Source organism: Colletotrichum acutatum (genome assembly GCF_030867785.1).
Source record: "Colletotrichum acutatum strain CBS 112980 chromosome Unknown BDZ83scaffold_119, whole genome shotgun sequence".
Taxonomy (NCBI): domain Eukaryota; kingdom Fungi; phylum Ascomycota; class Sordariomycetes; order Glomerellales; family Glomerellaceae; genus Colletotrichum; species Colletotrichum acutatum.
Window position 1 is genome coordinate 1 of NW_026849113.1, and position 120,974 is coordinate 120,974.

At 52.3% G+C, this 120,974-nt stretch overlaps 45 protein-coding genes and 2 non-coding genes across 47 annotated transcripts; 18 read left to right on the top strand and 29 right to left on the bottom strand.

Annotated features, from left to right (window-relative positions):
* Window positions 1-625: 625 nt before the first annotated feature.
* BDZ83DRAFT_587763 (uncharacterized protein) lies at window positions 626-2,230 on the top strand (the record flags this gene model as incomplete). The annotated part of the gene is made up of 1 exon (XM_060506074.1): window positions 626-2,230. The coding sequence occupies one exon, from the start codon at window positions 626-628 to the stop codon at window positions 2,228-2,230; it is 1,605 nt and encodes a 534-aa protein (XP_060360383.1).
* A 547-nt stretch (window positions 2,231-2,777) lies between these two features.
* Window positions 2,778-4,264, bottom strand: BDZ83DRAFT_587827 (uncharacterized protein; the record flags this gene model as incomplete). The annotated part of the gene is made up of 2 exons (XM_060506077.1): window positions 2,778-4,086; window positions 4,173-4,264. The coding sequence occupies 2 exons, from the start codon at window positions 4,262-4,264 to the stop codon at window positions 2,778-2,780; spliced, it is 1,401 nt and encodes a 466-aa protein (XP_060360384.1).
* A 909-nt stretch (window positions 4,265-5,173) lies between these two features.
* BDZ83DRAFT_761738 (Rec8 like protein-domain-containing protein) lies at window positions 5,174-8,136 on the top strand (the record flags this gene model as incomplete). Its single annotated transcript, XM_060515194.1, has 6 exons — window positions 5,174-5,185; window positions 5,253-5,270; window positions 5,333-5,398; window positions 5,923-6,023; window positions 6,075-6,356; window positions 6,402-8,136. 6 exons carry the CDS (start codon window positions 5,174-5,176, stop codon window positions 8,134-8,136), a joined length of 2,214 nt encoding a protein of 737 aa, XP_060360385.1.
* A 371-nt stretch (window positions 8,137-8,507) lies between these two features.
* On the bottom strand, window positions 8,508-10,505 carry BDZ83DRAFT_635293 (rab protein geranylgeranyltransferase component A). Its single transcript, XM_060509157.1, has 3 exons — window positions 10,360-10,505; window positions 9,119-10,242; window positions 8,508-8,917 (listed from the first exon to the last, which is right to left on the bottom strand). Exons 1-3 carry the CDS (start codon window positions 10,431-10,433, stop codon window positions 8,577-8,579), a joined length of 1,539 nt encoding a protein of 512 aa, XP_060360386.1. The 5' UTR covers window positions 10,434-10,505; the 3' UTR covers window positions 8,508-8,576.
* A 172-nt stretch (window positions 10,506-10,677) lies between these two features.
* On the bottom strand, window positions 10,678-12,078 carry BDZ83DRAFT_635300 (uncharacterized protein). Its single transcript, XM_060509158.1, has 2 exons — window positions 11,456-12,078; window positions 10,678-11,376 (listed from the first exon to the last, which is right to left on the bottom strand). Exons 1-2 carry the CDS (start codon window positions 11,763-11,765, stop codon window positions 11,168-11,170), a joined length of 519 nt encoding a protein of 172 aa, XP_060360387.1. The 5' UTR covers window positions 11,766-12,078; the 3' UTR covers window positions 10,678-11,167.
* BDZ83DRAFT_635301 (exosome complex exonuclease RRP43) lies at window positions 12,079-13,279 on the bottom strand. Its single transcript, XM_060509159.1, has one exon. It carries the CDS (start codon window positions 13,175-13,177, stop codon window positions 12,140-12,142), a length of 1,038 nt encoding a protein of 345 aa, XP_060360388.1. The 5' UTR covers window positions 13,178-13,279; the 3' UTR covers window positions 12,079-12,139.
* Window positions 13,280-13,419: 140 nt separating this feature from the next.
* Window positions 13,420-15,131, bottom strand: BDZ83DRAFT_46457 (Alpha/Beta hydrolase protein). The gene is made up of 2 exons (XM_060503250.1): window positions 14,535-15,131; window positions 13,420-14,465 (listed from the first exon to the last, which is right to left on the bottom strand). The coding sequence occupies exons 1-2, from the start codon at window positions 14,780-14,782 to the stop codon at window positions 13,658-13,660; spliced, it is 1,056 nt and encodes a 351-aa protein (XP_060360389.1). The 5' UTR covers window positions 14,783-15,131; the 3' UTR covers window positions 13,420-13,657.
* Window positions 15,132-16,365: 1,234 nt separating this feature from the next.
* Window positions 16,366-17,001, bottom strand: BDZ83DRAFT_587793 (proline rich protein 5MeD; the record flags this gene model as incomplete). Its single annotated transcript, XM_060506076.1, has 1 exon — window positions 16,366-17,001. A coding segment is annotated over one exon (636 nt), but the record flags the coding sequence as incomplete, so codon positions are not given.
* A 4,030-nt stretch (window positions 17,002-21,031) lies between these two features.
* BDZ83DRAFT_756165 (uncharacterized protein) lies at window positions 21,032-22,946 on the top strand (the record flags this gene model as incomplete). Its single annotated transcript, XM_060514708.1, has 3 exons — window positions 21,032-21,131; window positions 21,201-22,846; window positions 22,896-22,946. The coding sequence occupies 3 exons, from the start codon at window positions 21,032-21,034 to the stop codon at window positions 22,944-22,946; spliced, it is 1,797 nt and encodes a 598-aa protein (XP_060360391.1).
* Window positions 22,947-34,250: 11,304 nt separating this feature from the next.
* Window positions 34,251-37,186, bottom strand: BDZ83DRAFT_756167 (uncharacterized protein; the record flags this gene model as incomplete). Its single annotated transcript, XM_060514709.1, has 2 exons — window positions 34,251-36,526; window positions 36,604-37,186. 2 exons carry the CDS (start codon window positions 37,184-37,186, stop codon window positions 34,251-34,253), a joined length of 2,859 nt encoding a protein of 952 aa, XP_060360392.1.
* A 366-nt stretch (window positions 37,187-37,552) lies between these two features.
* On the bottom strand, window positions 37,553-38,837 carry BDZ83DRAFT_635312 (Endonuclease/exonuclease/phosphatase). Its single transcript, XM_060509160.1, has one exon. It carries the CDS (start codon window positions 38,593-38,595, stop codon window positions 37,618-37,620), a length of 978 nt encoding a protein of 325 aa, XP_060360393.1. The 5' UTR covers window positions 38,596-38,837; the 3' UTR covers window positions 37,553-37,617.
* Window positions 38,838-41,443: 2,606 nt separating this feature from the next.
* On the top strand, window positions 41,444-42,050 carry BDZ83DRAFT_635321 (uncharacterized protein). Its single transcript, XM_060509161.1, has 2 exons — window positions 41,444-41,690; window positions 41,767-42,050. Exons 1-2 carry the CDS (start codon window positions 41,579-41,581, stop codon window positions 41,892-41,894), a joined length of 240 nt encoding a protein of 79 aa, XP_060360394.1. The 5' UTR covers window positions 41,444-41,578; the 3' UTR covers window positions 41,895-42,050.
* Window positions 42,051-42,088: 38 nt separating this feature from the next.
* On the bottom strand, window positions 42,089-43,624 carry BDZ83DRAFT_635324 (uncharacterized protein). The gene is made up of 4 exons (XM_060509162.1): window positions 43,157-43,624; window positions 42,908-43,088; window positions 42,540-42,841; window positions 42,089-42,481 (listed from the first exon to the last, which is right to left on the bottom strand). The coding sequence occupies exons 1-4, from the start codon at window positions 43,231-43,233 to the stop codon at window positions 42,217-42,219; spliced, it is 825 nt and encodes a 274-aa protein (XP_060360395.1). The 5' UTR covers window positions 43,234-43,624; the 3' UTR covers window positions 42,089-42,216.
* A 137-nt stretch (window positions 43,625-43,761) lies between these two features.
* On the top strand, window positions 43,762-45,261 carry BDZ83DRAFT_635325 (MGT family glycosyltransferase). The gene has a single exon (XM_060509163.1). It carries the CDS (start codon window positions 43,812-43,814, stop codon window positions 45,126-45,128), a length of 1,317 nt encoding a protein of 438 aa, XP_060360396.1. The 5' UTR covers window positions 43,762-43,811; the 3' UTR covers window positions 45,129-45,261.
* A 313-nt stretch (window positions 45,262-45,574) lies between these two features.
* On the bottom strand, window positions 45,575-46,904 carry BDZ83DRAFT_756170 (aromatic prenyltransferase; the record flags this gene model as incomplete). The annotated part of the gene is made up of 2 exons (XM_060514710.1): window positions 45,575-45,719; window positions 45,772-46,904. The coding sequence occupies 2 exons, from the start codon at window positions 46,902-46,904 to the stop codon at window positions 45,575-45,577; spliced, it is 1,278 nt and encodes a 425-aa protein (XP_060360397.1).
* Window positions 46,905-48,580: 1,676 nt separating this feature from the next.
* Window positions 48,581-50,292, top strand: BDZ83DRAFT_761775 (cytochrome P450; the record flags this gene model as incomplete). The annotated part of the gene is made up of 5 exons (XM_060515195.1): window positions 48,581-48,614; window positions 48,637-48,897; window positions 48,960-49,508; window positions 49,563-50,076; window positions 50,127-50,292. The coding sequence occupies 5 exons, from the start codon at window positions 48,581-48,583 to the stop codon at window positions 50,290-50,292; spliced, it is 1,524 nt and encodes a 507-aa protein (XP_060360398.1).
* Window positions 50,293-50,923: 631 nt separating this feature from the next.
* BDZ83DRAFT_635327 (Upc2 protein) lies at window positions 50,924-52,663 on the bottom strand. Its single transcript, XM_060509164.1, has one exon. The coding sequence runs from the start codon at window positions 52,304-52,306 to the stop codon at window positions 51,089-51,091; it is 1,218 nt and encodes a 405-aa protein (XP_060360399.1). The 5' UTR covers window positions 52,307-52,663; the 3' UTR covers window positions 50,924-51,088.
* Window positions 52,664-53,500: 837 nt separating this feature from the next.
* On the bottom strand, window positions 53,501-53,572 carry BDZ83DRAFT_t260. The gene has a single exon. It is a non-coding gene; the product is annotated as a tRNA-Ala (tRNA).
* Window positions 53,573-53,579: 7 nt separating this feature from the next.
* On the bottom strand, window positions 53,580-53,685 carry BDZ83DRAFT_t259. The gene has a single exon. It is a non-coding gene; the product is annotated as a tRNA-Val (tRNA).
* A 416-nt stretch (window positions 53,686-54,101) lies between these two features.
* BDZ83DRAFT_635328 (uncharacterized protein) lies at window positions 54,102-54,829 on the top strand. Its single transcript, XM_060509165.1, has 2 exons — window positions 54,102-54,381; window positions 54,454-54,829. Exons 1-2 carry the CDS (start codon window positions 54,151-54,153, stop codon window positions 54,664-54,666), a joined length of 444 nt encoding a protein of 147 aa, XP_060360400.1. The 5' UTR covers window positions 54,102-54,150; the 3' UTR covers window positions 54,667-54,829.
* A 606-nt stretch (window positions 54,830-55,435) lies between these two features.
* BDZ83DRAFT_46618 (alcohol dehydrogenase GroES-like domain-containing protein) lies at window positions 55,436-57,145 on the top strand. The gene is made up of 2 exons (XM_060503257.1): window positions 55,436-55,937; window positions 55,995-57,145. The coding sequence occupies exons 1-2, from the start codon at window positions 55,541-55,543 to the stop codon at window positions 56,825-56,827; spliced, it is 1,230 nt and encodes a 409-aa protein (XP_060360401.1). The 5' UTR covers window positions 55,436-55,540; the 3' UTR covers window positions 56,828-57,145.
* Window positions 57,146-58,762: 1,617 nt separating this feature from the next.
* On the bottom strand, window positions 58,763-59,922 carry BDZ83DRAFT_680242 (glutathione-dependent formaldehyde-activating enzyme). The gene is made up of 4 exons (XM_060511198.1): window positions 59,601-59,922; window positions 59,504-59,550; window positions 59,380-59,443; window positions 58,763-59,320 (listed from the first exon to the last, which is right to left on the bottom strand). The coding sequence occupies exons 1-4, from the start codon at window positions 59,650-59,652 to the stop codon at window positions 59,070-59,072; spliced, it is 414 nt and encodes a 137-aa protein (XP_060360402.1). The 5' UTR covers window positions 59,653-59,922; the 3' UTR covers window positions 58,763-59,069.
* A 1,242-nt stretch (window positions 59,923-61,164) lies between these two features.
* Window positions 61,165-61,716, bottom strand: BDZ83DRAFT_756175 (uncharacterized protein; the record flags this gene model as incomplete). The annotated part of the gene is made up of 1 exon (XM_060514711.1): window positions 61,165-61,716. One exon carries the CDS (start codon window positions 61,714-61,716, stop codon window positions 61,165-61,167), a length of 552 nt encoding a protein of 183 aa, XP_060360403.1.
* Window positions 61,717-62,461: 745 nt separating this feature from the next.
* Window positions 62,462-65,020, bottom strand: BDZ83DRAFT_756176 (ferric reductase like transmembrane component; the record flags this gene model as incomplete). The annotated part of the gene is made up of 1 exon (XM_060514712.1): window positions 62,462-65,020. The coding sequence occupies one exon, from the start codon at window positions 65,018-65,020 to the stop codon at window positions 62,462-62,464; it is 2,559 nt and encodes an 852-aa protein (XP_060360404.1).
* Window positions 65,021-65,988: 968 nt separating this feature from the next.
* On the bottom strand, window positions 65,989-67,470 carry BDZ83DRAFT_655711 (uncharacterized protein; the record flags this gene model as incomplete). The annotated part of the gene is made up of 5 exons (XM_060510816.1): window positions 65,989-66,181; window positions 66,859-67,051; window positions 67,110-67,206; window positions 67,269-67,352; window positions 67,393-67,470. 5 exons carry the CDS (start codon window positions 67,468-67,470, stop codon window positions 65,989-65,991), a joined length of 645 nt encoding a protein of 214 aa, XP_060360405.1.
* A 2,375-nt stretch (window positions 67,471-69,845) lies between these two features.
* Window positions 69,846-72,031, bottom strand: BDZ83DRAFT_744058 (major facilitator superfamily transporter; the record flags this gene model as incomplete). Its single annotated transcript, XM_060513151.1, has 4 exons — window positions 71,868-72,031; window positions 71,090-71,397; window positions 70,883-71,026; window positions 69,846-70,823 (listed from the first exon to the last, which is right to left on the bottom strand). The coding sequence occupies exons 1-4, from the start codon at window positions 71,884-71,886 to the stop codon at window positions 69,846-69,848; spliced, it is 1,449 nt and encodes a 482-aa protein (XP_060360406.1). The 5' UTR covers window positions 71,887-72,031.
* Window positions 72,032-72,711: 680 nt separating this feature from the next.
* On the top strand, window positions 72,712-73,485 carry BDZ83DRAFT_761783 (EthD domain-containing protein; the record flags this gene model as incomplete). Its single annotated transcript, XM_060515196.1, has 3 exons — window positions 72,712-72,985; window positions 73,058-73,337; window positions 73,460-73,485. Exons 1-3 carry the CDS (start codon window positions 72,779-72,781, stop codon window positions 73,483-73,485), a joined length of 513 nt encoding a protein of 170 aa, XP_060360407.1. The 5' UTR covers window positions 72,712-72,778.
* A 151-nt stretch (window positions 73,486-73,636) lies between these two features.
* Window positions 73,637-74,917, bottom strand: BDZ83DRAFT_635341 (transcriptional regulator PAI 2-type). The gene has a single exon (XM_060509166.1). It carries the CDS (start codon window positions 74,609-74,611, stop codon window positions 73,838-73,840), a length of 774 nt encoding a protein of 257 aa, XP_060360408.1. The 5' UTR covers window positions 74,612-74,917; the 3' UTR covers window positions 73,637-73,837.
* A 1,239-nt stretch (window positions 74,918-76,156) lies between these two features.
* BDZ83DRAFT_587762 (uncharacterized protein) lies at window positions 76,157-76,477 on the bottom strand (the record flags this gene model as incomplete). The annotated part of the gene is made up of 1 exon (XM_060506073.1): window positions 76,157-76,477. One exon carries the CDS (start codon window positions 76,475-76,477, stop codon window positions 76,157-76,159), a length of 321 nt encoding a protein of 106 aa, XP_060360409.1.
* A 1,584-nt stretch (window positions 76,478-78,061) lies between these two features.
* Window positions 78,062-78,763, bottom strand: BDZ83DRAFT_635345 (uncharacterized protein). Its single transcript, XM_060509167.1, has 3 exons — window positions 78,645-78,763; window positions 78,311-78,574; window positions 78,062-78,255 (listed from the first exon to the last, which is right to left on the bottom strand). Exons 2-3 carry the CDS (start codon window positions 78,550-78,552, stop codon window positions 78,249-78,251), a joined length of 249 nt encoding a protein of 82 aa, XP_060360410.1. The 5' UTR covers window positions 78,553-78,574; window positions 78,645-78,763; the 3' UTR covers window positions 78,062-78,248.
* On the bottom strand, window positions 78,611-79,758 carry BDZ83DRAFT_761787 (uncharacterized protein; the record flags this gene model as incomplete). The annotated part of the gene is made up of 3 exons (XM_060515197.1): window positions 78,611-78,793; window positions 78,988-79,025; window positions 79,265-79,758. The coding sequence occupies 3 exons, from the start codon at window positions 79,756-79,758 to the stop codon at window positions 78,741-78,743; spliced, it is 585 nt and encodes a 194-aa protein (XP_060360411.1). The 3' UTR covers window positions 78,611-78,740.
* On the bottom strand, window positions 79,647-80,320 carry BDZ83DRAFT_635346 (uncharacterized protein). The gene has a single exon (XM_060509168.1). The coding sequence runs from the start codon at window positions 80,162-80,164 to the stop codon at window positions 79,814-79,816; it is 351 nt and encodes a 116-aa protein (XP_060360412.1). The 5' UTR covers window positions 80,165-80,320; the 3' UTR covers window positions 79,647-79,813.
* Window positions 80,321-81,318: 998 nt separating this feature from the next.
* BDZ83DRAFT_635347 (uncharacterized protein) lies at window positions 81,319-83,029 on the top strand. The gene has a single exon (XM_060509169.1). It carries the CDS (start codon window positions 81,808-81,810, stop codon window positions 82,729-82,731), a length of 924 nt encoding a protein of 307 aa, XP_060360413.1. The 5' UTR covers window positions 81,319-81,807; the 3' UTR covers window positions 82,732-83,029.
* A 1,964-nt stretch (window positions 83,030-84,993) lies between these two features.
* On the top strand, window positions 84,994-85,871 carry BDZ83DRAFT_46730 (uncharacterized protein). The gene is made up of 3 exons (XM_060503269.1): window positions 84,994-85,298; window positions 85,407-85,623; window positions 85,686-85,871. Exons 1-3 carry the CDS (start codon window positions 85,155-85,157, stop codon window positions 85,736-85,738), a joined length of 414 nt encoding a protein of 137 aa, XP_060360414.1. The 5' UTR covers window positions 84,994-85,154; the 3' UTR covers window positions 85,739-85,871.
* Window positions 85,710-87,672, top strand: BDZ83DRAFT_587788 (uncharacterized protein; the record flags this gene model as incomplete). The annotated part of the gene is made up of 5 exons (XM_060506075.1): window positions 85,710-85,825; window positions 85,880-86,207; window positions 86,279-86,598; window positions 86,657-87,019; window positions 87,072-87,672. 5 exons carry the CDS (start codon window positions 85,710-85,712, stop codon window positions 87,670-87,672), a joined length of 1,728 nt encoding a protein of 575 aa, XP_060360415.1.
* Window positions 87,673-89,639: 1,967 nt separating this feature from the next.
* On the top strand, window positions 89,640-92,013 carry BDZ83DRAFT_761805 (family 28 glycosyl hydrolase). The gene is made up of 13 exons (XM_060515198.1): window positions 89,640-90,170; window positions 90,224-90,250; window positions 90,317-90,359; window positions 90,473-90,530; window positions 90,589-90,627; window positions 90,680-90,686; window positions 90,740-90,857; window positions 90,932-91,132; window positions 91,186-91,199; window positions 91,252-91,338; window positions 91,390-91,463; window positions 91,520-91,577; window positions 91,640-92,013. The coding sequence occupies exons 1-13, from the start codon at window positions 89,832-89,834 to the stop codon at window positions 91,967-91,969; spliced, it is 1,395 nt and encodes a 464-aa protein (XP_060360416.1). The 5' UTR covers window positions 89,640-89,831; the 3' UTR covers window positions 91,970-92,013.
* Window positions 92,014-92,187: 174 nt separating this feature from the next.
* BDZ83DRAFT_756185 (uncharacterized protein) lies at window positions 92,188-92,721 on the bottom strand (the record flags this gene model as incomplete). Its single annotated transcript, XM_060514713.1, has 1 exon — window positions 92,188-92,721. The coding sequence occupies one exon, from the start codon at window positions 92,719-92,721 to the stop codon at window positions 92,188-92,190; it is 534 nt and encodes a 177-aa protein (XP_060360417.1).
* A 1,222-nt stretch (window positions 92,722-93,943) lies between these two features.
* On the bottom strand, window positions 93,944-95,390 carry BDZ83DRAFT_46781 (uncharacterized protein). The gene has a single exon (XM_060503273.1). The coding sequence runs from the start codon at window positions 95,278-95,280 to the stop codon at window positions 94,072-94,074; it is 1,209 nt and encodes a 402-aa protein (XP_060360418.1). The 5' UTR covers window positions 95,281-95,390; the 3' UTR covers window positions 93,944-94,071.
* Window positions 95,391-95,771, top strand: BDZ83DRAFT_46773 (uncharacterized protein). Its single transcript, XM_060503271.1, has one exon. It carries the CDS (start codon window positions 95,502-95,504, stop codon window positions 95,736-95,738), a length of 237 nt encoding a protein of 78 aa, XP_060360419.1. The 5' UTR covers window positions 95,391-95,501; the 3' UTR covers window positions 95,739-95,771.
* A 1,750-nt stretch (window positions 95,772-97,521) lies between these two features.
* On the top strand, window positions 97,522-101,006 carry BDZ83DRAFT_680268 (fungal-specific transcription factor domain-containing protein). Its single transcript, XM_060511199.1, has 8 exons — window positions 97,522-97,657; window positions 97,770-97,852; window positions 97,914-98,822; window positions 98,887-99,095; window positions 99,164-99,296; window positions 99,360-99,584; window positions 99,651-99,806; window positions 99,873-101,006. Exons 1-8 carry the CDS (start codon window positions 97,577-97,579, stop codon window positions 100,573-100,575), a joined length of 2,499 nt encoding a protein of 832 aa, XP_060360420.1. The 5' UTR covers window positions 97,522-97,576; the 3' UTR covers window positions 100,576-101,006.
* BDZ83DRAFT_536031 (uncharacterized protein) lies at window positions 100,863-101,876 on the top strand (the record flags this gene model as incomplete). The annotated part of the gene is made up of 2 exons (XM_060503358.1): window positions 100,863-101,463; window positions 101,650-101,876. Coding segments are annotated over 2 exons (828 nt in total), but the record flags the coding sequence as incomplete, so codon positions are not given.
* A 210-nt stretch (window positions 101,877-102,086) lies between these two features.
* Window positions 102,087-103,034, top strand: BDZ83DRAFT_722940 (uncharacterized protein; the record flags this gene model as incomplete). Its single annotated transcript, XM_060512519.1, has 1 exon — window positions 102,087-103,034. One exon carries the CDS (start codon window positions 102,087-102,089, stop codon window positions 103,032-103,034), a length of 948 nt encoding a protein of 315 aa, XP_060360422.1.
* Window positions 103,035-103,157: 123 nt separating this feature from the next.
* On the bottom strand, window positions 103,158-104,584 carry BDZ83DRAFT_635370 (uncharacterized protein). Its single transcript, XM_060509170.1, has 2 exons — window positions 104,301-104,584; window positions 103,158-104,181 (listed from the first exon to the last, which is right to left on the bottom strand). Exon 2 carries the CDS (start codon window positions 104,139-104,141, stop codon window positions 103,329-103,331), a length of 813 nt encoding a protein of 270 aa, XP_060360423.1. The 5' UTR covers window positions 104,142-104,181; window positions 104,301-104,584; the 3' UTR covers window positions 103,158-103,328.
* Window positions 104,585-104,931: 347 nt separating this feature from the next.
* Window positions 104,932-106,474, bottom strand: BDZ83DRAFT_635374 (uncharacterized protein). Its single transcript, XM_060509171.1, has 2 exons — window positions 106,371-106,474; window positions 104,932-106,311 (listed from the first exon to the last, which is right to left on the bottom strand). The coding sequence occupies exon 2, from the start codon at window positions 106,204-106,206 to the stop codon at window positions 105,208-105,210; it is 999 nt and encodes a 332-aa protein (XP_060360424.1). The 5' UTR covers window positions 106,207-106,311; window positions 106,371-106,474; the 3' UTR covers window positions 104,932-105,207.
* Window positions 106,475-106,812: 338 nt separating this feature from the next.
* Window positions 106,813-108,929, bottom strand: BDZ83DRAFT_587747 (DHHC zinc finger domain-containing protein; the record flags this gene model as incomplete). The annotated part of the gene is made up of 2 exons (XM_060506072.1): window positions 106,813-107,586; window positions 107,637-108,929. 2 exons carry the CDS (start codon window positions 108,927-108,929, stop codon window positions 106,813-106,815), a joined length of 2,067 nt encoding a protein of 688 aa, XP_060360425.1.
* A 2,667-nt stretch (window positions 108,930-111,596) lies between these two features.
* On the top strand, window positions 111,597-112,439 carry BDZ83DRAFT_756192 (uncharacterized protein; the record flags this gene model as incomplete). Its single annotated transcript, XM_060514715.1, has 4 exons — window positions 111,597-111,707; window positions 111,951-112,002; window positions 112,076-112,251; window positions 112,392-112,439. 4 exons carry the CDS (start codon window positions 111,597-111,599, stop codon window positions 112,437-112,439), a joined length of 387 nt encoding a protein of 128 aa, XP_060360426.1.
* Window positions 112,440-112,609: 170 nt separating this feature from the next.
* BDZ83DRAFT_46879 (phosphoserine phosphatase serb) lies at window positions 112,610-114,685 on the bottom strand. The gene has a single exon (XM_060503275.1). The coding sequence runs from the start codon at window positions 114,343-114,345 to the stop codon at window positions 112,849-112,851; it is 1,497 nt and encodes a 498-aa protein (XP_060360427.1). The 5' UTR covers window positions 114,346-114,685; the 3' UTR covers window positions 112,610-112,848.
* Window positions 114,686-120,974: the final 6,289 nt, after the last annotated feature.

The following is a 120,974-nucleotide window of genomic DNA, read 5'->3' on the forward strand; positions in this document are numbered from 1 at the left end:
CCCCCGAATCACAAGGTCTCCCAGCGCCATGGGCCCCCATGGACATTCAAAAGACGCCAGCCTAGATGCGCTAGATGCGCCAGATGCCCCAATCCTGAGCCAGCCGGAACCCTCCCAAGTTCCAACGGGTGTTGACCTTGTGCTGTCCATCCTGGGAAGCTGCAGCTTGCATCTGCATCCAGCAGCAACCCGGGCAGCAGCGGCGTTCGTCTTGCGTTTCTCCAAAAAATATCTCCAACCACAACTTTTCCATTTCTTTCCTTTTTTTCCACTTCCATTATCTTCATCGTCCCGGTGGGAGCCCTTCTCATCGCAAGCTCTCGAATTTCTTATTCTGGACCTTCACCGGGCCCCTTGAGCATGTCATTGTCCGCACTGGCGTTGTACAGACCACGATAAACAAACCAAAGCCCACAACTCCACGTCCAGTCGCACACCCCGGCACATAGCAACCCCGAAGCCCCGAGATCTTCCTCCCCTCCTAGAGATACCATACTCCCCGCAGCTGTTTGCTATCACCAACAGGAAAGAAAAGAAAAGAAAAGAAACGAAACGAAACCGCACCCAGACGGCGAAACGGAGAAAGGTCACCGCAAAACTTCCAGAAGCTCCAAGCCCAACGACAATGGCCACGCAAGGCGCGCCAGGCGACTCTCGCCCCATAACCCCAACGCCCTCACAACTCCCGCCGGTCCCCGCGTCGCCAGTCTACTCCCTCGCCTCGACCGCGAACCCGCTCTCCTCATACCACCTGCCCCTCCCGCCACCACCGCAACCCGTCCACGCCGTCCTCACAAAGTCCGACCTCGAGTCCTCCCAGACGGCCTACACCGACCTCATCCAGTCCGCAAAGGCCTACCGTATCGCCCTCGCCTCCCTCTCCACCGCCGCCTCCGCCTTCGGCTCTGCACTAGAATCCTGCGCAAGGCTCAAAGAAGCCCGCGCAGAGTCCCTATCGGGCGGCATAAACGGCCTCTCTGGAGGCGGAGGAGGCGGCGGCGGCGGAGGCCTGTTATCAGCGAGCTTCACGGCCGGCGGACCAAAGGGATCCTGCACCGCTGACCTGCTCCTCTCCGCCTCGGGCGTCCACCACCTCGTCGCGAACCACCAGCAGATCCTCTCCGAGACCGTCTACCGCGACTTCGAGGTCCCTTTACTCCACGAGCTAGACCAATGGCGGCAGCGCGTCGACGACGAAGAGGAGGCCTACGTGCGCGAGGTCAAGGCCCGCAACGCCGAGATCAGGAAGCTGGAAAAGGAAGGGCTGAAGCTGCACAAGCAGCGGAGGCGCGATGTGGGCAAGTTCAGAGCGCACCTGGTGGACTTGACCACGAGGCTTGACGGGTTGACGTCCCTGCACGGGGAGCACGCGCGGACGCTGCTGCGGGAGAGCCAGGATACCAGCGGGCGGATCCTCGAGTCTTCGTGTAGTCTTGTGCGCGCCGAGGTCGACATATTCGAGTCGCTTGCGCGCAAGGGGTGGAGCGGCGGCGGGCTGGACGAGTTGTTGGAAAAAGGCGCGGATCTGTTTGCCAGCGACGAGGTCGGCGATCACTCTGGGCTGGGAAGCGTTATTGGAGGTGGTGTAGGCGGTGGCGGCGGGTCGGCTGAGACGGCCAAGCTGTTTAGCATTCTCCCGCCCAAGAGTATCCTCGCGGACGCGGCGTCAGATATGACGAGGCGAGGGGGTCACGCGCGGGGTGATAGTCTGTTGAGTGATCCGGAGCGGTACCAGAGTCTCGCTGCTGCTGCGGGAGGACCGTCGCCTGGTTTTGGCGGGGACGATAACGATACGGATAGCATCTTTTCCGAGACGAATTTCAACCGATCCAGGGGCGTGAGGCCGTTTTCACCCCAGCCTATCCGGCGACACGCTACCGACGTTACCTTTGATAGCTTGGGGGTCGGCTTGAGCGAGGGATCAAGGGGCGAGGAGGATAAGAGCCCGGAGGACGAGGTGGAACAGAGGCGGCATGATGTGCTCAAGGAGGAAGACGAAGGAGAGACTCTCGGGGAGAGGCCCAACTGGGGCGACGAGCCGGAACCGGTTGATTCCAAGAGTCCTACCGAAAGAGGAGAAGAACAAGAAGAGGGCGAGTCTGCGGCGTTGCTTGGAGACGCTGCCGTCGTGGAAGATACCACAGAGCAAGATGAGGTGGCAATCGCGAGCGGGTCGGAGGAGAGAGGGCGGCCTGGACGGTGGTGGAGTGTGAATGAAGACGACGCCTAGATGTTTGTTTTTCCTGTTCGAGTTTTCGGTGGTTGCTCTGCTCGGATTTTTGATGGCGGCGGAAAAAGACTCATGATTCATTTTTGTTATACCCATTTTAGAGGCGGCGTTGTTCATTTTCCTACAATTACCTTACTCGATAGATGGAGGGGACGGAGGTTCCTCTCTCATTATCCCCTTTGGCGCTTTGCATAGATACATAGTCTGTTATACATATTCTGGTTTACAAAGCCTCCTTTCACACAATCCTCATGGTCAACTGTTTAAATCTGGACATGTGATGATTCTTTGCCTGAGCCTCTCAAATTTCTTGTCTCGGTACTTGGTCTCTGACCGAACCTTGCTTCTGCTCGCCCAATCTATGAACTATAAACAAAGTAGTTATGCGCGTGGTATTCGTATAGAACATGAAACTTTTTTTAAACCCCGCCCGTTTACCAGCCCCTTTCCAAACGCCGTCCATCTCGCCCGTCAAGTTAAAACCCCACAAGCCCCCTTTATTGAAAATTCTCACTCGTCCCCAAATCCATGGTCCGAACGAACACCTTTAGTCGTCCTTGTCGGCGCTCATAATCTCGCCGCCAAAGAGCCCAAACGTAGAGTCGAGCCAGCAAATCACCTTCCAGTACAAGCTGGCGCGGTTCCAGTCAAAGTCGCCGTTGTCGGTGCGCGGCACCTCGTTGCCAATCATGGAGCCGCTGAACCACTTCAAAAAGGGCACCATGTTGACCAGCCTCTGGGTGTAGCTCTGCTGCGGCAGCAAGGCCTGCTCGGCGGGGAGGAGCTTAGCCTTGCGCGCGGTGGGGATGCGTCGGCAGAAGAGGCTGTCTTCGGTGGTCGTCGTGGCGGTGGTCAGCGCTGACTGTTGCTGCGAAAAGGGGTCTGCGGTCACCGTCGCGGATGAGTTTGTCGCGTTGGAGATTGTGGCCGTCTCGATCGTGTTGGAGGAGGTGAGGGATGTGGGCGGGGAGAGATCGCTCATGGAGCGGGCGTTGGGGAGGGCAAAGGGGTTGCCGCCGGTGGGCTTGTTGGACGACGCGGTGCGGTGCTTGCTGCGCGGCGTTCGGTGGGTGCCGAAGCTGCCTGCGGGGACGGACTGTGAGCGGCCCAGATCATCATGGCTGGGGACGAGGGAGTCGACGTCTGGGATGGGCTCGTCGCGGGCGGGTTGGTGGCCGTGGTAGGGTTCCGCGTAGACGAGGTAGCCCAGCACGCGCTGGGGGCTGGCGTAGACGGCGGCATCGGCGGCGTCTGCGGACTCGAAAGTGACCTTGATCCAGTGCTCGCCGCCGTCGGCGCGGTTCACCTTTGCGCGCTCCTCAGGCGTGAGGCCCCGTCGGCGGGTGAAGGCAGGGTCGCGAAGCTCCGACTTGTAGCGGCGCTGCTCAAGAGGCGGTTCGCGGGGATAGTCCTCGCAGATGAGGCCGGCGAGCTGCTCGTAGTGGGAGATCGCGGCGTATTGTTGCGACGGGGAGCGGTAGCCGCGGAGGATGACTTCGGTTGGGACGTGACGGGTTACGCGGGGCTCGGCGGTGGCGGTGGGCGCGTCGTCGGCTGCAAGGAGGGGCGGCTGCGAGAGGCCAGAAGTCTTGCGCTGGGGTGCGGCGTTGGCGCCGGAGGCGGAGGAAGGATTCGTCGCGCCGCTGCCCGATGTCGATGAGGGCGCCAAGTTGGAGCTGGAAGTTGTGGCTTGGGAGGAGATCCAGTCGCCAAAGATCTTGTCGGCGGCTGCTACTGTTGGGTTTTCGCGACGGCCTGCGGGAGTTCCTGTTCTCGAGCGCGAGCGGCGTGTTGATTTTCCAAAAGATCCAGTCTCTGCTACGCCACGGCGGCGGGCGCCAGGAAGGCCTTCTTGTCTAAGGGGAGGAAAGTCTGTGTTAGCGGCATGTCATTGCGCGTGGCATTGAGCTTGCAGTCGAGCGCGGTTGGGTTTGAGACGTACTGTGGGAAAACCATGGCGTAAGGGCGTTTGATGCCGTCGTCTCCAATGTAAAGCTCTTCGTCGGGAACATTGTGAAGAATAAGGGGCGCCATCGTGTTGTTGGTATTAGGAGGATGCTGCCTCGTCGAGTAATAGGGTCCGGGGTAGCTGTCGCAGAGGCGGCGGTAAAGGAGCTTCGACGTGCTTCGAGGCAGGCAAACACAATCGATCGCACTCTAACTCGGACGCAAGGAGGTAAAGTAGACTGAAAAAAGGAGTATGTGGTGGCCGCCGAGGTGCTGTTGTGCCTTTGGCTCTGGGTGGACAAAGAAAGTGCCTTACTGTGGTCGACTTCACATGGCCCGTGGTGATGATTTTACAATGCGAAAAGGCACCCAGGCCTGACCCAGCAACGACCCTGCGGAATATCAGCCTGCCGACTTCCGGGTGCACTGGAACCCGCTTCCTGTCGGGTCTTGCAGGGGTCTCAGGATCTGTGCACACTGGAGGGTCTGTCCGACGCTTATGTCATCTATTGTCCAATCGAAACCTCAAGTCTTAACCACAGGATGAATTATTCGCGATCTCACAAAGTACTTGGCTAATAAGACCATGTTTGGCCATTGCCATTGAGCTTGATCTATGGAAAAGCCCATTCATATCTGTATGCTCATTTTTAGCAACTAGAAGCGTATCGAAGTTTAGGAGTTTAATACAAAAACAATCTTATTCAAGACTTCAACTTTTTTAATCAAGTCTGCCTCTGTTACGGCCCTCCTGGATCGCATTATCACACTCTCTTCCAATTGAGACGTTATGTTGTGAATTGAAAATACCCTAATTAAGAAGAAAAGCTTGACTTCTGAGTACGAGTACCTGGGAGGAAACCCAGTTCAGCAGTCCCCAAAGCACAAATTTCTCCTCAATCTTGGATATCTCCCTCTGTCAGACCTTGGTCGAGTAGAAGTGCCACGCTATCAATACCCTAGTCTAACTCGGTTTGGTGTTACTTGCTTCCCGAGATGTCAAAAGCTGTAAGCACCTACCAAGTCTACCTTGTGTCGCGAAAGAATCTAGCTATGACTTCGAGATGATGCCTAGGCATGGCAATTGGGTAAGGTAGGTAAATTCTGACGTAACAAAATGGATAACGAAGGCGAGCGACGGACTGCCGTGACTAGTATATCGATCATTTCAATAATTCAGGCAGGTCTAACGATCAACTACATCATCCCGCCAAGTTCCCAGTAAGAACCGAGTGTTCTTAGTGCCCCCCCCCCCTGACTTCCTACCGAGCCTGTAGGGCAGAGCATCCAACATGTTATTAGGATACCTTGGGAATGATGTTTGGGACGGAGTGGTGTTTGGAACAGAAGGCTTGAGCCAGCCACCTCAGTCCGAATTAATCGAACTGCGCCTACCTGCCTTCATCTGAGGTAGGTAGGTGCTCATTGGTCAACGTGCCTTCTAAAAGTTGGGAAGCTATTGACACGGCAGGAACACTTGGATAAGGCCGAGACAACAATGCTTGCATACGGCAGGCACCTTCCTGCCTGCCTCATCCGTCTACCCGCCACGACGCGACTGCTTGTTTTTTCTCTATGCCGTTCCTTCTTCTCTCTTCCACTCTCACTCACTCACTTCCATTCCACATTCACATCACAAAGACCGCACCAACCTCCTGCTTTCTGCCAGGTCTAGTTGTCTCGAAGCTTCAAACCCCCGCCACGACGGCGTTGATCTCTTGTGTAGAAACCACCATGTTCTACAGCCACGAGAGTTGGTCATTTCAGTCTTACATCGGATCTCGCCTGTCACTAACACCATACAGTCCTCACCAGCCGCCAGTTTGGCGTCGCCACCATCTGGTGAGTAAGATCTTGTCCGTATGAAACATTCTTTATGCTTACTTCTTATCTCCAGGGTCATTGCCACCATTGGTCCTCGTGGCGCTGGTACTCACAAAAAGGTGTCGCGTCGGGCTATCGAAGATGTTGATATTCGGAAAGCCTGCGAGAAGATCATTCAGCCGGGAGCGCCCATCTCACTCCGTCTACAGAGCAATCTTCTCTACGGCGTATCCCGTGTCTACTCATCTCAGTGTAAATACATGCTCACCGATACAGAGAAGGTTCAGACGACGATGAGAACCTTCCTCAGACTCATTGCCAATAACGAGACTGATACTAAAGCCGGAAGAGCAAGGTATGTTCACCGAGAATCCCTTAACACATTCACTAACTTTGTCAGGCGTGAGCAGATTACCTTAAGCGACGACCCGGGTTTCGTTCCGACGAGTGTTATGCCCTACTTCACCATTGACGACGACGGTAATCCCTGCTTCGTTGCTGGAAGTCAGCCGTCTTCGGGCTCCAGAAATAAGTCGCAGTCGCAGCTCAGTCCGTTTCCCGATCCCATTGACTTCCTTGACGACAGCGACCACGGAAATTCGCCGTTTCATCTCGACTTTTCCCAGTCGCCAGATATCCCGGACTTCCGCCTGCCTTCCCCTTTCGCACAAAGCTCTGCGCAGAAAACGCTCCTTCCTCGATCTCGGGACGATATGGAACTCGACATGAATGCAGACCCGTTCGGAGCTCTGGACGACTTCGACAACTTTGGTGGTGTTGAGCTAGCCATTGATGAAAACGGGGCAGTCATACTGGACGAGGACGAGCTTGAGTTACCTGAGCTTGCAGGGATCAATATGTGCGATGTCGACTTTCCAATGCAGCAAGACCAGGCTGCAGCCGAGCATCAAGTTGCTGGCGATATCCACGCTGTCGACGCTCAACATGCCGTGCCCTTGCTCGGAAGCGACCCTCTTCCGCATTTGAGAGATGCCCCATTAGTCCCTGAAGCCTCCCGGGGAGCTCAGAGCGATCAAGCAGTTGCTCCTGCTAACAAGCGTCGCCGCATTCTAAAGCTAGATAACGGCACGCAACTCTCCCGTTCAACTCTCAAATCATGGCAGGGTGACTACCTCGATAACACAGAAAGAGCGACCAAAAGACGCAGGGGCAACGCCAACCAAGCCAAAGAGAATGCCTATTTCTTTCTTTTTGGGAAGGGTATTGGAGGCGTGGGTACCTATGGGGTTGACTTCCCCTTAGCTCAGATGTTCGCGGGCAATGGCCTGCGTGATATCATTTACGGCCCGCCCACAGAAGAGGAACGCGAGGCTCAAACACCTTCCCCTAGAGGCCGTCGGAGACGAGCAGGCGAGGCATTTGGAGAGGACGGCGATGAACATGTAGACCGAAACATTCGGCCTAGGCTCAATGAAACACCGCACCAAGGCCGCTCTATGGATGATGACACTGGCTTCGACATGGCATTCGGGGACGATTCGATGCCCGAGATGGGCATGGAAGCTGGCCAGCCCATGCGCGACAACCATTCATCCTCCATGATGCCATGGGCCCAAACCCCTTCGGTAGGCAGAGGCTCTTCAGTTGCCAGCCACAGTGCTCAGCGGCATGAAAACGCTAGCCGCCAGAAGTCTGCCAGTATTCGCGGAAGCAGCATGCCACCCTTCGAGCCCCTCCATGATGCGCAGCACACAGAGGAATTCGACGCCTTTCCCTTCGACATGCCGGCGTCACAGGACTTGGCTTCTGAAGGTCTTGACCCACCCGAGATCCTGATTACTGCCCAGCAGAAAGGTGAGAACGACTCTCAATGGATGCGGTCGATGCTCGACACTGCAAGCGCAGAGTTCCTGCAATGGACCGAGGAAGAAGCCAAGAAGACGGGCCAGATCAAGGAGGGAGATGCGAAGAAGAACCGCCGATGGGTTGAATTTGACGATCTCATCGAGCCCGAAAAGCAGAATCACGTTGTCGCGGCCCAGGCGTTCTATCATGTTCTGGCTCTGGCGACCAAGGACGCCATTACAGTCGAGCAGCATGTCGCGGACCTGCAGCCCTTCGGACGTATTCGAATTGGAGTTGACATGACGGCGCACATCAACAGCGAGGAGTGACGACTGAACGGCGTATTTAAAGATCGATTTTACGACACGACATAACGAGATGGTGGAGCGGCAAATGCTGCAAGGTGCTTGGAAGTAAGAATCGGGGAGAATCTGTTTGCTTGAAAAGTTTCGTTCGGGAGGGAGGTTCATTTGACATTTTCTGCGTTTTTGATTTTCGTCTTTACGTTGCGACACATTTGATTTTCCGGATCAGGATGAAGGGGGTTCGTCTCGGAGTGAGAAGACAATTCCAGTCATCTGCGGACCAAGGTATCGGTCGGATGGAGAATTTGGGAACTCAGAATTGCTATCTCGGGGAATCGGGATCACATACGGGCAGAAGATTTGCTAGACATCACACACACATTAGCTACATTCACCAGAAAAGTTCTTGAAATCGAAGTTGTCATCGAGGTTCATTATTACGTGCACTCATTTGAAAAGCTAGACTACTCGTAGACATCCTCCTCATCGCCAACACCTTCCCGATCTTCAAACTTCATGTAGACAATGTCGGAATCCTCAGCCGCCGAACCCATGACTTTCGTCCAAGCATCCTTCACTGGCTCCAGAGCTGTGTCGCTGAAGGCGAGATCGAGCGGCAGGCTGGGAAGGACGTCTGACGCGTCTGCGGAATCTGACGCAGCCGCAAGTGCCTGTTGGTACGCGACCTTGTAGATCGCCTCAGGCTTGTCTTCGCCATCACCGAGGGCGGAAAGCAACAACGCCAAAGCCTTTTCCAGAGCCTCGGCTGAAGTTGGTGTCAGTGGAGTGACAAAGTAGAGAACGCCTAAACAGTGACCTGGTTAGTCATGTGACCAAACAATACAAGGTAGTTGCAAGCCAAAGTGATAAAAAAGTGTACAATCAGTTCCACAGAAGTTTACGTCAAAGCAAAGCTCAGGCAATGTAGATAAGTTTTTTTCTGAAATCATCATGTGTACGATGGAGGGCTCGTGACAGGGGGAAGTGGGAAGTTGATGGAACTTACTCTGACCAGTTGGACACTCCCCAGTCTCGCTTGAGTGAGCAAAGACGTAAATGGGGAATGGTGATGCAACGTCGGCAATGGAGGTGGCCGGAAATGCAATGACTGCTACAGCTGGTGTAGGTGATCCTTCGACAACAGCCTCGAATAAAGACGAGAGCGGCGAGTTCACGACCGCCGTCAGCCTACTCACGCGCTGGCCGACAGAGGCAACCTCTTCAGCGCCGCGAATCAACGTCCGGGATTTCACCATGACGTCGCTGGTCAAGTCGACCTCGAAGCGGGCGCCATCTTCCTGGGCTTCATTGAACTGGCGCGTAGCTTTTGTGCCCGTGCCCAACATGTAGACTGCGCCACCGACTGCGCAAGCGCGGCAACCGACTTGCGCGATCTCAGAGAGGCCGCCCCATTTGGGGTACACAGCAGCGAAGCCTGGCCCAAAGGCGCCCATTGAAGAGAGGTGCCTGTGGATAGCTGCCAAGCCGTCTTTTGTCGAAACCTTGCCGTCCAGGCTTAGGGTAAGCGTGACAACGTAGCTCTGCAGAGCGGCGTCCAGCTTGAAGTCAGACGAAAGGAACTCCGACAGAGGCTTGTCGGCATGTGAAGCCCATATGCCCTTGTTGTCCTCCGAGTTGTAGTCGAAGACGAACTTGAGGAACTTCATCAGCGACCGCTTCGCCCTTGCGGGGATCGCGGTCGTAGAGAAGACCGCCTCGCGAGTCGAAGGGATCGGCACAAGGCTCGGTTTCCCAGCTTCGGTCCCGCTACTGGCAGCTGGTGGGGTGTATATGAAGAATGACCCGACGGCGAGAAACTCGATCTGTCGGAACGCGCGCGATGATACGAGCTGCTTCACGAGCTCTGAGCGAGTGTGTATGATCTGTGGTGCGAGGGCGAGGGAGTAGGCTCTCGGGAAAGAGAGTAATGGCCCGGAGCCCGTCGCTACCTCGGGCTTGCTCACAGCCGCCGACGAGAAGACGCGCGATGATCCGGTGGCATCGTCGGTGGGCGCCGCGTTCGCAGTAGCCCACTCTTCAATCTCTTGTAAACTGAAGGCGGCTTCGGGGCCGCCATAGTACTCGTTGGGGTCGAGGTGCAAGATTTGCTTCCCTGACCGCGAGAGGGCTCTTCACGGCCAAGCGAGACTGCGTCAGTCAGATCGAGGCTTTTTCAAGAAACAACGATGCCGAAAGACGACGAGTTGGGCTGGGAATGGAAAAAGAGAGGCCAGGAAAAGAGCTTACAAGGCTAGCAGCGACTGCTGCAGGCCAGTGCCGTGGAGTATGACATCCCACGTCTGCTCGGCCAGCGATTCCATGGTGTTGGAAAGTGTAGGGTCGAAGGAAGAGCGAGGAGGGAAAATTTGCGTAGAAGTCGAGAGCTGAGGTTGGAACCTGGAAGATTGACGATGGGGCTCTATGGTGGGGAACCTGGAAAATGGAGGCTGAAATGTGTGAAAGCCGAAGCGGGCACTGTATTTCGGCACTGTAGCTGGCTCGCCTAAAATTTCATCGCGAGGAAAGCGCGACTTTCTTTAGTTTTTCCTTCCTTCATCATCCGCTCGGTAACCAAGCCGCGAGTCAACATTCAGTAGATTTGAGGCTCATGAGGGCCTTTCATTAGGCTTCCTCGGCGCCGGGCGGTAGAAGGAATTTCCCTAGTATCTACTGCCTTGGAATAAAGTCTGAAAAGGTGGCTCGAATTGTGGAATACATATCTTCACCGCGGCACGCTTACTGTGTGTTCTGTGTTTCGCAGACTTTGGCTCGATCCTTGTGGGACATGACGGAGCTCTGTTTTCTTTGCTAAGTTGATTCTATGAACCAAAACAAGCAAACCAGACTGCCGTCAATTCCTACCGATTGTTTCCTGTCTGCTAGTGAAAACCTGGTGTGACCTAGTCTGATGCCTCGTAACAATTCCTGGCGCACTCTGCAACACCTTATTCAGGTACCGACGACTCTGTGTAATCAAGCAGACCTATGCCCCCAAAAATTTAATGCCCTTGTGGTATCATAATCATGTCTCGTTATCGTGTTGTCGGGTGTGCCCTTAGTTGTCGGAAGAGTCCTCGCTGGTGTCGACACCAGGGACCAAGGCGACGTGCTTGCCCTCGACGCATCCCTTGCTGGCGCCACGCTGGCTGTTGCAGCAGTCGACGATGCACATGGCCTCCTCGTTGGAAGTGAACTCTTCGCCGGCCTTGTCAAGATCCGCGAACCAGACCTCGTGTTCATTCTCGCACTCGAGAAGCCACTTGCCTGTCGCGTCGAACGCAGTCCGTCAACATACTTTCACTCCACAATGGACAGAAAATGTTTCGGTTGGATCCCAACTTACCATAGTGAGACTGGCAAGACTCGTTGGTGTTCTCCTTCTCGACGAAGGGCAGCTCGCACAGCTCGCACATCTTGATGTTGCGCTTCACAGTCTTGGGGAGCGGCTGGGCCCAACTCTTGTTGGACAAGGAGGCGCGGGTAGACAGGCGGCGCTTGGCGGCGGCGGCGGCCTCCGACTGCTTCTTGTCGTCGAGATAGTCGAGGACGCTCTTGACGTGGTAGTGGGTATCGGTGAAGCTGCAGACAGCCTTGAGGATCTGGACGAGTTCCTCCTTCGAGGCGTCCTGGATTCGAGAATGAAGATTGGCCATGGCTGGATGATGATGCTCGGTGTTTCTGAAGTAAAATTCCCAGAAAGTGGTGATGGTTTTTTTTCCCCCCAAGTGATGCAGATTTTGCAAGGTGATGTGAAGAAAGAGGCTTGGCAGCTTCAGAAGGTCGTGTCAGAAAAAAGATAATGGAAGTTGATGGGCTTAAGTAGGTATGCGCTTTCGTCTTCACCCGGGCCTCACTAAAGGCGGCTGGTGGGTGAAAGGCGGCTGGGTCATCAAAGCTCACGATAGGGGGGATCGAATGCCACCATTGGACGGGTAGAGCATAGCCTGAGGATATACCAGAGGGAACAGCTTCCTTTCCCTAAACGTTTTGGATTTTCATGCCTTCCTTTTGGTGGGTATCATTATCTTCATGCCATGGCCTTGTAAAACTGCTCCCATCTCCGCTCCGCAACGCCCACAAACTCCCGTATGAGCTGCGGCTGCAGTACCGTTCCTCCGTGCTTTGATATCGCCAATACCTTCGTCTCTCCCTCACTTCGGTCCACTACTGCCGTTACCTCTTCATCACATAGACTCTCCTCCAACCTGTCCGGGTCGACCAGAGTCCAGAACTTGCCGGCAGCAGGCCGATCCGTCGTCTCCTTTCCTGTGAAGACGCCAGCTGTGCAGGCGATAGGGAAGCCGTGCAACGTCAGGGGTTTGGGGTTCTCTCGGGAGCAGACGACCATCTCGCGGTCTGCGTCCCATCGTGCGACGGGGATCTTTGTGTCGCGAAGGGCGGCCAGGATAGCAGCCCAGGCAATGTCGAAGGGGTTGCCGTCGAACGAGATGAAGAAGATGTCAATGTATAGAACCCAGTACGCCATGACAACCTTTTCACCCTCAGACTTCTCTTCGTCATCGTCCTCGTCCATCTTGTCATCTCCATCATCGCCCTCCGTCTCGGCCTTCTCGGCAGGGCGGGTGTACCATATTCTCAGGTCCTCCGGGCCGACGAGGTTGGAGGAATGCAGCAATGAGTAAACTCTCGTGCTCAGGGTCTGCGCCAGTGTTGTGGGAGGTACGCCGGGGAGGAACTGCGGTGCGCAGCCGGTGGCGAGCTCGATGTTGGGGACGAGCAAATCGTAGTCCTTCAGCTCCGAGCTTGGCTTGCCGTTTTCATTGTCGAGATTCGCAGCGGTGCGGAAGTTGGGGATGTCGGAGGCGAGAAGTGTCTCGGCGCGGACACCACAAATGACGGTTGTGTCACCCGTGCGGACCACAGCGCTTCCGTTGGCATGGGTCAAGCTGGAGGTGTTGACATTGGGAATTCGGGCTTCGTTGGGTGCTCGGCCGTTGCTTCTGGCGGCGTTGGCGGGGGCCGGAGGCTGTAGGTTTGCGAGGAGGAAGGGATGAGGGGAGAGCTTGGCGAACGTATCGCGGGGGAGGCCCTTAGAGGTAGCCATTGTCGTGATGTTTGTCGGAACAACGGGAAAGCAGAGAATCCTCTCAATTGAAGCGCAAACGACCTGGAGGATGGCCTTGGGCTTGTCTGAGGTGGGATGAAGTGAGAGCTGGAAATTTTGAGTGGAGTCGGAGGTCGGCGTCAGTGGCTCCGGTGGGGTTCAACTAAGGTAGGTACCTAGGTAGCGCTGCCAGCGTTCCAGGCCCTGTCCGGGCTGCAGTGAACGGATGGTCCCTTCCTGCAGCTCTACTGCATCATCGCACATCCCTCACCCCGCCATACTTTTCCTTGCAGTGTCGACTACTTCAGGACATGAGGTCGATCGGATGATGGCGTTCAACTCTCACAGCGGCACGTTCTGGAAATTCAACTGTACAATGGTAATATTCTTCTATTATATGCTGATTTCCATAATCATACGCATCGTTGTCCGTGCCATGCGACTCCCAGGCAAGGCCCTCCTCCACCGACATGTCACCGATCACAGCAACGCCAGAGCGCTTCCAGCCGTGACATTGACACCGAGACTCAGGTTGCCCAATACTGAGCTGCTCAGCCAGTTGCCAACATAACCGTTCACATCCTCGGGCTTCTCCCACATGACCCAATGCGTACCGTTCACCTCGCCTCTTGACAAGCTGTCGAAGTACGTCTCCATACCGGTGGACAAGATGGGAGGCAGCGCCGAGTCAAGCGAACCGCCAATGTACAGCGCAGGCTGCGAGTACTTGGCCGTATACGCGGTAGCGTTGCTGGGAATGAGCGCAAGCTCGTCCTGCCAGTTGAGCTCGCCGGTGCGGTACCAGTTGAGCGTCCTGTTAAAGGGGTCGCTGCCGGCATAGTTCTCTACGTAGTAATCGAGCTCCTCCTCGCCCAGCAGCGGCGTGTCCGTCGTTACGCCGTCGAGAAGGTCAAAGTCGAAGCCGGCGCCACTGGAATTGAAGGCTGATGCGCCGCTGGGCAGCCTGACGCCGTAGATGGTGTTCAGGATCTGGCGGACGCGGGTGGCGTTTTGGACGTCGCCGAGGCCAATGTAGTCCTGGACGGCGTCGGTGCGGAACTGCAGCTGGTAGTGCAGCGTAGGCAGCGCGGTGGCCTGGTCGACGTAGGCCCGACGGGGAGGTGCGAAGGGGGTGCTGATAACGAAGAATGCCGAGATCAGCTCCGGGTGCCAGAGGGCTGCGCGGTAGACGACCGCTCCGCCCCAGTCGTGGCCGCCCAGGATGATGCGCGAGAGGCCGAGGTGACTGGCAAGGGTGGCGATGTCATCAGAGGCACGCTTGAATGTGCTGGTTGAGTTGGTCAGTCCTTGCCAAGCTTCCCTCGTTGAGGCAAAGTGTTTGGTGCAAGAGGCTTACTAGTAGTTGACGTCGGCGGGAGCATCAGTACCTCCGTAACCCATCATGTCCGGAGCAATGACCCGGAGGCCCTTGGACAGGAGGTAAGGGATCTGGTTGCGCCATCCCAGGGACATATCGGGCCACCCGTGGATGAGGAAGATTGTGCCTACCACCTTACCCGCCGGCTCGGCGTGGATGTAGTTGTACTCGACGCCATTGATAGTGGCAGTCTGGTACTCGAACCCAAATTTGGTGACGGCGCTCATCTTGACTCCAGATCTAGCAAAAAGAACGAATGTCGAAAACGAATGTGAATGCTCTCAGCGATGGCACTGAAGAGACAAAAGAGAAACCAAAAAAGCGAGCGAGGAACCCCCGCCGACTATGTAGTTCTTCAGTCGTTCGTCCTGAGCCTCGGCTGCCGGCAGTGTAACGGTCAATCCGCGGTGGAGACCCCATGTAAGTCTCCTCCGGGTCCTACCCAATCTGAACGGCGAACCCCCTTTTTTTCCTCCTCTTTTGGCATCTTGGCGATTTGCGCAGTGGAGAGGGCATAGGCAAACAATGCTATATATGGCGTGACATCCGGTGAACCCGGTGTGATATAATTTTGGTTGGTATGACTGACTCTCAACTAACGGGCCAGAATACTGAGGATGGGGGAGGCAGAAAAAAACCAAGTTGTTATGCGGGACCGGCGACGTCAGAGTTCGTAGCGACCGTGGATGTTTAGCCAAGCCTGATTTACAGCGCAAAGCGTCATTTTTCACAGTTTTTAGTTGGCTTGGGGATGCATTTCAAGCAATCTAAGGCGGCCTGGGATCCCTTGCAATCCCTGTGATGAGTAACTACTGATAGAATACGATCATCTAGTGCCAAATCGGTGCCAAAATTAGCATGGGTCTTGACTCGGTGGAACTTTGGGAGACTTCAAGGCCAGCACTACCAAGTTGAAGCTTAACTGATGGTGGTCTGTGATATAACCCTAAAGTCTATATCAGCAACCCGGGATGGTGAATCTGGGGATCATTTACAGCTAGTATGCAGTCGCACTGATCACTTTGGTTCGCGACAACACAAGTTGCGGGCCTACCTTCCACCCTTAAACCTCGAAGCGAGGGTTTCTGTGGAAAACACCCTCTCTCAATCTTTTATTTTCGAAAGCACATGCGGAAGGGCTGATTCTTCTACTCGTCTCTCTAATCAACTAGTAAGGTATCTACATTCGTCAATTAGCATATACGGGAGTTGCGCCTAGCCACGCCGATATTGATCTCCCACATGAGTTAGATCACTTCATCACAGGAACCGTACAACTTTAGATAGCTATTCGAGCATATACAAACAGGTATAAGTGTAAGGCGGTGATGCCTGGAGATGAATAATATCTGCTTATCTCTTGCTAAAGCCTGTCACCGGCCTGAGCCTTCCAAGCGAGACACATTAGTCTTCCCTGCGACTGACATTGTCGATCACATGCTCATTGTTGGGTCTCACAAACTTGGCGCTATGTGCAACTATAGGTGGCTTGGTTGCTTCGGCTGGCTCTGTCGGCACCAAGTTTCACTTATACCACTGGATACGCTGCGACAATGGAAACTTCGACATCGCAATGTCTCGATGTTGACTCTTGGGAGCTGGCAGTCCTAAGCGGCTTGATGTGAGATAATTCTTCCAGAAAATTTGACATTATCTATTAGTTCGTTATCGAATTCATCTTGGTGAACTACCATTTTCAATAGACTCTCAAAAATCACATCATACGCTGACACGGTACTTGGTTAAATATTCCAAAAGGCATTGCAAAAACAAAGGAGAAACTAACGACCAGGGACATCTCAGGCCACAGTTAGCCAGTGACAACGATGGCGCCGGAATCCAGACATCTGGCGCCATCGTTTCGACTGCTGACTGGTGCATCCTTCAATCTCAGTGGGTTTGAAGAGCCATCAACAGCGATGCGCCAAATCTGCCCACTGCCGTTTTCCACCGCAAAGAGGTAGCCATCTGTGGTTGCGTAGCTAGCACCCCAGAAAGGCACCGTAGTCCCAGTTGCTCCTGTGAGGTTGCCCAAGTTGCGAACCACTGTGAATGCGTGGGTAGTCCGGCTCCACCGCAACAAGTAAGCAACTTGATTGCTCACGCCGACGGACCATAGATCCCCGCCTCCGACGCCAGGAACGACAGTCCAGTCACCGATGGTGTAGCCACCGGTACCGCTGAGCTTGCCACTATTGACAAGACCTCCGTAATTTGCGGTGCCAGGAGCGAAGTTGTACTGATAGAAGTCGGCGCCACCAGTGGAGATCCAGTACTGGCCATTCTCATCGATGTCGCCCGAGTTGAACAGGCCGGTTGTGAGCTTGCTGACCGTAGCGACATACGTACCCGTGCCGTTGGCCAGGATGCGGATGATTTTGAAGTCGGTGGCGGCCTCGTTCTGGGAGATCCCATAGAGGTAGTCCTCTCTTGCGTTGTAGCCCAAAGCGTTGATGTTGCGAGCTGAGTCGCCGCCTATGTTGTCGGCAATTTGAGTTCGCTCTCCAGTAGCCAGGTTCAGTGAGAACAGGGTCAGGGACTGAATCAGAAAACCGGTCGTGGGACACGAAAATGCGGGACCTTGTGTGGCCGAGGCGACGACTCTGGATGAGGTCGACGAAGTGCTCGTACTACTGCTGCTCGAGCTGGAAGAGCTGCTTGTCGACGTAGTACTTCGGGAAGAAGACGAGCTTGAACTTGAGCTGGAAGTTGAGCTTGCAGAGGAGGTACTGCTAGCCCGTGAGGATGAGGATGAGCTCGATGAGGTGGACGATGAAGTCGAGCCTGGTGTGTTTGTTGTGGTTGCCGATGTGGGTGTGCTGCTTGAGCTCGAGCTAGTCGACGCCAGAGTGTTTGCCTGAACACTAACGCTGCTCGACGTAGATGAAGTTGTCGAAGAAGACGACGACGATCTTGTCAAGGTCGAGAACGTGGAAGCGCTCGACGAAGTTAACAATGTGTTGAGCGCAGCGCTGGCGGAAGAGCTTGAAGAGGAGCTCGAGGAAGAGCTTGTAGACGACGTAGAAGATGACGAGGTTATTGCTGTGCTCGATGAAGAGCTGGTAGAGCTTGAAAAGAATGTAGAAGACGTCGAGGTTCTCGTGGTTGATGTTGATGAACTTGTAGTTGACGCCAAGCTCGCGGCGTTGACAGTGACGCTCGAGGATGAGGTGCTTGAAAGGATGCTGCTCGAGCTATTACTACTACTCGTGGAAGCACTGCTACTCATCGCGCTAGTGCTGCTGCTGCTTGTACCGCTTGTTGTGGGAATCAGAGTTGCGGGGTTTACTGTGACACTAGTAGATGGATACGAAGAGGTACTGGATATACTGCTGGTAGTAGAAATACTGGTAGTAGAGCTGGTGGCAGAACTGCTAGTAGTGGCACTGCTGGATGTGGAGACCAGGCTTGCTTGGTTCGCCGTGGGTGAAGCAGTAGAGCTACTCGAAGAACCACTCGAAGATCTGCTTGAAGTGCTGCTTAGAGATATCGTGCTAGATATCGAGCTTCTGGTCGTCGGGCCGCTTGTTGAGGTGCTCGTTGTGGAGCTTGTTGTAGATAATAGGGTGGCTGCGTTGACCGTCACACTCGAAGAAGTGGCAGACGAGCTGAGAGCTGAGCTACTAGATGATGGGCTGGTAGTAGTGCCACTGCTAGTGGATACCGAGATCGAAGAGCTGGCAGAGGTGGGAGATGTTGAGCTGGTGGAAGAGCTACTGCTTGTAGACGTACTGCTAGTAGTGGACACGAATGAGGCTGCTTCAACCGTCGGACTCGATGAAGTTGACGGGAACGATGTGGTTTCTACGGAAGAGCTACCCGTTGCACTTGGTGAGGAGCTTGTTGCTGCCCTGAAAGATGAAGATGAGACTGTCGGAAGACTGATCGTAGAAGCGCTGCTGGTCGTTGACAGGAGCGTGGCTGCATTGGCTGTTGGGCTGGATGAAGAAGACAAAGAAGGAGAAGAAGAAGACGTGCTAGACTGAATACTAGCAGTAATTGTACTACTGCTAGTAGAGGTGACTGTAGATAAGCTTGCCGACGAGCTGAAAGAGGGTGGAAAGCTGCTTGCGGAGCTGCTCGAAGGTGCCGCTGTTGAACTGGTGCTTGGTGACAGTAACGTAGCTGGATTGACTGTTGCGCTGATGGAAGAAGTTGTACTGGGCACCGTACTACTGGTAGCGGAGCCTACGTTGGACGTTAAACCCGAGGACGACGACGGGCTGTTAGCCGAGGTGCTTGAAGATGACCCTGCTGCGCTGCTTGTCGTCGGGAGCAGTGTGGCGGCGTTAAAAGTTGGACTGGCAGATGCAAAGCTGCTAAGCGAGCTACTACTAGACGCAGTACCGCTGGAAGTGGAGCTTGAGCTGACTGCAGAGCTAGAAGATTGAGAAGGACTGCTACTGGGACTGCTCGAAGATGGCCCTGTTGTACTACTGCTTGTGGGAAGTAGCGTGGCGGCGTTCGCCGTTGGGCTGGCTGACGATGAGGTACTTGGGGTGATTGACGAGGAGCTGCTGGGTGGCGTTGAAATACTGGTGGACATAGATGCAGATGAGGCAGGACTAGAAGAGGTGCCTGCTGATAATGAAGTGCTTTGAGAGCTGATGGAAGAACTGACTGAAGAGCTGCTCGTCGAAGCGCTAGAAGCCGTAGGTACCAATGTGGCGGGGTTGACAGACACGCTGGAAGAAGTAGAGTCAGTAGACGATGGGATGGGTGGCGATAAGACAGTTGACGATGAGCTGCCGAGAAGGCTGCTTGAAGATGACGTCGGCTGGGAAACAGGGCTGCTTGTCGATGAGGTGGGAGAAGTCCAAATCAAGCTAGAGGAACTGAAGCTCTGGCCCGCTGAGGTACTAATGGATGTTGGAAGCAACGTAGCAGCATTCGGGGTCGGAGTTGTGGAGGAAGAATTGCTTGACAAGAGGCTGGATGTGATCTGCGTCGATGATATGTCTGCGGTCGCCGATGAGCTCTGAGTTGTGCTGAATAGTCTTGAGGGCGAAGTCGACGACGAGGTCACATCGAAGCTAGTACTTGAGCTCAAAGTTGACGTTGAAGAACCACTTAAGGTAGTCGGTAGCAAGGTAGCCTGGTTAGCCGAAATTCTTGAAGACGTGGGCGTTGGCGAGGTATTCGTTATAGTTGATGAGCTTGAACTTTGACTCGCGCTAGAAGAATCCGAAGAAGTGAATGCGGTCGAGCTGGTAGTTGATCCCGAAGCCGATGTCGAAGAAGCACTAGTGGTGGTCGGCAGTAAGGAGGCCTGATTGACTGTGGTACTCGACGATACGGAGCTGCCCAGAGAGGAGGTCGAGGATGTGCTTGCGACGCTTGCGGTCGCGAAAGTGCTGGGAGAACCGACGGAGCTTGAAGTAGACGACTCAGTTGTGCTTGTGGTTGACGACGACGACGGAGTCAATGATGTCGACAACAAAGATGCGGGATCGACACTCAGGCTCGATGTGGATGCAATAACAGTAGAAGAAGCACTTGAAAGGCTACCCGAACTGCTCTGGAAGAGTTGGCTGGCACTACTACTTGAGGTCGGCGAAGATAGTATTGTCGATCCAGACGAAGACAGTGATGTTGAACCTGATAAAAGGAGCTCTGAGCTAGATGAGGCGCTCGTTGAGGACACATTCGTGGTCGGGGGTAAGGTATTATTTTCCGCTGTGTTGGCTGTAGTTGACGATGTGATACTGGAGATACTTGAAGATGGTCCTGAGGGGCTGCTTGAGCTGACACTGGAAGGTGTGTTTGAAGCCGACATGGAAGACACACTACTAGTCGACGCAGAAGTGCTAGCTGAAGTCGACGATGGCTGAGAAGTTGAGGTCGACGGAAGCGAGTCTGAGCTAGAAGACGAGCTCGTCGAAGCGGCACTCGTGCTTAACAGCAAAGTATTTGGCTCGACAGCATCAGTCGTACTTGTAGAAGTGGCGCTGGCGCCAGTAGAAGATGTACTTGGGAGTGGCTCGGAGGTCGAAGAGCTTGAGAATATCGAGCTCGACAACCCTGGCGAGAGGTCAGTGGATGTTGACTTGGAAGTCGAGGGTGTCGCATTTGGAGTTGTCTCAACGTAGACTGTGCCTGGCTGTTCATCTTGCGGTTGCACGATGCTGACAGTAGTTGCACCACCGCTCAGAGGATTGGTCCCACTGTATGGGCGAGTGACAGTGACAAATTGTGCTCGTCTTCCAACGACTATAGTGCCAGCGTGAGTACCGCTTGGACCGATTGAAGCAATGATAGTTGAGTCTGGCGAGTCTGAAGCTGTGAGGAAAATGGTCGTGTAAATATATGTTACGGATGGAGTGGTAGCAGGCTCGGAGGCGGAGCTGGATGAAAGCGTAGAGGAAGCTAATGATGACGAGGAGAAGGTCGGAGTGCTCATCGACGAAGACTCTGATGTAGGCAGCGACGTATCTTGACCGGCTGGTGAAATCGAAGACGTAGATGGAGTAATTGAAATGGACGTCGAGCCAGATGAGCTTGAGGAAGTCGCTTCCGGCGCGATCGAGGACGAAGGATCTGTGGACGTGCTCATTGGAGATGGCTCCGAAGTGGGCAGTAGCGTTGCTTGATCGACCGTTGGGCTTGAAGATGCTGACGAGGTAGACGAGGTGACTGACAAATCAGATGGGGTCGAAGGAGTGACTTCTGGCGCAGTCGCGGAGGTCGACGACGACGAAGATGTTGGCGAGGAGGTGCTTGTAGTGCTCGCCGACGATGAGTTGGACAGAGTAGCTGAAGTTTCTGCATCGCTTGTCGCACTGGAGGATCCAGGGGTGAAAGAAGCAGAAGATGAGGCTAGACTCGAGCTTGAAGTTGTGATTGTGGTTCCGGCGGTTGAGCTGATGGTGGATGTCGATAAGCTTGAGGAAGATGACTCCGAACTGGAAACCAAACTCGCTGTATCAACCGATGGGGGGCTCGAAGATAGTGACGGCCCGGTTGAGGTTGATGACGAGGAAAGTGATGAACTAGACGTAGCCTCGACTGAGCTTTCGGAACTGGATTCGGATGAAGAGCTTCGATCCGAACTTGACGAGGAAAGAAAAGACGTCACACCAGTAGTCGGCGATTCTGTGGACGTCGAGACAAGACTAGAGGGGTCAATCGTTGGAGATGAAGATGGAGACGTAGACGTGGTAACGGATGAGGATATAGATGTTAAGGATGCGGCTCCATCGGAGCTTGATTGGGGAGTTGAAGAAGTTGTTATGACAGTTGAAGTACTGGTCGGTGAGGATGCGGAAGATCCGGTGGAAATAGCGGTAGAGCTCGATGACAATAGGGGATCACTCTTTGAAGAGTCTGAAGTCGTCAAACTTGAGAGTAGGGTTGTGGGGTCGACCGTGAACGAAGAAGACTCAAAGCTACTTGTGGATGTGCTAGTAGAGGAAAGTGTTGGTGTGATTGTAATTTCTTCAGAGCTTGCTTGCGAGCTCACTGAAGTTGATTCAGTGACCGGAATGCTAATTGTAACTGAAGAAGAAGGTTCCGTGGAGCTGATAGTAGGCGTAGCCGTAGAGCTTGAAGACGACATCAAGACGCTCTCAGAGGTGCTTGATGCACTTTCAGTCAAAGTGCTCTGCGAGGTGGACAGTAGGCTATCCGGGCTGATTGTAGGGCTGGGCGAAGCCGCAGTAGTGCTGGAAACCTCTGAAGAGGAGGAGACAACATCTGATGTTGAACTGACGGAAGCCGCAGTAATGGTACTGGAACTGGTAGGAGAGCCAGAAGAAGTATCCAAAGCGTCCGAAGTTGTAGATGGATTTACTTTCGCAGACGACTGTGGAGTTGACGAGGACGTTCCAAGTATAACAGTGGAACTCGAGCCTTGCTCCGTAGATGGGCTTGATGATGTAGACAGCAGACCGCTCGGATCAACTCTCACAGTCGAAGACGAAGAGTCAGCCAAAGAGCCCTCGGACGTAGTGGCTGTGGTCTCCACCGTTAGACTGCTTGAAGTTGACTGCGGCAAGGTTGATGTTGGCGTTGGCGTCGATGAACCTGCTCCGTCGGAGGTCGAAGAACTGATATCCTCACTCGTTGGAAGGCCAGTTGAGGAAGGTAGCGTACTAAGATTGACGGTAACGATTGAACTTGAGGTAATGAAATCAGAGCCCACGCTACTCAGGGTACTTGAAGAGTCCGTAGCTGACGAGGACGCGATGATGGCGATGGACGATAATGGATCAGACGTAGCAGTCGAGCTCGGTCCAGACGGAACTCCTGATGAGCTGCTCAACTCGAAAGATGAGGAATTTGTCTCTGTACCTGTAGGTGAAGATACGATAGACGTTGGTAGCAAGGTATTGATCTCGGCAGTCGCCTGAGTGCTGGAAGAAGACGACGACTCCTCAACAGAGCTTGAGGTAAGCTGAGAGTTGGGTTCTAAGGTTGAGGTACTCAGCACAGAAGAGCTATCAGTTTTACCCGAGGACACTGATGGTATTATTGTAGAGTCGCTAGACGTTGACAGCAAGGTGGTGACCTCTAATGTACTCTGAGTGCTTGGGGACGAGGACGAGGATGAATCTACAGAAGACATCGATATCAATGATGGGCTCGGGCTTGAAGTCGAAATGCTCGTTGCAGCAAAAGTTTCACTCGAAGAGGTACTGGTGGAGTTTGGAAGTAAGGTGTCAGACTCAAGCGTCATTGCTGTACTCGCGGCTGACGACGACAATTCCGCCGAGGAGCTGGTCGAGGTTTCATCCGCAGAATCGGTTGTCGAGGTGACAGTGGTGGCTGAGCTAGGAGTAGACGTCGCAGATGGCGATTGCGGGTTACTGCTGGTTGTAGACCCTGAGTCAAATGGTGATGTTGGACCGAGAAGAGCAGAGTCGCTAGATGAGGTACCCGATGTGTTGCTTTCCACGCCAGGTAAGAAACTACTAGATGTACTAGTAGGCAACAGGGTATCGAGGCCAATAGTTTCCAAGGAGCTTGAAGACAACAGAGATGATGAAGAGGTTGATGTTGGGGTAGATTCAGTGACCAAGGTGCTTGAAGTGTTTGACGCTTCGCCCGATGATGCATTGACAGATGATGTTTCTTGACCATCTAAGCTAGTTGTGAACGAAGTTGGAGAAGCTACGGGGTCTGTGAAATCACTTGATGATAATGCTAATGTTGATGTTGATGAAGAAATCTCGGGAGATAAGCGGCTTGTTGTTGTTGGCCCTTCTGTCCTCGACACAGAGGTAGAACTTGGTAGTAGTGTATCAGGGTTTACTGTGAACGTGTCACTCGAAGAAGTCGAAGATTCAGTAAAAATCTCTAATGATGAAGAGACAGTAGACAGAAGTGAGCTACTGGAGGATGCAGAAGAAATTCCCACGTCGGAGGAAGTTGACGAAGTCGAGGTGGCTGGAGTTGTGAAGGCGTCAGGGGAGTCTGTAGATATTGACGTGGTAGAAGATGCCCCTGATGTTGCTGAGGTTGATGGAGGATCGGCATAGACGATGGTACCAAGAACTGTTCCGCTGCCCGGGTATGTGGCGATTGGGATAGGTTCCGTAATGAGTGAAGTGCCCGAATACGCAACTCTAGCCACTGCGTAGCGAGCGGCAAAGACGACGGTGCCTTTAGCTGTTCCGGAAGGCGCAACTGTACTAATGGCAGACGGAATGATGTAGGAGTCGCCTTCGGTGTAGATCAATGTCGAAGTGGCATAGAAAGATGCTGGAATAGCCAAAATAACAGTGCCTGGAGACCCGTTCGTTGGCTGGATAGTGCTCAATGGGAGAGGCTCGGATAATGAAGACGGACCGGTATAAATGAGTTGCGAGGTGACGTAAGAAGCAGCGTCCGCTGATGCTGACGTGGTGGAGAATTGGGAAGTCTTGGAAGGAATTGAAGCGGCTGCTGTGAGATCGCTGCTTGTAGAATCCGAAGAAAAGGAGGCAATCGTATCAGTGCTAGTTGACAGGAGAGAATAGGAACTATCTGTCAGCGAGCTATCTGATGTACTCGGAGTGTCACCAGTGGAGGTAGTAATCTCGAGAGAAATACTGGCTGTCTCGGAAGCAAGACTGGAAGAAGCTGCCAAAGAAATCTCAGTGTTTGTAGTCAAACGGGTGGTTTCCGTAATTGGGCCGCTGAACGCTGAGGTAGTGTCATCTGCCGTATTGGACGAGCCAAACGTGGAGCTGAGATTGGTGGTAGATATCAGAGAAGCAAGCGCTGTGGAAATTGTCTCAAAGTCGCTTGTGCTGCTAGTCGTTGGGATGATGTTGCTGGAACCAGCTCTTGCTGTCGTGATGAGAGACTCACTAAGCAAGCTCGAGACAGTGGAGGAGATTGAGGAGCCGGCTTCAGTTGAGGTTGCATCGATGGAAGTGGAGCTGCTGGCTTCTGATGCGATAGCAACCGAAGTCCTTGCGCTCGTGTCGGTATCGAGGGCCTCAAAGGAGGTACTGCTACCCTGAAGAGTGCTAAGGCCAGATGCCAGAGAAACGTCACTCAAAGAGCTTGAACTGGCGGTGGTAAGTAGAGAAGCAAAGGCTGTGCTTATTGGTTCAGGATTAAGGGTCCTCGAGCTCTCGACTTCGCTGGATGTTGTCGCCACGCTAGTTGACTCAAGGATTGTGCCAAGTCCGATAGTTCCAGTGCTGCCGGCACTTCCGCTCAAGCTGATGCTGCTCGTCGCAGCTAGGGGAGGTGCCACAGTTACCGAAGTTGTGAGTGAAGTCGCTGGTGAATCAGAGCTGATCTCACTGGTAGACGTTCCTCCACTATCAGGTGAGATAGACGACGTCGTTGACGATTGTAGCGAGGCAGGGACTGCAATGATTACCAAGCCAATAGCCTGTGTCCCAGAAGGCGGGATTATTGAAAGGGTCACTGTGGACTGACCTGTCCCCGATACTGTTGACGTGAGGAACTGAGCGGCGTAAACAATAGTTCCACGGACGCTTCCGCTCGGAGGTACTGTACTGATGGGGACCGGAGTAGGCAACTGATCAGTGCCTGTGAAGGGCACCTGAATGCTGTCGTAGAGGGCAGATGCTGGCGGAGCTGAATTCGAGACCAGGGTCTGATCCGAGACAGAGGAGATGGTTCGAATGGTACCTTCAGATGCAGAGCTACTTTCCACAAACGAAGGAAACTCGATGGAAGCCGTGGAATCCACGGAAGAAATTGCAGTGATAGAACTGAAATCAGATGAGGAAGCAGTGGAAGACACTACCAAAAGAGAAGAGGATGCCAAGTCGCTCGATTCAAAAGTGTTGGAAGGGGACACTCCAATGCTTGTTTCAGATGATTGAGATGCCGTCGCCTGGGCTGCAGTGGTTTCTAAATCAGTTGATATTGTTGTCTGGCTTGAGAAAATAGGGCTTTCGCTTGTCAAAGTTGAGACAATTGGATCGCTTATCAAGCTCGAAGATGTGCTTAGCAACGCTGAATCAATGCTGACTCTAGTTGAGAGGCTACTATCCATTGATGTTGCGGTAAAAGTTGACAACTCTGGGGTTGAAATAGAACCAACCGGGGAAGCTGAAATGATTGTGGAAGAGCTCAGATCACCGACCATCGAGCTGTAACTATTGGATGAAGTTGATGGGAGAATCGCCACAAGGCTGCTTAATCCTTGCTGTGGTTCGCTCGATGTGCTGGAATCAGCCAGAACAGTAGGCAAGCTCGAAGCGGTAGACTCGGAAACATCACTCGACCCCGACGAGCTTCCAGAGGAAACAAAAGTCGAGGCGGAGTCTAGCGGAGAAGTGAAAGTGGAAAAAGAGCTAGCTTCCAGTGATGAAATGCTTTCAACCGAGCTCGTAGACTGCAATGTCGTGCTTAACACAATAGGGGAGGACGACTCGCTCGAAACACTGGAAACGGCAGCAGAGCTGGTCCCAGGTGTAGCAAAGATAGCCGGCCTCGCCAAAACGATGGTCCCAGGGACCGTGCCGGACTGGTAGATAGTGGTCAATGGCAGAGGCGAGGTGAGGGTGCCTGTTCCAGTGTAGTCTACCTCGGACATGACCAGAGGGTCTGGTGTTGCGTAGACAATTGTCCCCAGCACTAGTGAGTCTGAACCGCTTGGCAGCACGATGCTCACTTGCTGAGGTCCAGTGATGATCCCTGTACCAGAGTATGGCACAGCAACGGAAGCAAAGAGTCTCCTAGCCGCACCAAATATTACAGTCGGTGCGTCGCCATTACTTGGATAAATGGTGGTGAGAGGGACTAGGCCGGTGCCCGTGAGGGACTCAGTTCCTGTGAATACAACCACAGACGTCACAAAGGTTGCCGTTGGGGTCACCAAGCTAGGTCCAGATGGTGTGGCTGAAGCAGAAAGACTGCTGGAGCGTGAATCTGTGCTCAGATTGGACGAGGAAAGGCTAGAGCCAGGTGAGATTACAGAGGTTGAGGTCAAGGTCGTGTCCTGAACTGTTGAGTCGGCAGAAACGGTGTCAATCGTTGCGGTCGTCGGATCTACCCCAGCAGAAGTAAACACGCCCGAGGATGAAGCAGCAACAATTGAAGATGATATTGCGCTCGATGAAAGGGTACTCAGAATGCTGAGAAGTGCCGAGGATGAGATCGTTGAGTCAGAAAGCGCAGAAAGTTCGGTGCTAGTGGAGCTGATCGAAGACTCAGATTGAGTTGAAAGCTTGGAGCTAGTCGATAAGCCGGCTGTGGTTTCTGTCAACGTTGAGGACTGTAACTGTACTATGTTGGAAGAATCAGATGAAGACAAAGCCGCAGTGTTACTTGGAATGTCTATAGCAGAGGAGGTCAAAGAACTCGAGCCGGCGGGCAAGATAATAGAGGGGGTTTCTGTAATAGCTGAAGAGATCCTTGTGTCAATAGGTGTTCCTGTAGTGGCTGAAAGCGATAAGCTTGTGCCTCCAGTCGAAAAGAGTGTGTCAGATGTAGATGCGAAAGGAGGTACGCTTGACTGGCCCGGGGTTGTCACTAAAGTGGGTACATCGGTATAACTCGTACCACCGCTCGATAGGGAGTTTGGAAGAAAGCTTGCTGATGAGCCAGGAGAGCTTATTGTTGTGGCAGTAAGTTCAAAGAGAGATGAAGTTTCTGTTGAGGGTACACCCGGCGCTACTGAGAGGGTGCTGGTAGTCGGGGATTCTGTGCTAGAAGTGCTTCCAAGAACAGGAACAGGTGTCGTTAATACCGAAGCACCCTGGGAGGAAGTAGTTTCGGACGAGCCAAGAGATGATTCTGCAGATGGTGATATTTCAGCCGAGGAAGCTGGGATAATCAAATTGGGATCAGTTGTGACCGGAAGTAACAAGGTTGATGAGGACTGGGCGGACGTGTCTGAAATTGAGATGCCGAACGATCCAGAAACCCCTAAGGCTGAACCCGAACTCGAGACATCTGAGCTAGCAGGACTCAAGGTATTGGTTCCTGCTCCAGTGCTTTGAGATGCGGGTGTGGGCGAAGCAAGCGGGTTTGGAAGAACGGTACCAGAAGCGGAAGACGAGCTACTCAAATCGGAAATGGGGTCCGACGCCAGCGCGGTATCCACATTCATTGTTGACGTATCAATGGAAGGCGAAGTTGTTGATGTGGTCAACGGGGATTCCTGTAACTGAGTCACTGTAGGTGAGGACGTATCCGAGGTCGAATCTGGGGCTAACGAAGTTTCGGACACTTGGGAAATGATTGCGGACAGTGCGAGAGTGTCTATGCCAGAATCACCGGACGAGAAAATAGTATCCGGGCCAGAAGACTGAGATGAAGAAATTGTCGGAATCTGATGAGACGAGTCTGTTGTTAGTTCTGCAGAAGTCTGACTCACAGACGAAGTCGCTTCCGAGACTAGGGACGTTGAAGTTGGACTCGAAGTAGAGACAATGCCTGGTTGGGGGAGGAAACCTGGACTGACGTCCACGGAAGTTGGACTCCTGGAAGGAGTAGGCTCAGAGGGGCTCTGGAAAATCGGATCGATCGAAGTAGATATGGCGGTTGACGTGGAAACAGGCAAACTTGGAACATCTCGTTGAGATGCCGACGTTGTTGTGCTTGTCGGGCTACTAATGGCTATTTGGGGATCCACAGTGGTGAGTGTATCACCCAAGGTTGTGCTTGACTGCGTTCTCACACTGACAATCTCTGGACTAAAGCTCAGGACGGGTGTTGTGCCCACAGGCGATGGAATTCCGAAGACTATGGTGACAGGCTCGGTGCCAGATGGGATGATTGTGAGAAATGCAGTGGAGATGCTTCCAGGGATAAATGTTTGTATAGTTGTAAGAGGTCGAGGTCTCTGAACTACGACGGTCCCTGAAGTCGTTCTAAGCGTTAAAAACTCACTTGGAACTCCAGTGCCCGTGTAGTCGACGAAGACTGTAGCAACGGGAGTCGTCAACGCTGAGTCCGGGGCTGTACCGAAGGGGGATTGATTAGAAAAGCGCCCAGAAGAACCTGCATTACTGGTGCTGGAGTCTGCTAGGAATGCTGTGCTAGCAACATTTGAAAAAGCTATGCTATCTGTGTCGCTATAAGAGGAGACGCTTGTTGGGCTTGAATCGGTCTGCGAGCTCCGTGTAAGGTCTTGGAGGCCTGAGACCTGAGACTGAATGGTAGAAACTGCGGAGGAGTTCAATGAGCTTGACAGTTGTGTGGAAAGCGTACTTTCTGGGCTCAATTCTGAAGACGAGCTCGTACTTATAGTCGATATTGCTATCGCTGCTGGCCGTCCTAGCAAAACGGTACCTGGTTGACCAGCACTCGGTAGGATCGTAGAAATAGGAACAAGCCCTTGAGAGCCCTCTGAGGAACTACTGCCCGCATCTAAAGTAGATGTGACAAAGGAAGCCTGCAGTAAAACTGTCGTTTCAGACTGAATAAGGACAACGGTAGTTGGGCTTGGTGAACTATTGGTCGTCAACGACGATACAGCTTCCAGCGGCCTAGAACCGGGAACTCCTGCAGAGTTGCTAGTTGAGCCAGTGGCCGATGATGGTTGGAACAGTATCACGGTCGAAGGGCTGCCTAGGCCAGCAGAGAGAGTTGTCAGCGGGATTGGCGAGGTAAATGGGTTGGTTCCGCTGTAGAAAATATCTGAAGTGACGACGGAACCAATTACAGAGTTGGCAAGAGCAGTCGTCAATGGTAAAGAGTTAGTGGGCGTGGCTGCCGAGATGAAACTATTTGCAGGGGTTGATGGAGTTCCAGATTCCGAGTCACTAGGTGGCCTAGACGCATTCGAAGTGGCTTTCAGCGTCTCTTTTGCGATGGAGGTCTCGGTCGTAGCAGGAACGCCAAGCAGTACTGTGGATGGTGAACCCGGGTCCCCTTGAAGTGTTGTCAGAGTGGTTTCTGATGAGATCCTAAGATTGCTCGCCAAAAGTACTGTCGAGGTTGTAAACAGCGTCTGAGCTGATAGTTGTGTGGCAGGAAGCGGTGTAGCTGAGTCTCCTGGGGTAGCATCGCTTGTAGGAACCGGTTGCGGGGTTGCATCACTACTCACTGGCTGAGGTGTAGATGAGACTATCGCATTCGGAGCAGCTACAACGAAAACACCCGGCTGAGAGACGGAAGGTGGTATGATTGAGATTGTGGTCAAGGTTGACAAGGGCATTGCACCAGTCCAGGGCACAGTCGAGGTAATGTAGGCGTTGGGCAAGGCCACGACGTACGTACCAGGTATAGAGGCCTCAACATCAGGAGAAATTGTCGAGATTGTAGTTCGTGATGTAACAGAATAGCCGGCAAGACTGACAACGGTCGAAGTAACGAGTGAGGCCAGAGCCACGGCTGGATCGTTCACCTGCGGCGCGGGACTTTCGCCAGGTCTTGATGACGAGGCCACCGAGGGTACTGCAAGCACGACTGTACCCCTGTTGGTCCCTGAGGGCTGGACACTGGTCAAAACAGATGCAGTCGAGCCCTCATACAAGACTGTTGAGGTGACAAAGTCGGGCTGAGGGTCGCTAGAAGCTCCATTTGTTGATCCGGGAGTTCCTGCAGACACTGACGTTGGTGGGTCAGCTACAATAATGAAGCCTGGTGCCACTCCGTTCGGCGGCAATGTCGAAAGTGTGGTTCTTGTCATAAGTATATCTGTGCCGCTGAAGTCAACTGTAGAAGTAACATAGTCACCAGGGACTCCAATGACGATAACTGGCTGCGAAGTGCCCTGGCCTGGTATCAGAGTTAACGTCGTTGCAGCGCCCTCTTCCTGAGTACCAGAGAGTCGAATGTAGGACGTTGAGAATTGTCTACCCAAAACCGCGGGATCCGCAACGAACACCGTGCCGGGGCTATCTCCTGAGGGGGCCACGACTGCAAGTGTTGTCCTAGATGGCAGAGGAACCGACCCTGTCCAGGAAACAGTCGAAGTCACAAATATGGCTGGTCTGCCAATGATCAAGGTTCCAGGAAGTCCATTGGTGGGTTGCACAACGGAGATGGTCGTAGGCGCTGAGCCAGCCGCTGTTCCAAGCAGCACGACCTCGGAAGTAACGAACGGACTTGCCGAATTTCCACCTCTCAATGAGGCATAAACAAAAACCGTTCCACGTACGGTTCCTACAGGATCAACAGTTGTCGGCAAGTCCACGCCCTGGGTAAAGTCGACAGTAGAGGCGACAAAGGTCCCTCTTCTTGCCGAAGTGATAAAGGAGTCTGAGCCAGTCGCAGCTGGAGAGACGATGCGCGGCAAACCAATGATAACTGTACCATCTATGACAGCCAAGGTCGATGGTGTGTTCGGAGCATCTGAGGCAGGAGTGTAGGTCACAATCGACGTGACATATCGGGTCGGCGTTACTTGAGGCGCTGAGGCGGCAGACGTAGGATTCTCAACATCTGGATTGGAATCTCCGGGCTGCCCGATGATCACAACTCCTGGAGATGTGCCTGTAGGCTGGATCACAGACAGTGTCTCCTGGATAGATCCTGTAAAGGGAACGAAGCTGGCCAAGAATGTGGCTGATGGACTTCCGATGACAACGGTACCAAGTTGAGAGCCGCTTGGTGGTGCTATCGAGATAGTGATTGGGGCCGTAAGAACTTCTTTGCCCGTAAAGGGCACAGTCTGGGTGATGAAAGATGATGTTGGCAGTCCGACTATGACGGTTCCCGGCACGGTGCCATCGAAGGGCCTGTTGAGAATCGTTGTCGGTCCTGTAATCGAACTCATGCCCTCGTACGGGACTATTGACGTCACCTGAGGAGGGGGAACTCCAGTCGGCGGAACTCCAATCACTACAGTCCCACGATCACTCCCGTCCGTGGGTTGGATGACTGACACTACGGTTGGACCCGAAAGAACGGCTGTCCCAGTGTACGCAACCGTAGAAACATCGTAGGACACATCTGGTACTGAAGTCGTGGCGACAGCGACAACGTATGTGCCAGGAACAAAGCCAGACTCTACAACAGTTGAAATGGTCGTTCGAGCTGCGCCTAGGGGATCGGATCCAGAGTAAGCGAGCGTGCTCGTGTTGTATAATCTCGGATCAGGCACTGCAACGACCACAGTTCCTTGAGAAGCTGTGGAAGCCCCCGGCGTGGGGTTGGCGACGAGAATGGTTCGTGGTGCCGTGATTGGATTTGCAGTCAGAAAGCTAGTGGAGTTGACGAAGTTCCGAAGTGATCCAGGGCTGACTGTTGCCGTACCACCACGGGAAACTGTTGTATACGAAGGCGGATCCTCCACTACCAATGTCCCTGATCCATCGAGTCCCAAGATTGCTCTCGTAGTCGGCCCGGCCAAGATATCTGTTCCTGTGTAAACTCCATTGCTAACTGTCACGTACCCTGAATAGTTGCCACCTGCAGGGTTACTCTCTAGAAGCTGAGGCGCGGCGGATGTGGTGGCTGAGATCGTGGGCAGAACCTCGCAGTTTGACGTGTATGACGTAGAAACAGCAATATAGGCGACGTAACTGACAACATATTCCAGGGAGTAGCATACACATGCGTCGACCTGGTGGTTGTTGAGCGCCTCGAGGCATGACTGCGCCAGACTGCTGCTTCCTAGGAGCAGCGGCGGTAAGATGAGCTGCCATAAGCCCGGAATTTTCGACATGTTCATTTAAGAACTAGGTATTTGACACCCCAAGACTCGGTCCTTGATGGGCGAAAGATTGGAAAGCTCCCAAAAGTCTTCCCAGGATCACTCTTCCGTGACCTGAGTGATACGCCTCCTCCATTAAGGATAAAAAGCTAGAAGCATCAAATGTCAACAGAATCGATTTCAGAGAGAGCGATCGTCGAAATGGCCATTCTACATGCGTTCAAATCGTTTCGGTGAAATCCAGGCGGAGATGTCTGGGCGGATCTATGACCACCTCGACCACATCAACCATTTCATTCTCTATCGCCAAGTCTTTGCCATCTATTTGCCCGCTTGCAGATGGGCCCCAAGCAGCCGTTTCCATAGCAAAAGGAACAATGGGGTTCATGTTAGCCAATCGTTGGGGGGCTGTTAAGACTGACAGGAATGGACATGCGGTGTTATCTTCAAGGCCCAGATCAGTCTGTCTCGACTTGATCGCCTACTGAATGTCTTCATTGGGCAAACCGATTGGATTAGGGCGCAGAAGATGGAAGACCTTATGGCTCGGCAGCCAGCCAATACTCCATGCGAGTGCTTTGTGGGAGGAAATGAAAGGAGTAGATCTAATTCCAATACGCCATACGTGGAAGCCATGGGTGTGGCACAAGCTACAGAGACGTCGGGTTGAGGCGGTGGCCTTTGCATGGCCGGTTGCGATTGATGTACCTACCTACTTTGAAGGGGTAGTGAAAGCAAGTAGAGAAAGTCATTCACTATTAATGAAGATTTTCGCGGATAACTCGGATGACTCGTACATTTGAATGTCTCAAAGACTCGTGTAACGAGCACCAGACTTTCGGGAGATGGTGGGTATTCTCGCCGAACGCCCCGAACGATGAGGACCTCTCTTGCCAGGGCTCTACCCATCAATATCATATACGTAATAATTGACCCAGCGTAAATGTACAACTAGATAATCTTTTACCCTGTGTCAAAGCTTGGGAACTCCATCTTTCACTCGGACCATCTAAGAATTGCAGTCACATGTTTTAGTTAATGTGCATCTTGGAGATACGATATTGAGCAAGCTCCTCCGGATCGTGACCGGGCACGCGATCCAATCTCGCCGATCTGCCAAGCCACCCGTAAAGTAAGTAATGTCTCAAACGAGGTTATCTGTTTCCGTGATTGAAACGTCATGGGCATGTTCAAAGTACCTAATGATACGGCGTAATTGTCCGTGGCCCCGCTGGCCGACCATTACTCTCTCTCGGCTATCTAGTTGTCTTAAAGCCACAAGCAGCCGCCACCCTCAAGACAGGGGTACAAGAGACCTCCCATTTGTGACATAAACACGTAGATTCCCCACTCGGGCACTCGGGTTACCTAAGATACCTAAGTAGTTTAGATTCAAAGAGTGAGCCTTTCCGTTGAGGCTAGATCAAGTTGGAAACCAGGTTCAACGCCCGCGCGAAGGGCCCCTCTTCGATCAACATCAGAATCGATTCCAACAATGATCTCGCCCACCTAAGTAACAGAATTACATGAAGGTAACTCATAGTATCCCTCGTCACTCTTCGCATATGTGCTTTGGAGAGCGCCGAATAAGATCTTCATCCAGTCCAAAGGGACACAAGCTCTGCCTGCGAGGTAGTAATGCCACCAACCCCGCGAAGGCCTAATCCCGATCCAGACCAGGATCAATCCACATACCAGTCTTGGTCCTCCGGATAAGACTCGCACCTTATACCGCCGCCAAAGTACGCCACCTGGCGCACGTACTGCATGAAGCGCTCGATGGCGGCCTCGGAAGTGGCAGAGGCTTTCGTAGACAACACCTCGAAATACAAGGCTTCTTTCAAGGCTGCACTGGACTCTTCCACAGTTCTCTCGGCCGTTTGCTTGAATAGCTCGGCAATGACATTCGCATCTTCCCAGACATTCTCAACGGTATCCCCGCCTGCCCGCTGTCTTAGTTCAGCCACAACCCTTCGGTTCAGCTCTTCGACACAATTGTTGGCTGCTTCAGCAATAATGTTGGTACCGCTACCGAGAGGCATTATCCTTACCGGGAACTCGCTTGTGGTCTGCAAGGGCTCCTGAGCCAGACTCAAGATGTCGAGAGCGCTCGGGTCTGACGGTTGCGATGCAATGGAAACGAGTAGACCTGGCCCGCTGATGCTGGCATTTTGGTATATCAGCGCTGCAGACCCGCTACCGAGGAGTTGGAGAAGACTTGGCCTCTGACTTGATTCGGAGCGTGATTCTGCAGGTGCAGATCCGGATTTCTGGGTGTCATTCTCGCCCTTGTGAATTCTGACAGCAAACCACCCATTCTTGTCTTCATCTGCCTGTAGCTTTGCCAAGAATACAGAAGGGGGTGCGGTCTCATCTCCCGAATGGATATGCTTCCCGTCATTCACGAATACCTTTGGCAATAACCTGCCGAATGAACCAGCAGTGGTAGCCAGACTCCTGAGTCGCGCCCCAGGAAGCCTCACGTGTAGACCCTTGTCGGAAATCTTCGCCGGATACGCACTGGAATGAGAAACATAGAGATTGCCGTGTTTGGCGTACTGGACAAGAGTTGCGGGTGCCCACCGATATCCTGGTACTTGAACGCGCGGGACAGAGGAGAAAATAAGGTCAGATGGCAGACTACCACCGAGGGCCTGGAGCCTCCGCCACAACTCACACATGCCCTCCTCGGGAGTCTGTCCATGACCAATGAGAGGTACGACTCCCCGTGTGCTGTTGATACGCAGATTAAGCAGGGTGGCCAAGCAGATCATCTCGTCGGACGCAACCGTGACGTTGCGGTATTTCAAAGCGACAGTGAGCATGTTCAAAAAGAAGTCAAATCCCTTCAGACTGTGCTTCATTGGCTTGTCGCCATGATCATCCCCTAGCTGCCACATGTGAGTGCTGAGGTCGCGAAATTCTGCCATGAAGCGGTATGCCAACAAGGCCTCTTGTTGGGGTGCTTGCTTCAGAAGATTGATGATTGACTCCAGCGAGAGGATGCCATCGGCGAATGACAGACAAAGCCGATCGCCGATGCCTCGAGCTCTAGAAGCTCCAGCTAGGACTGCCTCTTGTAATGTCCACATCCTGCGCATATAAGGAGATAGGTACAGCTGTGCTGCAACGTCCATCACCCCTTTGGAGGGATCCCGTACAATGTCGCCTATCTTCAAAGCTTCAAGCACTGCGCTTCTCACCATGACAACATTGGCGTTTGAGTAGATTTCTCGCATCATGGAGAGGCAGAGATTCTTTCCGTATCCCGGAGTCGCGGGGCAACACATAGTGTCAATCCAGATATTAAGCTGGCGTATTTTGGGTTTCGTTTGGATCATGATCCCCGTGCCGTCCTTTGATTCGTCTGCTTCTTTCTCTTCCACAACTTGGTATGCCATCATTGCCCAGTGTTGTACGTAAGCCAGCTGACAAAAGGGTAGGGCATTCGCCGTCGGATTGCCCATACCCTCTGACCATACGTGTGAGAGAGCGATGTAGTGATTATCGGGATCCTTTTGCGACTCTTCGTCAATGCTGCAGGAACTGAGAGCGATGCCCAAACTGCCGTCTTCAAGCCTTCCGATAGAAAAGCAAGGGACATCGCCCTTCTGGTAAATGTCTATGAGATTTTCTTCATCAAACGAAACCATTCCCGGGCAGTTGCAACCCTTGCTGATGTGTTTAGGCTCTGCCGGTATTCTGAGACCGCAGCCGTATTCGGGACAGTCTTTGTGTAAGTCTGCCACGGTGGAATCCGCCTTGAACTTGCTAAAGTAGTAGAACGCGGCGATGGTGTTGAAGCTTTCGCCGATCTTAGTGATATCACCAGGGCACCAGCCGGCCTTGATCATTGCGAGCTTATTGTCTCCCGAAGATAGATGAAGCAAGGAGGCAACCTTGGAGAACCAGGGGCGCTTCGCTGACTCTGGGAAGTGCTGTACACCTCGGTCTATTTCTGTGTGAAGAGGTCGCATCAGCATAGGCTCCAGGGTCTGGAACTTGCCAGCTGTTATTCGAGGGTGCGAAACTTACCAGCGACTGGTCCGTGAACGAGGGCCGTCTGGACCGCAGAGTCTAGTGTCTCAGCCAAGCTGGCCAGGCACAGAATTTCTTTGGCAAAGGCCGCCGAGAAGCCTGGGAATCTGAACTCGATCTCATCAAAGGCCTCGAATGCTTGATCCAAGCATTTTTTTAGGTGCTTATCATATGCATCATCGCTTCGGATGGATGCCAGCGGCCCGCTTGCGCGTAACGATGCCAGGTCTTCGTGCAAAGTCTTTGTAGATAGGCTGATAGTCTCGAGCTTTTGTTGATCGCCGTATGTCCAAGACGTATATTTTTGCCATTTATACAGGTCTCCCAGAAACTCCTGAAGCAAGGAACTGAACAACCAGCCTTGGTAATAGTCAATAACCTGCATATGCGATATTCCGGCTGTGAACCGCCCTTGAAGGGCATCGGCTTGAGTGGCAACATGTGGATACTGTGCGTTGAGAACCTCGCCGTGCTGTGTCGGGTAGTCGAGAAAAGGCCCAGGTTCGTGGAACTGTTTGGTGCCCAATGCTATCGTCGGATGTTCACCAATTGGGTCGCGGGGTATCGGAAGATGCTCCATGATGAGGCACACAGTAGATGTCAGAGAGTCTCAATGAATACAGTCTCCACAAGGAATTTATAGGGAAACCAGCTGACACGGGTCGTGTTGACTTTTTATTTTTTTGATAGTCGCGGGAGTGAATTGTATGAGAGTCGTGAGAGGAAAGTCAAGTCAGCCAACGATTGAGGCAAAGACTGAAGAATTTCTCTAGGGAGCCAGGTGTAAGCCAATAAGCTTCGTCTTCTATGACGGTTCGTCGTCAATTTACTTGTGAGGGGGCTTCCAGGCAGCTACATTGCTTATTGCTCACACCGGTGCTAGCGCTGACGCAGCCAGAGCACAGGACGTTCAAAGTAGAGAAAACATTGTGAGACCCAAGGGACTCTTGCGATAGTAATGTATGACATTATGACTATTTGGATAATTCTAGCCTCTGCAATTTGGCTTCTTTAAGGTGAGGCAAGCGTGAAAGTACACTTGAGCCCGGAGTGGTCGCTCCATGGAACAGAGCCATCTTCGCCAGGCAAAAGTACCTGCATCGGATGCAAAACTTCGATATGCAGTGGTCTGAGCCCCACCATCGCAACCTTATCCATCCGGTTCGCTGGGAATTTTTCGGTACCATTAACTCCCCATGTGTACCCATTCTCCTCGCCTTTCAACTCCTTCCACGCGTCGAGGAGGTCATTGTCTTCTACCAGGCTTGCATCGATATGTGGAGTGACAGGATTGAAGTCTCCCGCTACCAGCCCATGGCCAACATCGTGTAGAAGTGATCCAACACACTGGAGTTGAGCCGGACGGCATGCTGCCCCGTTGGATAGAGAGTCTAGATGCACGTTGACAAGTTGGAGCCGCTTGTATGTGGTCATCTGAGTCCCCAGCTGCCGCGATGGTACAAACACCTCACTGCACAGTGCGTCTCGTCTGTAGAAAGACCGATACTTGATTCGTGAGACCCTTCCCAGCCCCGCCAGAGCTGCCCTACCGAAGTGACCAAATTTGGCCTTGGATAGGAGAGTCATTGTAGCGAAAGCCGTGAGAGGAGCACCTATCCAGTTTCGTGAGTCTTTTTCGCTGGAATACCAATTGTCGCGAACTGTGCTGTTATTCAGCAACGCACTCAGCATCGTTCTCGACACTTCTTGGAAGAAGATCACATCGGGTGAGGGCGAATGGTTCAGAAGATGGTCGAGAATTGCTGTGATGCGGCGGGTAGGCTCTCGATCGAATGCCTCCACGTTCCACGTGGCGAGAACAAAATGAGAGCTTGATTCGGTAGTATCTTGAGGTAAGAATGGTGAAGGATTGTTGACGCCGTGGTTTTCGACTGTTTCCCAAGAATTGGTCGTTGGCTCATATTGATGCCATGACTGCGCGGTCGGGACCAGTTCCTCGGCGTCTTGCTGCGTAGAAGATGGCGACATGATGTTTTGGTGCGCTGATTTTCTAATTGGTCATGGGAAATGGAAGCGATCGACCAAGTCAAGGATAAGATGAAACTTGTGAGAGAAGCTGGGTAACGTATGTTGCAGTGATTCAGGATGAGGAGTTTTTCAGCGAGCACCTGATTCGGCTGCAATGCGGGCACCAAGGTTCTAAGAGAGTTTAAGTCACGTGCAAGGAACCTGTCAAGGTAAAGTATGTTTGTCAAGATAAAGTCTCGACGTACTTCACAAAAGTAGGCAGGTGAACGCTTCCTTGTATCGGATTTAGACGGAACCTGAATTTAGGCCTTGTTTGAAGTCTTTTCTATGGCGTGAGTGCGCCTCGGGGCACTTTCTGAAAAATAATCCACACCAAAGTCCACTAACGAATCAAGGTTGTTGGCTTTCGCATATGGGAAAAGAAAAATGTCACAGAACTAACGAAGAATCGTAGTCAACACATTTATAATCGACTGTTACTTCCTATGAAGAGAGGCGACCCAAAACATGTAATCTTAATGTGTTTTACATCCGAAGTTGCAAATCAAAACGGGTTGATTTGGAGCAATTAGATGCTGCTTACAGGAGACTGGTTTCATCCCGCCAACTCCTGTACGTCTCTCGTGTCTAAATACTTGGATGGACGATAATGACCTTAAAACTGGAGCCTCAGAGACTGGAACCCGCAGCGTGAGTGTGATCGGATTGACACAAATGGCGGCATGCATGATATCAAGCGCTTTGGCGTCGAAGATTTGGTGTACTACGTCACGATGTTTAGGGTCGACTGATTATGATTGGACAGAACAACTGAAGAAACGCAAGCGAACCTCGATTAGGAACGAGCATCAAAGATAAGGTCACCCGACGACTTATGGCGCATAGCTATTGTGGTCTTTTCATATAGAACTCTTGAACTGCAGTCAGCTTACAGAAGCCCGTAGGCAATGAGGCGCGGCGCAGAAGCTTTACGTGAAAAAAACAATTGCTCCCCCAAGACCTTGTAGTTCACATTCTCGAGCATCTCAATGCTTTCTGCTGCATGCGCTCAGAAATGGCTCTCAGCATAGCTCAAAGATCCAATTTCAAAGTCTTGCACATAAGTCTTCCTCGAACGGGTAGCTTTTCCACGAAAGCCGCATATGAAGAGCTTGGAATACCGACATACCACGGATTCGTTTATATCTGAAGACCTCAAGATCATCTCCCTTGGTTCGACGCAGTCCAAGCAAAGTACTACGGAAAGTTTAAGCTCTTTGCGACCCTAGATTTCAATGATTTGGTAGGAGACTGGGCTGTTGTCTCAGATAACCCGGCGATCGGGTCGTAGAGGAGCTTCTCCAGACTTATCCTGAGGTGAGCCACTCCGATCCCAACCCCAAGGATCGACTGACTCATCTCGCTATCAAGGCCAGAGTTGTACTTGTCGACCGAGATCTGGATAGATGGTACAAGTCATATGACGAAAATGCCATCAGATATTTCTTCGCCTGGAAGATATGGGCTGTGCTTAATCTTATCGAGCCTCTCCAGACGCTGAAGCCCGTTACTGTTACAAGCAAGGGATCTACAATACACAATGTTTCGCTGCAGCAATCAAACGCGATGGCAGAAGAAGCTTAGCTTGGGATGGGGGCCATTGTGCAAGTTCCTCGACAAGGAAATCCCAGACAAGCCTTTTCCACATCTTAATGATGGCAAAAAATTCGAGCTATGGGTGCGGAATTTCCTACAGAGGAGGTAAAGAGAGGGCTGATGGCTGCGGTGAGGAGGCTGCGGTGAGGACCATCAGGTATCTCATCGTACCGGTAGCTGTGCCTGGTATCGCGCTGGCGTCAATGAGAATTTGGAGGTTCTGGACGTGATATCTGGTAGGCCCGCACGTCAAGAGTATCTTGGGCGCCAAAGGTTATCTAGAAGTCCGGCCGCATCGCCGATTTGTGGATAGAACATAAGTTGAGGTCTGACGCATGACCCCTATGGCGCCGGCTCAGATTTCTCACGATCAATGGGGCCTATGGGGTGCCGCTAGCTTCTCTGAATGACAGAAACGTTTACAAATCCACTCCTCCCGTGTTGATTGCGCCACGATTCCAAGGCCTCAGCGCCAGTGCTCGGCCCGTGGAAGGCAGATCTTCAACCCAAAAGGTGAAACTCTGTCTCACTCTATCCTAACCGACTTAGACAGGTCATCTCCCTGACAGAAGCGACGTAGGACAAGCATGGCGAAATGAACGGGATCTGGGCGGACGACTGCAGTGAGTCTACACCTAAATTCTAAATACGTAGGCCGGAAATTGACCGTCGAATTCCCCTCTGCTGATGGAATGCCGCTAAGGGTGACGAATAGAAAGTCATCATAGGCCACAGAGCACGCGTGCATCCATAGCCAAGGTAGCCTGTAAGGTGCGCTGAAAATTTGCTCCGCTTCCTTCGCTGCTTGGCTTCGCCGCAAGAAGAACTCGGCCTGATGGTTTGCCCGAATCTGAAGGGAATCCTGATGGTATAAACAACACTGTCCCTCAATATTAGTAAGACGTAATTCTTGACTGCTCGTCCACTGTCAAATCTCTAAGCACTAAGCTTGGTCAAGACCTGATCAGGACCAGGTTGAGGGAAAAGCGCTTGGCGCAATCGCGCCTCGGCAAGCCGCAAAGTCGTAACATTACTCAGCCAGTTAAGGGAATTTAGCCGAATCACTAACGATGTATGTCTAAGTTGACATTACTTACATGTAGGGAGCATGGCGGTGAGTACGAGTGAACATGGCATCATGTGAGAGTGGGATACATAAAGTCTATAAAGGAGGAATATGCCAGTATAGAGACCGACAGAAAATACAAGTGCAAGCATTGAGTACATGTAGCTTCTTGTCACCAAGATTTGTTTTCAAAGACAAGAAACCAACCGTTTCACGATTTTTCTATCTCGTCTGCATCATTTCCCTACTATTGCCGCAACTACTCACTTCAACAACATCAGAATGTCGGGTCTTCAGTACTTCTCGTACAAAGGTTATGGCGAAAAACTGTTACAGGAGATGCATTACAGCCAAGCAGTCCGAGTGGGGGATAACATTGAAATATCTGGCCAAGGTAAGCGCAAGCAAGAGAGGTAATATGTGCAAATATCTCGCTTATTGGACCAAATTCAACGCGGTTGGGACGGTAGATAACATGAAGAAGTGGGCTCCTAGCCGTGCGCCAATTCTAACAGGTATTGGGGCCTCAAAGCTTGGGCAACCTGGTATGCGGCTCGAAGTTGAGGTCTCGGCCTACGACCCTAAAGGTCGCAGATAGACTCCAAGACTGGCCAATTGCCGCCTTTGGTACTCGAACAAGCAAGAACATATGAATATCATTTTCGATGAGTTCTGACTCATTTGTAGATGAGATTAAGTGATATTCTTACTCTCGTGGAATCAAGGTCAGTGGTACAAAATAAGTGGACGACGCAGTTGCAATCAATTGTTCAATGATACTATTGTTATATTGCCTCGAATCCCAGAACTCTGAGTTACACACCCCGCAGCTATGTTATGGGTATCACGAATCTCATTGAAGTACTTGATGACTACACAGTTGTCGTCGCAAAAAGCTCCCCGGCTTGAGGCCCTGGGTGCTACCTCTTTCTCTGCCAGTACCAAATGCCAACACCAGCAATAGCAACCGCTGACGAAGTGAGAATTCGCATCGTCTTCTTGATTGCGGGAGAGACCACCATCTCTGCGGCAATATGAAAGTCGGACATGGCGTTGATGCGCGGGTAAGGTTCCTCGGGAACGTCTTTCCCTAAGAACGTGCAAATCTCTTCCCAGCCGAATCCCTTTTCAAGGTTCAAGATTAGAAGCTTGTCAGCAGGCACAAGAGCTTTCACACCCTCTAAGCTATTGCAATCGTCAACATCTGCGTATAGTGGTTTTGAAGCGTAAGACGACAACTCACTACTCAACATAGCTCTTGGAAAGTGCTTCACTGAACCCAGGGTCACTGGGCTCCAGACCGCCAGACCATCTGTATGTCATGGCTTTGAATAGTGCAGTCAGCTCCCAGATGAAGCTGTCAAAGTATCTGGCGATTGATAAAGGCGGCTTCGCTAGCTTTGCATGATAGGCACCGAGGGATCCCGCGATTGACTTGGCCCATGACTCTGGGGTACGCTCTGTCAAGATGAACTTGACATCTGGGTCTTTCAGGTACTCTTTGATGATATTTGGACAAAGATAACAAGGACTTTCGACGATGCACTAAAGGTGTAAAGTATCAGATGAGCTCCTCTGAACAGCTCTTGAAGTCGGTGCACCTAAACTTACGTCATAACCGGCGAAGAGTTTGTCAAACTCAGCTCGTTGGAATGGCTTATCGCTGTCATTGGCGATGATAGCCTCCTGAAGTGCTCTCATCTGCTGAAAGCCATATGGCAGGAGCTCTGAGATGTGGAAGGGGGTATACCCCAAAGTCTTCAATGCTTGCCATAAACCGAGAGTTCCAGTACTGGTAAACAGATGAGTTACGTGACTCCAAATCTTGATATTGTGTTTTCGCTATAAGGGAGTTCTTACCGGCTAGGACCGAGTCCAATAATTTTCATCGAACGGCTCTCTGCGGGAGCGGGAAGTCTATCGATAGCTCGGGACATTTTGACAGATCTGTGAAGGATGCAGGAAAGCTTGTTGGCATGTTGGTGTGACCAGCGCGGTGTCGCTGACCCTTTTACTCGTAACCTCCAAATGTCCCTCCGCTGGTAGACTCCATCGCAACTGCCGGTTCACCTACCCCAACAGCCCCCGGCTCGTTATCAACTCCATCAACACGTCAATGACTCGTGATACTCGCCGACTCATGCGTGTGGGTTCCCAATGTCCGGGGTAATAAATGAGTTTGTAACGTCGTATCTCGACCCGCATGGTACTTTTCAACCAGCGCTCTGCAAAGATAATGTCAAGATAGCGATCTGGAGTTATCCTTGCCATGGGTCGATTGCGGGCGATCTTATCCTTCAGTCGTGTAATGTGTTGTTGGTGTTGACAAATCGCCTCGGATGAACGAATTAGGAGCTTTGGAGTTTGAATTATATCGATACGTTCATAATACCTGTTAGATGCAATAATTCTGTGTATCTGTTTTGTGCTGCAAGCTAGCTCAATATGCCAGGTGTTCGTCCAATCACCAAATTCAGCAGATCATCGCCATACCACTGTTCAACTACACCGCCCCATGAACACGATGCACCTTTCAACACCAGATGAAACGGCTACGGCTACGGCCACGACCACGAAAACTCGTCAACCGCTCAAGTTCTTGCTGCATTGTTTTTCAGCCACCGGCCATGTTCTGCCAATGCAGGCAGTCGCCAGGGAGTTGGTTGAACGTGGCCATGAAGTCGTTTGGACAACCATAGCGCCCCAGGAGCAGCGAGTCCTCGCATCGGGGGCGAACTTCGTCGCCGCGGAGGAAGTAGTGAAAGTAGATGCCAACCTGGACGGCGCCAACCCGAAAGATATGGCCGAGACGGCAGAGGTCATGTTCCGAGGGCGTGTCACGGCGCAAGTCGCTGATATCCGCCGTGTCCTTAACACGTTCAAGCCGGACTTTGTTCTCAACGACGCTCTACCTCAGGGTGTCGCAGCGCTCCACGAGCTGGGCGAGATTCCACACTACGCAACTCTGGGGGTTGTCCCATTGTATCTGCCCGACATAGGGCCCGAGCCCATCGAGCATGCTGCTCAATCTGCTTTGGGTCTGCTCATCAGTCAACCACAACTGGTTCTGCCTACGATCAACCCCGAGAGGGAGAAGCTCGGACTGCCTGCCCTGAAAGTCACAGACACGTATTCTTACAGTCCTTTCCTGCACATCCAGGCTTCGTGTCCTTCCCTGGAATTCCAGGAAGGCTCCGAGCCTATTCTTCCTCAGGCTCAGTATGTCGGACCTCTGGTTACACGTCTTGCAGGTGCAAGTATTGGTGTGCCAACATGGTGGCAAGATGTCCTCGACGCCCAGTCCATTATTGGAATCACACAGGGCACGTTTGCCATGGACCCGACCTCACTTATCATTCCCGCCATCAAAGCGCTTCAGGGCGATAAGAATCACTTGCTGGTTGTGCCATCAAAACTCGTTGACGAGATTCGCGACAAGGTAGAGATCGAGGATAACGTCCGCATCGCGGATTGGGTCCCCTATGACCTCCTCCTTCCACGCTGCCGATTACTCGTAACAAATGGTGGATACGGCAGCGTGACGCAGGCCCTTTCACACGGCGTTCCTCTTGTCTGCGCCGGAACTTCGGAAGATAAGAAGGACACAGCTGCGCGAGTGACTTGGGTTGGTGCGGGTATTGATCTGAAGACCGATACTCCCTCAGTGGACCAGGTTCGCGATGCAGTGCACAAGGTGCTTAATGAGACAAGTTACAAGGAGAATGCGACTAGAATTGGAGAGGAGCTCAATGCACAGGGTGGTGCCAAGAGAGCGTGCGATTTGTTGGAAAAAGCGGCGATAGAGCTAGCCGCCCCGACGGGGAGAACATAGATAGAACTCTCATGGGGAATAGAATAATGACGTAGATTCCCTACCTACAAGAATTTATAAAATTCGGAAGCTGCAAGCAGTGACTTGATGACAGCAAACTCTGTTCTCGTAGAGTCCCATTCTGTTTGCGTCACACGTGTTTCAATCTACGAACCCAGTCAATTTTCTGCCTGTCAGCGTTTTGCCAAGAAGTGATACAATGTTGTACGCTGACATCGTGCAGATAACGCGGAAGTTAAAAGACCAAATTCAACACCACCCCTAAACACGGACCAGACGTTCGTCCCGACGGGGAGCTCGGACTTTACGACACGCAGATTCATGCTAACAGATATTTTAGAATAATGAGCAAATGAAAGTGATCAATATCATAAACTATATCGGATATCAAGTAATAAAGAATAGCCACACCACCATGCAACAGCCAAGTATCTCATCACTCATTATCATGGCCTCCGAGCCTGAATCATGTCCCTCTCGCAGTCAAACGACTGGGGACTGAGATACGTCACCACCCTTAATTGACCCTTGGCCAGAGCACATCCGACGTAGTAATGACTACCACAACGAGTTTCAAGAGTCTTGCGCCCACTAAGGGATTCGTTAGCAATTGCAAGCGATGAGTGGATTGAGATGATCTTACAAGATATCATTCAAGGCTTGTTCGTAATTGTCCATCATTGAGTCCGACCGACGGGTAGAGAAGAACTTGCGGAGACGAGCAAGAACATCTACATCATTCTTGCTGAAATAGTTGGGAGAAATGTATACCTTTGGCGAGATCGCTTTACCGCATCCGAGGGTGTAGTAGAAGCCCGGCGATGCACGTCCCGGGGCATCATCATCAAGAACATCTGGTGCGTCTGCCAGGAAGGTCTTCCAAAAGTCTTTGAGGTCGTCAATCGCCTCGCCCGACATATCGAGCTTGCCCCCGAGGGTCAGACAGTCCATCATGTACTCGAAGGTTGTATGCTTTGCTCTAATGTACACCTTGATGCGAGCATCTTTCGGCGCGAGGCAGTCGATTGCGAGGATGCCCGTCTCGAAGTTGTATTTCTTTGTGCCTACTCTCAAGAAGTCCAGGAGGGGTTCGGCACCGAGTGATTTGAACTGGTCGGTTGGGAGGCTACGAATAGACTGCTCCACGAGCTCTAGGTTTGTGATGCCCAGCTCTTCGGCCTTGAGTCCGGGATAGATGTAGATCTTCATGACGGGTCCGCTCTTCTCGATGTCGAGAGCTACTACTGTGCCTGCTTTTGGCGTTGTCTCTTCGATGAAGCAGTCCACGGTCTTTGTTCGCGTGCCATGGGGCAGGATTTGTCTTGTGAAGTGGTTGTACCATTCCAGGTCCAGGTTGGGAACAAGCTTTTGTTGCTGAAGCTTGAAGATCCAGTCGTTTGTTGCGTGTCTGTTGAGAGGGTCGAACTCTGTGCCAGCATGGAGGCCGATGGGCTCGAAAGAGTAGCGAACGACGGCTTGATTGTCGCGGCCCCATTCCCAACTGAAGTCGATAGGAGTAGAGTCTGGTGTCCCGGGACTTCTCCATCTCCTGACATTGCCGTGGCAGTCTGGTGAGGGGCCGAGTTCAGGGGCGACGAAGAGGGAGTAAAAGTTGAGCTCGCGGTACTGGTCTGCTGCGCTGTAGCCGGCGTATTTCAGGAGCTTGGAAAACATGCGCCCTGTCTTGTCCCACCAGAATTGGGAATCGTCGTCCCTGAACCGCAAGACGGAGTTGAGGAAGTCCCAGGGCTCATTTGACATCATCATTTCACCCATACTGAATATGGTGCCGCAGCGCAAGACGTAGTGATTGGAGCAAAGTAAGATGGGAGACAAAGATCGAGACGAAAGATCAAGAGCGAAGACAGCTCTGCAGAACTCCTAGACGATCTAGCTGGTATTATATCACATGTCTCGACGCGAACCCCGCGACAGCAATCACTGTAATGGCCCCTCAGCTCCCGCAGTTTTGCCATTCCAACGCCGTCGGGGTCTATCCGTAGATGACGACTCTTGCTTAGCTCATTGGTTCATTTGATGCGGAGGTTGATACTGGGGTGGAAAGTCGTCGACTCGTGGGATTGCAAGGTAAACGTGTAGTCTATGCCTATCAAGTTTCGTGATAACTTGGACCGACCAGGGGATCCTGGACGCTCCACGATGGCAGCGCGGATTCCAAGGTCGACGCTCGCCTGATGGCGGTTGCATGCCGGCGGGAGCCCTCTACGAGACCGAGTCAAGTCATGCTAAACATCAAGATGAAAGACATTTTAGTCACATACTACTCTTACACATCCGCGCATGTATGGAGACTACATCTGGGATATCTGTTGGTCAGATTACGGCCCCGTCGCTGTAACTCCTTACCTCCTTCTGACGGGGTTCATACGGATATTGATACAGCCGAGAGCCTGGCGCGAGGGCACGGGTGATCTCTATACGAACTCGTTTTCGGAGCTGCCCTTTATTCTGAATTTCTAACAGCAGCGTTCTCCAAGAGAACGCTGCCCTAAATCTCCACTAACTAGCATACATGGCCTGATGGCACGAGAAGTACTCCGACACCCAGGACTATGCACGCCTTGGTTGTCTGAAGGTCGGAGTGGGGGGAAGATAAGCCAGACTGCCCGCTCGAAGCACCTCGCTATAGGGAGGTTTCGAAACAGGTGTATCTTGTTGCTAATAAATACATGGAGTTGATTATAATTGCGTATACGACGACTGTAGAATCCTACGTAAACTATCTCATTGACTAAGCATCTTTGCACGACTGTTGGAGGCTTGCCTTGCCAGGAGCTTGCCACTCGGATCGCAGTAATGCAATCTTGTCATTCTAAGTGAGGAAGACTCCACAAATCGAAGCTTTTGGTATCTATCCATATCGGCACGATAAACCGGGCCCGGCACTCGGTCAAAGTATAATAAATTAACATGGACTGTCGACGAGTCAGGGCACACTCCACGATTACCCCAGAAGCCAAGATGAGCATCGACGTCGGCCTGCCAAGAAAGGAAGCAAGCTCAACCACCTTCGGGCTTATCCGCTCTCATTTCCAATGCTTCGGCCGTGGGGTTACGCTAACAGTGGAACAAATCGACCGAGAAGTTCAAGCATTGCTTAATTGGAAAAGATAAGTTCACAATTGGACCGCGTATGATTCGTTTCCTCGATAGGGACCTACCATCTGACTCGTGATGCGGGCGTAAAGCAATCCGACGATTACCGCTATGCGTCATATCATCGAACAATTGCCCCCCTTTGGGGTCCTTTGGGGTTGCCATGCCGTCCTTTCCACATCCCAATTTATTCCTTGTATGAACCTCCGTGCTCTCTCGTGGGAGACTCGACTTGCCGCGTTGCTCTTTTGATCCAATCGTTTCATCAACGACCCCTCGCAAGCAATAATACGACCAGCGGGGTCTTCCAACCACAACTGGCCAAGGCAGTAGAAATGGCGCTTTTGGGACTTCTGGCTCTCGCAGTAGGTATGTCATGAGACCGGCAGAGACAGACTACTGATTCAGGGCACTTTGCAGGCGTTCTTGGGAGTGGTGGCGAAGTGCTTTTACAATGCCTTCCTACACCCACTTAGCCGCTACCCCGGTCCAAAGCTCGCCGGCGTAACGAGGGCGTACTATCTGTTCTTTGATGTCCGTGGGGTAAGCCACTGGAAGGTCAAAGAGTGGCACGAGAAGTACGGAGAGGTGGTCCGCATCGCCCCCGGCGAGCTGTCTTACACTTCTGGTCAGGCTTGGCAAACGATATATGGTACGTTCAGAGGGATCAGTATCGTCTTGGCGCTCAGTCATCCTAACGCAACGCCTACGTAGGGTTTCCCAATAAGGAGGGCACAGGTAACTTTGAGAAAGATGCTCAGTGGTGGAACAAGAATGTCAACGGCGTCGAGAATATCCTCACAGCCGACGATGCCGGCCACAAGCGTATGCGCAGGCTTCAGAATCCTGCCTTTTCGGATAAGGCCCTCAAGGCTCAAGAGTCCGTCATCACCGGTTATTTGAAGCTTCTCATCCACAAGCTCCACGGGCAGGCATCCAGTGGGAGCGCAGAGTCCGCGGCTGTCGTGGACATGAACTCCTGGTACAACTTTACCACCTTTGACATTATTGGTGACTTAGCTTTTGGCGAGCCTTTCTATTGTCTGCGCGATGCCAAGTGGCACTGGTGGCTGCATGCTGTCTTTGATATTTTCCAGGCTGGCACCTACCTCCGTGCTGCCCGCCGATTCCCGTCGCCGCTGTCTGAGATGCTTCTGCTCCTCATCCCCCGCCGCCTTATCAAGACGAGGGTCGCCCAGTTCCAGTTTGGAGTTGAGCGTGTGAACCGCCGCCTTGAGCAAGAGACCGATCGTCCCGATTTCAGTAGGTTCACATCAGCTAAGTTCAATGAAGGCAGGTCTCTGACAGGATCTACAGTGTATTACATCTTGCAAGGGAGCGATGAGAAGGGCATGTCAACCGAGGAGATCTATGCTGCAGCCCAGGTCCTCATCGTCGCCGGCAGTGAGACAACAGCGACAGGTCTGACCGCAGCCACCTACCTCCTCTGCGAGAACCCGCAAACTTTGGCCAAGCTCACTGCAGAGATCCGTAACACATTTGAGAACGAAGACGACATCACCATCCAGAGCACAGCTGGACTGAGCTATCTCAACGCTGCCATCCAAGAGGCCCTTCGCCTGGGACCTCCTGGCCCTGGAACGTTTCCTCGCGTGGTCCCTGACGGCGGAAGAATGGTCTGTGGACAATTCGTCCCTGCCGGATACTCAGTCGGCGTTCACCACCTGGCCGTTAACCGATCGCCGATTCACTTCAGCAAGCACGACGAGTTTCATCCCGAGAGATGGCTTGGGGACCAGAAGTTTGAATCGGACCAGAGGTTAGCGGCCCAGCCGTTCTCATTCGGGCCAAGGAATTGTATTGGAAAGAAGTAGGTTTCAGGTTCCTCCTTTGCTTGGATATGGCTGACTAACTTGACAGTCTGGCTTACGCCGAGATCCGGACAATCATTGCCCGCGTTGTGTGGAACTTTGACATGAAGTTACACGCTGAGAGTGCAGGCTGGTTAGGGAGGCAAAAGATGTTTACTACCTGGCACAAGACAGAGATGAAGGTCTATCTCTCCCCGCGGGCCAAGTCATCATGAGTCGGCACAGGCATTACTCCGTGTAAGAAGCTTGTATCATCAACGATTTGGCCACGATGTTCCGCAATGTTATATCTTAGTCACATGCCAACACGGCGTCTAAGCTGGTCCAAGGCCTTTGCATCAGTATGGACTTTTGATATTGCAAGCAGACGAACTATGTACATGTTACTCGCGACGTCCAAACAATATACCTTGAGATCCCATAAGGACTGTCTTACCTCTGTCTTCACTCACTGCTATTACCAAATTTCGCTAGAAATTACGGCACCCTCACGTAGAGGCACATCAATCTAAGCCTCCTAGAGCCTGGACGATACATGTATCATTGTATGAAATCTGTGCTGTGCACTATACTCTGGGCGAAGAGCTACAACAGAGGCGGACTTATGCAAATTCGCTTCTCTTGGTTTTCTAGGCAGGACTGAGGAATTCTTACGTTGCTTCACTCCATGTTGGGAACACATGAGCGGGTCCCTCCAAGATCGTATCGAAGCCGGCATGATCCCGCCCCACGAACTTGGTCCGTCCTACCGTAGTCTATACAGTGGTGCTCTGGGATAATCGTTCAAGAGCAAGGTAACATGGGTCTTGGGCAGGTGGGGATGTACAGATGCTAGAGTGAGACTTTATGGGGTCAGCAGCATCCATGTTTAGACGCTGCATGTCGCAATTGAGCATGAGACGAAGATGGCTGCCATCCGGTCTGGTTCCATACCTCACACTAGGCGAAAGAAGCTGAATCATGAATACTAATCTCCATCACTTGCCTCTCGGACATTTATTCATGATGGGCTCAAGTCGGACCTAATATCGAAATCACAGGGGCTTCTGTCATCTCCTTCGGCCACGCCAATAACTCTCCCCAATACGACCCAAGATGAGCTGCAATGGACCGTACGAGGGTCTGTCCCGCGCCCCGGAACGCCCAGCAGTCTCCCGCCTTGTGCATCAACACGCCCCAATAAGCCAGCACCACCAACGCCTCAGGGCGTCTTTGGTCGAGCAGGCTGACATACTCTGCTGGCACCCGAATCGACCACTCCTGTACCGTGCTGTACCGCCGGCCCGCAGGTATGTCCGTGTTGCGATGAATGTCGAACATGAGCTGCAGGTGCTCAACTGCTTCCTGGCACGCTGCTTTGGACGCATCATTGAGGCCGCTCGTTTCAAAGAGGCGCAACAGATGTCTACACTCGTTGCCGGTCTCGTACCGTTCTCTTCTGATTATCATGTCCTGCACAAAGCGGCTCCCTGCACCTAGATGGGTATCAAAGTGAGACCGGAGCCTGTCCCACGAGCCCCCTACGACACTCCGAACGACCCGATGTAGGCCCATGCAGTGTACTAGCTTATCCAGAGTGACTGGAAGATCAGCGGGGACCGAGAACGTGTCGAAAAGAACGTGTTGACCGAGCCAGGTGGAAAACAGGAATACTGTCAGGAAGTCCTCGTCAGACAGATCGCCGTCAGCTACGGTGAAACGTGAAAGGCTTCTTGTCTGTAGTCGAGTTGCTTCACTGCGATAGAAGGCATGATCTTCTCCAGGTAAAGTACTCTTATGCGCTGCAGCTATAGCTAGAAGCTCGTCCATCAGAAAAGGCACCCGAAAGGCTTGCTTCAATGACATTTGTTGGTATTTTTGCCGCGTAATAGGATCGCCGAACCCTTGGCTGTAGCCCAAGTTATGCTCGAAATGATATAGCAACTCCATGTGCCGGAGATCGTATGGGTCTGTCGGCACATAGCTACTGCGATAAGTGGCTTGTTCCGGGGGATTAATGGGCACCGCTGGGCTTGCTGTTGATGACCCTATTGATGTTGCTGGGCTCGGACATTGATACGAGAACGTGGATGATGATGGTATCATCGCCTCGGTGTCGAGGTATGAGCATCTCCTGAGCGCAGTCGTGCAGTTGACGCATGCCGGCCGGGACTCGTCACATTTAACATGACGTTGCTTACACTCCTTGCACCCAAATCTTGACTTTCGATGGGGTGTCCGCTGGCGCATTCTGCCAAGAGCTTCCAGTGACAGTCGGGCAAAGAGGCGCGATTGAAAATGCCGATGTTCCTCGTGGAGCTCTCACTTCCGAATTTTGGGCGAATGAGAAGCAAAAGCAGCTGGTTTGATGCAAATATGCTGAAATAGAATGGCTTCACAAAGCAAGAGAGAAATCGAGCCATCGATTGAATCGTTACCGGAAACATAATCGGGAAGGGCAGAAAGACTCCTTTAAAGTCTCGGTCCAATCTCGTGCCCCGCTAACAAGCATATCCCTGGACCACGCACTGTGTGACCCGAGACACCTTTTCAGCTCGCTCGGCTTCATGAAGTGAGTGGCAGTGCATGGTTCTGACGAGATTGAGATTACTATGGAACGTCGATTTCGCAAAAAGAAGTTCAAGATGACCAGAGGTTTTATACTTAGCTGTCCTGCGTCAAATATTTGAAGGAACCGTGAGGGCATGATCGTCCGTACAGGATTCGAAATACGCGTATATCATGAGCTGCTAGAAAGATCTCGTAATGTCCGTACGTCCAAGGGTGGTTCGTTGGACGGTTCGTCTGATCATTGGTCGAACTCAAAGTGACAACCCATGAAGAGGTGATGCGAGCCCATGTTGTTTATTTAATCAGCTATACACATGCAGCAATCCATGTATATCTCTACGATCCAGGCATCACTTGAGAAGAATCATCAAATTTCTTTTTGCGACGCCATCCACAGTCCAAATATGTCAGATCGTCACTGGGTGACACGCCCCAAAGAAGCTTCATCGCCTGCCTTAGCGTCCGTCGTATTTATCCCTGCGCGTACTGTAAAGTGAGCGATTGGACAGTCGATGGTAGCGCAAACCCGAACCAATTAAAACCTTCTCGGTACGGGTTGATCTACAATGTTGGTGGGCACCAGTGTCCTCAATATTCTTATGTACGGATATCCATGGTGTTATTGCCCTCTGGCTGTCAAAATGAATCCGAGTTGAATGCTGGCTGTATGTGTTATTCCCCTTCTATCTCTTCAACTCACAAACTTTTCGTTCCGAGAATTTCTACCGGCATGCCAAGGATTCCTCTATAGGGAGAAGATTCGTTTTCAAATAGAGTAGCGACTCACCCACGCCCACCGAAACCACCACCGCAACGTCAAAAACAACATCACAACACGCACTTGAAGTCCAGTCTATGATTACAGCAAAAGGATGGACGATCTGGGAATCGAACCCAGGACCTACCGCATGCTAAGCGGTCATTATACCACTAAACCAATCGCCCAATGGAATGATCTAGCCCGGACTTGAACCGGAGACCTTCAGTGAACAGTGAGACCATCGTGAAATCGACGCAACATGTTAGACTGACGTGATAACCAACTACACCACCAGACCATATGGATTGTTGGAGTCCGAAGCGAGGAATTGCTCTAGTGTGGGTGGAATTGTGCCGCGTTGAGCCCTGGTGGAGTAGACAGCTCTACTCGCAGGCGGGAGCTCCGTACGGAAGACCCCCGAGTCCACAGACACCGGCCCGGTATTCAATTGATGCCCAGCCCGAACCGAAAGAGCCGGCTAAGAAAAGCCTCTGCCGTATAATGGTAGACGGACAAGAGCTCCTTCCCCCTTTCTTGTCCCGGTGTTCCCTTTTAAACTTGTCGCTAAGCTCTGGAGACAAAACAAGTAACTTGAGTGCTGCGCCAGTCGGGACCAGCTGGTCACTACTCTGCAGCTTGATTATCTAAGCAAATGCCAAGGGGTCGCACTTCGGTGTTTCGCGCTCTCAGCCCACCGGGCCATCACGTAACTTTCAGAAGGGAACCACCGAATCTCACATTTCACTCAAATCTCACGTCCCCAATGTCTAGCGCTGAAGCAAACGAGACGTTTTCGCTCTTGCCATCACGAACCACCCACCCCGATATCACCGCCGAAGAAGAAGAGACAATGAGCAGCCAGGCCTTTTGGAGAGTTGGCGCCATCTTCGGCGCCACCGCCGTCGGTCTCGGAGCCTTCGGAGCCCATGGCCTGAAGAAACGCATCTCTGATCCCGCAAAGATTGCCAGCTGGTCCACCGCCGCTCACTACCAAGTGAGTTGCGCTTATTTCATTTCACTTACCATCATGAATGAGATCAGTAGCTTACCCTGAGGAAATCATTAGCTTGTCCACTCCGTTGCCATTCTCATCGCTCGATCCAACCCGCTCGCCGCTGGTCTTTTCACCGCGGGTGCGACCATGTTCAGCGGTAGCATCTACGCCCTTATCCTCAACCCTGACCTCAAGTTCCTCGGTCCCGTCACTCCGATTGGTGGCCTTGCCCTGATTGCTGGCTGGCTTGCTTTGGCTTTCACCAAGGGCCGCGTTCGTTTCTGAGCCTAAGCGCTTCTCAATGAGATGAAGTCCATTGCCGTGCACTTAGTCGTCGCCAAATGAGTGCAACTGACTCCATTCATGTACTACTACCTGTATCATAGATACCTCAGCTACTACGTGCACCTTTGAATGCATATCCACTCCTCCCGAAACAGATTGTCGCCATTTGACTTACCATTCATGCCTTTACCCAAACCATGACTGATATGGCCAACATGCCTGTTGAGGGTGCCTCCGCGTCAGCTTCAACACCTTCTCGTACGGACTTTCCAATCGAATATCGACAGGAACAAGGGTCACCAGTCGTTCATGCGTAGTTGCCCGGCGCCCTTGCATGGAGGAGGGTGCTGTCAGCTTACCACAATCCGTGAGACCAAGAGCCACCGGGGTAACGCTGTCAGCCCTACGTGATATTGAGTACAGGGTGCGCACCGTCTTGGATGAGGAAGAACTTCCGTTCAGCTTTCGCTAGACGTCTGACTAAGTTGAGATGGATAAATCGTACTCACAGCAGCTTCACAGGGTTCGTTCTTGGCATAGTTGCCTTTCTACATTGAGTATATTCGATGATCAACCCTGCCGCATGACGAGGCTTGGGCCTGGGGAATTGGCTATTCACACTCAGGTGATGTTTCCCGCCACCAAAATGACAAGTTGGGAATGATGGGGTCGAGAAAGAGATCAGATATGTCCCATTCGGTTCCGAATGACACATGTACTCATCTTCGCCGAGGAAAGAATGAGCATCTGACAAATCGTCTCTCAAACAAACACCTCAAAGATCTATAAAGAGGCCCATGAATGAAGAGACTTGACAAGCCGATTACTGAGCTACCTCTCTCAGACCATTCCTGATAACCCAGGAGCAACAATCATGACCAATCATCAAACCTCACGCCCCAAGACCATGCGCGCCGTGGTCTGGGAAGGCAAACCCTATGAGATGGCTGTCAAAGCGGACATCCCACTCCCGCATCTCAAGGAGCCCGAAGACGCCATTGTCCGCATCACCACGTCTGCTATCTGCGGCACTGACCTCCACATCTACCATGGCATCATGTCCAGTGCTGAAGTGCCTTACCCAGTTGGCCACGAGGCCATGGGAATCGTCGAGGAAGTAGGCGATGCGGTCGACAATCTGCAAGTCGGTGACCGCGTTGTCGTCTTTGGCCTTCCCGAAGACGGCGTCATCGACACTGACAACCAGATCTTCCCTCAGCTCGATGGCTTCGGCCTCGGTAAAGATTTTGGCGATCTGGGTGGTCTTCAAGGTAAATTTACGTCGCTAAATACTCGAAAGACACAAAACCAAACTAACCTTATCCTAGCCGAGTACGTCCGCGTGCCCTTCGCAGACAGCTCCCTCATCAAGATTCCTAAGAAGCTCTCCGACAAGGAGTGGCTCTTCCTCAGCGACATCTTCCCCACCGCATGGGAAGGACTGAGCTGGTCGGGCTTCCAGCCAGGCGACTCGGTGGCCGTCTTTGGTGGCGGTCCCGTCGGCCTGCTCTGCGCCTATAGCGCCATCATTCGCGGTGCTAGCTTAGTCTACGTCGTAGACCACATTCCACAGCGCCTAGCCAAAGCTGCCAGCATCGGTGCCGTTCCCATCAATTTTACCAAGGGCGGTGCCTCGGCCTCGGAGCAGATCTTGGCCCTCCGTCCCGGCGGCGTGAACCGTAGCGTCGACTGCTGCGGTCAGGAATGCGTTAATGCCGAGCTGAAGCCGCAGCAAGATTATATCCTGCGTGAGGCCATCGCCGTCACCGCTGTTGGCGGCGGGATCGGGATACCGGGCGTCTACTGGGCCCAGGAGAAGAGCGCGGGCGCTCCCAATGCAGAGAAGATGAAGAAGAGTCTCAGCCTGCCAATCAGTGACTTCTGGATCAAGGCGCTAACGATGAAGAGCGGTATTGTGCAGGGGCAACCAACGTTCGCTGCGCTGGTGAAGCTGGTTGAGAGCGGACAGGCTAGGCCTGGTTTCATTGCTACGGCAGAGTATGACCTCGATGACGCTCCCAAGGCGTATAAGAGGTTTGATAAGAGGCTTGAAGTCAAAGTATTGTTCCGCGGCGCTGGCAAGGAGGGAAGGGACGACTATGAATGGGATGAGGAGGTGGAGTCGAAGAACCAGAGGCAGGAGAGAGCCGGAAGTCGGTAAGCAGCAAAATGCCCCATCCGATTGTTGTGTTCAGCCTAATTAGAATACAGATCATCCGGGAGGGCCAAGAGGGCAAGACTTCACTGAAAACGATCCTCTTCGGTAAAGCCCGGTGGGAACCATTCGAGAAGAGCATCAGAAGTCCATGACTTTCACAAGTATCTAATGAATTTGTTTATGGAAATGACATGCTTTGACTTACTTCAATTGCTGTCTCCGAGGCATTCCCTCACTATAGCACCTTAATCGCGTCTTGAACACCCAACTAAGAATTTGAGAACCACAGAGCACACGCAAGAGTCAAAAATATTTATCTTTACTTTGGGTACTCTAAATCTATCTAGCTCAGAGTATCATGCATCGTAGCTGTTGGTATTATGGAAGATTACTCTCACCAAAACCCTCAGTCGGCACTGCCAGCGGTCCTTGAGCTTCGACGCGAGTGTGATTTCCTTCATCCTGCACAAGAGCCTACCTCCAAACCCTATGCCACATTGTGTCTCTCTTTGTCAAAACAGTGGTGTCAGCGGTGGAGAACTTTGGGCGGTCACCTACAAAGAGCTAACGCTTTTGAGCTCAAGACCTACCTCCTAAGGCTCAAAAAGAGGACATCGACAATTTACGCGTGTCACGATTGAGGGCTATATTCGTGGCACGCTTCTTATGATTATTGCTGAAAATACAGCGAGCCTCAAATGAAAGACCAAATCAACCAAGTAGACAGAGGTGGATGTGGTTCGATACTCAACAACTGCAGCGCTCGACGACGAAGCAGATGGACTTCAGACTCCGCGCTCGAAGAGGACTTTTCTGCAAAGACTGCATATTCTCTTCACGAGGTTCAAGAGTGACTTACAACAACAACAAAAATCGCAGAGGGATGAATTGTCTCGATTGTGGATATTATCACATGCAGTCTTGGTTCTCGGATGGAAAGTTGGCACCGGAGAATCAGCTATGCATACCACGAGAAGGAAAGCTCACTCTTTGTCCTCACTACCAGCGGTCAATGAAGTCACTATCCTAGGAAGTGCATGAGCGAGGAGTGCAGCCTGGAAAATTTATCAACCTGTTCGAGCCGGATTTGCGCCGCCAAAATCGAGGCTGGTGGTGGATTGGCTCCGGGCTTTTTCACGTTCCCTTCGGAATAGCATCCTGACGCCATCCTGACAACAAAATGGAGACTGCCCGTTTATACCATCGCCCGTGGGGAAGTTGTCACCAAAGAGCGTCTGCAACAATGTCTCCGGGGCCTACGCCCACTTAACTGTTTTCTATGCCCTCACGTGGACCTTGACGACACTTTTCTCCTACGGCCCTTCGAATGGGGTCATCGTATATGCTTCCAGGACCCAACTGACGAGGATAGAAGTCAGCACCAGCACAAGCCCGATAGCTCTCACTTAGGCCCTCGCCAGTGCTGCGCTTGCATCAATCGCTTCAAGCCTGAAATGATGGGAAGATTCATGGCAAGCGGCGGTTCCTGTAGACACTTCATCAGGTGCTTCCACTGCCTGACTTCCTACACTTGGGCTTTGGATGGGCATTAGATCTCGCTTTCCATGTTTCAATGGTCTCTAAGCCTCTCCTTCTCACAGACTGATGAGAAGAGTCATTACAAACTTCGACCACATGTTGGCCAGGATTACAGCCGCGCTTTTCTTGGATTTTGGGCTGGTTGTCTCGATCCTAGAACGTTTCGCGGTAATGATGTCACACGCTTTGACTCGTTCTGTACGAAAGAAAGGTGCGAGAACTCTTGGCCAGAAATGGTATCAAAACGACATAGAGTACGAAGTAGTCAAAGGCACTAAGAACATGAAGCAATTGTCTCATATGAAGCACGCCTTTGGCATAACGCCATATTTTGAGCAGGAAAGTTGATGCTTAATAGCTTACGCGTGGCTGCATACACAGGGAATGTTATTCACGATCTCGCATTAAACTACGCGCGAGATGGAATCGCGCGTTAGGGTTTGGCTTAGATTCTTAGTGTAATCTTCGTACACTGCAGTCGAAAGCCTTGACAGCTGGTACTGTGCTTTTATTTCGAGCTACAACTGGCCAGGAAGTGGCTAGGACGACGAATCCGACACTTGCATCTCTCTGTATGTAAAGTAGGAAAGATCACGGATCAGATGAGGAACTCTCATCGGTTACGTTAATTCGAATTCTCATGTAACTTCAACGCTCGCCTAACAAACAACTCCACGCCTGCAAGTATATGTACACGTCTCGCCACTCAACTGAAAGCGGGCTTCTGATCAGCACCCTTAACGTCAACCAGGTACGATACCCGATCCTTGCAGTAGAACTCAACAGCAGGCTTCCCCTCCAAGCTCACCTTCCCCTCATCGAGCCCACCAGCCTTGATGCACGTGACGTCGGCCATCAAGTCCAGCTCGGTATACAAGCTAGACCCGCAGTTGGAGCAAAAGAAGTGCCTATTATTCTTGCCCGAGTCGCCAGTGATGTCGTAGAACTTGGGCTCACCTAGATGATAGGAATTTAGTGCAAAGTTGGGAAAGAATGTGGAGGAGGACCTCTTGTACCTTGAGTGACCTTGAAAGATGTACGCGGGACGACGGCGTTGGAGGTGAAGGCTGAGCCGCTCCACTGGTTTCATCAGCTACATGTATGGAGTTGATGAGAGTAAGTGACATTAGATTTCCATACCTTCTGGCAATCTGTGCAGTGACACAGGGCGGTGACTTGAGGGTCCTCTACTTCTTATCAGCGTGGTTCACAGGATGTTGCAATCGGGTCAGCCTACCAGTACTCTCGTACTTGATCGCCTTGCACATGCAGCTTCCCTTCAAACCCATTTTGTGTAGTGACGTATGTACTGTTCGGTACTTGAAAGTAGAAAAAGAGTAAAGGATGTAGTTAATTTGAGATGTTAGGAATAGGCTGACTTTAACCGTTTGGGATGAGGGGGAATTTACAGTACAGAACGTCCGATCGCCGTTTTTATACGTGTTTGAGGCTTTCGGCTAGCGTTAGTGCCGGCAACAAGGAAGCTGAGCTTTCTCCTCTTCCTCCTCCTCCTCTTCCCTGTCTGTCATGATTAGAGCATTGGATAAGATGGAGATGTGCGGGGTTAGTTCGCCGGTTCAGGTAAGCACGGTAAGGTAATAGGCGCCGTGGAGAAATGCATGGACCCTTTTCTTTTTCAATGTTGCTCACTTGCTCCATCTATCGGCCTCTTGATCAGATCTCCGCGGGGGCGTCAGGCGAATCAAAGCACAGGTTTTCTCCAGTTTGCCCTGCTTGCTGTCAGACCACCGTGGGATGCTGGAATGACGTTGCTGTCAATCCAAGGGCGCAAAGGATCCAAGTATCCATACCGGCTTGGAACTTTCCCCCGGGGTTTTTCTGAATCGAGAATTTATCACAAACATCTGGCCAGTGGGCGATAAAATCAAACACCAGTCGACGAGTATTCCGAGTATTGACTGCCTTTCCAGAGCTACCATTACTAAGTCTAGAGCTATTGTCATAACTGCCGCGCGCTTTCCGATGGGTATTCTGCTCGGAATACATAAAAAGTAGACAATAATCATAACAGTAGTAACAGTAGTGGTAGCAATAACAGCAGCAAGAAATAGCGGCAGTAATGATAGAGACAGAAGTGAAAGGGCTAGTAGAATGAGTGCAAAGGAAAGTATTGAGCGACAAACTATCGTGTTACTCACTTGACTGAGCTAGTGACCGATCATCAGTCGTTGGATAATGAAGAATTTGGAGGCTTGAGTTGGGGCGAGGGGCCGGCGCATCGCCAAGAACTTCCGGTGTTCACGCTGTCAACCCTATCGTCAATGTGCGGAGCGCAAACATCGGCAGTTGCGATAGCGGCGTTTCGAGCGGCTGAGCAGCTGAGAGAGATAAGCAAAGAGCAAGGCAAATCACACGAAAGCCAATGGGAATTATGTAAATTGTTCATGTTCGTAGCCGATTAATGTAGCTAGTAGTGCTATGTGATGCGCCATGTGTGCGACGCAGCGAGTTTAAGCCCGATATATTGACCAGATGTCGCAGGTTTTCTGACTTCGTCCCTAAAGTACGGCAAATGAGCGACATCTTGACGTTGCTCGACCCCATCGGAAGGTGCTAGACCTGTACTGTTTCCCATTCACCCCAGCCAACTTTGCCTGATGTTTCCTCTTCTGTCTTTCTAATTGTGTTGACTCTCTCGGACTTCCTAGGCTTCCTGGCGGGAGTTCCATCCATTGAAGGTCGTTGTATGATTCATCGACTGCAGAGTTCTCGATAAGAGAAATATCGATGTAGCAATACAAGTCGGGATGAAGGAAATTGTAGTCATACTCTTGCGTCTACTAGTCTTCCTCGCGGATGCCCACCCACGGAAGGATCCAGTCCGATTCATACGGAGCAGCACTCTGAGGCAAGTATTCGCTATGTTCATCCTCCTCAAACGGAGCAAACTCGTATCCAGCCTCTGAATCTTCATGTCCGAGGTGGTCCAGCTGTCGCGACAGTTGAAACCCACCAAACAAGTCAAGCTCAGGGATCTCCTCCTCAGTCCACTCGGCCTGGTCCTCGATTAATTCCATAGTAGGAGGCGAAATATCAATCGGCCCCCATTTCCCTGTCTCAAAATCCCTGTCTCTTTGAGCCCTCCGCTCATCGCAACGGGCTTCCGCTCTCTTCCGCGCTGCCACCAACAGGTCCCTGGCTTCCTTCTTGCGAAGTCGTTCCTCGGGAAAAGCCTGGCGTTCTTTCGCCATGTCGTCCAGCATCTTTCTAAGTTCTTCTGGCGGAGTATCGCGCAGTAGTTTGCGGAGGTAGGCGGTTGCGGTGACCATGCTGATGCCGGACATCTCATTTGCCTTGTCGTCCGCGGGAGATGAGGAGTTGTTTGAGGCCATTGTGGTTGTTGAAGTAGATGGTAGACTGTGGTGTGATGTATGGATGAAGATATGAAGACGGCCTTTGACAGTCTATTCAAGAGTCAAGACCGAGAAAGAAGATGAGTGTAGTTGTGGGAGTCGTTGAAGACTCACAAGAATAGCAACGCCAAATGACCGGTGGTGCAGCCCTTTTTGTAAGAGAAGGGTAGGGCCGCAGAGGTCGCAATGTCGCCGTCATGAATACTGCAAGGGTAGCCACACAAGCTCAGCCCTATTTCCGACGTCCCCCATGTTTAACAGTTTTACGACTCTTCCATAGGGGGCGCCGATATGAACGTAGGGAGGGGGGCCAGTTGTCACTGGCGCCTAGTGCCTACATTGATGGAGATATCATCCACATCCTCTCGACTAATACCTTGCCGTGGAATTGTTGTCATGATGATTTCTGGAGATGGGCTTCGTTGGTTTACCTATACAACATGCTGTGATATTGGTTCGCCGAGGTACTATGACGACAACAACTCCGAGCACGCCAAGGTCAAACAAGCTCTCCACTTGTACAGCCTACGTCTGCCTCCTTCATCCCGATCTCCTGTCAAATGAGTTTCTCCACAAGAATGAGTACGTCAACGTTCAAGATTCTACATCGAGAGCAGGCACGTATCGGTTTGTGAAGTGAAATAAAAGGCTCGTTATTATGGACGTAAAATGTATCGCCCGTGGTATCTTTTCCGTCCAGTCATTACAAATACAGGCCCCTGGTTCAGAGGGCGTAATTCTCAGTATGCAAGTAAATCTCCTCGAGCATATCATCACCCCATATCGCTGCCTGAAGCCGGGCAACAGTGTTCGCCACACCAACACGCATGGCCGGCGGCCCACACACGAAGACCGCCGTTCGCCTGCCGAGGATGCCTCTTCCGTCGGCACCGCCCGTCGCCCATTCTTTCAGCATGTATCCCAGGTCCGGCCGGCCATACTCGACGCTCCAGCCGCCATCGATCTGATGGGGCACGGGAAAAGCAAAGCGCATCAGGCTCTTTTGGAACTCTGTCGGCGTCTCCGGGAAGCCAAAGTCAAAGCCTGAAGGCGGGCCAAATGTGCTGGTGGGACGGGTTTGACCTGCGCTCGGGAGGTTGGTAGTCCTCAAGTGAGCCAGCTCTGGAGGCCGTATTGGCACATCCGAGTTTCGCGGGCTTGTCTCGGGGATCTTCCTCGGGGAAGCCGGTGCGTAGTTGAAGTGCGGCAGTTCGCCTTTGGTGTTGATTGGAGGGAAGTGAAACTCGCGCTTTTTGGAATCTCTATCTTCCTCCTCGTCGTATTCGCGGCCCTCGAGCTTACGCAATGACTCTTCTTGGGCAGAGAAGCGATTGGAGGGCGGTGGTCCTGGGGGTGGAGGAGGGTATTGATGGGGTTGTAAATATTTCTGTTGCGGTAGGGCGGTGATTCTATCCTCTTGCTCGGCGCGCAATTCCTGCTCTCGGTCAGGATCGCCTTGTGCTACAGACTGGATAAGAGCGGAATTGCGCTTGGAAGCGATTCCTGCCACAAAGCCATCGAGCTTGTCATGGAACATGTGACTCAAGGCCCTCGGTGCAGGACGGTCGTGGCCAGCCATCATCATGGCCCGGTTGCGCACTGCTGAAGTGACGAAAAACTTGCAGGTAACGCTCTCTGGTGGCGCAGACTCGCGGCAGATTCTAAGCTCTTCACGGAACCAGTCCATGGCTTCGAGTCTTTTGAGGGCCCATACCACGACCACTTTGCGCGTGATGGCTTTCCCATCACGCATGCGCTTGATCAAGTTGAGTAATTGCGACATCAATGCCGTGATACCGCTCCCACCTGCAATGAGGATGCAGGTGTCGAAGGCTGCTAGATCCCTTCGCATGCCTCCATATGGCCCATCCAAGAAGGCGCGATATGTGTGGAATGGCCCTCTCTCGATAGCCATGTCGAGGACCTTTCGCGTGAAGCCACCATACGGCTTGAAAACCAGCACGCAGTCACGGTACTGCTCGCCGTACTCGGATGGGAAATCCTCGCTACAGAGCGATGAGATGGTGAAGGGGTGATTATCGAAAAAGGCGACTCCTGGCATGCGAAGGTAAACATATTGGCCAGGCTTCCACCTCATCTGAGTCGGGATCGTAATCTTGATGGCGTTTTCAGCGAGGAGGCTAATGGCCGCTTCGTCTCCGACCATGAAGCTCAGTCGCCATGGCCTTGTCCAATTGAGGTTGATCAGGCGAATGGCATAGCAGAGAACCCAGATGCCGACTGTTGCCCACAAGTAGTCCCAAGAAGCAAGGTAATTCTTGGTGTGCCAGAACAAGAGCCCAACATACACCATGCCAACAGGCACATGTAGCATGACAAAGAGCTCGTATGCGACTCGGCGAATGAAGGGCAGAGACGCGACGCAGAGCCAGACCAATGGCACAAGACAGGCTATACCAGTACCGTAGATGACGCCGCTGCCGCCGGGGAATAGGCGAGAAAAGACATCCATGCCACCGTCGTCCCATACTGGCTGAACGTAGAATGGAATGGTATGTACCAGCGACAGAAACAGGCAGAGGTAGCCTGCCCACCTGTGGAAGACATTGAGGCGCTCCGGCCCGATGCCAATTAGGATAGACAAGACATTTGCCTTCATGCTGGTCACAATGATCCAAGGTGTCAAAGCGACAGCAATCATTCCGGCTCGGATAGCAACGGGTGGCGAACCGAATTGAATGCTCTGCCAGTATAGTGGTTGCTGGAGAAAGCAGTAGAGCGTCACGAAAGCCAAGGCGATGAGACCGCAGGTAACTACGGCGAGGGAGGAGAATGTGAAGCGGTGGCTACCCCATACAAAGTCGGGAATCGGCCGGTAAAAAACCCAGCGGAAGAGGGCCAAGGTATCGTTAACGAAGCCAACTGAGGAGAAGTGAGCCCTTGGTTTGAACTGCTTCTCGCCAAGCCCTTCAGAGTCGGGGAAGAAGTGCTGTGCTTGTCCCGTATGTACGGCGTGCGCGTAGTCGGGATCAGTGTTGTAGAGGTTGGCATAGTATTCCTCCACTTCTTGCTTGTAGATGGCTTGGCGAATTTTGTCTTGCCAAAAGTGCCAAGATCGCATAAACAGAACTGTTCCCATGAGGGCCAGCGCGAAGTAAGTCCACCCCATGCCATATTTTCCAGACTTGGACCAAGGGTCAACTGTCAAGGCCTCGATTAAACCTGGCGGACTGTCGGGTTTGGGCGTGATGGCAATGCGCTTGGCTAGTTGTACTGCCGTTTTGGTGGCAGCGTCTGCCAGGTCGCGGATACGAGTAGCCATTGCAGCAAGGCGACAGAACTCGAATTATACTGCGCGGTAAGGCGACTGCGCGCGGAGATGTACAGTTATGTCGACATACGGTGCAGTCTGAGAGAGAGTATAATGGCTGAGAGTCGTCGAGATAGTAAGACACCTGCCCCTCGCTGGTCGGTTGATCGTGTTGCCAGCTGAGAAGAATCGAGTTGTTGCGTAATGTGTACAAGAACCCTTGGTAGCGGGCCCAAGATGAGTAGGTTCGATGCAATGCGATGCTATGCTTTGGCGGAGTAACAAGCGACCGGTAAGAAAACAAACGGGAGCACGGCAAAGCGCGAATTGGGGACGCCACAAGGGGATATATGGAGGTGAGATCGGAGACGCTCCGAGGTGGAGAAGTCCCAGTGGTTTGACTCTGGGGTGTGGGCGGCGTGATGAGCACACCTCTGTTATCGACAGTCTCGTCACGTTGCCTATAGATTCGGTCGGGAGGCGGGTTCAGTCAAGCGTGGTGACATGTGTAAAGGCAGAGGATATGTGATAAGACGGCGAATATTCCATGTGGAGAGGGTCGGATGGGCTGCGGCCTCGATGGGGTCGTGCAATGAAAAGCCAGATGGGGGATGAAGGACTTCTCTGGGTCGGATGGGAGAGTGTGAATGGCACGAGGCCCAGCGGCTGACCGTACTTTAATATTGGCTGGCCGCGATTCTGGTCGTTCCCCGCGGACGGATGTCACACAATGCAGGCCGGTGCGTGGGCGCTAGAGGTGTGGATGCGATGCAGGAGCAAGCTGCAAGCTCTTGGGCAAAGGTACGGCCGTTTGCTCGGCAGACAACGACTATTGAAGATGAAGACCAGGGATGGCAAGCGGGATGGTTGCGTTGGTTCCGGGCGCCATGAATGAAGAGTGTGATCGGCGGGAGGTAAGATGTCCAGATTGCCAACGTCGCCGCAGCGCTAGTTCTTGTCGATGTCGTCTGGGTCGATGTTCAGACACCTGAACGAGGGTGGTCATAGGCAGCTGTATAGACAGGGAACGACTTTGGAATACCGTCGAGGTAACGTCCTCTGTGAAGAAGTCTGTCTGTGTACCCGGAGATTGTCAATCCAGAAACGTAAGCGGCAGTCGCGGCCTCCCACGGCGTGGAAGATGCGGTTGCTGACGGCCACAGATATGCTTCACTGAGTTTTTGTTGGTTCGGTCATGCATGCCATGTGCCATAAGATGATGGCAAGGGCTTGAGAGCATAGGTAACACTACGCTTTGACCAGCTGTCATTGGAGCAACGCCGGAATGACGGGAGAGCATTTTGAGGTTCGATCAGTGGAGGCCGTCAAGTTGACCGCCGAAGGAAACATTGAGATGGAATTGACCAACAGCTGGCAAAAGTGACCAGGAAACTGCAAGGCGAGGGCCTGCAGAAGCTGCATGGGTCGGCACACATAGTGGACTGGTGCATATTGGGGGCGGTTGATGTTCTTGGTGGCGGTCGAATCGCAGAGTGAGAAGAGGATGTGACGGGCAAAGAAGTGGTCGACAACTTTGACAGAAAGGCCGAGTGAGGAGGACGAGGGACGGCGGAGACGTTCGAAAAAGGCGAGAGACCCCCGGCATTGCTGCGTGATTCGCAGATTTGGGAGAGGGAAAGCTCCAGTGGGGTTACCTTCCCGTTCGGACCCCGGCCACTACGGGCGGTAATTCGGTGGTTTTGGTTGGTTGCGATATTGGATTATTCTCCACTATGCGCGCCTGTGTGCCCCTCCTTGCGCTAGTCACACCGCGGTACGTATCCAGACAGCTCAGGTCGACGAGCAGGTACGGAGTACTCGTACCTACCTGCACCAACGCCGTTACCTACCTTATGTACCAACCAGCCAGGGCAACCACGCCCGTCCCGTCGCCCGCACCTTCCAGGTTCATATCCAGTCTTTCCCATTGACTTTTGGTTGGTTGGCAGTTGAGTCTTGCCTGTTGAAGCTTTCCAGCCCAAGCTTCCGCCGCATTCCGTCCAGCACCGACCCGTGGACCCGACTGGACCACTGGACCTGGACCTGCACTGGACGGATGTTTGGCAACTGCACCTCACTCTATCCGTCCTTTTAACCATACCTTGATCAAGCTTCCTCGTGGAGGAACAGCTGTCTTCTTTGTTGAACAGCTGTCTTCTTTGATGAACAAGATTCTTTGTTCGCTCACCAGCCGGTACCTGAGTTTTGCAATGCACCATTTTCCTCCGAGGACGAAAACCTGCGACATGCAACCGCTTACTTGGACCGCTCCAACGTCGCTGACAGATGACCAGTCGTACTTGTCCAAGAACCCCTCTTCTCTTTCTCTCTCTCTCTCCCAAAGCTACGGTTGCAGCGTTTGAACATGGCATTCAAATCCTTACCCGAGTCAAGCATACGGTGAACGCCTCCTCTTGGCCGCCTCTTTCCAGCCAAATCTGGAAGTCCAGATTGCCGTGCATCCCAAATAGGCGAAAGCAACAGAATTCGACTCCGCCGCCCAGAACCGCCAACCGCCAATAGCCTGGCTCAAGATGTGACGAATCTCCTTCGATCCCTGGTCCCAATAGATTGGGCTGCCAACATATATGTTCACCTTTAATGGCTGGTTGGCCAAGGCCAACATGTCTCCCACCATTGGAACCTACGATCATACGGATATGGTCAGACACCTTGCTGTCATGCATGGCCTTCCAAGATAGTGCTCAAGATGCAGATACCATGCAAGCACATCATTTCTCATCACCAACCGCCAAGAAGCAAACAGATGTCGAGATGCGATACCCATCCCTCGTCGTCTACGTCGTCCGAGTTCCAACACTCCTGTCCCAACCGCATCCTGTTCATCCATGACCCGGCTACAGAACACAAGCAAACATCCCAGTCACCAGCCCGGTCTCCCGCCCGTCCCGGCCCTCTGCCCCCCAGCGTGATCAGATACCGGGCTGGCCCTTGCTCTTTCCTGATGCCCAAACAGTTCGATTGACTGAGGCCGCCTCCGATTCGCCCAGCCAGTTGCTCCTCACATAACTTTACAAGTTGATCGTGAGCTGGAAGAATGCTCGACGACTGCCACTTTCTGTAGAGTATTGCCTCTAAGGCCACATCCGTAGACCATTATGACGAAGGCAAGTATTATATTTGACAGAATATCAGATTGCTCCAAGCTATCTGGTAAAGACTACTTGTAGGTCTATCGAGTTTCTCTATATCCGTATCAAACGTATGCCCATCTCACTGCCGCTGTTGAACGAACGTGACGCGTCCGACGTTATGCGTCGTCCGTAGTCTTCTCAGCTCCCAAGAGTTGTATTTAACAACGCTGACCTGACTCCTTCAAAAACCACCATCCAACCCTGACGTGAGGAGCATGAAGAGTCCTTCCCGAACATTCCTCGCTACCTTACATTCCACGATAGCAACATCTGTTTCTAAAGATAAAGTGGTTGGGAACTTCAGCACGAAGCCTTTGTTGAGCTCGTTTTTCAGCGCAGACAGACCTTGCTGACCGTGCAGACATTCGAAGGCCGGAATGACCACCCCTTCGAGGTTAGGGAGGTTTCCATCTTCAAACACCCTTTCACAGAGTGGACCGTCCAAACCGGTAAAGTTATTAAGCCACTCTGAGTAGCCGTGTTCTCCGTCTTTTTGAATTGAGTAGTCCGCGGGAATATACAGCCAGCGTGTCGATGGGGGCAGCCTTTCGATGATTGTCCACGGAGCGAGTGATTCAGGTAACTTGAGCAGCTCGAGGTTCCGGCAACGTCCCGCCATCATCGCTGCAGTGAAATCTTCACCTTCATCTAGTAGATCCCAGGCGCAGTCTAATTCCCGGAGAATATTTCTGTGCGCCATTATGTGTCGCAAGAGCTCTCCACCTTCTTCTACGCCCCAGTCGACGATAGTGAGGCAAATCGACAACTCTCGCAGGCCTCCACAGGCATGTACAACATGGCGATACGTCGACAGTTCCTTCACATGGACGTCATCGCTCTCTAGTTGCTGCAAGTGCAGGTTCCTGACGCTGGACCAATCCATGGCGGACCACTCTCGATCATTGCCTGCGAAGAAATCAAGATGGACTGTCTCGCGCCGCGGTGCTTATTCTAGCAGACGTCTTGCGTCGCTGCTGCCGGAGTACGGGTCATCTTCACCCGCAGTATCAGACGTTCCCGGTGTATTCTTGCCAAGCCGAATGTCCATAAGCGCATCGTAGCGTGTCGGAAATTCGACGCCCCCCGTGGGGAGACATCTTAAGAACCCTTTGATATTGATGGGTAGCTCCAAGGTCTTGATGTTGCGCACCTGTAGAAGGACCATCATCACCAAGACATGAGTCCGCTGGATGCCCGGCTGCAGCCAATCGTCCGTTGCTTGCAGTCCAAATTGCTCCGCGGCGGCTTGCAGGAACGCCATCTCCGACGCCGTGGGAGCCAGCTCATCCTCATTCCGGGGCCGATTGGACCTTCTTCTTTGGTACTGATATAGAGAGACTGCACCGCCAACAGCTGTCCCGGGCGGCTGGACCACCACTGGAGCAGGGCACACAGCTCTAAGTCGGAAGACGGGTGCATGAAGAAGCAGAGGTTCTTGGACAGCAGGGGCATCGCGGCTTCTCGGATTACTTGGCAGGTCTGCGAGACGTTCTTCAGTACTCGGCGGTTATCGCGCGAGAAGCTGAGCTGCGGCACTTCGTCATTTCGTCGGGAGCGGACGGGGACGGCAGCGAAGGGTTCGAGGATTAGGCGCAGGAGCTCGGTAGGCAGGTTTTCGAGACCAGTCTTGGTCGGTATAGCTTCTAATCGGATGTCTCTAATCTCTATCAATTACCGAGAGCCTAATGGTAGAATCTCCAGTATGGATGATCCTCCATCTGACCATCCTCGTCATAATCAATCACGACATCCTGAGGGGGCTTCCCAAACTCCCGATCTCGCCTCCTATTTTCCCTGATATTTGTCACCGTCACAAACGCGGCCCCAACGCCAGTCCAACATGTAGCCGCAAACAACGTCCAGAACCCCTTCTTATAGCTCGGTCCATCTGTCGAAGGGAAGAGATATCCCGTCGCGATGCCCATTGTGCTCCCAAAAGACTGAAACAACCCCGTCGCGATCCCCTTCTTGATATCGCCGCAGCAATTACTCGTGATGTTGCCCACACTCAACGTAACGCCAGACAGAATCCCAGACAGAATCAAAAACGTCGCGCCATACCTCGCACTCGCAGCCGTATGCGGCAACATAGCAAGCAACAAATCTCCAACAGCAGCTATAACAGAACACCCCACCAACAACCCCGAACACGATTTCACCCGATCACTCGCCCACCCAACAACGAACACCATGACAAACGCAACACAATACGGTGGCGCCGTCATCAACTGCGCCTTGACGTTATCATATCCAAACGTCGCCACAATAATCGGCGTAAATGTCGCAATCGTGTACGTCTGCAACACCTGGCCCATGTAAATCGCGATATTCAGCCACAGCCGCCAGTCTCCCGTCAGCTGCGCCGCCGTCGTGCGCCAGTGAATTTCCCCGTGCGTACGATTTCCGTCGCGCATCATCCGCCAGGTGGCGACGTCGCGCTCGCGCGGGGTGAGCCAGCGCGTGTTGTGCGGGCGGTCAGGGAGAACCCAGATGCAGGCCACGCCGAAGAGGATGGTGACGAGCCCCTCGATGACGAAGAGGGCTTGCCAGTGCTTTATGAGCGGGTTGGAGATGTTGGAGACGCCGTAGGCTACCCAGCCGCCGAAGGCGCCTGCGAGGGGGGTTGCTGAGAGGTAGACGCTTATGCGGCGGCCCCATTCCTTTGGTGATGTTACGTCAGAAGTTGAGAGGACGAAGAGCATATGGAGGGGAGACTTACTGCTCTGGGATAGAGGACTGTCGTCAGGTATGGCGCCCCGGAGATGAAGGCCGCCTCAAAGATGCCGAGGAAGAACCGGATGGCGAACATCCCGCTGGGACCGCCGGCAACAGCTTGCAGCGTTGCAAAGATACCCCAGATTATCTATGTAATCAGTGAGCTTTCTTCCTTGTATTGATTATCTATCGTCTTGGGAATCAGACTTACCATAGCCGTAGCAAGGTACACCGAAGGCCGGATATATCTCATTCCGATATTCGTAAACAGGTCAGATATCGCCGTCCCGACGAAGAACATGCTCACGGCGAGAGAAAAATCCCTGCTCGAGAAGCCAAGATCTTCCTTTATCCCCATTAGCGCCGCGTTGCCCAGCGCCCCGCGGTCTAGCCAGGTGAACATGTAGAGGATGAGTAGGAAGGGGGGCAGCCGCAGGTCTATCTTTCTTCGTACCCGTCTCTCCTCCTCTGGCGTCACGGGAGGATCGAGGTTGTTCATCCGCGCTACGATGTCTTCGTCTCCGTGGACCTCGAGGGGTGCTTCTGAGTGCGATCCGCCGGCTTCTGCGTCGTTGAGTGAGCCATGTTTGTTTATGCCTTCGAAATTCCTGGGTATCGTTCCTTCTGCCATCATATGATGCGGGCGACCGTCGAGATTTCGAATACAATTTCTGTGAGGCAGCTTGAAGGTCTCCTTATGGGCAAACGTGGTCGTATACGGTTCCCAAGTCTCCTTTCACCACAAGTCGGAGATATCTGCGTAGAACCTGGCAGTCATATGTCTTTGTTCAATATTGGCGGCGTGCGATGATTGTAGTCGGCGCTGGCAAATTCGAGCTTTAGTTTCATCCCAAATAAAGTCCTTGTCGTCAACCTTTTTCCGTCGAGCCGCATGAAGTTTCTCGACCCCTCCTCGGCCTGTCCCGCACGTACAAACACCCGAGCTCCCCCGCCCGTCCCCCCGCACACGAAACCGAGAAGCGGCATACCAAAGTCGGCCAGTTGCATGAGGTGAGGCTTGATTCGCACTGATAACGCATGTGAGTTAGTTGTTCCACGAGTATCAGTTGACTGTAGTGCCGATCCCTTCTCACTATCAATCCCCCGCGCAAAGAGCAGGAGGGGAAGGAGACTGGTCTAAACTCAAGGGATCCTTCCGACTTGCCCGTCAGGTTGAGCACCCACGGGAATCAATAGCCCGTCGAGCGACGCAGAACAAGCGGCCTCGGAGCATTGTGTGCAACTTACAAGCTTTCAGCTCTTTACTACGAGGTTTGACGTTTAGTCCTTGCCGATTACTGGGTAAGATCCACACCGAAATCGGGAAGCACTAAGTTCAGTCTAAGATGAAATGCTTCTCAGAGAACGCAGCACAAAGTCGTAATTCAAACCTCTTGAGAGAGAAAGAACAAGCCAAACGTAAAGCGTAATTGATTTGGAGGAATGACAGAATGCTGCAGCCTGCTTCAAACTCATGTGCCAACAAACAGGGTTCATCGTACGCATCCTGCCGCAAATGACTGGGGTCTCAAAACCAACAAATCAACGGTTCGATATCGTAGTCGGTGATTTTCAAGATCTGCTCGTTCATGCCGAAGTTATCGAGCATCACGAATCACCTTCAAAGTATCGCAGCCATATCTCTTTCTCGAGATACGTGCTCCGGCTTGCCCGAGGAACGAGACGGAGTCGGCGATGCCAGGCCGCTTTGACGGAAATTGTAACCCCCGATCCTCAGCGGAAGGCCAAGACCCATTGAAAATGTAGGCTGGCTCTTCTCTTGAACTCTGGGGTCCGAAAAGTACAGAAGAAAAGGAAAGTCGTCACATTCCGATGGTTGCAGCTTAAATCGAGAACCCAGGTCCTACCTCTACACATAATCATTCAGCCAACGTACACGATGAAGTTCACGTCAACAACGTGCGGCCTTGGTGCCCTTCTCACGCTTCTCGTTCCAGCTCTAGCGGACGAATCTGCGCGCATCATCACTTTCTTCATCCGAAAGGCTAGAATGACGGAGCAAGAGTTCCACGATCACTGGACGAACACGCATGGCCCCCTCGTCGTGCCATGGGCTCTCCAGTACGGCGTCAATCGGTACACTCAGGTAAGTGACGTGATATCATTACCCAGTCCTCAGACAGAGAGCCTTTAGAACTCACCGAGATGGATTCCACAGTATCACGTCACCGAGGCAAACCGCACGACCCTTCAGAAAGCTCTGAGGCTGCCGGACGAGTACCTCCTACAATACGACGGCGCAGCCGACTTCACCGTGTCGAGCATCGAGCGGTTCTTGTCCGCTTACGCGGACCCTTACTACAAACAGGTCATTGAGCCCGATGAGAAATTTTTGTTTGCTCATAGCGGAGATGTCATGGTGGTTCGGGGCTCGCTTGGGTGGACTACGGATATCATGAAGAATGGTGGGGCAGCCGTGAATGCTGCGAGTGGGTGTAGTAAGTGGCGGGAGGTTCACGGCAATGCTGGAAAGGGGTGTTGATGATTTCAACGCGCCTGTTAAATCTACCTCGTTACTGATTTTCTCAATAACACCGAGTCATAATGTTTTCTCTTTCAGCCAAAAAGCCTGATTATCGAGGCTAGCTCTTTGAGACATCACCGAGCAATTAGGTTGTCTCCTAGACTTCGTTCGCAAAGAGTATCATGATGAGTGGACGGATACTTCACATAAAGCTGGGTGCCGGCCCGGTGTTGGTAATTCTACAAAGCCAATAGTTTGGTCTTCAAGTGGTTCGTTGGGTCATTCATTACCTCGCATTGGTCGCTTGAAAGTCGTACCTACATGCCGCCCCCTAGCTCAGCACCGGGCCGGCTACATGCGCTTGCGGCCCGTTAATATTGAACCCCAGATTTACGCCAAATACGCGGGGCAATGGTTTGAGAGTCACCTATCGCTCAAGAAACAACATTCAATGGACAAAACCTTAGGTGAATTTTATTGTTTAGATTTCTGCTTCAACTCGCCGCGCTCCTTTACCAGTGCTGAAATCTGGTTGCCCAAGTCCGAGTTCAACGCCTTGAACCCCGCGACAACACCTTGGCGATCATCCTCGCCCAACTCCTGGCTCATCTTGAATTTGCCCTGCAGCCTGTCGATGGTGATCTCGATGCCAATGATAGCCATTTTAGACAGATCAATGTACCGTTGTGGGGCGTCCGAAATTTGCCACGGCCCAGGACGGCCACCTTGACCGGTGTATCCCATGATTGACTGCTCTCCAAGTTGTGAGAGATCGTGAAGCTGCTTGTTCAGGAAACTCGACGTCTCCTCGGCCTTTGACTCGTAGAAGATCTTAGCGCGGCCGTACGCCTGCACCGCGGCATAATTCCACGTCGGCACGACCTTAGCCGTCGTCGGCTTGGTCTCGACGTAGAACTTCGGCGTGACATAGGAATGGGCGGGCGCGGTGAAGAGGACCAGCACCTCCTGATCGAGAACATTTCCGGTATCAGTCCGGTTTTCTGCTGATAGTGACTCAACCATCGCCTTGCACTGAGGATTTGCGCGCGCCACGTGCCCTCTCAGGACGCCCAGCTCAGTTTCGCTAGAGTCATCTTCGACGTCCAATACCCAGGGAATGTGACTGGACTGGATGAACGGGTGGTCGGCGGACGGAATGGCTGTTGTGAGGATGCCGAGGGGATAATCCTTGATGAGTTGACGAAGCACCCGGATGCTGTTCTCCACGTGATCTTTCCGAAGCTGCATGTTGTCGAAGATCAGATAATGGGCACAAGGATTCAGTTAAATGGTTTCGTTGTTTGTTGATGTGGATGGGGGAAAATTGATAGTGCTGAAGTTGATCTGATGACGGCGGTTTATGTCGGTCTACCGTCTTTATAGGCCCGGGCGCTTCCGTGTATTTCCTCTAGTTCCTGCCGAAACGTAATAGGACATGTGTTTGAAAGGGCGTGCATGCGGTCCACTAATTATGGTTTCTAACGTCAATTGCGGAAGTTTTCGCCTCCGCAGGTGCTAGCAATGACTATGTCACAACCACATCTGGAAAGTCTGTTCATTTGCCTTGTTTGCACGGCGCCAGAGGCCGAAAGGGTTCGATCTTCGACGACCGCATTTCCTTATAGTCGATGACCCCAGCCACTTACCACTATACTCGTGTTTAATAAAGCCCGTTCCACAGTCTCAAGAGTAGCTTGGCCGTCACTGTCGAGAGCCACTCAGCCCTGGTGACTCGAACCCCAACAGGATATCTCCGCATGAGATAGGTTAGATAGCTTCGGTGCGGGTGACTCTTGTCTGAATCCGCATGGAAAGTGCACAAGAAAATGAGATCTGCATGATCAACGGCCCTTACACATGTACGTACTCTCTGACGAATTTCGAGGGATGTTGTTTGACGGAACCCGCCAATTACAAGAGACTGATTACATCCGGGTTCAGAAACCCTGACCCCGGCGACAAGACGGTGTGGATACGAGGGGCCTGGCTTGGCACCGGCTCCAATGCCGCTTATCTGCCGGAATAGAAGTGAGGGGACTGGTGGGTACCGGGATCAGGAACCGGCGGTCGGGCGAGCCTTGGCTTCCTGATATAAAAGGTCTCGCACTCTCGACGGAGTGATCTGATGAGGCCACGCTATAGACTACGTATTATATAATAAAAAGACGAAGTAAATCATACTGCTGTACTGAATACGGAAGCATTTTAGATGGCTCGTTCGGTTCCCCCATGGCCGCCACGTCACCAGCTGACCAATGTCTCATCTTCGTGTGTACGATCAGGTGTTTGCCATTGGCGGACAGGAAGTTATGAGATGGCAATAAAGGAGTGAAGAAGGGCGGCATCTCTTCTGAAGGGGGCCCTTCACGAAGAAATAAATAGATATAAGTGAAAACTTAGAAACATATTTAGCTGACTAGCTGCAACACTCAGTCGCGGGGAATAGGGCTGACACGGAAGGTGGAAGAGGAAAGATAGGACAGTATGCGAAACAAAAGCAACACATATCCTGATGCTGCGTCGCTGATGTTTTCAACACCACAATTCTACAACAGCATGCCGAAGTCGTCCAGCCTCTGTCCATGCGCCAATTCGCTTCTTCATGCGTACGCCATTCACTCCTTCCTTGTGTATCCTACCGCCAAATCTGATTGTTTCATAATCGAAACATTGTTCTTGCCGTGTGCAGTAACGGTTCGCCAACCTCCTCAGAAGGAAGAAGCCATCGTTGGCTTTGCTTTCTTTCCAAATTGACGAAAATGCTCCGGTGTGCGTTTGCGTAGCTGCCGCCCTTTATCTGCCCGCAGTTCTGGCGATGTACCGCTGGATCACCTCACAGTCGCAGTCGCCATGCTGTAGGATTTGGTTTCTGAGGTTCAGCACTTCGCCCTTGAGCGCTGTCAGGCGCGCACCGAGGTATATCCTCTCTTTTGTTACTTCGTACTCTTTCGCTGCAAGGTGTTGCTCGTACTGTTTCGCCTTCTCCCGAGATCGATTTGCAGCTGCCCTGTTCTTGACACCGTAACCTTTTTTCGGGCCCAGACGCGAGCTGTTGCCCTGCTCGCCCGGCTCCTCGCCCTCATCTTTGTCCTTGCTGTTGACTTTTATTGCCATCGTCTTTTCATCGTCTAAATTTGAGCTCCACGAAGACGGCCCACCTCTAGCTCCCATCTTTTTACTCTCGGGACCTTGTCGGCGGGCCTCAGAAGCAGTGCGGGCCTTCATGTTGGTACTCGTCCCAGTCCTCGTCGTTGCCATCTGTTGCGACGATTCCTCGACTCGAGGATGGGATTTGGGCTGTGGTTGTGCGTCGAGATAATGAAGCGAGGCCTTGTCTCTATATGTATCTTCAAGGGATGGCAGCGGCTGTTGAAGGTTTTCCTGTTGAAAAGCCGGCCAGTTGTTCGCTTGGAAAGCCCATATAGCAGTTGCATGAGTTGCACCCATTCCAAAGTGTGAAGACTCCAGACTCTGCGCGTCAAACTCTAAATGCGAAGAATGTCTAAAGTTGAATGCTTCCTGTTCGTCATACGTGGGTTCGGCTACCTGGTCGTTCCGCCCAATCCATTGCTGGCATTGGAGATCACCACCATGGGAGACCAAGCAGATCTGGCCAGGAGGTGCGGGATATAGTGGCGCGAACATGCTAGCGGTAATGTCAGCCATATCTGGCAGGCAGGGGTCGTCCGACGAAGCCATTGCCTGCTGCCCTGCAGCGGTCAGCTGGATTGATCCTGTTCTGGGTAAACGCACGGACTTTCGCTTACAGGATAAAAATGGATCCCTTCAGGAACAGCCTGCCTAGTAATCGTACTTGCGCAAGTGACCGCAAATCTCCAATGCTTTGGCGACGTAATAAAGACGGCTCTCACGCCCACACTAGATGAACTGATGAGACAGAAATTGGTACTGGGAATGTTGGATTGCTGCCCGATGGATGAAACTGGAGACATTCAGTGACCACATCAGACCGATGAAGAGACGAATGCACTTCCAAACTTATAGGGAAACAGGCTACTGAGATCTATGAGGAACCGATGAGGGAATGGGAATGAGCCCAGGTGACTTGATTGCAAAGCTGCAACCAAGGCCCCCTCACATATTTGGCAGCCAAAAACCGGCCAACCGTACTCAAGCCGAATGTCACAGGCCTTCCACGTACTTGCTTCATTGAGTGAGGCGACTGAGGCTGAGGTCCAATGGCAATGCGCTGGAAAACAGCGCAAGGAGACAGAATGGATTGGACGAATCCATCTATGGTCCTTCCATCCACTCAACCCGGCAGGCAAAATGGAGCTTGGTCCGAACGTTCTGATAGGTTGAGAAGCATCGAGAATGAAACTTAACCAGTGATAAGTGCCCAGAGGGCCAGGCGCAGCCTCCGTGTTTGAGGGAGGATAATGATTGGTGGTTGGCAAAGCCTGTACACTAATATGTATGAGTACGACCACCATGGCCCTGGAACTCTTTCGTTTCTCTGATTCTCCCCATGAACAAGGAGGATTCTTATCCCTCAGGCTAAGGGAGTACTCTATAGGGCAGGAAAGAAATTTCCGAGGCCCTCTACTTGAATCTACCGCTGTGAATGCGACGCATCTCCAGAGTGCGATGCTCACTCGTGCATTCGCGTCAGCAAAATGTATCCATTTGCCAGCATGTTCTTAATTGTCACCGTCCCTAGCCATGCAGATTGTGGCCGTGCTCTTTGCTTGTTGGGGTAGCAGCCCGCTTCTCTGGTCCTTGAGAGCTCGTCAACTGAACCTCAAATTTCCAAGCTCATCTGCATCTTCCCACAAGCCACTCAGCGCACCTGCTCCCAGCAGCCAGTGTGACTACCCAATCATAAACGGATGAAACTAGCTGTTATCGTAATGGTAGGCTTTGCTTACAAGGTAAGTCTCAGACACCATACTTAGTCGTCTACTTAACTAAGGATTTCACGAACAGGAGAAAAGCCCCGTACCAGTTCTAATATGTAGCAGAATGTCACTTTCTTCTCTGCTAAGGATCTTGGAGCTTCGCAGAGAAGCTCTGCTGGGCCCCTTAATCTGCAGCTCGACGATATAAATACGCGATCTCATTCGTGGGGAATTTCGGAGCTCCGAGGAATGTTTCTTACTTAAGAACAGAAGTAATGGACTTGGCTGGAGGCCCAAGAGAAAACAAAGAAAGCTCCCAAAGGGCTTCATTATCTACACACAGACTACAGAGATAAGTGGTTCTACACTGGCCTCTAATGTAGGGGATCCGGAAAGGCGAACTAAAGACTTATGTAAGGCACTTCTTTATATTTTCCTATAGAAGAAATCTTGCACCCAGTCGGTCATTTCAGAGCCTCTACAGTTGCCCAAAGGAGGGGCTGTTTCATTCTATGGATCTAAGAACTAAGTTCCTCGTTACCCATAGACAAGGAGGGAACAACTCTTGAAGCTATATGTTATATGATTAGGAGTGAGAGGGATTAATTTGGACATGGTGCCCTCTTTCATATCATCCCTGCCTCGTTCTTCGTCTGTATTACCCCTGTCTGTGTCCGCTACTCGCCTACTCACTTCTCGACCTGTCCAGATGCATGTTTTAGCCCTAATCCGATCGAACTGGTGCCGTGGGAAAGTCCTACTTACTAAAGGTGTAAACAGTTTCAACATTAGGATCACATATGCTAGATTATATACCAATTGTTACGAATGGATTATAGCGTGCACTAAGTAATTTCAGCCGCCAGGGCATTTTGCCTACATGGATCAAAGTGATGGGAATATGTAGGCGGCAACATGTTGTGGTGAGGAGGTTCAGCAGCCGACTAAGGTACAATCGAGTTTTTACTTGGGTGCCAAGTGGAATGAAATTGCAGCTCAACCCACGTCCAGTACCCATCACCGAGCGTTCTCCTCCGCGTACAACGACCCGTAGGTCTCAACAAGATGTGTTAAGATGTGATCACTCACATCCTCCTGCTTGCTAACAACAGTGACTGGCCATCGACTGCGCACGGCTTGTACCATGCCGTGTTTTTCTTCCTCCCGGTTGTCGTCAAAAGTCATCGAACTTCTCAGAAGGGCCACCTCTTGTGGGCGCATCCGTCCCCTAACGATTCGAAACAGCGCTTCTGCCAGGTAATGATTACGACGCTGACAATGCAACCCCTTCGCAACTAGGATGAGCGTAGACCGCAGGTTTTCAATTCGATATCCAGACTTTTCTTCCAAAATTGCGTTGATGCAGTCGTATCCTATGAGCACGAGAGGAATGACCAGGAACAGATCCATGGCTTCGTAATCATGCCGGAGATAATAAAGACGGATCAGGGTTTCAAGATATTTCTTTCCATTGGCAACAATGTGTTGCAAGGCGACATCAGGACCCTTATTCACGGCAAGTAAAGGTTCGTACATCATGAGCAGTAAATGATAGTAGTGTATATTACAACCAAAAAATTATCAATCGGGCTCATTCGTTCTGGAATTTAGTAGGTAAGGGACGTATACACTTACTGCAGTTGAAAATGATCAGGGAGTGCAATCGTCTTAGGCTTAAGTCACTATACCAACTTTTCAGTTGTTCATGAAGCCTCCTGGCCTCATCAAGACTAACAGTACCATTTGAAGAAAACGCTGCGTTGCAGTACTGATTCATGATGACTCGAAATTTGCTCCTTGCTCGCAAGATGTGGCCAAAGTGAGTTGGTTGAAGGTCTGGTACGAGTGGGTACTTGAGCCAGATTTCGGCGTACCAGCCGCTGTCTTTTACAGGGTCAGGCAGCGGCCAGTCCGGAGGCTCTTGTACAGAAGGCGGTATCATGAAGGAAAATGAAACCAGCCCAGAATATTTAGAAGCTTGCAGAGGACCTCGGGTCGTTATACTCACGTTTCCCAGTTGTACAAAGCCCAAGCGGTGAAATGAACCCTTATTGAGTATTTCGCACAAACGCTGACTTGTTAAGAAATTGGGCGTTCAGCCACAGGAACAGCAAATTGAATGAAGCCACATGAACAAAGCTATGAATTGCACCGATGTGAAAGTCCCAATTTAAGAAATCCATGAGACATTGCGTATTGATGTCAGCCAACTGCCATGCTCACTCCCATTAAGAGTTTTGCTATTGGTATAGTAATCCACTTTTCCGGCTAGCGTCCAGATTACTAGGGCTTTTCTCTTTCTTTCTTTCTTTTTCTTTTCTAGCCCGCTTCTTCTCTTATAGCCGCAACTACTATAATAATTTCAAAAAAAGCTATTTATAATTAGTTTTATGTTATTTATTATTTTTTCAAATTAGTTTTTACTTTTATACTTATTATAATTAGTTAGTTATAATAATAACTAACTATTTAATAAATAATTCAATTATAATAAATAAAATATTATTAAACAATATATTTAAAAAAGAGATTTATGTTAGATAAACTTAAGCTAGGCTTTAAAATTAACTTTATTTTTTAATTTATTTTCAATAAACATTTAATTATTCATATTTTATGAATGTAAGTTTTAGGAATTAATTATGAATATAATATTATTTATTTAAATTAGAGAATTTTATACTTATTAATATACTTTACTATAATTAACTAGCTATATTATAAATGCTCTTAACTTTATAGCCTAGTTGGATATCTTTATTATCAATAAACAGTAGACGGCCGACCTTGTCTTAGCTACCTTGTCGAGGGCGGAGAGGAGAGTAGGGATTTGGCGAGCGTGATGATCATTGGTGGAAACTCCTGGCATCGATTCCACAATTACCTGTCAGATCGACTGACCAGAGTGTTTGTAGAGGTCCGCCATCAGGGTCCGCCACTGTCGCACAAGGCGAGAGTGGCTACTCCATCCAATCAGTCGCCGCGTACCTCTCGGAGTATGACTCCGACACGCGGAAGAGGTGCGACTGGCTGCAAGGGCTCCTTCACTGCACCAGGGAGAAAAGTCGCCTGAACATCATACTGCATCATTCGCGGTGATGGTGGTGACAAGCGTACCACCAAACAGCTTGTAACCCCGAGTAACATACGGGTATAGCTGTTCCTTGCCAGTTCGTCATTTGGGACTAATCTTTGCAACATTCAATGATAGCGCAGTCTTCCTGATGTCTATCTAATATCGGCAGTCACTTTTAGACCAGGCCGAGGCAGTTTCATATGAGCAACTGGCTTTCGATGCAGCGTTCTCTTACTTGGCACGAGTGGGCCATTTGCAGGCACACATTTTGGCTATGGGTTTTCCTACCATGTCGTCATTATGAAGGGCCTGGCATGTCAATCCCCGTCCTTGCATCGTCTACGAGCTCTCAGATTGTTTAACTAGGTTCAGTCCCTCTTCCAGTTTGACTTTAGTTGATGGGAAATCCTCTGTGACTCATCAGGTTCACATCATCATCGACCACGAACGAAGAGATCCGACCCCAGCACGCTCTATTCTTCACATAGCCCCTGCATTTGCGTTAAACCATGACCTTCTTTGATCATGGTGTAAGCCTAACCGATAGGAATGAAGCCTCCAAACAAGGAGTATCTATCCCAAAGGCAGCTTCCAACTTTGCTTCATTCGAATCTCCATCAGTTCTGACGACTGTTTCATTGGGGGCGCAAGAACAAGCTCTGCCCTGCACGAAAACTTCGATACCATGGCAAATGCCCTTCTATGATGATCTTGATGGAGGAATGTGCTCCGATAGGGATGCCGACCCCGCAAACAGGACAACTGGTGCTTCAACGCCAGACCTACGTTGGTATTCTGCAGCACCCCATCCGGCAGACGTGTTTGAGGATTTGTTGCCAACCGAGAGGGCAAGTGGACCGAAGCGTCGCAGCGGTCGTCCAAGACTCTCAAACACCGACAGCAGCCCTAATCCCTTGCGAGCAGCCGAGACAAACCCCGTTAAGGTGCGGACTCGAAATGTACGCCGCCGTCCCTCGTACACCTCGGCAAGCGACGGCAACAATAAGCAAGATGCAATCCGTGCACGCAATCGGCAGGCAGCACACAAGTGCCGAAGGAAGAAGCAGAAGGTCAATGAGGATCTCCAAACCCAAGAAATCGCCATCAACAACATTAATAAGCACCTTCAATATGAGGTCGCCAAACTTCAATCTGAGATTCTCTATTTGAAGAACATGGTGCTACGGCACAGCGGCTGTGGGTGTCGATCCATCGACGAATACATCGCTCAGGCGGCGCAAAATCTCGTGCAGGGGGCTCTAGCTCCCAAACCTTCACTTCTTAGCGAAGCAGCCCCACCAGTGAAGGCAGACGTCCACGCGAGCGAAATGTCGTGGCAAGACGTAACTGATGGACAGTGTTACGTTGGTTGGGACATGTTGGACAGGACAACATGCCTCTACTCAGCTTTGGCGGCGCAGTCTTCGGTTTGATGCATGACGAATGCAACATAGCTTAACCTCAGCGTGGCAACTTATGAAGGGGTGCAGTCTGAGGACGAGGAAGCTAGAAGAGTCTCAAACGTTGCAATACATTGATGATATGGATAGAAGTAGGGAACTCTTAATTGTATTTTGTTTTTTAGTAGCGTCGTCGTCAGAAAAGGGCTGTTAGTCGACGAGATTGCGTTCCTATGCCATTTAGACAAGAGAATCTACCTGGGACAGCATATCATATGATTCATCCTCAATGATCAAAGCTGATCAGGGTTGTTGTTGTTGTTGTTGTTGTATTTAACGCCGTGGCGGCCGGGCTAGAGCCCTTACCGCAGACCTCCCGAAGGGTATATGGCGTGGAGGGCCGTGAGCCAAGGCTACCTACTCTACAGTACGTCGTCTCTTTACATCGTCCTCCAAATCATGCCTTGTGGCCACTACGCGTTCTGTCTGTCCCCGGTTCCCGCTGGTGCCCCAGTTTCATTCTTTCCCAAATCGTCCCTTGGAATCGGGAGGTTCTTTGTAGTCCGCACTCACATCTACCTAGGTGTGGATGCTGCTACCGCAGACAGATCTTCTGGAAGAAGTCCGTCACGCGGAGAAAGGCCTCGAAGCCTCGTGGGTCGGTGATTAATCTCTTGAAGTAGGCCTCGAGAGATCCCATAGGACCTATGGGCTCGGGCATACTGCGAGAGTGGAGGGTCGGCCACCGTTGCCTCCTCGCCAGCGTTAGTCGACAGTAGACCAGGTGGTCCACGTCTTTCGCCTCTCCACAAGAGCACATCATTAGAGCGTCGTCGTGGTTGAAACGTCGGTGATATTGCTCGAAGTCCCCGTGACCCGATCGTGCCGCCAGCAGGTGATGTAACGTAGCCCGCGGCAAGGCCAGTTCAGGAGGGCTGGACAGAGCTGCCTCAAGCCCCAAGTCCGCGTACCGCGGCCTTCGCTCTTTATACCACCATCTCCTGTGCTGGCTTTGTAATTTTTCCCTTGCAAGCCGCTTGATGCCCGCTAGTGTTGCCATTTGACCCATCCGCGCCGGCAGTGTCGTTCCTTCTTTGGCCAGCCGGTCCGCGGCCTCGTTTCCTTCGATGCCCTGGTGTCCCGGGGACCAGTGCGTCCGTATATCAAATATCCTGGCCGCTTCTTGGATTTCGAGGAACGCGTCTTGTGACGAGTCCGGCGCCTTGCCGCGGATGCCTTGTATAACGCTGGTGTTGTCGATACATATGTGGATTGGATGACCGCGATTGGTGAGCAGAGCCCTTCTGAGGCCGGTTCGCGCCCCTTCGACCTCGGCGTCGAACACTTCTGCTAGTCCGAGTCGGCCGCACCCTTGCGCTATGCGTTTGGAGAGCTGATCAGGGTGATGAGTACTATCTTGGCAAGCTAAGCTTAGTAGCCAGCTGACCAGTTCGTGTCTTGACTAGGAATATAGGGTACCTATGTAAGCAGTCTTGGGACTTGAATACTTTTGAGAAACCCATTTCGCAAGGAACTCACAGCATCTATGGAGATTTGGCAACTATTTGCGACCAGTCTTGGGATTTGCAAAGTAGCTTCAAGTACCTCAGCCGCAACTATCTTCTGCAGAATACAAATGGGGCATTTGTGCTCGTCCAACGACCTACACCTCACGACTTAGAGGGTACATCGTCTGGGGAGAAGTCCAAGTTCCTCCTGATTGAATTCTTAATGTCTACATCAACTCTAGTACGAGAGAATGGCCTGCTATCTGTGGTTTTTGGAAGTGTTGATTACAGTGTGTATAGATAGGTGCAACAGCTTCTTCGCCTGATCATGTGTGTCACGCCCCTCAGCTGCTATAGCAGCCTCATCAACATCTTCGCTACTTATCTGCAATGCAACAACACAGTTGGCAGCTTGACCCTAACAATAATGCCGTCGGGTCGTCAAAGGCCTCTCGGGTCTAATGAAAGTTTTTTTTGATTGGTTCTCAAGCCAGACAAGCAACACTAGGCCGTAGCAGAAGGCAGATTTCATGGAGGAAACCCTCAGTCTTCGATCTGTCGCGCGACAGGATATATCAATCAGCAGACGGGTTTGAAAATTCCCCATGGACTGAGGTGCGATCATGACCTTTGACTTCCCAAAATGCGGAAAAAGCAAGCCTTATTCAAGTTGAGATGTTCCGCTTTTGCATCCACGTGATCGGGGTTATGACTAAGCCCATAAACGGTATCGGCGCGCTTCGTCATATTACCAAGGCTCAAGTTCCTGATCTCCACTTCCCTCCCATGGCAGCCGAATTCTGACCTTAGCCATTCCACAGGTAACACGTTTTCGGGGTCTACACCTCCAAATGTATCTGAACTCATCGCTTGATCGGCTTCACACCTGGGACCGCCTGCCCCCCTCCCCCCATTTTCTCGGAGACCATCTAGTCCTACTACAACGCAATGATCAGGAAGTTGGCCCCCCTGGCATCCGCCGGGGACAGTGCCCAGTCCTCCACATCCGAGCAACCCTTTCAAGCAGACTCAAAGAGGAAACGCCAGCAGGCTGATATTGCTTGTAATCCTTGTCGAAGGAGGAAATCTCGTGTGAGTCTCGCTGCTGGACTGGCCTCTCCGCTGGCGATTTTGTTCTCAGTGTATCCTGGATGGCATTACCATGGATTCCACTGACGAACGGCGTCGCGCCAGCTGTAGTGCGACGGACTTCGTCCAACTTGCGCTGCGTGTCAGAAGCGATCATCCGACTGCACCTACGTTCAGAAACGAGAAGCTCTTCAGTCGTCCTACGAATCTCATGAACCGCAGGAACTCCTTGACATTCTCAAGTCTGTAACGGAGCAACATGCCATTCAGATTTTACGCCTCTGGAGGACCGATACAGACATTGCTGCCGTACTTTCTTTCGCCAGAGGTGCGGTCAATGTAGAACCAAGCATGCAAGATGTTGTCGTTGACAACGCCGAACCATTGAAGAACTCGTCTTTGGAGTTGGAACTGATGGCCAACTTCCCCACTGCCTACCCTAACCTTCGTACCATTCCAGCCACCGCACCGGAACGTGAAGCACTACTTAGCTCCAACAGCTCACGCCGATCAAAGCCATTCGAAAACCAGTAAGTCTGTACCAACATTCCCTTTCCCTTCAAAAACCCTGTTGACGATTACAGACCGCCTGACGACGGGGTTTCGTCTATCATGTCTGATGGTGCACTTCAAAATACGAACGGTCCGTTGCATATGGCGGCACCGCCGGATGGGCAAGGAAATACGAGACCCAGTATCTGTGACGATCGACTGCGTCACCTCGACGTCTCTTTCTGGACGACAGTCTCAATTTCCAATGACCTCGCAGCCCGCATATTGTCTGTATACCTTACAACTGATCATCCTCTGCTTGGCACCTTCGATCCAAACCTGTTCGTCAATGATCTTGTCAATCATCAGACAACCAATTGCTCCCGGCTCCTTGTCAGTACGGTGCTGTACTGGGGATGTGTAAGTGGACAAAAGACCCGGTACGTGAAAGATGGACGGATGAAAGACTGACAATAGAAATGTTGTGCTAGCAAATTTACGCTGCATTTGACCAAAAGGTCCGTGATTATACGAATTCGTTTTGCAACGAGGCTGAGGAGCTTTGGCTGCATGAGCAGCACAATGACACAAGCCTCAACGTTGCCAGCGCCCAGTTGTTGAGCTTGGCTTATCTCGGGCATGGAAAAGATCATTATGTTTTAAGATTCCTCTCGGCTGCTATCGATATGGGGAAGAGGTTGTCCCTTCTTGACGTCGACCCCTCGCTGGCAAGGGGAAACCTGGCAAATCTTTCACCCGAGATACAGAGGCGGATGGCATACACGGCGTGGGGGCTCTTCAATTGGGCAGTGTACGTACATGATACGGATTGTCCCATTTCACAAGCAACCACTGACTCTCTCGCGTAGCCTCACCACAATGTTTTACCAACAACCAAACCTCCAATACCCCGAACACCCCCCCGTCCTTCCAATACCAGATGGTGAGATAGTTGATGCAGCACCTAAAAGGCTGGCTCATGTTGATGCTCATATGATAGCTCCAGCTTCGCCTTCGTTCATGGGCCACACGTTTCCCGCACTTTGTTCGTTCTGGAAAATTATGCACGGCGTGAGTGTTTCTTACTACAAGAATCGAAAAAGTCTGCTGCAAGAGCATATAAACCTGAACTTTGCGGAACTTAAATATCGTGAACTCCTCGATTGGTCTCAAGCTCTACCACCAGATGCCGCCCTACGAGATGACAGTCCCCACCATGTAGTTATCCTGCAGTAAGCGCCAGAGTAGTCCGAGGTCCGACCTGCCCAGGCTTACTCTTCTCAGCATTTGGTTTCACGCTGCCGTTCTCGACATATTCCGGCCCTTTGTACACGGATCCCAGCGAGATCGTTCCCGTGTCTTATCCTTTTCCGAGCAACATCTATCCCCGGATGATGCCTTTGGCACGTCCGTACGGCAACTCAAGCAATTAGTCATAAACTATCGCTGCTATCATGAATCCTCGACCTACACCATGCTTTGGCAGACAGCCCTCATTTACGTCGCAAATGCCGTGCTCCACGACACACACGACCCTGAATGGCGTTTCTATTTCTTGGCATGTATAAATGCTTATGAAGGTCTCCGAAAGTCATATCGTGTTGCGGAGTTGATATCTCGGGCACTGTTGACTATGGCGCTCCGTGGGGGATGCATGACAGTCAGTGAAGCCAATACTCTGGAAGTACAGATGATGGAAGCAGGCGGGAGACACTTGAAGGACGACGATGTTCGCGCCACATTCATGGTTGATCTTGACTTGGCCATGTTGAACCCTGAGGCGGCGAGGGTAGAGGTTCTTGCAAAAAGGTTCAATGAAATTGTCCTGTTTCGAGACCTTACCACCGTGGATGATGAAGAGGCGCAGAGCTTCCGCCGGCTATAAACGTCTGATCACTCTCCATAACTCTAGAGGCATTGTTCAAGGATCGCTAGAGTGATTAGACGTGCTGTCGCAACGCCACATATAGCGCTGCATGTGCCCAGTATATTGCCGCACGAGACCGCTTACCACGGAACGACCGCTTGTCTCATAGAGTATTCATAAATGACCCATTATGGGTCTACCACTCAGAAGAATCAAGCTACTTTCTACTATACGTCTTCCATCTGGACACTCGCTTCGTGATACGTGGAACTAAGGCGTAACGAAACACGATACTCAACGGCACATGTCGACTATGTAAAATCGGTAGCTAGTGCAGCTTATCTTGGGAAGAAACATCTGTCTGGCCCTGATTATTTCAGTTTCGAGCTAAGTCACTAAGTAAACTAGCCAAAAAAGGTAGTTTGCTGACAAATGTCTCCCGTTCACGGCCTTGAATGGAAATACGCGTTAGATGGAAGCTTATCTAAAGTGATAACCCCTCCGAATAAGTAAGAGCCGGGGGCTTATAGTCAAGATGAGTTCGTTAGCGTAGAGAACGTGATACTAGCTACTTAAGAGACCTAGTCGATCTGAGGCCATACTAGCCATTGAATCGAGGTAAGCCGCATCATTTGCGGTTCTATTCTTGTCTAAGGTAGGTACGTCAAGCGCCATCAAAGCCTCCAAAAGCCAAGTGCGTTCAGTGCGCAAATTCAAGCCATATTGAGGAGGTAACGGTCACGCCCATTTCCTGTCGTCCTGCCACCGGTGATCTCAGCCTCGAATCGCATCTCAAACTTTCCTCGTGCCTACTTAAGATGCTACTTGGCTGGCAAGGTCGAAGCTTGCGAGAGTAAGCAGGTATTGTTAGCCGGGTTATTGGGTTTTATAAGCATGTTTAGACCTATCTCCCACCTTCTCTCGCATGGTAATATTGGCGAGCTGCAAGAATCTTGGGAAAGGGGCGACGGATGACGATCCGAGATAGTGATCACATTTGCAGCGCTCCTGAGGCCGTCCTACTACAAGTAGACTCTGCTCCAGGCCGGCAAGAGGTGTCTATGAGGCATATGAGCAATTGTAGGGAAGGAATCTTCCACAATGCTGGAAGTTCTTAAAATAGCGGTTCTCATGGGAGTTCTCTTATATACTTAAAATGGTTCACCCAGCAACGTTCGGGGCGCTCTGTAAGATGGAGGAAGTACAGATACTACTGCTCAATAAATCAAAGCGCAAGCTCTGCTCCAACCGTTTTGTCAAGAATTATCTTCTCTCACGTTCTTCAACACGTTACGCCGCAAGTAGCTCTAAACTATCTCAATAACATCATACACCTGTGTATTGTTTCAAAATTTTGTCCTTCAGTAATATGAAGGATACTACTGCAGTTCATTTCCTGAATGCATGTGAACCAAGCCCGAGCAAGCCTCAGCGTGATTCTTACCTCCATAGCATCCCCGCCGTTCACCTCGGTACCAACGAGACGGATCTCCGGCCGGTTCAAAGCCCACCGCCGATGGCCGCTCAAGATCAGACTGCTTAGCTACCAACGGCGCGGTGCCTTTTTCCGAGGTCGCTAGACTAGGCCAAGGAATTTCCCACCAATAGGCCTGTGCCGAGCCCTGCACTACAACCTATCCTAGGGTCTCCCCCGCACATCCCCCAAGATCCCTAGACTGAACCCCAACGCTTCCTCACGCGATCTTCCACCAACTTCAACGCCAGACCGCTTCGCGGTTAATGCTTTGTGAAGTGCGTTCAAAGGCCGGGGGTTTTTATTCGACTCTTTTCCGATGCGTGCGCGGGGTTCCTCGTCCCCTAGGTAATCTTATTTCCGAGTTCGACTATGATTAAAGTCGCCGTGCCTAGCCAATTTAGCCCTGCAGTGTCCAATGAGTCTATTCGACTTTTCCGTGTCCAGGGGGAGTGCTCCGTCACTCCATCCGATGTGATACTCGCCCGAACTTTGAAGAGAAGAGCAGAGAAGTGGGAATACCTTCGTCGTCCCCACTTGGACTCCATCCTCCCCGGAGCAAGTTTGCTGGTCGCTTGAAAGCCTTAAAGATGGGGCAGTCTGCCCTCCAGTTGCTATCTTCGGAGCATCTCACATGAAGGCGAGGTCGGGCTAGTATCGTTGCATCGCATCCATCATCTGGCTTTTCCCCTTCCTCTTCATCATGCGTTTCTCGCGATCACTGGCCCTGTTTGGAGCCGTAGCCGGCGTGGTCTCTTCCTACGGGATCGAACTGCCGGCGGGTGTACCCAGATCTCTGGAAGAGTTCCGTGACAAGCATCCCTACACGCCCCCATCCCAAGGGTGTGGACGCAAGACCTTCACGATCCGCGCTTCCCGGAACGCCACAGACGACGTGTCAGAAGAGCTCAAGAAGGGTCTTCAGGAGGCCAACAACGGTGGGACCTTGTACCTGCCCAAGAACCAAACCTTTGTCATCGCAAAGGCTCTCGACTTGACTTTCCTCAATGACATTCATGTCCGGCTGGAAGGCGAGATCAAGGTGAGATCTAGCAACTTGAAGGTTGTCGAGGTTGACCTGACAGGATAGTCTAGTTTACCGATGATGTGAAATACTGGCAAGTACGTTATACATGATAGCACCCGCAGAGGCTGACGAGAGGCGACGTTGCTGACTCTTGACTTCAGACAAATGCGTTCACGCATCCCTTCCAAGTAAGTCCCCGATCCAGTCTAATGCAGGCATGAACCCCTGCTAATGCGACATGACAGAAATCGATCATGTTCTGTAAGACAGTCCCGGTAATGCGCATATTTGGACGCCCTGCTCATAGTCTTATGTAGGGAAATGGGGTGGCAAGGACATCAAGATCTATGGTGATGGAGTCATCAACGGACAAGGGTCCGTAGGCCAGAACAGTCTAAACTTTCACTGTACTCATGTCTAACACTCTGTATAGCCAACGCTGGTGGAACGAGTTCAACTCTGGCATCGGATCGTAAGTATTCGCTCCTTAGACTATCTCAAGAGCACCATGCTGACCCCTTCAGGATTCTGGTATGAGCTCGCGGTGGTCAGCTTCCATGAACGACAAGCAACTAACAGCCCAGAACCCCGACAACAAATACCTCCGGCCCATCCTTTTCTACGTGGAGAACACCACGAATCTGGAAGTTGAGGGAATCCACATGAAGGACTCTCCCTGCTGGACCAACTTCGTCGTCGGGTGTAAGTTAGACTCACGGCAGCTGCTATTCATCTTCCCCTGGTCGTGGAAATCGGGCTAATCTCCTACGTGCCAGCGAGCAATATTGAGTACAGAGATGTCATTGCCACTGCTATCACCAATAACGGCAGCATCATCCCCAAGAACACCGACTTCTTCGACTCTTTGGATGTTCAAGATGTAAAGATTGAGCGTGTCTGGGTTAACATTGACGACGACTGCTTTTCCCCGAAGTCGAACAACACCAATCTATACGTGAACACCATGTACTGCAACGGTTTGTCGTATGAAACCTGGTTGTCTCTCAGCAGCAGGCTAACATCGTTACAGGTACCCATGGCCAGGTATATACTTGCACGGCCTTTCTCATGCTTTAATCTTGCTAACTTGACTCAGTCAATCGGTTCCTTGGGACAATACGCCGGGGAAATGTCCTACGTCAAGGACGTTCACATTGAGAACGTTTGGATGTTGAACGGAGATGTAAGTCGGATCCAACGATTCTAGTTTTACCTTCCTCTAACCAGGTATCAGTATTCGGGTGCCCGCATCAAGACCTGGGCTGGCCCTAACGTGGGATACGGTTTCGTCGACAACATCACCTACAAGTGAGTACTTCTCCGTCTCGACATTTTTGGCCACGCATCTCTGACAATGATTGAAGGAACTTCTGGGTTGCTCGAATGGACTACGGAGTCATTCTTGATTCATGCTACTTCAACGTGAGTTCCCTACGATCATGGTATATGAAAGAACTTTTGTCCAGTTGACTAACTCGCGGCAGATCAACGAGACTACCTGCGAGCAATACCCGTCCGGCATGAATGTCTCCAACGTCCTCTTCGAGAACTTTTCCGGCTACACCAGCGGCATCTACGGCAACGCCGTTGCGAAGCTAACGTGCTCCACAAACCCCGACGCCGTATGCCACAACATCAAGTTCAAGAACTTCAACGTCACATCGCCCTGCGGTGGGGAACCTGTCATCATCTGCGATGGCGTAGATGGAGGTATCGACACCCCCTGCGTGAGCATCGACAGTGACGAGGCAAAAGCCGCTTTGGCGGCAAAGTGCCAGACTCCTCTCGCTCCGATCAACGAGAAGCCGTGGTAGATGCCCCATTGGACGAGGGTGGCTTCAACCAGTAAGACGATTCTGGGATCCCTTATCTGCAAGGCAGGCGGAGATGCGGTGCTCGGTCAAGTATTAAGCATTAAGATCTACATCGAGTAATTACACGAATGAAATGCCCATAAACCAAACTCCTTGCTGAATGCATGCCTCGTGCAAGTTGAAGAACGTACTAATCGCCGTTGCAACATCGCCACTACTTAAGACCCAAGAACCACCACAGTGTTGACAGGGAAAGTGATGCTCATGTTCTGCACAGGAAGGATGTCGGTCCCAGCAGTGGCATTCCAAGTGAGCCCATCTTCTTGACGCTTGTAAATGTGTTCGACACCGAGATACATGCGCTCACGGTCAGCGCCGGCCGTCCAAATCGTAAAGACCTGCGAATCCTCGCTGAGGGGGCTGTTGTCCGGATTCAGGCAGGGAACCCAGCCCTGCTGGATGTAGATGGGGCTGCAGACGACGTTGAAGCCGGGCGCGCCGGAGCTGTAGCCCGTCGGAGCGCTAACGTTGAAGCGGGCACTGCAGCCGCCTGGTGAGCAGCCCCAAATGTAGTTTTGTGCGCTCCAGGAAATGTTTCCTGGCGTTGTGTGATAAGTAGCGCTGCCATCGGTCTGTCGACGCCCGGCGATCGCGGCGTTATTTGAGACGCCCGACCACCGAAGAGGAAGGGTCGCGGCAGAGGCACCGGCGATGAGGGCGGAGAAGACGGTGATGAGGTTGCTGGCATACATCTTGAGAGGCTTGAAAGTTTGATGAGGTGCGGATCAGAAGGAGGTACTTTGCTTCTTTCTTTGTGGCGAGAAATCTGGCTTGAAGCCGTTATGGGAAGGTTTGTCTTTTTGATGGGACACCTAAACTTGTGGAATGTGTGACAGAATTTGGAGATGCTTGCGGGAAGACGATGGTATTTCTAGCTCCGTTATGGTGAATCGTTTGCGCGGTGAGGGACTGATTCAGACCCTGTAAAGAGGTGGGTACTCGTGTCTCAATAAATACAAGAAAGCTTCTCCCTGGGAACGTTGGGAAGCTGTCAAACATCGTGACATTGGCACGCCACGAGAGGCGTGGGAATGGAAGATCACCACTCAGTGGTGCAGATCCCGTAAGAAGCATTTTAGCGGTCAGTGTGTGCCTGTATGGCCCCCCAACTTTTCCCGTGCGCAAAACCTCGTATCGGCAGTAGAAGGAATGGAGGTCTCACATGTGATGTCACTCTCAACGTTGCTCTCCCCCGTGTCCATCGACGCTAGTTGCCCGACGACAGCTGAGGAATGGGACCGATGGCTGTTCAGGGTCTGGCTCCGACTGGTTGATCCGTGTTCAGTGTGGCCCAACTGGCGATGGTATTTTGAATCCCACAGAATCCCGTTTGACGAAAGACACACATGGAGGGTGGATCGGAGCCTACGTGGACAACGCCGGAACACGAAAGTCGCAGCAGACCAAGAAGCAAGTAACAGGGAGTAACGTCACATCCCGAAGCTATCTAAATTAAACCCTCAGTGGGGAGACAAATGGCGGCAACTAAATGATAGCTATGTTAGGTTGTCTTCGGTAAAGCGGCAACGGGCCACTGAGGAGGCAGATTTGGAGAGGGCAGCTAACAGTCGCGTATATTTTGGATGCAAGTTTCGAGGCTGACGAACCATGACGCCGGCATCAGCCGGTACCTCTCGTTCTTCTTGACCACATGCATTCCACTGCGCTTGTCTTCATTATGCTCCGGCCAGGGCGCATGCGCTTTCGCTGACGTGCATAAACAATCCCGATCCCTCGTAGATGTGGGGTTTGCCGATCAACGTAGATGCGATAATAGCAGGAGTTGAGCAAATATCGAATAGACTCTCACCAAAGATTCCAATATTCCTAGGTAGGAATGCCAATTTGGCCACAGACTTGAATCCCTCGATGTATACTTATTCCACTTGGTCTTGGTAATTGGCATATTTAACATCTGCATCAGTCTTTCGCAACAGGTCAGGCTTATTTGGGGTCTGCCTGGACCTCTAGAGATTCATCAGCAACTTGCAAGGAATACCTTGAATAGGTGCTTGTTCTACAGGCGAGCTATGCGTATATATTTATGCTGATGATCTCTTGACAAATGTCTTCAGCGCTTCTACTGCTTCGGCTCTGCTTCGCTTTTCGACCAAACTCTGTGTGACATTGTCCTGCTCTGATTCTGGCGCCATACCCTCATTCCTTGGCGGGTTGTTGTCCAAGTTCGTAGGGAATGGATATCCCTCTGCCACGGCCGCGATGAAAGACTTGACCCTAGCACTCAGCCCTTCGTCTTCGTATAACTTTAGCAAGTGAGCCCAGCTCTTTTCCACCAGTGGCACGGCGTCCACAAACTCCATCGGTTTGCCAAAGGGGCTGCTGATCTGCAACAAGTTCGCCATCCTGTACACATCGCTCGACTCGTTCTTACCAGCCGCATGGAAGAGCGCTGGGTTGAAAAAGAGCCCATCTCCCACCTCGAGCGGCAACGCGACGTAATTGTTCAAAAAGTAGTCGTTGAACTCGGGGCGCCGGTACGAGACGTAGCCGGCCTCGAACGTCTGACTGAACGGTAGCAGCCGCGTGGGACCGCTTTCAAGAGGCACCTCTGAGTGAGCGACGGCGCCCTGCAGCGTCAAGAGCTGGCTGGCGATTTGCATCGCCCGTGGAATCTGCGCGGCTGCTTCTGCCGTCTGGAAGCCAACATGGTAGTCGCGGTGGCATACCTGCGGCGAGGCGCCGGGCTTGGTGTTGTTAACCTGCGCTGTGATTCTGTAGCCATGTCCGAGCCACGCGCTCGAGATGAGGCTGAGGTATGGATTCGAGTAGTAGTCGACAAAGGACGCCGGGTCCTTGAGGCCGTGTTTGCTGAACGAGTTCCAGATGCGGTCGTTTTTGCCGGCGCTGGCAAAGTGGTCACCCTTTGCGGTTCCTGATTGCTTCTCGTCCTCGATGATTGATGCGAAAGCCGCGTTTGCTGACTGGATCAGCGCTTTGTCGCGGAAAAGGCCCTTTGTGACAAAGACGCCTGGGCCAGAGATCAGTACGCGGTACCATTCATCTTGTAGCTCTGTGCGTTCTGTGTCGCTCAAGCTTGAATATTCAGGGAGCTCGTAGATCGGTATGTTCTTTTCGATGGATGCAGCGAGCGGGTAATCCTCTGGAGAGGCTCGTTGGGAACAGGTGGTTGCAAATCGTTCTACTGCTGTCGTTTCCGATTTTGAGAAGAGGCGGGAGGAGCCCTTGCTGAGAGAGTGACTGCCGTTCGCTTGTCCGTTCTTGATAGCCATCTTGGAGTACTTAGCTGAGGCGATAGTCGAAATGTAATGGATCGTTGTAATGTAAGGTATTTCATAAAACTACCTCATATTCCGCTGCTCGTGGAGGGAGAAGCGCGGGGTATTTAAATGCTGAAAGGACCGTGTAGTGGGCTGGCGCTCTCCACATTCGGTAGAGAATCGAGACTTCGTTCTGACGTTGGAAGTCCGTAAAGACGATCCAACCACAGTCTATGCGGAAACGCAGGTTTCTAGTCCTCTCCATCAATTCGATTCGCACACTGGCAGGAGTCCGAATAGGGCATTGTCTGACGAGGTCAAGTTGGGGATCGGGGAGTCCTCTACCGGTCAGAATTGCCCGATTGAGCTCCGGATGGGTCCGCCGAGAACCGGCCCCATACGGAGATGCTCGTCGTCACAGAATCTCTTCCCCTCCAGCTGATCACCTGGGGAAATATCTTGACTTATGAGTTGATATTCGGCGACGAACGTAGAAATCGGACTTTGTTGCATGATAATTGTCTCCGGGTGTACCTGACTTCTGGGGCCAAGGTAGGTGGGGTCTTCGGAAACTGGTTTCCGAACGTCCTATGAGATCTTAGTGCGGCTCAGATTTTAGATCTTCCCCGGACTATAATTCCGACTAAGCGTTCATCATGTCATTACTCATCTTAATCCAGTAGCGACGTCTTGAGCAGTGATCACAAGGATAAAGCACTTGATTTGGGGAAACCTGGCGCCGCTCGATGTCTTGTCGGATCTAAACTCATTTGGGTGTCGCTACGTTTCTGATTAATGAGGTTGACTTTAACCAACAGCACGATATCTCCTCGGACCAGATTTTGGGTTATCAGATTCGACCGCTAAGTTCGTCCGGAATCATTTCGGCACGGTACCGAGTTCAGAGGCTGCTCTAAGCTGTGGCTTTACTACTAGCAAAGACCTAAGGATGAAGAAAGGACTTTCATTGGACTGGATGCAACTTTTTCTTCGAGTAAGGCGTTCTCTTCAGTAATTAGCTCATTGGCTTTGCAACCCAGAGTACGTGCTCGAGCTCCCTTAACGCCTCAAACGTACCAATGGCGTTTGGGTCCCTTTGAGCACGTGCAATACGCGTACTGGGAAGCTTAATGATGAATCTTTTGACCTATGGCAGTCGGGCTTTGAGAGTAAGGTAATTGTTCCATCATGCTGTCTCGAGAAGGTTCTGGGTCATAGAGCGAGGGCGTATCACGAACGCCTTACCTCGATGAAAGTAAGCGATTCATCATGTAACAATCCCAGATTCAATCTCAATTCACAAAGTGCCAACTAAAGGAGAAGTTGAACCATAACGGCTCTTTGTTACCTCTTTTCTGGCAATACTTGCGCTAGGAAGCCGTCTCAGAAACCGAGATCCCGGTCATGTCGAAAATTTGAAGAGGAGTGACTCGGGGACTCCCGCGGGCCGGTTCTTTCGGACACGCCAGTACTTCATGTCTAGAGGAAATACACCGGCCCTCTTTCGCATATTTTGAATAAGATTAAGGTTTACCACAGCCCAGTCATCTTTACTCTATTGCTACGATTCATTAGAATGAGGATGGACGACTCGGTATGCCAGATTGTGCGAATTGACTTAGTACCGCCCAATAGTACTTTGCCAAAGTGAGTAGCGTTACTGCGTGTTTCGGTCATCGATTGAGATACACGAAGTGTAATCCTAAAGTCGTAAATCCTTGATTCATGCCCAAGTGGCCAGTAGTCTGTGATTGCAAATGTGTGCTCGAGATGCTCTTGATCCATATTTCGGATACCCACGCAGATTCCATGTCGGCAACAAGACGCTAATGAGAATAGTCTTTCACTCCCAGATATTACTGATGATTCTCACTATATGTACTCAAGTATAAGGGTGTATTTGACAGTCTTCCCCTACCCTAATGGAGAGATCATCGAATCGTATCACGACCGTCCGGTGTGTTGTTGACCACATATGGAGTGAACCTTAGTGCACATTCATTCGGTGCAACATAGTCACTTTAGCGTCCAGCAAGTCCCCTGTACATCTGGACGTGGCGCCCACGCGCCCCGCGGTCAGCGCTACTAGTACGAACACGGCTGAAGCAACTTACAAAGCCACATGGGCCAGGTAGCTAGCACACCGGGGTTCATGCTGTAAAAGAACGTCCCTGTACTAGTGGGCCTCGGTGCGGCCAAGAAGTGTCCACCGCCCCGTCATCTCTCGAATTTACCCCAGCCAAACTTCATCAACCTCCACACCTTCAACACAGATTCCGGAACACATATTCCAGAGGAGCAAGGCAGTATGCCCCAATCATCGAAGCCTGACGCCAAGAGGAGGCATGTAACTACGGCGTGCATTTCCTGTCGGGAAAGCAAGATCAAGGTATGCGCCGCCTTCCCCGGCCTCATTGTCAAGTTTCCACCCTCCAGCTTTGATATCACGACGATGGCTTCAGGTTAGATCCTGTGGTATCCTAGTAACAAATTGTCAATAGTGTGACGGCGCAACTCCTTCATGCTCCAACTGCAAAACTAAGCACCGAGAATGCCGTTACCAAGCTGGAGAGGACAAGCGCAAGTTAGATTCACTTTGCACTCTCTTGATTTTGAGCGAACCGATCGAGGCTGACAAACGCTAGACTGTCACTGCGCGTCGCAGTCGAATTGCTATCCAGCAGAGTCGACCAGCTTTGCCATTTTATCAATCAGAATGGCCTCCAACTCCCGCCTATGCCTTTGGAAGAGGCCAAAAGTCTGACACGGATACTAAACACTCTAGGCCTTTGGACGACCCAACCGGCTCTAGAACGAGATAAAACACCACCGATTGACCCAACCTTATCCCTAGAGCCGCAAACATTAGCATCTTGCGTTCCATCTAACGATACCCTACTACCTCCAGATCAACTTCCTCTGGACTTTTCACTACCTTTCGACCCGTCTTCCTTTAATTTAGGCAATGATGCAACCGCCGGACTTGCACCGCCGGTCCAAGACGGGTTGTTAAATTTGACAACGAGAGCGATTGCTGATTGGGAATGGAGTCCTTCTGAGAATGCGGATAACAGCATAACAACTGGTGTTGGCATCGCCAGCGTTCGGACCCCGAGCCATCCTCTCTTGAGCACGTACTCCGGAGAGGCTGCTTTGAGCGACAACGAAGATGACGATGCCGGTTCGGGCACAACGGAAGAGGACCTCGTCAACCAATTATCTGATAGACTGGGGTCTCTCCAAATTGGTCCCAATGGTCGTATCTCGTATTTCGGACCAACATCTAACTTCAGCTTGATGGAACTACCTGTGGGAGCCGATACTTTGGCTGTGGATCGAACCGTGCGCAACGATGGCCAGGAACACCTCGACAACATGGGCTACGGCAAGCAGGTACCGCAAGATCTCGAAGACCATCTAATCAATCTTTACTTCACATGGCAAGACCCCTTTCAGCATGTGGTCGATAGGGATCTCTACGAAGAAGCGAAGCATAGTTGGCATGAGCGAGAGGAAGACACGCCATATTACTCCGAGGCACTCAGGAATGCGATGTAAGCTCAACATAGCTTCCATCTATCAAGTTAAGTATTACTTTATCATGCTAATTCGTTGCAGGTGTTCGTTAGGCGCAACCTTCGAAACACGATATCACCCGAGCTTCATAACCTTCCCAAAGTCTCTTCCGGATTTCTTCGCCGCACGAGCCAAGACTCTTCTAGAAATCGAACTAGACTCGCCTTCAGTCTCTACGGTACAAGCAATGATCGTTCTTAGTAGTCATGAAATAGGGGCGAATAGGGATTCTCGCGGTTGGTTGTATAGTGGTACAGTTTCCCCGGCTTATCCCATGTATAGGCTATGAGACAAGAGGAACTAACAGCTCTCGATCTAGCGATGGCGATTCGGCTCGCGTTTGATTTGGCATTACACAAGGATATGACACCGTACGTAAACAAGGGTGTTCTTAAACCTGCCGAAGCCGAGCTTCGTCGAGCTGTGTTCTGGGGCGCATACACAATGGATCAGTAAGCTTCTAGTGCCGTTCCTAATGTTGTTGCGACTCTGTTCTGACTTCACAATTTTTCCAGGACGCTTGGGTTTTACAGAGGTCGACCTTTTCGTATCAGCATGGACGATATCACAGTTCAGAAACCGACAGCAGACTCGTCAGACGGACGGGTCGAGCAATGGCTTCCTTATGTTTCAAGCCTTAGCAACGGCAACTCTTCAGTGCCCCTGCAGGACCACGCCGAGGCTGTCAGTCTCCACAGGATCGAGTTATGCGAAATCATGGCACCACTTGGTCATACACTGTGAGTAAACCGCCCGAATATCAACGTTTTTGTCTGTCTCAGTGTAGCTAAACGCCGTTCTGGCAGATATGGCAACTCTCGGATTCCGCGGGACATATTGCAGGCCAGCAACGAGAAGATCGTTTCTATATTATTCGCTTGGAAAGAGAACTTGCCAGGCAATCTCCAAGTCGATCTAGAAGACTCTGAGGGAACGTTCCTTCCTCATGTTATTCTGTTACAGTAAGTTCAAATCCACACTGTTGATTACTGTCGTCGTGTGGCTCCTACTAACCATTTTCTACGCAGTATGCAATACTATCAAAATGTAATACATGCCCATCGGCCGTGGATGTCGTCAAGCTACATCCAACCACAACCGCCTCAAGGTCCCGGCTACATGCACGCGCAACAAATGTGCATCGAGTCAGCAGCCGCAGTGGCAAAGCTGATCCTGATTTACGAACGCCAATACTCCCTCAAGCGAGTTCATATCCAAGGCGTAGCCATTATCTTCTCTGCAGCCATCATACTCATTTTCGCATCTATATCTCGCCGCAGACGGAAGAGGACCACAGAGACGGCGACACACTTGAGTGTATGCTTCCGGGCTCTGGAGGAGCTTTCAGGCACTTGGGAGTGCGCCAAGCGGTCTCGGGACTTTCTTCTTATGCTGCAACGGAAGTGGGAGTTGCGCTCTCGTCGGTTGAGTCAATGTCCTTCACGTAACGCCATGCTACCCCCCAGTCTCGGCGCCCTACGGCAGAGCGAGCAGGCGTCTCGGAAACGAGCGCGTACCGACAGTCCGGCCGGGTCAAGGAGCATAGGTAGTTTCCAGAGCATATCTCCCATTCAGCAAGGGGAGCAGCGTGAAGAGCATGAGGGCATTGACATGGACATGAGGTTGGATCTCGACTGGGTGTTTGCCGCGGGAACACAGCCCATGCCAGGCAATTGGGACCAATTCTTGAATACGGATACGCTCTATTCCAATCCAAACAGGACAGGGTAGCATGCGACTTGTCCCATAAGGTAGTTGAGGATCACATCAAGAGTCTGGGTTGTTGTCCTGGCGTGAGCTCAGTTGGGTCTTTGCGTGATCCACGGGTGCTGAATTCGATGTCTCACGCGATGTTGCTGGCCAAGCCGCTGCTGCATGAAGTGGATGTAATTGGACGAAAAGTCGTGACAGGGGCGCTTACGCCCAATAATACCCAGCTGGGCAGGCAGAATTCCAGAGCCTCGCCAACCTCACTTCTACAACTCAACACCACTAACAGACACTCATGCAAGATCACAATGTCATTTTCAGATGATCGGCTCTGTCGCAACTGCACCAAGCTAAACCTGCAAGCAGTCTTCGACCCGGTCCGATTTGACGGTCTTCCAGCCGTTGGCTCGGCTCAGAGTTACAAGACTAGCTGGACCAAATACATCCAACATGTTGGCAACTGGAGACCGCTCACCCGAGAGGAGAGAATTAGTCAATACCCCCCAGGCATGATCCCAAGCTGTCCGTTCTGTGACTTGGTCTTCTCCATCGGCTTCAACCTCACCCGCTATCCGATGGCTGAGAAGAAGAAAATCATGTTAGCGATCCCCGCCAATCTGCTCTACAATTTTGCTGGGAAGGAGAAAGTGGCGAGTCGCGTGGAAGTCTCAGACTTTACCTCCGTACTCCTCCTCGTGATGAATCCCTCACACTATAAGACAGCATCCGCTCAGTACTTTGGCAATACCAGTGCCGGTGGCGGCTTGACAGCGTGGATCCGTTTCGCCCATCGAGAGGCGCCGGGAAGTTTGGTCTCTCTTGCCTCCACCGCCATCTTGGAGCCTGTTCAGCCCATTCTAGAACTCCCAATGCAAGCGAGAGTCTTACGCGAGGAGAGAATCGACTACGGTCTCATCCGGTCATGGATACACTTATGCGAGCATCAGCACGACGCATGTCGCACCAGCCCCGACTGGCAGGCTCTCCCTCACTTCAAGCTCATAGACTGCAAAACCCGTCAAATCATCAACACGGATCCAGGCACTAGGTATCGCTACGTAGCGTTGAGCTACGTCTGGGGAGCCGCGCCTCCAGACAAGTACACATACCCCTATCTGCCGGACGACCTTCCGCCAGTTATCCAAGACGCCATGAGGGCCACCATCAAGCTCGGCTTCCGCTACATCTGGATTGACAGATACTGCATCTGGCAAGACGACGGAATTCACAAGATGAGTCAGGTGGAGAGGATGGACCAGATCTACGGCGACGCAGAACTCAGCATCATCGCCATCGGCGCCAAAGACCCGAGCTATGGGCTGCCGGGCTTGTCTCTCGGTCGAACACAGCACGTTCCAATCACCAAGACAATCGGCGAGCAAAAGATCGTCACAAACTTCAGCCACCAATGGCAACTCGACCAGATTTCAAGATCAAAGTGGTCCACGCGGGTCTGGACGTTTCAAGAGACGTGTCTGTCTAGGAGAAGACTCTACTTCTCCAACTACGAGGTCTCCTTCGAGTGCCACGATATGATGTGCTTCGAACACCTCACACGTCCTCTTGCTTTGCAGGGGAACCTGGAGCACCACGAGAGGCCCGAGTGGACTCTCCTCAACACCCCAGACGGTGTCTGGGCTATACTTCAAAAATATTGCGACCGCCAGCTGACCTACTCGAACGATAGGCTCGCTGCTGTATCGGGAGTCTTGAAGAAGTGGTCTCGAGTCAACCCCGGGTGCTTTTCGTACTGGGGCATCCCGATAGTCGCCTCCAGCTGGCCTGTAGTAGACGCCACTGCTTCTAAACGCGCCTTTCTTGCTGGACTGCAGTGGGAGATCCGACCTGAAGGGAAGAACTATGCCAGGCTGGCAGGTTTTCCAAGCTGGTCGTGGGTATCGCAGAACGGGAAGACGTTGTTTGGTCACCAAGGCTACTTCCATCTGAGGCCTCCCAAGTTATTGGGACTCGCGGAAAACTTTGACGCAGAGGTTTGGGTGGAAATACCTCAGGGCAACATGGTTGAATGGGCCGACTTCTTTGAGACTGGTGGTCTTGATTCGTCTATCATGCAGTGTACGAGGTATCTTCACATCGAATGCTGGTCATTCCAGCCCGGGCCACTCTGCTATCGGAAGATCAAACGGCGTTCAGGTACTTCGCATGACGACATGTTCTACCTCCCGACAGCGTGCAAACCCCATGATGGAAAAGGAGAGTTTGTTATCAAGTTTACCCCAGATTTTGGATACGAAGATACCTTCCTCGACCGAAAACTTACGGCAATATGCTTCTCGCCTCTGGAGCACGCAACGTGCGCTATAGTTCTCGAGTCTATCCCAGGCCTCACGGTGAGAATAGGGTTACTAGCATCCATGAGGATCGAGGATCTGGGTTCACACGAATCGCAAATTGCTGAGAATCTGCCATTTTCTGACCTTCCATTCGTGCCGCAGAGGCGTCGTTTCCAGTTGGGATAGGCATAGGGCGGGAAGACTCTTTCTTTTCGAATCTTTACTCTCGTCACTAGTAGCTTTTGACAGTTTGTAGCTTCGAAGGAGACCTCTGTTGTGATCAACGGAATATGTCTCCTAGCCGAGAGAGACCTCTCTACTGAGCACCTTGAAATTCTCAAAATGATATTCGAACAGACCATGCAGTCAATGTGCTTCTGCTGAATCTATCTGATTGGGTTTGGGACGCAACTGTTCTTGCTTATCCACTGTTGGTCCTAACCAAGCGTGCTGGAGGCCATTCCTGGAGGTTTGTCAACATTATGAACTCCCGAAAGCATCCTTGGAGCCCCTTTGTTTATGCACATCTACCTGAAGGCACTCTAGAGCCTCTACATAGACTGACTGAGCCCCCATCCTCGCCTCCATCTCCTTCGCGGTAGAAGCGGCCATTCTCAAGACAGCCTGTAAGCGGGCCTTTGCAGTGAAGCGAACGAAATTGTCCCAGATCAAGCTGAGGGGGTGGTGTTCGCCAAATATGGCCTGGTGCATCCTACACACAAAGACAAGGAGCGACTCCGCGAGGTTGGGTTCCAGGTCGAAGATGTCGTGGAATGTTAGTAATAGCAACTCGGGGTCTTGTTCCCTTATAAGATGCTTCAGTAAATCAAGTTGCTTGTTGAGAAGGCGGAAGGCAGCAGTTGTTTCTTTGCTGCTCAGCAGTACGTGGATGTCGGCCATGTCTTCGTGCCACTTCCGGACCCTTTGTCTTGCTGGTTCCCCGTTTGGTCCGTAGAGAATATGCCCTTCGATGACTACCAAACCTGTTTCAAATGCCCCATCAAGGTAGGAATGTATGAGCCTTATGGAATCGTCAAGCAGACGCAGATCTGAATGCGGTGTTATCCGACGAGGAATTTCGTTCTTGAATAAAGTCGGCGAGGGTGTAGAGCATGTGATGTCTGAACTCGTATCTCGATATCTTGCAATATCAACGCTGGACGTATCTTGTAAGTCGGGCCTATGTTTCAGATACTGAACCACGCGTTCCCAGTTGATTTCTTGGCCTCGGAGAAAGAATCGAGAGCGCTTCCCTGCAGCGTCGCGGTCCTCCTTTTGTCGAAGCATTACCATTACTTCAGCTTCTTTAAGTTTCTTGTCTAGCTTCCACGTACTAAATCTTGACTTGTACATCTTAGTTCTGGACGAGATTCAATCAGAAAGTTACGGACGTGATTCGATGTTGACTTACGTTGCATGAAAATGATATTGGGATTCCATGATCTCGCTTACTTGTCTCAGGGATCTATTCTCATCTCGATAGAGCTTGGTAATAGTAGGCTGCATACGGTGCCAATCTTTGTCAGTTGCATATGTCTTGCCCGCGTGGACATTTTGGGACCTCGAGAGGGGGTTCATAGTGCGGGCTATTGTTCGAGATACTGATAGTAGGCGAGCTCCAGACGAAGAAAGCGAGATTGCAAGCAGTATGAAGAGATAAGAGTGACTACAAGGCGTGTTTTAGTCTCTTGCAAGTTCTCCAATCGAGGATACAGCACCTTGTCTCGACGCTTGTGTGAGTAAGGTTCAATGTCAGCCTTGTCAAGCCAGGTGAGTTCACTAGCATGCAAGATTAAATGGGGCTTGCGGGAAGAGGCCAATCTTGAGATGTTGGCTCCTCAAGTTGGCAGCAGAATGGTCGCACAGCCTGAAATTCCTTCGGCCGTAAGCCGGGTAGGCATGCACGGTATGTTTAAGACATATCGTTGGCAAAGAAATGGACATGTTTGCACCCTGCTGCGCCGGGTTGGGGGCACAACATTTGGAGGCTGTGTAGAACCAGCGCCTCTCCGAATCTAAAGATCGCAAATCCCCTTAACAATAATGAACTTAGCTCTCGATTCCCTTCTGTAGCTACGCAATCCACGTAGTGTCTGTAATCCACGTAAAGTGGTGTTCGCTTTGGCGGCGGCCCGAATGAGATGATCGAGATCGTATTCTGTGCATTATCACACCTGTATTGCCAGCAAATTCAAGTATCACACCGGGACATAGTCAGTTCGCATCATTGTACTTCTGGGAATAGTCAACGCTTAATTATTTACTGGCCTGAGTACCTTGCTTGGTACTCGATTCTCTATTTACCCCTAAATCGTCATAAACCCTCCAACTCCAACTGACGATCCAAAAACCCCAATGCTCAAAAATACGCTCGAGGCATATTTCCCGACTCTTCATAATCCCCAAACGAATTATCCGGACCAGGCCAGCTTTGATAAAGCTCAAAGAGATCAGCAAAGGTCAGTCCCGCCCCTCCCCGTCGAGCACGCGCCGCTTCCCCGAACGTGGAACCGTAGCCGTACCATCCGCCTCCATAGTGACCCGGCGGGGGTCCGTATCCCGGCCGGAATGCACCGCCGCCGTTTCTTCCGGGTCCAGGAGCCGCTGGTTCGGGGCCAGGATTGCCTCCTCCCCTGCCACCACCTTGACCACCAGGCCCGTCGGTACGGCCCTGATCAGGCCCAGAGCCAGGAACGGGGCCGGGACGAGGATCGAACGCAGCAGCACCGCCTCCACCGAAGCTTCCAAAGATATCCCCAAACAAATCCTCAAACCGAATCTCCTCCGTCGGCCCAAAGTCATCCCCATCCATCTCCCCAAGCCCATCACCAGGACCCAATCCGGACCCAACGCCTCCAGCATCGGCCTCCTGCTGTCTCCGCCGCCAGTACTCTCTCTGTAGCGTTCCAAGGAACGCCCTCGCAGCAGCAGAAGCCTCTCTCACACGATCATTATCATGTCCACAGCCGTTCGCATGACTGAAGCCACCGAAAGCAGAATACCCCGGTCGCTGCTGCTGTTGTTGATCGTGTTGATGCTGCTGCTGCTCACCTTGCTCTTCTGGCTGCCACTGTGGATCGTGCCGATGCCGCTGTTGATCATGTCCTTGTTCTTGTTCTTGCTGCTGCTGTTGCCGCCGTCGTTGCTCATTACGCAGATTCTCCTCGTAAAAGCGACCCGTACCGTAGTAGATCCCTCCAGGTAGGCCACCGACGGGGATGTCTCCATTCCCATAACGTCGCTGCTGTTGACCTCCACCTCCAGGTCCTCTCGCTCCTCCGCTGCCTGGGCCTTGCTGGCCGCGAGGTGTGTTCCGACCGGAGCTGGCTTCGGAGTATCCGTCAAACACGTAAGCCATTGTACGTTGATCGCTCCTTAGAGGCCTTGGGTTGTGGGTTTTGAATATTCAGGAGCTTGTTGTCAGCAGGCGCCTTTTTGTTGCTTGATGTCGTTGTGATACTTTCTGTTGCCTCTGGTGCGTAAGTGGAATTCAGTGGCAGATAGTACGCAAAAGTAACCAACCTATTTATATGTTTGCCAAAGGTTGCACGAATTAGTGATTCACAGTCTCGGCTTGTTTGAGCATAGTGGTGATGTCAAAGCGTGTTTGATCATTGATTGCTAGAGGCAAGCAGTTGTGATTCAGGAACCAAAAAAATCAACGTCACGCGATTGTGGAAACTTTAACTCGGGGTATGAACTAGCATTTGTTACAAGCGCAGCAATTTGCGCCAAACGTCTATGTACTGGCTCTGATATCGTAGCGCATTGCCGCGATGAAAAATGATACGGGCTCTCATCCCCTGCGCCAAGGGAGAGAACCGGCGTTTTATGTCTGTTTACCTGCTTTGATAGGTAAAGCCGGGTATAATAGAAAACATACATTACAGGTATTCAGGATCCGTTTAAACGTATGATGGCTCCTAAACAACGCCACGCAGAAAGCAATCAAAGAAATGGGTAATTATGTCGCGGTAGTGCTTGTTTCGTTGCGCAAAGAGACAGGCCCTTGAAACCCTGTGGTTGGTCTGACGTTCTGCATTTCCATGCCCTGCATGTCGACCTTCTGATCCCGGAGAGCACCGAGGCGTTGATCACCGCCAATGTACCTCTTCTTGAATTGGTAGTAGGTAGGAGGCCTCGGTCGACAAAGAACGACGATCCAGTTCTTGAGCATGCTGCCCTGAGTAAAGGCGCGGAACCGCTCTGCCTTGATGAACTTGTGAGAGTTGATGTATTCCCTCGTTGTTTCGCCTCGAGCCATGAGGAAGATATGGTAGCCCATGAGGGCAGCAGGGTATAAGAAGGCAATGAAGCCGTAGATGACCATGGCGAAGGGAACGCGGAAGTCGTCGATGGATTTACCAAAAGAAATGTCGGATCGGTGCATGTGTACGAGAATTTGGCCAAGGGAGGCGCCAAGAAGATAGAGAGAAAGAAATGTTGCTGAGGAGACGAAGGCAAAGAAATATCGGTAGTTGCGCTTTCCGACGCAGTTGTTGAGCCACACACAGTGGTGGTCGTGGGTCTCGATACAGTTGTCGCAAAGACGGCAGTGATGAGCCCGGGGAGGTCGCCAAATGTTACATGTTCTACAATGTTTCACTGGAACTTCCATGGCGGCCGTGGCTGACTCTGCTGACTTGATCAGCGTCCAGTCGTTGGTCGGGGGCCCGAGCCGGAGTGGGTCCTCGGTCGAATCTGCCGGTGGAAAGGCATGAAGGTTTCGAGGCAGAATCTATGCGCGGTCAGTTATACGACTACAGAAGTAATAAGATGGCGACTTACGCCTGGGTCCGACAGGGATGCGTGGAGGAACGAGGAAATGCAAATGTAGAAGACGTATCCGAAAGTGATTGGAATGGCAGGACTGATGTTGTGCCATATCCAAGGAGCTGAGAAGACGAAGAAGAGGACGGCGGGGATGATGATAAATAGTCCAGTGGCTACGTTGACTGGCCGATGCTTGGTATTCTGGAATCGGCCTCCCAAGCAGAAGACAGTGTTGCCTTCGAAGTACTGGAAAACATAGCCAAGGTTTGTCTTTGACTTCTTCAAGTTGTTCTTGTCTGCGGGTCTTGAAGAGTCTACGGGATTGAGCTGCGGCGTCGACGCGGTCGATGAGAGCTTTTCGCCACCAGGTAAAGTCCGGTTAGACTTGTTCTGGTCACTTCTACCCGGCAGCAAGAAACTTGAGCGGAAAGACCGTGGCGATTTGACAGGGCTAGGTTGATTGCCTCTTTCTCTAAAGCCCCTGTCGACATTGACGCTCAGGTTCCGGCTATTGCGTTGGTTCCGTTGTAACGGAGTGACGCTCTCGGACATACTACCGGCGGCATAGTGACCATGGGTCGGGCTCGTATTCGCGGTAATTCGGTCGTACGTTCCTTGGTCGGTGTATTCGGTTCCGCGAGACGGAGGCGGTCTCATATTGTCGTCGTCGCTGAGCTGCCGCTGGAGACGTGCAACGGGGTTCGATACCGGGTTTGAGATGACGCTGTGCCGAGCATTTGGTCCTCCACTGGCTACTGCGGCGGCGGCGGCGGCACTCTGGTTGTGTTCGGGCGTAGGTTCGGTATCCTCCAGTGTAGGTTGCTGGCGGGTCGCAGGTCGTGAACCACCACGCTGGGCCTGCAACTTCTGCGAACTCATGGGACGAAAGAAGGCTGAAGATGTAAGAGACGGAACATGGCTTCGACTTGTCGAGCTAGGCGGTCTGCTGCTAATCGAACCAGCTGTACTACCGCCTCCGATGCTTCCCCTCTTCTCGTTGAGACTGGTAATATAATTCATTCGTGGGGGCGGACCTCGTCTCCGGCCTTCGAGGGGCCCAGACATGCCTGTCTTGGCCGTCCCTGGCCGTGACAAAGTTTCTGAAGCCAGACCAGATTTTCTGCGCGGATTTTCGGATAAGGTCTGGGCTACGGCTTCTCCGCCGTCGTCGGACGCGATGTCGGTCATCCGCGACGAGATGATACTCGGCGGGCCTGGTCGGTCGGAGCGTCCAGGGAATTGAGGTTTCGGAAAGCCGCCATCGTCGGTCGGCGTGCTGGGCCCACCGGCCTGTTCTTTTGAGGTCATTTTTGGGCGCTGATATCGCAGTCTGATCGGCGGCGCAACGATTTTTTAACGTTCGCAAATTTCCTCCACTATAACATATCGATTTTTTGAGGTGTTGATCAAAAGGTATCGCGAGGTTGGGAGAAGAGCTTGTCGAGAGCGGCTGGGGGGGATGGTGGTGGTCGGTCTTAAAAATCGGCGCTTTGACGTGAGGTTGTGATGACTATCGCGCGGGACGAAGGGTTCGGTAGGTTCGGAGACTGGATCGTGGAAGGTTTGGAAAAGGCTGAAGCGCAAAAGTCTGCGGTCGGAATGTGGTATTAAAAAGAGGTCGTGCGAAGCAATAGGAAAAGGCCCGTGTATTAAGGCGAGGGAGTGAATCGGTTGGTATCGTTTGTCGTATTGTATCGTGTAGAGAGAGTGGGAGAGAGAGACGGAGAAAGGAAGATTGGGATGGCGAGCGAGCCGTGAATGAGCGAAGCGAAGAAGACGTCGGACAAGACTCAGAGTCTCGTCTTGTGCCTGGTGTTGCTTTTTCGAGACCAGAAAGCGACCCAGTCCAGGCATGGATTGCCCAACAGTGACGGAGAGGGATTGGATTGGAGCACCGCAGCGCAAGTCGGACGGGGGGGGTTTCTTGGGTGCTGGGCAAGACTCGCTGCAAGACTTTACCTTACGGATACTGCGACCCAATCTAAGGGGCGGCACAACCTGGGTATCCGTGCTTTGTGCATGTGGAAGGTTGCATAGAGCCCTGGTTCGGTTTAGCTTGGATAGCGCAGGATGTAGCTGCCGTCTGTCATCACTAACATCCCAACAGCTGTCTTACCGCTTCTTCACGATAGTGCCCACGCTCAAGCCCCCTGCGAAACGGCTTTGGCCGCGTTTTTATGCAGGCGCCGGTGCAACTAGGCCAGGCCAATTTAATTACAATTGCCGGATCTGGGTCCCAGCTTTAAATTGCTACAGCAGCAACAGGTCAACAGCACGCGGCGCCGCGATGGCTGCAGTGCCGGGGTGATGAGATGAGGAGCACGACGAAAGGAGCGTGTTTTTCGCTCAGGTACCCGTCGTCGATGCCTTTTGCCTACGGACAGTCGGACACCACCAGTACGGATATTGAGCAGCAATTAGCTTAAAACGCACAGGCCATGGTCGTTCTAGCCTTATATTTACTCTCCAGTCTCTACGAACCCAAACTGGCGATGTTTCTCAGCCTCCCGTTCCTCCACTCTCATCGCTGACATGTGAGGAATGCTAAACCGTTGTTTTGGTCTTACTTGTATTCCGTGGCTTAAGACGCGTCTCGTCCCTCTTTTGAACGCCGATGAGCTGCTGCAACGCTGAGGGTTCCCGGAATGATCTCCCCAATCTGCTGGGTTGGTCCTCGCTCGGAACGCTTTCGTCCGAGCAGCATCGCCAGGGAAATGCTTGGGACACGGCACGAATAGGGCCAATCGCACACTATCCAAGCATGCACCGCAGTGAATGAGACGTCTTGAATCCGATTCTCGTCCATGAAATTCACGGCTTTAACTTGTAGGAGAATGCGATTATGCCGCCATTGCCAGCACCAACGCGGTCCCGTCCACTATCCGTACATTATGGCTTGTCTGCTCAAACATGGGATACCCTGACCATCTGGGGTCTTCTGACAGTTTACATAATGTGACTGTTTTTGACAACCAACGCACGTTTCTGCGAATGAACCGCGCTCTACGGTCTCCAGCCTCATGGGTATGAGCCTGTTAGAATGGTTGCTATCGAAGACTAGGTTAGGTATTGATCTCAGGGAAACTACAGTCATATTCCTCTGAGCGACGGTAGTTCTATCTATCAGCATCATTGCTTCCCATTTTGTCACGCACTCCCCAAAGCAGAAGCTCTCGGCGATACTTGATGTGTGGTAAGCAAGGCATCTCACACGCTCTTTAGCCAATCGATCATAAACACTACCACGATAACATCGGTTGCTGATGCAACTTGATACTCACGGAGACGTTCGCCAGGCATAATGTGAGACTTCAATGAGGACAAGCACGTAAGCCCCTATGCAACGAATCGTCCAGGATAAGCTCTATATTCAGAAGCACCGGTCCCCCCGGCTCCTAGTTTAACGCCAGCCTCTCAGAGACCGTAAGGCAGCCTCTTGATTTATCCTCAATTATTCATTGACACTATCTACTCCCGCGGTGTTCAATGTCGTTCTAGAATACAAAATTCGGAGAATCACGCTAGATTACGCTTGAATATGATAAGTTCATGGGCCAGCGAAGCTTCAGCCTGCAGCTAATGCCCCTCATAAGCCTGGAAAGCCGCTCCATGTGTCGATGCAAACAACGCAAAAACAGCCAGGATCAAAGTAAAAGCATCTCCATGTTTCCTACTGTTGGTAGATACTTGCCATAGCAGGACTCTCACATGCTAGAAAGCCGTTAGTTAATTATATGGCTTAATGAAGCGAAGCTTTTAAGCGCATAAGAGTCATCTATCCGGTGCAGGATGAGGTAATGCCCACATCGCCTTCGATTGACCAATCACCTTCCATCCGTCAGCCCGGCCAATCGTTTCTCCCGAATTTCAACCTTGGGATCCTGTCTCGACGAACCTGAAGCTCCGAAATCATACGACAAGCCGAAACCACTCACAACATCACACCCCAACGACACCCCTTCAACCACCGCAACAATGGCCTCCTTCGTCGCCCGCCGCGCCTTCTCTACCTCCATCCGCCGCTTTGCCGACGAGCAGGCCAAGCAGACCCTCACACAGGAGTCCAAGCGCAACCCCGAGACCCTCGTGCGTGATATCCCGTCCATCCAGCCAAGATGCCCTTAGCTCGACCCGTCCGCCGTCCAACGTCCACCGCATCCCTCTCCCCGCGAAGCCAATCTTCTGAAGCAGCCGGAATACTTCGCCGAGTCTACGAAGAAGCGATAGTTGCGCAGAGCGATGCGGACGGTCGGGCTGGAAGCGGCGTCAAAACAAGTGCATCGCAAGAGAGCCGTAATGGAAGGCTAATCGGAATTTTTTGTCATACAGATCCTCGGCGGTGTCATGGTCGCTGCCCTCGGCGGTGCCGGCCTCTACTTCGGTACGTCCGACGAACCATTGTGAAATACCTTTCGACGATTGAACAGCCATTGACTTTTTTTCTCCCCGCGTAGGCCGCTCCCCCACCTCCTCTACCTCCGAGAGCCCCGTCCTGAAGGCCGGTATGCCCTGGGAGACCGACAGCGAGGGCAAGTACAAGTACCACCCCGGTGGCAACCCCGCAAACGAGCCCAGAGACGCTCCCAGCGCCGTCAACACCGTCATCATTCCCGATGTCACTCTCCCCAAGGTGCGTTTGATATACCCTTCTGATTTATCCCGCCATGATGGGGGCACCCTGTTCGTGAGAGGTCGACTTTGCTCCAAGGCCCGGGATTCTTCGGGATTTGAAGCCGGAGGAGATAGCCGTGCTGACGCTTCATGACACAGGAATTGCATGAAAAGTACAACAAGTGGGGCAAGGACGGCTACCCTTAGAGAATTAGAGATACCTGCGTTGAGAAGACGCGTTTATGCACGATGTGTGCAATGGGCGGAAGGTGATTTTCATGTGTAGATAGGGAGAATCCAGTTTTATCCACGTTTTTCTACCTTGGACAGCATCTCCAAAGCTGGAATTACATCACTCGGCCTCGCGGCTCATCCAGCGACATTGACCGATTTTATATGCTCGAAGACTAGTGAAGATTTCATCTGAACATCTTTGCAACAGGAAACTCAATGGCATGCAATTGAATCATGAAGGCGAGTAAAGGATACTCCCAAAAAAAAAACAGCAATGCCTAGGCTCCTTCGGTGTCACCCAACTCCCCAGAACACCATCACTCAACTTACGCCCACAACACCACTCTCCCACACACAAGTCAACATAGAGTCACTCGCCAATCTACGAGGCGAGCTGCTCAATCTCATCACCCGTAAATCCAAAGAGGTACAACAGGTCCAACAAGCTCTCGCTGTTGAGCCTCGTATCGGCCTCCATCTGCACTCTCGGCTTAGCGTTCCACGCAACACCCAAGCCCGCCGCGCGCATCATCAGCAAATCATTTGCGCCGTCGCCCACCGCAACAACCTGCGACAGATCGATGCCCTCCTTGGCCGCAATCTCAATCAGCAGATCGTGCTTCCGCTCCTTGCCCACAATGAGACCCTTAACCTCCCCAGTGAGCTTTCCAGCATCGTCAATGACAACCTCGTTGGCGTGCGCGTAGTCGATGCCCAACTCTCCAGCAAGCCAGCTCGTCAGGGGCAGGAAGCCACCCGACAGCACCGCGGTCTTCACACCGAGGCGCTTCAGCGCCTTGATCAGGCGGGGAACGCCCTTGGTGACATCCAGGACGGGCCGCAGCTGCTCGAAGCAGGAGGCGGGCAGACCCTTGAGGAGCTGCACGCGCTCGCGGAACGCGGCGTCGAACTCGAGCTCGCCGAGCATGGCGCGGTGCGTGATATCGGCGACGCGCGCGGCCAGGTCGGGCGGGTCCGTGAGCGTCGCGGCGAGCAGGTCAATGACTTCCTGCGTGATGAGGGTGCTGTCCATGTCGAAGACGACGAGACGCGGGTGCCGGCGCCACAGCGTGTCGGGCTGCAGTGCGACATCGACGCTCCACTCCCTCTCGAAGCGGTAGATAAGCTCGTGCCGCCGCAAATCCGTCAGGCTGAGGTAGCTCTGACAGGGCGCCGGGTCGAGCGTCAGCTCGACGACGCGCGGGTTCTCCTGGCTGTCGAGACAGCGATGCGAGGAGCTGTAGTCGGACTCGCCGGCGGGGAGGGGGAAGGTTGACATGAGGTGCAGGAACGAGGTCACGCACATGGGCGAGACGTGGGAGCCGTATAGGTGGTCGAGCTTCTCGGGTTCGAGGGTCGGGGGTTCGAGGGGGAAGGACTCGGGGTCCTGGGTCGGCGCAAAGTTGGCCGGGAGGGACTCCTTGCCGCTGGCGCTGTCGGAGGTGAGGGTCGGGGGGGATGCCACGCGGCCGCCGCTTGCTCCAGCCACTGTCGTATGGTGGCCCGCGCCATCGCCGCCGTCCGGTTTGTAGAAGAGCGTGGCCACCAAGCGCGATTGCTTCTTCCCACCCGCGGGCGCGCAGTTGGGGTGCGAGTAGCTGTGGTTCAGGCCGCTGCGGATGGTGGGCGGGTTGTCCTCTGAGGGGATGCCGTTGAAGCCCGCATAGTGCTTGTGGCCGGCGCTGTGGTTGTGCTGCTTTGGCGGGGAGACGGCGACGTTGCTCAGGTCCTCGACGACGGTGTCGATGCCGAAGCGGCTCTCTGGGTGCTGCGGAGGCCGGTACTGCTGGTGCTCGCGCAGGAAGGAGCTGCTCCTCATGGACGAGGTTAGTTGAGGTCGGGGCGACGTTGTTGACTTGGCGGGGCTTGCGTCGGCCATGGCGGAAATGCTCTCTTTCGTATATTTCTCTACGGCGGGGATTACACTACGGTGGTCCGAGACGCAGGCAAGGCTGAGACGGAGGGAGGACGGGGCACTGAGAGACGGGACGGATAGAGGACGATGCAGGAGGAGGGACCTTCAGCAACAGCTGTCGGCTACGGCAGCGGTGGCTTGGAAGATTGCGGGGAGAGAAAAAGAGAAAGCGCGAGAGAGACTGAGGAGGAGGAGGAGGGGTAAAGACAGAAGCTCGGGGCCCGGCGTGGTGGTGAAGGTAAAGCTTAAAGACTCAGCTCAACTTAGTAGCCCTCATTGTTTCGAAAGGTAAAACATGTTCGCGTGGTTGGACGACAGACGATAGAGAGAAAGAGAAGGATGGGGCCTCGCGGCGGAGGGCTGGCGGGCGATGGTGCACTGTGAAGTCTGACTGTGTGCCCCGCCTCGCCGTCACTGGTCCGGATCCGAACGAGGCCCCGCAATTCCCGTGTCCCGACGTCTTGGGCGGCGCGCCATTGGCTGAGCTGGGCGTCGCATGGCAAGCTCTCCCGTGGGACCTTCCTTGAGCCGTGGACCGTGGTATTCCCCAAAGTGGACGCCAGAATCACGTGGTTACCCCTCTAAAAATTCTGTTCCGAACTTCTGATAAGCTGAGGGGGGAAGGAGGCCCGGTCCGAATGACATGGTGAGGCTCAATTACATCACTCTGAGGTCGGTCAGTCATCTCCGGGTTCCGTCCAAGGTGAAAGGAGAAATCTTTGGCCAGGAGTCCGAACACGTGAGTTGGGAGCCCAGTGTGAAAGAGCGAACCTTCCGGCGATCTGCGGGACCATCAGCCTCGCCCGAATCTACCGACGCCGGTCATCAAGGGGAGGGAACGTCAGGGACGATGCCGGGACAGCCCTATCGCCGTTCTAGCGTACGCAGAATCACGCACTGGCCTACCTTACCCTACCTCTCCTTAGTCATCCAAGGTACTGTGTTGGTCATTGGCAGGCACGCAGTACAGCCTGGCCTTGGCTGTTTTTTTCGTCTGCTGATAAGTTTGTCATCCACCAGTCACCATGTCGACCGAAAACTGATCATTGCCTCAGGAGCTGGCTCCGCTGATAGAGAACCGGAGCCGCGCGGAAATAAGACGCACGCTTTGCACCAGACACCGAACGCCAGACACTGGTCACTTCATAGAGACTAGGCCAGATGCCATCTATCCGGAGCCTAGACTCCACGCCCTTTCCAGAACGGCGCAGCGGCGCAGGGAGCCGTAATCGGCATATCTGTCTGCGTCTGCTTCTGCTTTGGCGAAGGGAGGCAGACAACGGCGCAGGACGATGAATGAGCGGTCACCCAAGTGGAAGCCCTCAGTCTCCTCACAGCTGTGCTGTCATCTCATCTCCAGTCACTTGTGGATGTCGAAATGTTGACCAAGAGACAAAGGAGTCCAAGAAGCCTTGGTTAGCTCAGTTCCTTGGTTGAAGTACCAACTCCGAGTCATTGGGCTGGTTTACAACACAAGCTATTTCTCATGCTCTCTCAGACAGAGACGGAGGTTCCCACCCATTCATTTAAAGAGGCGCTGGACGCGGCGAACACTCAAGTTGTCCCTCGGAACAAGTCGGTAAACGAAGTGCGTTTCCGCGGTGTTAGCGGTCGAAACACATCTGGCGTTGAAACCCAACTGTGGGTTTGTCAGAAAATTTCGCGGGCGGGCAATCCATGGATGATGCCCTCGATCGGTATTGGAACTCGTGTGGTGACTGGTTGGGCGATGGAGATACGTTGTCCGGCGTGGGATTGTTGACATTGACAAGAGGCGCAGACCACCTCTTCCGGCTCATCCACACCGACGGCCGGGCGGGTACCGATTGCCGTGCCGCGCCGATGTGTTTTGTCAGTACCGATTGCCGGGACCACATACACTAGGCCAAGCCGACTAGTGGCCCGGGCGAAATCACGTCTTATGGCATCATCATGGCGAACTTACACCAGCGTTTCTGTTCAACGACAAAGAAAGACGGAAACCAAATTCGACTTCTACTGTAGTATTGATCAGAGGATTGGGGAATTTTCGATATTTGATTGTGTGAAGAATCATTCGACGTTGTTGGGTTGAGCGCTGTCGAGAAGCTCCGAAACGCGCTACGTGGCACTAGCACGATCTACCGCGTGGCGTCTCTGCGCACGTCCCGACGCGATGGATCTCGAGCCAGATTCGACGTCCATCACCGTTGCGAGGGAGGCGGTGGCAGCGAGCGACGAGGACCTGCCATCACGAAGGGTGCGAAAGCCATCCGCGAAAGCCCAACTGAACCAGACTCATCAAGAGATAATCGACAATGCGACCGACGGAGCGACGGAGGTTGCTGGTGGTGGCCGGCGGACGACGACCAAGCGAGCCACAACCCTGGCCAAGGAACGCGCGAAACCCATAGAGGATGACGACAAAGGGCTGCTCCTGACGATGGGCAAGCAGGTCAAAGAGCTACACACAGCGGTCAAGATCATGTTCGATGCGTGGAAGAAGTCGGAAGCACGGAATAAAAACGTTGAGGCAGAGCTTCGCGTGGTCACTTCGGAGCTGCAAACAGTCAAGAGCGAGCTACAGGCCGTCAAAGGAGAGCTGCAAGCGATGAAAGAACGCGTGGAGGACGAAAGCGCCAAGACGAACGAAAACCTCGAAGCACTCGCAACAGTTGCTGCGACGCGGAACAGCCCAAGTGTGTCCTACGCGGACGTCGCGCGAAGCGGCTTAGGTGGGCAAGGTCGCGACTCGCGGGTAGCCACGGCGGGCAACGCGACGCTGCCGAGCCGCAGCGACCCCTTCTGTACGATCGATACATCAAGAGTTGAAGAAGGCAGCGACAAGCTCAACCCAGGCCGGATCCGGGCTGCGGTGGAAAAGGAGATGCGCGCGTTGGACGGACAGGGTAGCTGGCGGTGTCTGGCCGTCACGGTAGACCCAAGGAACGCGGATAGGATCCGGATCATTTGTCGCGACGATGCGGAGCATAGGTATGTCAAGCAGATCGCGGAGAAGAGCTTCGGCCGTGGAGCACGCGTGCTACGAGACGAACTCTATCCCGTGAAGATCGACAACGTGAAGCGAATTGAGGTACTGGATGAGAAGGGCAATGTCAGGGCTGAAGCGGCGGAGGCACTTAGCCGAGAAAACGAGACCACGGTTGCCAAGATTTCTTGGCTTAGCAAGAAAGAGATACCCAAGGCGTATGGGTCCATGGTCGTGTTCGTGACCAAGGCCGGTGATGCGCGTAGACTGATCTCCGAGGGCTTCTTCCACGTTGGAGGAGAGTCCGGCACGACGATGGCGTTTGAACGGCGGCCGCGCCCCCAGCAGTGCTACAACTGCCAGCAGATCACGAAGCACAAGGCGTACCAGTGCGTAAACCCCCGGGTGTGTGGACGATGCGCCAAGGTAGGCCACCACCACTCTGAATGCCGTGAGACGATCGTGACATGTGTGCCCTGTGGCGGACCGCACGAGTCGTTCAGCAAGAACTGTCCGAAGCTGTATCCGCGTTCCCATGAGTAGGAAGGTCCAGATCCTTCAGCTCAACGTGAGGAAACAGGCTGCAGTGCACGAAAGTCTGATGAATGATGAGGCGTTGCGCGACTTCACGGCCATAGCGGTGCAGGAGCCATGGGCGCGGAGGATAGAAGGTAAGGTCATTACGGTTCCGATGGGCAATAGCAGGTGGACGAGGATGGTACCAACGGAGTGGAGGGACGAAGGAAGATGGGGAATCAGGAGTTTGCTTTGGGTGAACAGAGACGTAGAGACAGAGCAGCTGCCGATAGCGTCCTCGGATATCACTGCGGCCATCGTCCGGCTTCCGGATCGAAGACTGATAGTGGCGTCGGTGTACGTGCCGGTGCAGAGGCCGGAGATGCTGCGGCAGGCGTGCGACCTGCTGAGACAAGCTATCACGAATGTCCGAGGAGGAACAGGGGAGAGGGTGGACGTGGTTCTGGTAGGAGACTTCAACTGCCACGACTACCTGTGGGGAGGTGACGATGTGTCGGAGGGCCGGCAGGGCGAGGCGGACCCGATCATCGATCTAATGAGCGAGTACTCGCTCCGCAGCCTCCTTCCGCGTGGCACGAAGACGTGGGAGAAGAACGATGCGGCAACGACGATCGACCTATCCCTCGCGTCCGAAGAGCTAGCAAGAACGGTGGTACGATGCGGCCTGCACGAGACGGACCACGGGTCGGACCACCGGGCGATCGAGACGACCTTCGACATCGCCGCGCCTGAGATGGAAAGCCGGCCACGGCTCCTCCTCAAGAACGCCCCATGGAAGCAAATCAATGAGAGAGTAGAAGCAAACCTAGGGCGAATGCCAACAGGAGGTACGGTGCAGCAACAGACGGATCGACTGATGTCTGTGGTGTGCGAGGCAGTAGAGGCACTGACACCTACGGCCAAGCCATCACCGTATGCAAAGAGATGGTGGACGGCTGACCTCACCCAGCTCCGGCAGATCCATACCCACTGGAGAAACCGGGCGAGAGCGGAGAGAAGGGCAGGTAACAGTCAACCTGAACTGGAGCAACGCGCACGCTCGGCAGCCAAGCAATATCACGATGCCATCCGACAACAGAAGAAGAGCCATTGGGAGGACTTTCTGGCCGACGACGCCAATATCTGGAAGGCCGCGAAGTATCTCGACGCCAGTAAAGGGGCATCTTTCGACAAGATACCTCAACTTAAAAGGGCGGATGGTTCCCAAACGGGAGACGCCGCAGAACAGGCCGAAGAGCTGCTCTCCACATTTTTTCCCTCCTCTCCCCAGCATGATCGAGGAGGAGGGGGATCGGCCACAACGATCGCCGGTACCCTTCCCTAACCTCACACTGGGAGAAGTAGAGAGACAGCTCTTTGCGGCAAAGTCGTGGAAAGCACCCGGAGAGGACGGTCTGCCGGTGGCAGTGTGGAAGCACACGTGCCAGTGGTGAAGGAGAGGGTGCTTACACTCTTCCAGACCTCACTGGATGAAGGGGTGTTGCCGAGGCAGTGGCGACACGCAAAGATCATCCCGCTGAAGAAGCCAAACAAAAGCGACTACGGTATAGCGAAGGCCTGGCGACCGATCTCGCTTCTCTCGACGCTCGGAAAAGTGCTGGAGTCGGTCCTGGCAGAACGTATCTCGCACGCTGTCGAGACGTTCGGCCTCCTTCCCACGAGCCACTTTGGCGCTCGCAAGCAGAGGTCGGCAGAGCAGGCGCTGGTACTGCTGCAGGAGTACATCTACAGAGCGTGGAGAAAGAGAAAGGTGGTCAGTCTGGTCAGCTTCGATGTCAAGGGAGCATACAATGGTGTGTACAAAGAGAGACTACTTCAAAGACTCAGAGCGCGGGGGATCCCGGACAAGCTGGTGAGATGGGTGGACGCCTTCTGCTCCCATAGACGGCAAGCATCCTGGTTAACGGTCACGAGTCCGAGGCTCGTCCGCTACCACAAGCCGGACTGCCTCAGGGTTCGCCGCTTTCGCCCGTGCTCTTCCTCTTCTTCAACGCCGATCTCGTACAGCACCAAATCGACGAGAACGGGGGCGCGCTGGCCTTCGTCGATGACTACACGGCGTGGGTCACAGGCCGATCGCGCGAAGCAAACCGTCAGGGCATCCAAGATATTATCGATCGAGCACTCGCGTGGGAACGACGAAGCGGGGCGACGTTCGAGACGGACAAGACGGCCATCATCCACTTCACGCGCAACTGGAGGCTGCCGGCGGACTCAACCAGCTTCGTCATCAAAGGTGACACTGTCCGAGCAAAGGACCACGTCAAAGTATTGGGAGTGATGATGGACACGAAACTCCGTTTCGAAAAGCACATCGCAGACGCGACGACAAAAGGGCTGGAGGCCGTGCTGGGGCTCAAACGGCTCAAAGGCCTGTCTCCGGCGACGGCCAGACAGCTTTCGTGGCGGCCGTAGCACCGACGATGGACTACGCGTCGAACGTCTGGAGGTACAGGTGTCGAGCAGCGCAGATGAGGGTGATCAACCGAGTGCAGAGGATTGGCGCCCAAGCGATCGTGGGAACCTTCAACACGGTGGCCACGGCGGTCGCTGAAGCGGAGGCAAGCATACAATCGGCGCAAGAGAGGTACGACAGAAAATCAACGGACATTCTGGGTACGGCTGCGAAGCCTTCCCAAGACCCATCCGCTTCGACGTCTGCGGGCGGTGGCCTTTAGACGGTTTCCGTCACCCTTCCAGTTGATGGCGGAGGCCTATCGCGACCTACCCCTTGACAAGCTGGAGACTATCGAAGGGTATTCGATCGCTCCTTGGGAACGTCGTATTGATACAGTAGTCGACGACGACACGGTCAAGGCTCTGAGGCAATCCGGTCTGGATGGGCAGTGAGGATAGCGACAGGGAGCTCAGCAAGGAACGAGGTTGTGGGCTTTGGAACGGCGACGACGCTGCCCGCATCTTTCAGAGGGGGCGGTGGCGTCGTGACGGCCTCGCGTACGTTCGGTCAGAGAACGGAGCAGAACCCGTATGTAGCAGAGCTAGCGGCACTGGCAGAAGCGGTCAAGTCTCTCCCAGAGAGACTCGAGTACCGGGCCATCCACGTCTTCACCCGCAACAAAGCGGCAGT

Bases quoted from the DNA above. Each gene is read 5' to 3' on its own strand.
- BDZ83DRAFT_635293 (XM_060509157.1), bottom strand. From the start codon at position 10,433: ATGGAATCGCTGGCCGAGCAGACGTGGGATGTCATACTCCACGGCACT. The intron at 10,243-10,359 runs GTAAGCTCTTTT...TTGGCCGTGAAG, and splicing joins CAGCAGTCGCTGCTAGCCTT to AGCCCTCTCGCGGTCAGGGA. The intron at 8,918-9,118 runs GTAAGTTCCATC...GTCACTGTTTAG, and splicing joins GGAGTGTCCAACTGGTCAGA to GCGTTCTCTACTTTGTCACT.
- BDZ83DRAFT_635300 (XM_060509158.1), bottom strand. From the start codon at position 11,765: ATGGCCAATCTTCATTCTCGAATCCAGGACGCCTCGAAGGAGGAACTC. The intron at 11,377-11,455 runs GTAAGTTGGGAT...TCGACGCGACAG, and splicing joins GTCTTGCCAGTCTCACTATG to GCAAGTGGCTTCTCGAGTGC.
- BDZ83DRAFT_635301 (XM_060509159.1), bottom strand. From the start codon at position 13,177: ATGGCTACCTCTAAGGGCCTCCCCCGCGATACGTTCGCCAAGCTCTCC.
- BDZ83DRAFT_46457 (XM_060503250.1), bottom strand. From the start codon at position 14,782: ATGAGCGCCGTCACCAAATTTGGGTTCGAGTACCAGACTGCCACTATC. The intron at 14,466-14,534 runs GTAAGCCTCTTG...CAACTCAACCAG, and splicing joins CCCGCCGACGTCAACTACTA to CACATTCAAGCGTGCCTCTG.
- BDZ83DRAFT_635312 (XM_060509160.1), bottom strand. From the start codon at position 38,595: ATGTCGCCATCTTCTACGCAGCAAGACGCCGAGGAACTGGTCCCGACC.
- BDZ83DRAFT_635321 (XM_060509161.1), top strand. From the start codon at position 41,579: ATGTCGGGTCTTCAGTACTTCTCGTACAAAGGTTATGGCGAAAAACTG. The intron at 41,691-41,766 runs GTAAGCGCAAGC...TTGGGACGGTAG, and splicing joins CATTGAAATATCTGGCCAAG to ATAACATGAAGAAGTGGGCT.
- BDZ83DRAFT_635324 (XM_060509162.1), bottom strand. From the start codon at position 43,233: ATGTCCCGAGCTATCGATAGACTTCCCGCTCCCGCAGAGAGCCGTTCG. The intron at 43,089-43,156 runs GTAAGAACTCCC...TCTGTTTACCAG, and splicing joins ATTGGACTCGGTCCTAGCCG to TACTGGAACTCTCGGTTTAT. The intron at 42,482-42,539 runs GTGAGTTGTCGT...CGATTGCAATAG, and splicing joins TCCAAGAGCTATGTTGAGTA to CTTAGAGGGTGTGAAAGCTC.
- BDZ83DRAFT_635325 (XM_060509163.1), top strand. From the start codon at position 43,812: ATGAACACGATGCACCTTTCAACACCAGATGAAACGGCTACGGCTACG.
- BDZ83DRAFT_635327 (XM_060509164.1), bottom strand. From the start codon at position 52,306: ATGCGCCAGCGGACACCCCATCGAAAGTCAAGATTTGGGTGCAAGGAG.
- BDZ83DRAFT_635328 (XM_060509165.1), top strand. From the start codon at position 54,151: ATGTCTAGCGCTGAAGCAAACGAGACGTTTTCGCTCTTGCCATCACGA. The intron at 54,382-54,453 runs GTGAGTTGCGCT...GGAAATCATTAG, and splicing joins CCACCGCCGCTCACTACCAA to CTTGTCCACTCCGTTGCCAT.
- BDZ83DRAFT_46618 (XM_060503257.1), top strand. From the start codon at position 55,541: ATGACCAATCATCAAACCTCACGCCCCAAGACCATGCGCGCCGTGGTC. The intron at 55,938-55,994 runs GTAAATTTACGT...ACCTTATCCTAG, and splicing joins CGATCTGGGTGGTCTTCAAG to CCGAGTACGTCCGCGTGCCC.
- BDZ83DRAFT_680242 (XM_060511198.1), bottom strand. From the start codon at position 59,652: ATGGGTTTGAAGGGAAGCTGCATGTGCAAGGCGATCAAGTACGAGAGT. The intron at 59,551-59,600 runs GTAGGCTGACCC...GATAAGAAGTAG, and splicing joins GATCAAGTACGAGAGTACTG to AGGACCCTCAAGTCACCGCC. The intron at 59,444-59,503 runs GTATGGAAATCT...TGATGAAACCAG, and splicing joins ACTGCACAGATTGCCAGAAG to TGGAGCGGCTCAGCCTTCAC.
- BDZ83DRAFT_635341 (XM_060509166.1), bottom strand. From the start codon at position 74,611: ATGCAGCTTCGGAAAGATCACGTGGAGAACAGCATCCGGGTGCTTCGT.
- BDZ83DRAFT_635345 (XM_060509167.1), bottom strand. From the start codon at position 78,552: ATGAAGCCCTTTGGGAGCTTTCTTTGTTTTCTCTTGGGCCTCCAGCCA.
- BDZ83DRAFT_635346 (XM_060509168.1), bottom strand. From the start codon at position 80,164: ATGATACCGCCTTCTGTACAAGAGCCTCCGGACTGGCCGCTGCCTGAC.
- BDZ83DRAFT_635347 (XM_060509169.1), top strand. From the start codon at position 81,808: ATGACCTTCTTTGATCATGGTGTAAGCCTAACCGATAGGAATGAAGCC.
- BDZ83DRAFT_46730 (XM_060503269.1), top strand. From the start codon at position 85,155: ATGATCAGGAAGTTGGCCCCCCTGGCATCCGCCGGGGACAGTGCCCAG. The intron at 85,299-85,406 runs GTGAGTCTCGCT...CGCCAGCTGTAG, and splicing joins GTCGAAGGAGGAAATCTCGT to TGCGACGGACTTCGTCCAAC. The intron at 85,624-85,685 runs GTGCGGTCAATG...GAACCATTGAAG, and splicing joins CGTACTTTCTTTCGCCAGAG to AACTCGTCTTTGGAGTTGGA.
- BDZ83DRAFT_761805 (XM_060515198.1), top strand. From the start codon at position 89,832: ATGCGTTTCTCGCGATCACTGGCCCTGTTTGGAGCCGTAGCCGGCGTG. The intron at 90,171-90,223 runs GTGAGATCTAGC...AGGATAGTCTAG, and splicing joins GGCTGGAAGGCGAGATCAAG to TTTACCGATGATGTGAAATA. The intron at 91,464-91,519 runs GTGAGTACTTCT...CAATGATTGAAG, and splicing joins GTCGACAACATCACCTACAA to GAACTTCTGGGTTGCTCGAA.
- BDZ83DRAFT_46781 (XM_060503273.1), bottom strand. From the start codon at position 95,280: ATGGCTATCAAGAACGGACAAGCGAACGGCAGTCACTCTCTCAGCAAG.
- BDZ83DRAFT_46773 (XM_060503271.1), top strand. From the start codon at position 95,502: ATGCGGAAACGCAGGTTTCTAGTCCTCTCCATCAATTCGATTCGCACA.
- BDZ83DRAFT_680268 (XM_060511199.1), top strand. From the start codon at position 97,577: ATGCCCCAATCATCGAAGCCTGACGCCAAGAGGAGGCATGTAACTACG. The intron at 98,823-98,886 runs GTAAGCTCAACA...AATTCGTTGCAG, and splicing joins GAGGCACTCAGGAATGCGAT to GTGTTCGTTAGGCGCAACCT. The intron at 99,807-99,872 runs GTAAGTTCAAAT...TTTTCTACGCAG, and splicing joins CCTCATGTTATTCTGTTACA to TATGCAATACTATCAAAATG.
- BDZ83DRAFT_635370 (XM_060509170.1), bottom strand. From the start codon at position 104,141: ATGGTAATGCTTCGACAAAAGGAGGACCGCGACGCTGCAGGGAAGCGC.
- BDZ83DRAFT_635374 (XM_060509171.1), bottom strand. From the start codon at position 106,206: ATGGCTTACGTGTTTGACGGATACTCCGAAGCCAGCTCCGGTCGGAAC.
- BDZ83DRAFT_46879 (XM_060503275.1), bottom strand. From the start codon at position 114,345: ATGGCCGACGCAAGCCCCGCCAAGTCAACAACGTCGCCCCGACCTCAA.